The 144,179-nt window shown below is 38.4% G+C and overlaps 2 protein-coding genes across 4 annotated transcripts; one reads left to right on the forward strand and one right to left on the reverse strand.

The window, feature by feature from the left end:
• Positions 1-27,235: 27,235 nt before the first annotated feature.
• On the reverse strand, positions 27,236-101,430 carry LOC107799945 (calcium-transporting ATPase 3, endoplasmic reticulum-type). 3 transcript variants are annotated; one of them, XM_075236884.1, is made up of 34 exons: positions 101,207-101,430; positions 101,073-101,123; positions 100,756-100,789; positions 98,863-98,880; positions 94,683-94,819; positions 94,064-94,138; positions 91,560-91,605; positions 87,827-87,886; positions 87,633-87,713; positions 85,903-85,988; positions 84,825-84,926; positions 84,693-84,746; positions 76,237-76,338; positions 75,622-75,680; positions 71,391-71,535; positions 70,177-70,284; positions 66,740-66,892; positions 66,229-66,333; positions 64,905-65,101; positions 62,667-62,778; positions 52,951-53,049; positions 52,721-52,866; positions 52,519-52,576; positions 51,408-51,500; positions 40,174-40,224; positions 39,949-40,080; positions 38,404-38,505; positions 31,949-32,003; positions 31,517-31,602; positions 30,515-30,663; positions 29,008-29,113; positions 28,847-28,900; positions 28,114-28,159; positions 27,236-27,698 (listed from the first exon to the last, which is right to left on the reverse strand). In XM_075236884.1, exons 1-34 carry the CDS (start codon positions 101,237-101,239, stop codon positions 27,631-27,633), a joined length of 3,003 nt encoding a protein of 1,000 aa, XP_075092985.1. In that variant the 5' UTR covers positions 101,240-101,430; the 3' UTR covers positions 27,236-27,630. The 3 variants fall into 3 exon arrangements, with proteins under 3 accessions (XP_075092985.1, XP_075092987.1, XP_075092986.1); XM_075236886.1 differs by having other exon boundaries at positions 87,834-87,886; positions 101,207-101,355; XM_075236885.1 differs by lacking the exons at positions 98,863-98,880; positions 100,756-100,789 and having other exon boundaries at positions 101,034-101,123.
• A 30,096-nt stretch (positions 101,431-131,526) lies between these two features.
• LOC107804762 (pentatricopeptide repeat-containing protein At2g13420, mitochondrial-like) lies at positions 131,527-133,701 on the forward strand. The gene has a single exon (XM_016628690.2). It carries the CDS (start codon positions 131,611-131,613, stop codon positions 133,201-133,203), a length of 1,593 nt encoding a protein of 530 aa, XP_016484176.2. The 5' UTR covers positions 131,527-131,610; the 3' UTR covers positions 133,204-133,701.
• Positions 133,702-144,179: the final 10,478 nt, after the last annotated feature.

Here is a 144,179-nt window from a genome sequence, read left to right on the forward strand (position 1 = left end):
CAAGTGGGAGAATGTAAAAAAAATGGACTTACATTATTAAATATTTTATTGGAATCTTTATACAAATAGCCGGCTGGATTACTCTTTACTTTTTTAGTTTAAGTGGTTTGATATGTGACTATTTACGTTAATTCTTCTATTTTATTTATAATTATACATTCGAATTTGATGATAATCCATAGACGTGAGCCCATTTATGAGTGTGATAATTGGTTATTGGACCATGCTTTGTGCTTGGTGGGTCTAGTACGGTGGTGAGTATAGGCTCAACCCGATGAGGCCCATAATGGGAGGACCCATCACGGTTTCATTAATTACAGCTAGCTTCCATCTCTAGCCATTATAAACACATAGTCATAGTTATTTCAAAACATCTATTGCATGTGGTAGTTGTCCTATTAATGCTGCCATATTGAAGAAAAGGTAATAGAGAGGAAGACCTAGTCCTTCGTCAATCTAGGGTATGGCTATGAGGGGTATGCAAGTGTTCTTGCAAATTTAAATTTAATATAGTACTTGAAGACCAGTACTAATTAAAACCAATTTCATTCAGAAAATTAAGAGCTTATGCGAGGCTCTGTAACACAAACTACAAGAATTATAAGACGCATAAGAAAGTTTTTTCTAGGTAGTAAAATTAGCCTATGTATTAAGTTAAAAGAGATACATCAGAAAACATTCTTTGATCTCCTTGTAGTAGAGCTAACTTATTTATTACGTTTTCATTTTAAAGGAATTCTTTTTAGAAAGATGTTTACAGATTTATTAAACAAAAGAGTACATTAAATGGCTTATAAGCAAATCACACTTTATCACAATAAATAGATTAAGGAATTAGTGGAAAGAAATCATAATAGAAAATGTAAGTGTAAATCACAAGGAAGGTTAGGATTAAAGTTAAAAAGATTCTACATATTTGTTTAGTATGTGGAACCCCTGTTATTATTTTATATGATATGGATGGTAAGTGATTTTATAAAGAAAAACCATTTCAAGTCACTTTTAAAGTGGTTTTCCATCCATTGTTATAGTGACTTCACCAAAAGAAAAAAAAGAAGTAACTTTATGTTTACCTCAAAAAATGTGAGTAATAATTAAATATGATTTGTGGTTTTAAAGATACGTGATTTATTTCAATACTAGTGAATGTACAAATAATATTAAGTTTAAGTAAGAAAGATTGATGAACCAAACCATTGTTGTTAGAGCAATAAGGACCTCGAGCTCGATTATCACGGGGGCCTCAAGGTGAGCTAAGGGCAATAAAGTAAAGACAATAAAACTGAAGAACAATTGTTAAGCACGGTAAACAACAAAAACAGAGTAGAATGTTCTATTGCAGTGAATGACATGACCCATAAATGATTGGGGTCCCCTTTATATGGGAGGGAAAACCCTAATATGGTACATTTTCAATTATGGTAAATAATTCTATTGGTACAGCTGTATAACATCCTAGTACGGACTTGTATTATTTCATACAAATCTTATCCCATAATTTATGACCTGATTCACGTGTCCTTGAGAAATTTCCGCACTTTCTTGAGTGTCCTCGAAATTGTACTGCCCTCGAGGCAGATCATGACGGGTCCCTGATTTGCTTCTCGAGGTGTACTTCAAGTTCCCGAACTCGAGCTCGGAGTGTAATCAAGTCTCCAAATCGAGTTCTCTGATTTCTACCGTACACAGATAGTCCCCGCATTTCTTAGAATGAAATGATATGAAACGATTTGGATTCCCGAAGTCCTTAGTGATGACATCATCCCCATGATGCAAGCGTTCGAAGTGAGCTAAACGTCCCGTCAGTTCACTTCCCTAAAAACATTGAATGCATGCCAGAATTGGTCGGCCAATAATGCTGACGAACCGTCATTGCCCTCCTATTAATATGAGGCAATTCCTCTAAGTAAAGAACTTTACTCTTTCTTCACCCCTTTTCCATCTTCATCTCTTTCTCCAATCACCTATTTCCTCCGCCTCTTTAAGTGCCGGAAAATGCCAAGTTCTTGCCAGAAACACCACATCCCTGTGCAACCCTTATTATTTAGCTTACAACCATGGCCAAAACTTCCAAAACAGTCTCCAAAAAGGATAAATCATCGTCTTCTTCTACCTCCCGGCCGGTCAAACCGGTGGTGCCGCCTACACTTCAGGAAATTACCCCCGGTAATTGCATTATTAAAAAAGATTTCAATATCGAGAATCCTCCTGATGTCCCAGGCCGATGCGAGCACGCATCTCGATATATTAGCTTGATAACAAAGAAGCTTATCAAGGATGTAAAGAGGGACTGTTGCTGGGGAGATGAGGTTAAGGTTCAGATCCCGAACCCCGACGAAAGCATTACTACCCATAAGGAGGGTTTTTGAGTGTTTACACTTACCCCTTCATACTGGGTCCCCTCGATCCGGTGGTGATCGACTTCTGCAAAATGTACGAAGTCACCCTCGGTCAAATTCACTCTTCCTTTTGGCGTATCGTGATCATGTTGCAGTATTTTTCTGAAAAGGCCAAGGGTTTGGAATTCACCCTCAGCCACCTGATTCGATTATATCGGCCCTAGTTATTTCGAGGGCTCATCAAGCTGTAGCGTTGAACAACGAAATCCTTCTTTGCCAGTACTGAAGAACCCAAAGATCCGAGTTAGATGAGCTGGTTCGTTAGAGTAAAGACTTCGGACGTCATCCCCGAAGATAAAATGTCGTTCCCGGAGAGGTGGAACTTTAACCGTAAGTGGAGTTTGTATTCCCTGTACCTATTCATATTCTGCTTACATATTTCATAATGTTGTTATCCTTCTTTTGGCAGCCAATGCTTAGGCACCCCCAGCGGTGCCCGACCTCGAGGATTGGGTCCGAAAGTTAGCTGTCACTTTTTCCTACGATGAGCGCAAATGGCATGAATTATCGAGGGGCCAGTGGGAGGCCAAGAACCACAGTAAGTGCCTTTCAACGGTTTCAACCACTTTCATACATTGGTGGTGTTTAACTTACTCATGCTTACCTATACAGGCCTTGGCGGTGCATCCGAGATGAGGCCGGATCTGCCCGGAGAAAAGACCAAGCCATCAATCCGAAGTCCGAGAAGGACAACAAAAGGAAAAGGGTTTCAAAGCCCGAGGACCCTCAAGATAAGACCCCCCCCCCCCCTCGAAGGCTGCAGAAAAGATTTGCTCAAACGGGTGCAGACTCGGCCCATGATTCCCCGGATAATGAAGAAAATAATGATGAAGAGTCGGCGCTGGTGACTCAGACCAGGAAGCCAGTCGAGGTCGCCAAGTCTTCCGAACTGGAAACCTCATCTCGTGGTGAGGATGCCTCGCAAGAAGAAACGGGCAAGGCCCCTGTGTCCCCGGAGGTTGAGATTGTCCCTCCGTCTTCAACAACTATACCAGAGGGGGTAAATGCTGAGACCCCACAATGCTAATGAGAATGCCCCGAGTGAAGAGCTCGGGGCCGCGACAACAGGTCATTCCCTTTCTTTATCGACTTATTCTGAGGGGGCAATTGAAGAAGCCAAAGCTCTGCGTAAGCTCGATCCAAGCAAGGTCATCGAGGACGATCCTTTTCAGGGTTTCTACACTGGGCTTGAGGATGCCAATGACCTGAATGATGCGTCCACTATCTTCCAAAAGGCTTAATATCTCCTTTCCCGGGTAAGTACTTACCTTTAGTATCACAATTTTTTCTTTCTTTCCTTGCGACTGATATGTCTCCATTTCATGTATAGGCCATCACAAAGTTTAAAGATGAGCTGAACCAATGTGAGGCCAAGATAAAGAAAGTTTCGGGTGAAGAGAAGGCCCTGAGGCTCCTCTGTAGCCAGAAGGAGGAGGAGCTTAAGGATCTCCGAACCGCATTGGCCAAAGCTCAAAAAAGCGATTCCAAGCTAGATGAGTAGGTAATTGTGATTTTAACAGAGTACGACCTTCTTGGCCCTACTTCAGAGGCTAATACTTTGATATCTCAGCTGCAACAAAAGCTGAATATTATTGGGCAGCTCCGGGGTGAGGTAAATCAAGTTCAGGTTGATTGTCATAAGTGGAAGAAGAACATGGATCAACTTGCTGCCGATAAGGAAGCTGTTACGGCCCAACTGGCCTTGATAGAGGCTCAGCTCCAAGGCTTTAAAGCGAAAGGTCAGGCTCAAGATAGGAAAATCGAGGGGCTGGAGGCCGAGTTGGCTAAAGCCCGGGCTGAAGCTGCGCAGGCTAAGGTTGAAGCTGTATAAGCTAAGGCCAAAGCTGAGAAGACGAAGGCTGTGGATGATAAATCCATTGCTATATACTTGAGGGAATCCGCAGCCGTTCAAGCTGAGTTGAGGGAGGCCTCTGACCGGGGAAGACGGAGCAATGAACTGGCTAAGTGCCAAGCTCAGAGGGAGACTCTCGAAAAAATTCATGCCCGAGGGTTTAACCTCGCCAGGGAGATAGTTGAGGCAAAGGCGCGGGAAACCGATGCTAGGTTTCTTGTCTCCTCCAATGACAAGGATATGGTGAGTGGATCTAGAGACGAGGAAGGTGAAGAAGATGTTCCTGAAGGAAAGGAGGATCGCGAAGATAGAGCCGCTGAAGATGCAGTTTCTGAAGACGATGCTCTCAGTGGTGTGACCCCGAAAATACATTAGGCTTTCTTTTTGTGCAAGGGCCCCTTGTGGGCATTGTAAATATGTTTTGTAAATTTCCCTTATGAATATAAAGTATTTTTTTGCTCTATCCTCGACTCGTGTTGAATTTTATTTTGTCCCCGTTTGTGGAAAATTCCGATGATTCAAATACTTAGCTCGAGTATTTGTTCAGACTCGTAATAAACCCTTAGATTTTTATTGCTCAAGATCTGCCCCTTAAGGTTTTAGATGATCCTCGAACTAAGCTTTAAAATCAATTTGATGTGAGCTCGGAACAATAGGGCCTTTGGGTCCGAGTTGAATGAGAACGGAGCCCCAGACTCCCATAAGCTTTTGGCCCAATATCTCTTTTAAGCTGGCCCTAAGGCTCTTTTAAAATTGGCCCTTAGGCTCTTTGAGTTGGGCCATTTCGGCCTCTAAAATGGCTATATAAGTTTTCCCTCATTTCGGCTAAAAGACTTAGTGAAATTTTAGTTATGCCTTAGCATGTATTTTTGTACCCGTTGGGTTTTTCGAAGGCTCAATGTATCAGAACCATATTAGTCATTTCGTTTGTGTAGACATAATCAAATACCTCTTGAGGTTTTTCCAAAGGCTGGTGTTATCAAAGCCTTTGGATTATTTGACGGCTGAATTTATCGAAGCCCTTAGATTTTTCGGGGGACGAAATTATCGAAGCCCTTTATATTTTACTTTTGCTAGGGGTAGCCTGACTTAACCGATTTTTCAATGTTTGAAGGCCTTTAATTTATAGCGGAAGTCGTACATCTCCGAATCGCATTATTTTGGCCGTAGCCTTTATGTGACCGTAGTCTTTAGTATGGCCGTAGCCTTGGGGTTTGTCACTTGGACTTGTTTCCTAATAACTTTTCGAACTTGTTCGAAAATTTAGTCCTCGAGTATATTGGCCTTGGCTTTTGTTTTGAGGGGTGTTTCGAGGGGGTACCTCTTTGAGGTCTTATGAGTACAAACTTTCGATGACTCGGATGTACTGTCAGTGCCAGTCCCCGAGTATTTCGGGGTGCTTTGGCCCCGAAATACTTTGAGATACCAAACTTCTTTGAGATACAAAGTGTTTTTAATATAACCAGAATACTTCTTTAAATAGTTGATTCATGTGTACATGTTTTGCCGTCGGGGCTCGACTATCCTATATGGACACGGTTCATTTGACCATTTGGCCCATTACAAAGTTCTCCTATCGAGGCCCTCTTAGGCATGAAGTATCTTTCTCAAAAAGAAATATAACCTCCGAGGGTGATGCCCCCCAGTATTCGAGGTTGATTGAAAAGAATCCTTGAATACTTGTTAAATGTTACTTAGGTAGCATATAGGTGTTGCCTCATTAAAAACCTTGCCGGAAAAAACCCACTTGGGATAAAACCCGATCTAAGGGAAAAAGAGTGCAACGCATGATTTAAAACCCAAGGTCTTCGAGCTGAAAGGTGCTTCGATATCTTTAATCGAACATCTGCAAGGAGTTAGTTATAAATACAAATGGAAAAGGGGAGAAGGTCATACCTCAGCAATAATATCGCTTGAGCAACGATACATTCCAATTGTTTGGTAGTTGCTCACCTTCCATTGTGCTAAGTTTGTAGGATCTTTTCCCTACGACTTCGAGGACATGGTACGGTCCTTCCCAATTAGGGCCTAGTTTCCCTTCGTTTGGATTTCGAGTGTTGAGAGTGACTTTCCTTAGGACTAAGTCCCCGACTCTAAAATATCAAAGGTTCGTCCTTCTGTTGTAATACCTTTCGATCCTTTGTTTCTGTGCGGCCATTCGAATTAACGCGGCCTCACATTTTTCATCGAGTAGTTCGAGATAAATGTTCATAGCTTCGTGATTTTAGTCCTCAATGGCATAGTGAAACCTGACGCTAGGTTCCCCGACTTTAACTGGGATCAAAGCTTCAGACCCATGTACCAAAGAAAACGGGGTCTCCCACGTGCTCTACTTCGACGCCATTCGATATGCCCATAGCACCTCGGGCAAAACTTCTCTCCATTTGCCCTTTACATCATCTAACCTTTTCTTTAAGTTTCGAATGATGGTTTTGTTTGTGGACTCGGACTGACCATTTTCACTTGGGTGGTAAGGTGCTGATAGGATCCTTTTGATTTTATGGTCCTCAAGGAATTTTGTTACTTTGCTGCCGATGAACTGTTTCCCATTGTCACATGCTATTTCGGCGGGGGTCCCGAACCGACATATGATGTGGTCCCATATGAAGTCAATGACTTTTTTTTTCTCTTACCTTCTCGAAGGCCTGCGCTTCAACCTATTTTGAGAAGTAGTTAGTCATAAACAAAAAAAATCTAGCTTTACATGGCGCCGTTGGTAGAGGGGCGACGATGTCCATCCCCCATTTCATGAATGGCCACGGGGATAAGACCGAATGGAGTTGTTCACCGGATTGATGGATCATCGGTGCAAATCATTGTCATTTATCACACTTTCGAACGAACTCCTTGGTGTCTTTTTCCATGTTATCCCAATAATACCCTGCTCTAATCACCTTGCGAACTAGAGAGTCTGCACCATAATGGTTCCCACAGGTGCCCTCGTGGATTTCCTGTAATACATAATCGGTGTCCCCGGGTCCCAAGCACACTTCCAGTAGTCCATCGAAGGTTCTTCTGTACAACGTTCCATTTTCATCGAGTGAGAATCGAGTTGATTTGGCTCGAAGTGTTCTTGACTCTTTTGGGTCCGCGGGGAGCCTCCCATACTTCAAGTAGTCGATATACTTATTCCTCCAATCCCACGTTAAACTTGTTGAACTAATCTCTGCATGGACTTCTTCAACCACCAACTTTGATAGTTGGACGAGAGTCCCCGGGATAATATCATCTTCTTCTACCGAAGACCCCAAGTTTGCAAGTGCATCGGCTTCGTTATTCTGCTCCCGAGGTACATGGTCCAGTGTCTATTCCTTGAAGCGGTGCAATGTCACTTGAAGTTTGTCAAAGTATATCTTCATTCGATCGTCTTGAAGCTCCCATTTACTTGATTTACTACCAAAACGGAGTCACATTTTGCCTCGATGACTTCTGCCCCAAGGCCCTTGGCTAGTTCGAGACCTACAATCATGGCCTTATACTCGGCCTTGTTGTTAGTCAATTTAGAAGTCTTGATAGGTTGCCTAATGACATTTCCCGTAGGTGGTTTTAAAATAGTGCCAAGCCAGGATCCCTTCACATTCGAGGCACTTTTTGTGAAAAGAGTCCATGCGAAGTTGTTCTTCTTCTTGAGTAAGGAAACGACATGATGGCTCCGATCTGATGACCTCAAGATAAATTGGCCTAGGGCAACTATCCATCCGGTCAACCGTTGTACAGCTTTCACATTGTTGACTATGGTGATTTCCTTGATGGCTTTGATTTTATCGGGGTTGATCTCAATACCCCTATTCGACACCATGAAGCCCAAGAACTTGCCCGAGACGACTCCAAAAGCGCATTTCTCCAGGTTAAGCTTCATGTTGTACTTTCTTAAGATATCGAACGTCATCTGTAATTGGTTCAAATGTTCCTCTGCATACAAGGACTTAACTAGCATGTCATCAATATAAACTTTCATGGATTTGCCTATTTAATGTTCGAACATCTTATTAACTAGGCGTTGATATGTGGCTCCTGCATTTTTAGCCTGAAGGGCATTATATTATAACAATACGTACCATACTCGTGATGAATGAAGTCTTTTCCTGGTCCTCCAGGTTCATTTGAATTTGGTTGTACCCATAGTAGGCATCGAGAAAGGTAAGGATCTCGTGGCCGGCTGTAGCATTGATCAAACGATCGATGTTGGGCAATGGGAAAGAATCTTTAGGGCATGTTTTGTTCAAATCTTTGTAGTCTACACATATTCTAAGTTTATTCCCTTTTTAGGGACTACCACTACGTTAGCTAGCCATTTAGGATATTGTACTTTTTTGATGGATCCTATTTTGAGAAGTTTGGTTACCTCTTCTTTGATGAATGCATGCTTTACCTCGGACTGAGGTCTCCTCTTTTGCTTCACCGTTTTAAATCTAGGATCGACACTTAGTTGATGGGTAGTTATCTTCGGTGGGATCCCTATCATATCTAAGTAGGACCAGGCGAGGCAATCAATATTATCGATAAGAAATTGAATGAGTTTTTTCCTGAGTTTGGGGGTTAACCTCGTCCCCAGGTATACCTTTCGTTTTGGAAGATGCTCGATCAATATGGCCTGTTCGAGTTCTTCGACCGTGGACTTCGTCGCATCCGATTCCTCGGGGTAACGAAGGCTCGGGGAATGAGGAAATCTTCTTCTTCATCCTCAGCAACCTGTTCATTGGACACCTGTCCCTCGGGCTCAGCCGAGGGCACGGGCTATGATTGTTATTTGGCCACCTGTTCGTCCTTCGACTTTTCCGATGTGGATGGTGTCGATACCGGTGCCAAGTCGTGCACTGCAAACATCTCCTTAGCTGCATGTTGCTCTCCATATACTGTTTTCACGCCATCCTTTGTTGGGAACTTCATCATCTAATGAAGGGTTGATGGCATTGCATTACACGGCCTTCCAAGCAAAGCATTACACCTTATGTCACCTTCGATGACATGAAATTTAGTGTCTTGTATGGTTCCGGCCACGTTGACTGGGAGGATGATTTCTCCCTTCGTTGTTTCACTTGCCATGTTAAAGCCATTCAAGACTCGAGATGCCGGTATGATTTGATCGAGCAGCTCGAGCTGCTTCACGACCCTTGACCTGATTATATTTGTCGAACCACCTGGATCCACGATAACACGTTTAACTTGAACTTTATTTAAAAGGATAGAAATTACTAGTGCATTATGTGAGGCTGAGATAAGGCCTTGATGTCTTCCTCGCTGAATGTGAGGGTGTCCTCGGGCATGTAATCCCGAGTCCATTTCTCCCCTGTGATGGATACTTTGGTACGTTTGAATATAGGTTCCTGTGGGACGTCGACTCCACCGATGATCATGTGAATGACATGTTGAGGTTCTTCAGGTTCCTTTGATCGGCATATGGTTGATACCATTTTTTGTTGAATCTCGATCCCTGGTCTGTGTCCTTCGGGGGCTTGGCTACGAATCTGTTAGGATGAACTGAGCCCGAGGGGGCTCCCAACTAGTCATCCTCGACCCTAATTTTTGACTGATAACGATTGTGCACATCCGACCATGTCACAGTTGTATATTCAATCAAGTTTTGCTTTAGCTGTCGAGATGCAATCGAGCTTCTTTCATTCAAACCTTGCATAAAGGCCCGAACTGCCCAGTCATCGGAGACCGCTGGTAATTCCATTCTTTCCATCTAAAACCGGGACACGAACTTCCTTAGCATCTCATCATCCCTTTATTTTATTTTGAAGACGTTCGATTTTCTTGTGGCCACTTTTATGGCCCCGGTGTGTGCTTTCACAAAGGCGTCCGCCAACATAGCAAATGAATCAATAGAGTTAGGAGCTAAGTTGTGATACCAGATCATAGCTCCTTGTGATAGTGTTTCCAAAAACTTTTTCAATAATACTGACTCGATTTCATCGCCATTCAAGTTATTTCCTTTGATTCCACAAGTGTATGAAGTAATATGTTCGTTAGGGTCAGTTGTTTCATTATATTTCAGTATATCGGGCATGCGAAACTTCTTGGGAATGGGCATTGGAGCCGCACTTGGGGGGAAAGGTTTTTGTATAAATTTTTTGGCATCTAGACCTTTCAAAACTGGAGGTTCTCCCGGTATCTGGTCTACCCGGGAGTTATAAGTTTCCACCTTCTTATCGTTGTCTTTTATATTCTTTTCTCCTGACTCGATCCTTTTAGTCAGTTCCTCGATCATTTTCATGATTGTTGGGTCAATCCCCAAGCCGCTTTCATCGGCCTTTCAAGCGCTGGTTCAGTATGCCGAGCATTCACTAGTTCGGCGGTGTTTGGAGTTCTGTTCTGACTCTGAAGTTGAGCGATGGAGACTTGCTAAGCTTGCAACATCTCGAATATCACTTGAAGGCTGACTCCTCATTCTTCCATTCCTCGTATTTCCTGGCCTCCGGCTTGGGCTTCCCTGTGTGCATTCCTTACGGGGTTTGTGCCTGCGCCCGTGTGTAGAGCGTTATGTGAACTGATATCAACTGGCTCCATATTTGGCAGTCCCTCAGGGTTTATGGGTGGTACACCGACCCCTATACCGCTATTTTCTCCGAGTCCCTCACTGTCATGAGTAGGTGCATTTTGTGTGCTAGACATATCTTAGCTCGAAATCAAAGAATCTTTGACAAGAAAAAGTATGAAGAATAACGTGTATTATCAGAAAACTCGCACTAATATAATCATTATTATCTTTAGCCCCACAATGGGCGCCAAACTGTTTACCTCGAAAAATGTAAGTAACAATTAAATATGATCTGTGATTTTAAAGATATGTGATTTATTCCAATACTAGTGAATGTACAAATAATAATAAGTTTAAGTAAGAAGGATTGTTGAACCAAACTAGTATTGTTAGAGCAATAAGGACCTCGAGCTCGATTATCTCGGGGGCCTCGAGGTGAGCTAAGAGCAATAAAGCATAAACAATAAAGTAAAGACAATAAAGCTAAAGAACAATTGTTAAGCACGGTAAACAAGAAAAGCAGAGTGGAATGTTCTATTGCAGTGAATGAGATGATCCTTACAAATGATTGAGGTCCTCTTTATATAGGAGGGGAAAACCCTAATATGGTACATTTCCAATTATGATAAAGAATTCTATTGGTACAGCTGTATAACATTCTAGTACGGACTTATACTATTTCATACAAATCTTATCCCATAATTTATGACCTGATCCACGTGTCCTTGAGAAATTTCCGCTCTTTCTTGAGTGTCCTCGAAATTGTACTGCCCCCGAGGCAGATCATAACGGGTCCCCGATTTTCTTCTCGAGGTGTACTTCGAGCTTCCCGAACTCGGGCTCGGAGTGTAATCAAGTCTCCAAAATCGAGCTCTCCAATTTCTACCGTACACACTTTATTAGGCAATTTCATTAAGTTGTATGACTATTTAAGGAATTAAGTCGTAGTCAAAATACTTAGAAACAACGAATTATCCATAATTGCAGGAGTCAAGGCACAAGCTTTCTGATCATTGGGCAAATGACCCTGCAGTCCAAGAAGCTCTCCATGTTGAAGTGTTATTTTGCCTTGATTTTCTACTTATACATACTAGGGCACCATAAGAAGATGGGAAAGATGTAAACAAGATGGTATAAAGATATCCTACACATATACCTCTATGGATAGTTTTTCCTGTCATGTAAATCTTAGCACCAAAGGATATCGAGCGCTTATATTCAGGTTAGTTTGTTTCCTCTTCATTTGCTTATAATTCTATAAATTGAAGCCTTTCATTTAAAGATTTACCAACGGATGTATATTGAGGGCAGTAGATACGGACATATAAATTAACTACTTCCGCTTCGAGTTATAATGAGGTAGTAAGGGTAATAATATTAAATTTATTTTTCAATATACATAATTGGTCTAAACTTATCAATATACATAATTGGTCTAAACTTAATTTTCACAAATGAGATAGTAAGTGTAATGATATTATGCACTAGATAACTTAAAATTCCGAATCCGCGGCTTGTTGAAGGAGTGGTGATCATGACATGGGTGTTCCTTTCATGTCTACTGAAGCGTGGATTAGAGCTCTAAACTATTCCATTATTGATGATTGGTATCCAAATAGAAAGAAAATGCACCTGATAGGACGAGATCGAGTCCGTCTTACTAAAGAAGTTCGGGGAAACGCTCTTGAAGGGGGCCACGATGTGGTATCACAACCTAGCTCCCAACTCCATAGATTCATTTGCCATGCTAGTTGATTCCTTCATAAAGGCACACGCCAGTGCCATCACAGTAGCAACAAGGAAGTCCTACGTATTCAAGATTAAGCAGAGGGAGAATGAAACACTACGAGAGTTCGTATCTCGCTTCCAAATGAAACGGATGGAACTACCCCCGATCTCCGACGACTGGGTGGTGCAGACCTTCACTCAAGGCCTGAACGAACAAAGCTCAGTGGCCTCAAGGCAGCTGAAAGAGAATCTGATCGAGTATCCCGCCGTAACCTGGTCGGACGTCCACAACCGGTACTAGTCAAAGATCTGGGTCGAGGATGACCAGTTGGGAGCCCCCTCAAGCTCAGTATATCCGAGCAGACTCCTGGCAAAGGAGTCGAAATCGAACAAAGAGAGGTATCAGTCGTACCCCGAAGATAGGAGGAATGTCCCGAGATGCAATCCGCCTTGCAATGATTGATTGGTGAATCGAGGACAGAACCTTCAGGAACCCATCATCCGAGGCGGATTCGACGGGGATACGGGGCCAGTGAGGGCACCTCGCCTATCATAATACAACTTCAACGTCGATGAGCCGGACATCGTGTTCACCATCAGTAAAACCAGGGACACTGAATGGCCCAAACCTATTCAGTCGGATCCCTCCTAGAGTAATCGCAACTTAGTGTGTGCACTTCATAATACACACGGCCATAAGACCAAAGATTGCCACCAGCTCCAAAAGGAAATAGCCAGGCTACTCAACAAAAGTCACTGCCGAGAATGTTTTAGCGATCGGGCTAAAATCCAATTCCGAGAAAGAGAGGCAGCCAAGAAGAACGAAGCAAATGAATCATAACACGTTATCCGCGTGATATTAGAGGGGCGTCGGCACTCCCTAGGAACCCGTGAAGAGGAGGTCAAAAATATTTACCACCAGACAAAGACGAACCCGAGGATACGTACCCGAAGATGCCCTCACATTCAACAAGGAAGACTCTGAAACCTCGCCCCAACCTCATAACAACACACTGGTAACCTTTTTTTTCATTTATTCATTTCAAATAAAACATGTGCCCGCGAATCCAGGTAGCTCGACCAATATTATCAAGCCAAGAGTAATAGAGCAGCTCGGACTGCTAGACCAAATCGTGCCTGCCTCTCGAATCCTTAACGGATTCAACACGGCAGTCGAAACAATAAAAGGAGGGGTCACACTCCTAGTGGGCGTGGCCAGCGCAGCCCAAATTGCCAAAATTCCATGTCATTGAAGGAGACATGAAATACTACGCCTTATCCGAACGACTAAGGATACACTGCATGAGGACGACACCGTCTACCCTCCACCAAATGATGAAATTTCCGATGGAGGATGGGGTTAAAACCCTCTATGGGGAACAACGCGTGGCAAGGGATGCGTTCGCATTACGTAACATAGCGTTGGCACCAATATCTCCACTCTCGAAAGAGTCAAAGGATAATTAAACAACACATTCGGCTAAGCCCGATTAAACACAATGGAGGACCATACCGAGTCCTTGCTCCAAACAATAGGGACACATCGGACCTCGGAACATCGCCGGCGCATCCCACGATAAGGTAAGACCACCTCCCTCTTTCGTCATTTTACACTAACCCATATGCAGGTGCCCGGTCAGGGCAGTTGAAAATGCTAAACCCGAAGATCTCAAGGCCTTAACGGCATCCGTTGCACTCTTTTCCTTCGGCCGAGCTTTTGTCCCGAAGAGGGTTTCACCAGCAAGGTTTTTAATGGGGAAACGTACATGTGATACCTTAGGAGGATCCAACAAGCTTTCAAAGCTTCTTTTGCAATCAACCCCGAGCACTAGAGGACATCCCCTTGAGAGGTCATCCACTCGGAAGAACCAGGGAACAACAAACAAGGTTCCAATAGGAAATGATGTACCGGGCTGGAAAAGGGTTAAAACTCCAAGATGCCATGGCGGCTGTGCTAGCAAAAGTGGAATGCAATAATAGGACATTCCATGTTGGTTTAGCCTGGAGGATAGTTCATAATACCTCATCTCTCTGGACAAGAATTCTCATCTCCAAGCACTGTAATTGGAACCATATCCCAAAATAATCCAAAGGATGGAATATATGTAGGTCGGCCAGTAGGTGGATTGTTAACAAAGGGGACAGGGTAGGTTTTTTTTCAATGATGCATTGATACCAAATAATACATCCATCAGAAAAATGCTTGGGGTTCTCTTACACTAATGACCTTACTGCCAAGGTGGCCACAATCTACAATAATGGGGAATGGAATACCTTTTCCCTCTCCCTCAACCTTTCTAACAACATCATGAACCTGATCAAATTCACATTTATTCCTACTAATTTAGTCAAGGAAAACAAGATGATTTGGGGTCTGACACACAATGATATTTTTACCACCAAATCAGCCTACACCTTTCTTAGCAGCAAAGCTGATTTATTTGAGAATAGGGATGGAAATAAATCAGCTGGATATGGAAGTTAAAGGTACCCAATAAGATCAAAGCATTCATTTGGCTACTGTCCCATGATAGACTGCCAACGAGAGCCCTCCTTCACAGAATTGGGGTTAATTGTAACCTTGCTTGTTGTTTCTGCTCCTCTACTCTAGAAACAAGTACCTATATTTTCTTCAACTCCTAATGCTAAGTTGTTCTGGCATGATTTCACCACTAAAAGCACAACTGCGAACCAATAGTGGTACCCAAACTTCACATCCTAGTCCTGGTCTAATACATGGACCAACCTAAGGGTGCCCTTCAATGATATTCTATCCTGGAAGGTTATCCTTCCCTTCTGCTTCTGGTACATATGGATAATAGAAAATCATAACCTATTCAACGAAAAGAAAGATCACATCTCCACTTCTAATACCATTGCTATGATCGCTGAATTCTACATAGTAACAGTCAGGGAGAGTTTGAGGAATACAGTTACTATAGGTGTCAAATGGGAACCTCCATACGGGCGTCACTATAAGATTAACATAGATGGGGCAGCTCTAGATAACCCAAGGATAGGTGGCATTGGAGGTGTCTTTAGGACATCCAGTGGAGACTGGATCATTGGATTCATGGAAAACATGTTTCATACCACCAACACCCTGAAGGAGATGATCGCACTTTTAAGGGGTCTCCAAATTGCAGAACAAAGGGGCCTAACACCACTAGAAATAGTCACAGATAACAGAGGTAATAAAAATGCTAATCTCAAGAAATAACACTCATGACTCTATTATTTCTTGAATGCAGGTTATTTCTTACATTATCCTTTGAACGGCGAAGGCTATATCAGTAATTGTAGCTGAGTCCATTCTCCCCACACCATTCAATTCGTAAATGCTCTGTAGATTACTATGTGTCAAATTGTAAATGCCACGTGGGTTTATATTTTGTCCATCCTTTTGGCTTCTCCTCTATCATCTGCAGCTTCTCATATTTTTTGTTGACAAAAAATTATACTTTTTGTTTGGTTGTACAGTTCACAACACTTTCTAATTAGTTTTGTCTTTTCTCAGTAAAATTTATATCTTATTGGTTAAAGGAAAAAAGATAAACAGGGTACAACGTAATACCATGAAGAATAAAAAATATTCACTATCAATTCTTTCATCGTCTAATATTGTAAAACAGATAAAAGATTATATTGAAGTTAATATTGAGAAAAATTATATGGTGTCTGTTTGTTCAAATGTCCTTAATTCCAGCTAGCTGCAAGGATTATACTCAATCTAATTTTTAACAAGAACTCCATAAAGATATATTGTTAAAGACACATATATTACTGTCACCGAGAGAGTGACAGATCGTGACTGAATTGTATAATACATATCAAAATTATTTTAAAAGAAGGAGCTTTATCATTTGTAAAAACTTATTACATGTACATGTGAATTGAATGTAATCTGAGATTTTATTTAGTACCATGTATTGAAGTTTAGAACAAGAAATGCTTAGATGACGAACAGACGTGCATTGAATCGTTGCGGGTTGCTTCCTTTTCTTGACCTATTGTCCTTCTAATTTCATCTGCCGAAGGAAACTCCTTTCACTATATCAGTCTTGGTATATTTGCTGTAACATAGGATGGTTCAAGGATGGCAAGAACATATTCCTTCCTTTTTATTCCTTCTAGCATTTATCCTTTCATTTTGGAAAAAGAATATTACTACAATCTTTGGGGATATGAAATGATGAACTATTCTATATTGGCAGTATTCGATGTCACAAGTAAAGATAAGAATATTATTACAAAGGTATCAGCCTTGGATTATATCATGAAGGTGAGCTTATTCTCTGTGCAAATTTAGAAACTTTTTACTTTCACCTTCTAGTAAGACAATTTATTGTTTTTATTGGTGTTTTGCGATCGAATTATTCAACTAAGTATGCTAACTGTTTCCAATTAAATTTGTGGGTTTAGAGCTTGACTCTTAGTACTAAAGGTTTACTCTGATTTTTTCAGGAAACTTATTCAATAATAGGAACATTAATTACCAGTTGATCATTTTTGTATATCATAGCTTGTTTTGATGAATCAAAGATGAAAATAGTATTACAATGTGTAAACTTGTAATGGTTACAAATTATTATTGCATGATTTGAGTCTTTTTTCTCTTTCTTGTCCAAAACAAAGTTTCTTAAAATGCAATATTAAAGGTTGGGTGTAGCTCTTCAGTGAACGAGTTAATACTAACATAATCTTTGGTTATTGCAGCCTGCAGGTGTAATTGACTTCTTACAAGAATAACTACTTAAGGGAAAACGTAGTAGAGGAAATATTGCTAAATTTGTTACCATAAATGAGTACATTTTGAAAGACAGATCTGGAGAAGGTTTAATATTGGAGGGATTCAGTTGGTGAAGCAGGCAAAACAGTAAGATGCAATTTACCAAGTGGTTATGAATGGTACAAGGCTATCTTTCTTTTCCTCTATAATCAACTAAACAATAGTCTTCAACTAATGTTTGTACTTGGAGAACATTTCTGAAATCTTGTGTGATTTATAAAAATAAGAAGTATTTAGACATATCATTGTGCAATTTAGAAAAGAGAAAAAGACAGAGCTACAAATAGAAAATTTATAAATTTATGGTAACTTCCCAAAAGAATTATCTTTCATGGAAGAAAAGCAAGTTATGTGCAAAGAAGTAGGAACTAACTAGAAGTCCACCTAAAGCAGTTATGGTATCCTCAATTAAAAATTTCATTTTTGTGTTTCTTCTTTCAAGATATAGTGCTTTCCTTTCTTTTTAAAGTTTTTACTCAAAATTTCTCATTACTTCCAATATGGTGGCAATGAGAGAGAACACAGGAAGGATCCAACTTCAAGTTCCGAGCATGACATACCAGAAACACCAGATCCAAAGCGTTTATCTTATGGAATTTTAATTTAATTTTCTTCACATACACTAAGGAGACATGCTCAGAATAGAGAGGCAGCACGAAAAAGTAGACTCGGCAAAAAGGTACTTATCACTCTCTTATGTAGTGACTTTGCTTTTCTTGTGCCAAGTGTCTATCAAAAAACAGTTTTTCTACCTGCACAAAGTAGGGTAAATCGGGGTAAGGACTATGTACATACAATCCTCCCCAAACTCCACTTGGGAGATTATACTAAATATGTTATTGTTATAACGTTTTTTGTATATGTGATATCTACTGGTAAATCTGCCCGGTAATTTGAGATTAGTGGGGATAGAGATGCTTCCTGAAATTCATGCTTGAACTTTGGGATAACGATTCACAATACAATCTGGCTTTATTGTAGATTATTGCAGCTTGATATCCATCAGTTCTTAGAGTCATGTCTAGAGGAATCATGAAGCTAGCAAGGTATATGTAAATTTGATAAATAATCCATTTTCCCTAGGGTTTGAACTAGGAATGTTTAGTTTTCCACACATAGTTTATTTTTCATAGGTTTAAACTCAAGTCTATGTTGGACTTTAAGCCATTAGGCTTTAAAGTAGAAGAAGTGTGAATTGGAAATGGAGGGAAATAAAATGGAGGGAAAATGAAAAATTTGAAGAAGTGAACTTTTGTCTTGCACTTTGTCCCTCATTGGTGAGGGACAACCACATTTGTGTGCTTATATATAGAATCACTTCTTAAAGCTCTTAAAAGGAGTTGAAGAGAATGAACCCTCGCGTCGTCGTCGTCATTGCTCGCTCGGCTTCGGCTTCGGATTTGTCAAACGATCGATAAGATTATTTTTTGGACAAAATTTATTTAATTATTTAATAATTAATTAAATGTCAAATCACTGCTGAAAATACGCCAGAATCCTGCTGAAGATTCAGAGGGTCTCTCTGGCCGCAGTTCTACTGCGACCGCGGTGGAACCGCGGCAGGCAGATTCAGAGAGCCTCTCTGACCGCGGTTCTGCTGCGGTCGCGGTAGAACCGCGGCAGGCAGCGTATTCTTCTTAAAAGACACCTTTTCCAGACACCTCTTCTAATAATTGCCTATAAATTCTGAGGCAAGGCTCCATTTTCTATATACGAAAAACACTCCAGAACTTCTTTCTTTCTGAATACACTGCATCCTAATTCGCAGTCTCTCTCTCTCAAATTCGTAAGTGTGATTTTGCTCCGTTCTTTGAGTTCGTTGGTATCCTGCAGTTTGTATTACCACTGTTGCAGGAAGGTTTATTCCGTTTTATCCTGGGAGGAATTAATCCATTACCTTGGCAACGTGTGAGGGGGTTAAAATTCCTTAAGGACGCACAAGAAAATTGTGGACTCGGAATATTTTTTATTGTTTATTGTTCCAGTTTTTTCCTTCTAACAGTTTTTATTTTTATTTTCTTCCTAATTTTGTGTTTTCACATAGAAGCGAATTTTACAAGCTTAAGGAATTTTACAATTACTAACGTTTCTGTGTTGATTAAACTGTTTTCTATATATACTGGTTTGGAGACTAAAGCCTTCGTGCTTTCTACTCCAATAATTGTTCTGTCCGATTTAAAGTATAATAAAACTTTACCGGAATAAGAAACGTACGGGTTTGAAGTATATAAAAACTTCACCATTATTACGTGTTGTGTGTTTGGTTTGGTATTCAGTTTGAAGATATCAAAACTTCACTGATTTAACAAAATTTTGTTTTGTTTCCAACTCTACAGAAATATGACGAATGAAAACCAAACTAATGGAAGTGTTGCGGGAACGGGTGCTACTGTTACGAGTGTTGCTGCCTCGTCAAGCCGTTCTACTCCTGCCCATGCTATGGCACCGACAGAAAAACCCGAAAAGTTTTCTGGTATTGACTTCAAATGCTGGCAAATGAAGATGCTCTTCTATCTTACTACGTTGAGTTTGCAACGTTTCATCAAGGAGGATCCTCCGGTCATGGCTGAAAATACTCCGGATGATGAACGACTTGTTGTAACTGAAGCATGGAAACATTCTGATTTCTTGTGCAAAAACTACATATTGAGTTGTTTGGAAGATGGCTTGTACAATGTCTATAGTGTCATGGAAACTTCAAAAGCGTTATGGAATGCGCTTGAGAAGAAGTACAAGACTGAGGATGCCGGACTTAAGAAGTTCGTGGTTGCAAGGTTTTTGGATTTCAAGATGATTGATACTAGGTCAGTCATAACTCAAGTCCAAGCATTACAAGTCATTGTGCATGACCTCCTTGCTGAAGGTATGACCCGAATCAATAATTTTATTAATAAGATTTATCTTATTATTAATTATGAATTTGTTATTGAAGGTATGGTCATAAATGAGGCCTTTCAAGTCGTTGCTTTCATTAAGAAGTTACCTCCGTTGTGGAAGGATTTTAAGAACTATCTTAAACACAAGCGGAAGGAGATGACACTAGAAGACTTGATTATTCGTTTGAGGATAGAAGAAGACAACAAAAATGCTGAAAAGAAGTCACGTGGAAACTCGACAATAATGGGGGCAAACGATGTTGAGGAGGCGCCACAAAATAAGAAGAGGAAGAAGGCTTCTGGACCAAAGAATTACCCAAGCAAGAAAAAGTTCAAGGGTAATTGCCACAACTGTGGAAAATCTGGGCATAAGGCTGTGGATTGTCGTGCGCCAAAGAATGATAAGAAGAAAAAGAATCAAGCTAACATGGTTGAAGATGAAATGGAGGACTTATGTGCCATGTTGTCTGAATGCAACTTGGTAGGAAATCCAAAAGAATGGTGGATAGATTCTGGAGCCACCCGCCATGTTTGTGCTAACAAGGAGTTATTTTCTTCTTATGCCCCCGCAGGACCCAACGAGACAATCTTCATGGGAAATTCATCTATGGTCAAAATTGAAGGAGTTGGCAAGATTGCGTTGAAGATGACGTCGGGAAAAATAGTGACTCTAAACCAAGTCCTCCATGTTCCAGAAATTCGCAAGAATCTTGTGTCTACCTCACTTCTTGTCAAGAATGGATTCAAATGTATTTTTGTTTCTAATAGTGTTGTACTTAGTAAGAACGATGTATATGTAGGAAAAGGTTACCTAAATGAGGGCCTTTTTAAGCTAAATATAATAGCAGTTCCTATCAATAAAGTGAATGTTTCTTCTTACTTACTTGAGTCAAACACTTTATGGCATTCGCGTTTAGGTCACGTAAACTTCAAAACATTGAAGATGATAAATCTAGAAGTATTGCCAAAATTTGATTGGATTAATTCCAAATGTCAAATTTGTGTAGAATCAAAGTATGCTAAGCATCCTTATAAGTCTGTTGAAAGGAATTCAAGTCCTTTAGACTTAATTCACACAGATATTTGCGACATGAAGTCAACACCATCTCGCGGTGGGAAAAAGTATTTTATTACTTTTATTGACGATAGCACGAGATACTGCTATGTTTATTTACTTAATAGTAAAGATGAGGCAATTGATGCTTTCAAGCAATACAAGAGTGAAGTTGAAACGCAACTAAATAAAAAGATCAAAATGATAAGAAGTGATCGGGGTGGCGAATATGAATCTCCTTTTGAAGAAATTTGTTTGGAAAATGGCATTATTCACCAAACAACTGCCCCTTACTCTCCACAATCTAATGGAATTGCGGAGAGGAAGAATCGAACGTTGAAGGAGATGATGAATGCATTGCTAATAAGTTCTGGCTTACCACAAAACTTGTGGGGGGAATCTATACTTACAGCTAACCGGATAATCAACCGTGTACCTCATAGTAAAACACAGTCCATTCCTTATGAAAAGTGGAAAGGAAGGAAGCCTAGCTTGAAATACTTCAAAGTGTGGGGGTGTTTAGCTAAGGTACAAGTTCCTAAACCTAAAAGGGTTAAGATAGGTCCAAAAACGGTTGATTGTGTGTTTATTGGATATGTAACCAATAGCAAGGCATATCGTTTTCTGGTTCATAAATCAGAAAATCCTAAGATTCACATTAATACGATAATAGAATCAGATAATGCTGAACTCTTTGAAACTATTTATCCGTATAAAAAGGAAAGTGAAGTGACCTGCCAAAAGTCAAAACGACCTCGGGAGGAAATAACAGATGGTATGCCTAATGAAGAAAATCCAAGAAGAAGTAAACGTCAAAGGATATCTACTTCATTCGGTCCAGATTTTCTGACTTTTCTGTTAGAAAATGAGCCTCGTACCTTCAAGGAAGCAATGTCTTCCTTAGAAGCACAATATTGGAAAGAAGCTGTCAATAGTGAAATAGAATCCATATTGAGCAACCATACCTGGGAATTGGTTGATCTTCCTCCAGGTAACAAAACGTTGGGTTCTAAATGGATTTTCAAGAAGAAAATGAAGGACGATGGTACTATTGACAAATACAAGGCAAGACTTGTTGTCAAAGGATTTAGACAACGAGAAGGTCTTGACTATTTTGACACATACTCGCCGGTAACAAGAATTACATCCATTCGGATGCTAATAGCGTTAGCCGCCTTGTATGGTCTTCAAATCCATCAAATGGATGTAAAAACAGCATTCTTAAATGGTGATCTTGAGGAAGAAATTTACATGAACCAACCTGAAGGGTTTGTGGTTCCGGAAAAAGAAAAGAAGGTGTGTCGACTTGTCAAGTCCCTTTATGGACTAAAACAAGCACCCAAGCAATGGCATGCGAAATTTGACCAAACAATGTTGTCAAATGGTTTTAAGATTAATGAATGTGATAAATGTGTTTACATTAAGAACGTTCCAAATCATATAGTCATTGTTTGCTTATATGTTGATGATATGCTAATAATGAGCAAAGACATTGCCGACATTCAAGCTACTAAACGTATGCTTGCTAGTAAGTTTGATATGAAAGACTTAGGAGTTGCCGATGTAATTCTAGGAATTAAAATCCAGAGGACTCCTCAAGGTCTAGCTTTGTCTCAGTCACATTACGTGAAAATGGTACTGGAAAAATTCAAACACTTGGAATTTAAAAGTGCAAGAACTCCAATGGACTTAAACCATCATCTTATAAAGAATAAAGGTGAAAGTATGTCTCAATTGGAGTATGCTCATGTGTTGGGAAGCTTAATGTACATCATGAACTGTACACGACCTAATATAGCTTGTGCAATAAGTAAACTTAGTCGATTCACAAGTAATCCCAATAAACATCACTGGGTGGCAATGAAACGAGTTCTGGGATACTTGGAGTATACCCAAGACTACGCTTTGCACTACAATAAATATCTTGCGGTTATCGAAGGATATAGTGATGCAAATTGGATAACCGGCTCAACAGAAATAAAGTCCACAAGTGGATATGTTTTTACTGTTGGTAGAGGAGCAGTATCTTGGAAATCTTCCAAACAGACGTGTATCGCTCGTTCTACAATGGAATCAGAGTTTATAGCTTTGGATAAAGATGGTGAAGAAACTGAATGGCTTCGAAATTTCTTAGAAGACATTCCGTTCTGGCCAAAGCCTTTGGCTCCTATTTGCATACATTGTGATAGTGAGGCTGCTATAGGACGAGCAGGGAGCGTTATGTACAACGAAAAGTCTCGTCATATACGACGAAGACATAACACCGTTAGACAACTACTTTCTAGTGGAATTATCACTATTGATTATGTAAGATCAAAGGATAATGTGGCGGATCCGCTTACAAAAGGTTTAACTAGAGAGGGAGTTGAGAAATCATCTAAGGGAATGGGACTATGGCCGAGGACAAGTCAACATGGCGGTAACTCTACCTAGAATTTTGGATGTTCCGAGATCTAGGTTCAAGGAGCTCAAACAAAGTTGTGATTGACCGGTTCAACATTGTCAAAATAAAATCTTTGGTCCATTCTCGTGATGAAGACAATGTTCAGTAACAAGGATAGAACTTTACACGTTCTTTAATGATTACCAAAGTTTGATGAGGTATCTATCAAATAGTGTCAATCTAAAGGATTACACGTTTAGGAATCACCTACGTAAGTGTGAAGTGTAAGCCGCTTCAAGGAGAATTCTGTAAGGCCAATTCTCTACGCACTTATGAGACCAGGCGGTGTTCATGGCTAAAACGAACACAACAATGAGAACCAAAAGACGGTTAAGGGTTGGTTGTGTGACATATGGTTTTCTAGGTATACACTAAAGTTCGACGGTTCAAAGATATCAAATCTACCGATTGACCGAGTATATCCGACATATGTTCACTACGGAAAGTTCAAAGGGAAACCTACTTATCCAGATGCAATTAATCCTTACTTGCAAAATCACATAGCTTTCATCTATGATCTTTCTTGATACAGCCATTCCCATTCATGTGGGAGATTGTTGGACTTTAAGCCATTAGGCTTTAAAGTAGAAGAAGTGTGAATTGGAAATGGAGGGAAATAAAATGGAGGAAAAATGAAAAATTTGAAGAAGTGAACTTTTGTCTTGCACTTTGTCCCTCATTGGTGAGGGACAACCACATTTGTGTGCTTATATATAGAATCACTTCTTAAAGCTCTTAAAAGGAGTTGAAGAGAATGAACCCTCGCGCCGTCGTCATCGTTGCTCGCTCGGCTTCGGCTTCGGATTTGTCAAACGATCGATTAGATTATTTTTTGGACAAAATTTATTTAATTATTTAATAATTAATTAAATGCCAAATCACTGCTGAAAATACGCCAGAATCCTGCTGAAGATTCAGAGGGTCTCTCTGGCCGCGGTTCTACCGCGACCGCGGTGGAACCGCGGCAGGCAGATTCAGAGAGCCTCTCTGACCGCGGTTCTGCCTCAGTCGCGGTAGAACCGCGGCAGGCAGCGTATTCTTCTGAAAAGGCACCTTTTCCAGACACCTCTTCTGATAATTGCCTATAAATTCTGAGGCAAGGCTCCATTTTCTATATACGAAAAACACTCCAGAACTTCTTTCTTTCTGAATACACTGCATCCTAATTCGCAGTCTCTCTCTCTCAAATTCGTTAGTGTGATTTTGCTCCGTTCTTTGAGTTCGTTGGTATCCTGCAGTTTGTATTGCCACTGTTACAGGAAGGTTTATTCCGTTTTATCCTGGGAGGATTTAATCCATTACCTTGTCAACGTGTGAGGGGGTTAAAATTCCTTAAGGACGCACAAGAAAATTGTGGACTCGGAATATTTCTTTCCAGTTTTTTCCTTCTAACAGTTTTTATTTTTATTTTCTTCCTAACTTTGTGTTTTCACAGAGAAGCGAATTTTACAGTCTATGCATGACGCTATTGCAGCCTTATTTGGCGGTACCTGCTATTGCTAAGTGTATAGACGTGCTTTAAAGAGAATGAAGACCAATAAAGAGGAACCTCTCAAATTCTTTCCTCTGAGATGTTTCATATGTATGGACGTTCAAGCATTTGAGAAAATTGCTCCCATCTTTTGAAATTCTGTTAAAGGCTTGAATTTTTTATTTTTTCCTTTCTTTTCTTTCTGCAATTGGATAAAGATGTAATTTTATACTGAGTAGTGTTTACATTTTTGTGGCAATCTTGTAATTCTGTGAGTAATAAAACTAATTATGTCGGGTAAATGCCCGTGCTGTGCACGGGCTCGGGCCATCTAGTAATTATTAATATATGCTAATCCCTTTCACCAAAAAAATAAATTAAAAAAAAATTGTTGGGTACTTTCTAGATTCAGTCATTCTCATTTACTATATCTTTATATTGAATTACTACATCAGATTTTTTTCTCCATAAATACTGAGCTCACACTCTTTATGGCTTGTCGGTAGTTACATGAGACAATACTCCAATAATAAAATGACCTATGTCACAGTAAAGGTAAGAACCTTAATATCATTTCAATTAACTTATTCCTTTTTATTCCTCCCTTTCCTTAATACATGTTGGATTGTTTTAAACAGGGAGCAGGGCACGTAGCTGCAGATTACAAGCGAGAAGAATGCATTCTTACGTTTAAGAGATGGATATCTACTGATCCTTTATAAGCAGTTGTCTCTAAAGCATTAATCTTTTCCAATATTGACGTGCAAAGATTAGCTTTGAAGCTATTACCATCCCTACTAGCTGAGACTCTTGGTGATTGTTCTAGGCAGAAATATAGTTGAAGATTTGCAACTCTACTTCTTATTTGTCGCATTACCTTCATAAAACGGTAATATATTCTTCATGAATTGAGCAAGCATCACATGCATATCTGTGCACGTATGCATAATGCATGTGTGCACATATTTCCTAATGTTTGTAGATATACCGAGGACATGGCCCTTGACAGAGAATTATGGAGGTCGAGCATTAAGGTTGTAGGTTAGGGAAAAATTGTGAATATTTCTACAGCACAATAGAGTGAGACTAGCCAGTTAGGAGTTAGACTAAGAATGTCATTGCTCGTCTATTAATGCAGGGCTTTACCTGCTAATTTTTACTATACCAGATATCTATTTCGTATTTCGTATTCTGTATTTCATATCTCCTATATTGTTGTTATTCTATTATGCATTTTTATGGTACTAATATATCGTCTCCTGTTGCTTTTTTGAGCCGAGGGTCTCCTGGAAACAGGTTCTCTACCCTTCGGGGTAGGGGTAAGGTTTGCGTACATATTACCCTCCCCAGACCCCACTTGTGGGATTATACTGGGTTGTTGTTGTTGTTGTAGATATATTTTCTATTTCTTTTGTCAATGATATCTCATAATCAAGACAATTATGTGAAACTCTCTTAGTGAATTCTTATTCTTAAGAAGCTTATATAATATAATATAATATAATAAATAGTACTCAAAAGGGCATCCTAAACCCCAACCAAACGACTGAGTTTAGTGTATATGTATAGATTCCAGACTGACATCAAGGAAAAAAATGATTGGACTCTTCTGCTTACCTTATTATTAAGGGGAAAGGCTTTAAATGAATGTTGAGGTGAGCACAGGGGGACGTAGCTTGAGAAATCTCAAATCATAAAAACAAAGGAACAAATCCTCCAAAAATAGCAATTTATGCTGATCCTGAACCGGTCTTACCTTGGACTGTGTATCCCAAGTTTGTTTTTCCGAATGTCAATGAAAATTATGGTAAGTTCAAAGGTTTAGTTACTGAATGTTCTCAGCTGAGGTGAAGGGGTTTGTGGCCGCCAACTTGAAATATAACAGCATTGACGAAACAATCAAAGTAGCAAAAGATCCAGCCTCGGAAAACTTTATTTAAGTGTACCAAATTCATAAACTTAGTAAAATTACCTATTTATTGTTTTTTTTTTCAAGTTGTTTCTCCATTGTGTTAGTAGGCCAGTAAAGAGTGCTCCAACCTTCCAAGAGATCGTTAAACGCTTAATCCTTGGCAAGTAAAGACAACAATGAATTGGCCAGACATATAAGAAAATACCTTAAAATGGATACAAAAGAAATTCAGAAGAAAGATGTATACGACTGCAAAAGAATTGAGGTATAGCAGTGAAAAGTTCGATTGAAAATCAACAAACTTATTGGTTCAACTAACTCTAACAGCAGTTGACCATGAAAGATTATTAATTAGCAAAAGTTGCAATCACTTTTCTGCTATGACAACACTAACTCCCTCTATAGATCGTGAAACAAAAATTTTTCCAACAGGAAGTCTAAGGATATGAGGGCGTATCTGATCTTTCAGCTGCAACCTAATGACATGTGATGCTTGAGCTACATTTAGTCACTTACTTCCAATATGCTCACATGAATATAGAATGAGGTGTATTGGGGTCTCAGTTGTATAATATCCATACTCCCATTGTACAGTCTATGCAATGTCTAAGCAGCATTCAGCTTACTTGTCGCGTACTTCTCTTTTTGGAAGTAAGTCAGCACGTCTGAATCTGAAAGTGAACCTTATACCTATAAACAAGGAAGTAACAAAAATTATACATAAATTTCACTTGTACGGTAAAACTCAGTCCTCATTTAGTTTTTAGATGCTTCATTCTCAATGTCTACAAGTTGATAATGCCTTCTCCAGCAGTAATACTAGAAATACAAGCTCAAACTTGTTACCAGTGTATCTTAATTTCTGTTGTTCACTTCATTGTAGAATGTACGACCTCTAAAGTTGTTTAGAGGAGCAAAAACGAAAGGTAAACCAGATGTTCATGATTAAAGGCGTAGGTTGAGTTCGAGTCTTACAATAGGTAGTGTTATCCTTCTCAATTTCACTTAATAAATTATGAGTGGAGAGCCTAAGAGCGTATTGGGGATTGCCAAATGGAAGTTTTTATTTTCTAATCATTTAAAAGAACAGGTTGAACAGTATTACCTGAATTCCGAGAGAAGAACTTCAGTATTTCATCAATTATTATCACCTAACAAGAAGAGTAGCAGCAGTCATATAGAAATCATGATAAATGGAAAGAACATTTATGAAGGAGAACAGAAGAATCAAGCTACTGGCAAAAGAAATCACCCAAAGCACGATGGGGAAAGGTCAGACAAAATGTCAACATGATCACATGAACACAGAAACATAGCAAATGATAACGATAATTCAGCAACTCTTTTTGGTCCCCGTTGATCATTTTAAGCTCGAGAAACTTGGCCACAATGCATGGTTTTGAGGCTTGAAATACAGAGAATCAGCAAAAGAGAGAAACAGCATAAAATATATCTCCACCATATTTTCTTTCAGATGCTTGACTTCTAATGTATCTATATATATCTGCAGTTAACAGAGACTCTATCTAGGCAGCAGCTGGGCACGTAACGCAGATTGCATTTAAGATTGGATACGAGCTATAGAGATCAACTAAAGATCACCTTTTGGTCTCCTAAAAATGACATATTTGATACATGTGGCACCAACCTTAGCAATACTTTCCCTCATTTAAAACTAGAACATCTCTCCACCAAATCAGACACTTGGCTGTCTTCAAACATTTACGATAAAAGAATATCTACATTGCGATACAGCACAAAAAGAATTTTTGCAGCTCACAAACATAAATAAGAATAAGGAGTTCACAGTGCAGGATTTCGATGGTCAATTCTCTTACAGGAAATGAAAGATATAGCACAGCTGTCCACTCTGCCCAGCTTAACGGTGTCACCTGCAATTCACATATCAGAATCTTTTTAAGTAACATGTCCAGCACAAAGAAGCATCATCAAACTGAAAGAACTTATGCTGAAGTCAGAAGAACAAGAGGTCACTTACAGAGAATAGAGCGGATAATGGTTGCACATAAAGAATGAGGATGTGAAGGATCATGGTGAAGATAATTGAACCAACAAGCCATAAATTACTCCATGGAGGGATGACACTTAAGAACCAAAAAAACATAGTCAGTCCTGAAAGGACATAAAGTTATTCTGATGTAATGTCTAAATATTGTCGGCATTCTATACAGAAATGGCAAGACAACAAGATCTAGAAACAAAACAGAGCCTCAGCAAACAATGTCTCTAGAAGCTTTAAAAAGACAAGTTAATTCGACATAGAATATGACAAAAGGTGGACCGCCATCCACATCTTGAGAAGGACAAGTAACTGCCCCTTGTACATACATTTACTTCTTGAGAACCAAAAAGAGTAGATGAGTAGATCACAAGGTGATAATTAATGTAAAGAACAAAAACAACTTTCATCAGTCAGAGAAAATATTCAAAAATTCATACCCACCTTCAATAAAATCCTAAAATACTATTTTTATCATTTCTAAGAGGGATTCTGGAATTTAGGAAGGGGTTTTCGATCTCTAAAGAAATCTCTCTCTTAAAATTATAGAATGGCCAAAAGGACCACCAAGTGGATGAGGTACACAGGACTTTGAGTGGCTTTAAATTAACTTTCAGAATATAAGTTGTAAGGATTCGTCAGAAAAGAACTCAGAGAAACATGTCAATCAAATATTTACTTTTAGCAAAGTATTTTTGATATAGAACAGAATTGAAAAGTTGGTAAGAACAAAGCTAAGGAATCATAAGCAATAGGAAAATGACAGTACAACTGCCTATGAGGAGCACCATGAATTTCCAGGTTCACAAGAAGTTAAATCTTAAATCCGAGTCACCGTAATTCAGTATTACTGCAATTGGTGGAGGCATTCGTTAGATGCAATTCTTTATTTTAATAACTGTAGCATCCGAGCCAACTTGCGCGCACCTCGACTAATTCCACGGGATACCTGCCACCTCCCACCAGCAACATGTACCGGGTAACTCTATCCACTAAGGCTTGGATAGATGGGAAGAAATCACATACTCCCTCCGTTCCAGTTTATGTGAACCTATTTCCTTTTTGGTCCGTTCCAAAGAATGACCTCTTTCTAAATTTGGAAACAATTTAGTTAAACTTCCAAATCTATTCATAATGAGAAGCTTTTATAACCACACAAATACTTTGGGCTCCTTTTTTACTTGTTTATGACCACAAATTCCAAAAGTCTTCATTTTTTCTTAAACTCCGTGCCTAGTCAAACAGGTTCACATAAATTGGAACGGAGGGAGTAGTATTTTTTGCTTCCGTTGGGATTTGGACCCGCAACCTTAGGGTTCTCACCCACTTCATTGACCAATAGGTCACATCGTTGGGTGCAGATGCAATTGTTTAAAAGAATAGACTACCATTTCCTCAAATTAAAAGAGAAAAAGGTGTAGGGTTATACTTTTTAAAAATGCAAGATAATAAATTAGATCAGCAACAGTTTCAGTAGCATGCTTACAGTAAGGATTGATTTTCACTGAGATTATTCAATGCATTGAACATCTCAACAACAACAAGCACCGTCATTGAAACAGTAGATGGGTGGCGATTACTGAATATACTACATGGATAATTTGCTTCCCTGGTTGAACAACTGTCAAAATTCATCTGAAAAAATAAACATGAAAGAGTTAGTTTTATTTTAAAGGAAATTCAAGGACACATTCCAAGTCATCAAGTCCCTGAATCTGAATGTTCCCGCCAAACCACATATTAACACCTAAGTTGCTCGGACACGGGTGAGGATCTAGAGGTCGGATCCTTCGAGATGTATGGATACGGGTGCGGGGATCCGGCTAAAAATAATTCAAAAACTAAAAAAACAAAAATATCTCTAAATTATGAGAAATTTTGTGGAATACTTACGTATAGCTTGTAAAGTGTAGATTTTATTTTTATTCTCAAATTGTAGATAAGTAAAAGATTGATTTCCTAGAAAAGGTATGCTATTTTCTTCAAATTTACCCTAGTTTTGGTTCTGATTTCGGGAATCAAATTATATCTCGTCTCGGATATTTTCATCCGTCGTGGTCAAAGTACCCAAAATTATTTGACCAAATTCGTACGGATCCTATACCCACACCCATACTAGTGTCGTGTCGACACGGGTGCGGCACCTAAATTGCCGTGTCGGAGCAACTTAGATTAACACTATGAAACCAGTGCTTCAGTGCGGCCCTCTTACATGCACAAATGAGAAGAGAAAGAACTTTCATTCACCCATAACTCATTTGTTTTCTGTTCGGCCCTCAAGGGAGGTGTTAGAGCTAGATTCTTACTGACAAAGGTTTGAAGCTGGAGGAGAGCACAGTGATTGCCGGTTTTAAATGTAAAACTTTTTGTGACCAGAGGTACTTGAGAACACTCCAACTCCATCAATATAAGAAAGAAAAGTAGAAAACAACATAAACTGGAGAGAACTGAATAGGATGCACCCAATGGCTTCTTGGAGTGAACTTACCAATTCATTGTATGGGAGTTTGGGTCCATTATCATAATAAACAAACCACCATATGAATCCCGCAACAGTGGCAAGTCCAACATATGCTGCATGAATGGGAATTATGATCAACAATGAAGTCGAGGAAAGCAAATATAGGACCAAGTATCATATAAAGCATTAAATTACTGAAGCGAATTTTTATCTCCAAATACTAGTGCCGGTGTGCACTAATAACATACGCATTGTATTCACCCTCATTTAATCGTGATACAAATATTTTAGATACTAGCTTCACCAAGGAAAACCTACGACAATTTTAAAATAAGGGGAAAAACAAAAAATCAGACACAAAAAGCGCGAAGAAGAAGCTACAAGACTCAACTAAAAACAGAGGCCATAAACCTGCAAATACTAGGGTTGTAATAAAAGTGAACAAGGAATGTGTGCTACCTCCAATAACTAGATAACGAAAAAACAGCCACCCGGAAACTACTGCTTCATTGACCTGTCATAAACAAGTGAAGTAAGTTTCAAATTTAACAATTTTTCAGCATCTTAGTTTTTTAATTCATATAAAAGGTCAAAAATTTAATGCATTTCCAGTCCAACAAACAAAGATGAGGAACAAAGGCTTCATATCGAGGATACAAAGCAGAAAGAATACAATCAACTTTGACACATTAAGGACATTTGACACCTTACTACATCAGTCAAATTGAATAATACAAGAAAAAGTGAAAATAAGTGCATTTCCAAGTTGCATTGACAAGCATATGTCCCAAGTATGTAGGATCAGAAACTTCATCGGAGATATATGTGAAGGAGATGCTACAAAAGCTTGTTTCAAAGTGATGGAAGATATTAAAGAGAGAGAGAGGGGGAGGGGGGGGGGAACTGGGAAAGCAGAAATTCATATATTCTATTTCAAACTTGCCAAACTTGGATATTGTCAAGAACTCCTGAAAAGGTCAATCAACGACCATGATTCTGCTCTTGCAACATACATAAGTTTGTTAAAAAGGATAAGCTATATGTGAGTACATCTCAATAGAAGTACTAGAATGGATTAAGATAGACCCGTCTTACTTTTGTATCCGTTAGATCTTATTACATAGAATTGTTAAGTAATCATCTAACAACATTATATCTCTCAGACAGGATTTTCCAGTTATTTATGTTTGATTGCATTTATATTCTGAGAATTAGAACGGGAAAAGAATATTATTAATCTATTAATTATCGTACGATGAGCCCTATTTATAACTATACACAATTCATATTCTGCTCCTATTCCATGTGGGACTAGGATTAATAACATATTAATTATATAATTATCTAACACTCCCACTCAAGCCGGTATACAAATCATATTTAACCGAGCTTGTTACATATGTAACTAATATGAAGACCACTGAGGGACTTGGTGAACATATGTGCAATTGATCATTCGACTTCACAAACTTTGTAGCAATATCTCTTAAGAGTATCTTTTCTCTGACAAAGTGACAGTCAATCTCAATGTGTTTAGTTCTCTCATGAAACACCGGATTTGATGCAATGTGAATGGCAGCTTGATTATCATACAAAAGTTCCATCGTGTTGATCTCACCAAATGTCAACATTTTGAGCAATTGTTTGATCCAAACTAGCTCCCATATTGCTATAACCATTGCTCGATATTCTGCTTCTGCACTAGACCGAACAACCACATTCTGTTTCTTGCTCTTCCAAGACACAAAATTACCTCCTACTAAAACACAATATCCAGACGTAGTACGTCTATCAGAAGGTGATCCTACCCAATTAGGATCTAAGTATCCAACAAACTGCTCATGGCCTCGATCCTCAAACAAATAATCCTTTGCTTGGTGCTGATTTTATATACCGCAGAATACGGATAACTACATCCCAATGATTATCACATGGAGAATCCACAAACTAACTCACAACACTCACACGAAAGGAAATAGCAGGTGTAGTCATTGTGAGGTAATTTAATTTACCAACCACCTATATCTTGCAAGATCGCTAACCCCCCCCCCCTCCCAGAAGTTTAGAATTCGGATACATAGGAGTATCAACAGGTATACAGCCTGTCATTCCTGTCTTCTCAAGAATGTCTAGGCATACTTCCATTGTGAGATCCCAAAACCTGAGCTAGACTGAGCGACCTCAATACCTAAGAAATACTTTAATCTACCCAAGTTCTTAGTCTGAAAGTGATGAAAGAGATGTTGCTTCAACTTAGTAATATCATCCTGATCATTGCCGTTAATAATAATATTGTCAACATAAATCACTAGATAAATACCGAGACTTGAAGCAGAATGCCGATAAAATACAGAGTGATCTGCTTCACGACGAGTCGTGCTAAACTCTCGAATAACTGTGTTGAACCTACGAAACCAAGCTCGAGGAGACTACTTAGACTATAGAGTGACCGGCGCAACTGACATTCAAGGCCATTAGACACCGCCTGACCAGCAAAACCAAGTGGTTGCTCCAAATAAACTTCATCCTCAAAGTCACCGTGAAGAAAAACATTCTTAGTGACAAACTGATAGAGAGGCCAGTGGCGAACAACAACCATGGATAGAAAAAGGCGGAATGATGTTATTTTAGCCACAGGAGGAAGTATCACTATAATCGAGCCCAAGTATCTAAGTATACCCTTTGGCTACAAAACGGGCCTTAAGTCGATTAACCTGGCCATGTGGACCAAATTTGACTGCATAAACTCAACGACAACTAACAGTAGATTTACCTGAAGGAAGAGGAACAAGCTCCCAAGTACTATTCATATGTAAAACAGACATCTCGCCAATCATAGCTTGTCGCCATCCTGGATGAGACAGTGTTTCACCTATAGACTTAGGGATGGAAACAAAGGACAAAGATGATACAAACGCATAATGGGGTGATGACAAACGATGATAACTTAAACTGACATAATGGATATTACGAAGTGTGGATCGTATACCTTTCCGAAGGGCAATCGGTGGACAAGGAGAAGATAAGTCCGCAATAGGAGCAGGGTCAGGTGCAGGACATGAATCAGCAGAGTCTGATACTGAACGCGGATGGCGACGATAAATCAAGAGTGGTGTTCCTGCAGTAGGGGATGTCGGAGAAGCGACAATAGACTCCTTAAAAGTTGGTATGGTAAGACTTCTGTGGCTGGGGATATAGGAGAAGCAATAGTAGACTCCTTAAAAGTTGGTATAGGTAAGACCTCAGATATATCAATATAATCAGAAAAAGTAAAGTAAGGATGAGACTAAAAAATGTGATATCGGCTGACATAAGGAACCTACAAAATCAGGTGTATAGCAACGATATCCCTTCTGAACACGAAAATAACCAAGGAAGACACACTTGAGAGCACAAGGAGCTAACTTATCTTTCCCGGGGGCTAAATTATGAACGAAATATGTTCTCCCAAAAACACGAGGGAAAAAGAGTATAAGGATGACAGGGGAAGCAATACTAAATGCAGGACTTGATTCTAGATGGATGGGAGATGCAGGCATCCGATTAATCAAGTAACAAGCTGTGAGAACTACATCGCCCCAAAAACGCAACGGAACATGGGATTGAATGAGAAGTGCTCGAGCAATCTCAATGAGATGCCTATCCTCTCTCTGCAATTCCATTCTACTGAAGGGTATAAGGACAAGATGTCTGATGAATAATATCTTGAGAAGTCATGAACTGCTGAAACTGAGAGGATAAATATTCTAAGGCATTATCACTGCGAAAAGTGCGAATAGAAATACCAAATTGATTATTTATTTCAGGACAAAAAACTCTGGAATAAAGAAAACTCACAATGATCTTTCATTAAGAAAAGCCAAGTACACCTTCAATAATCATCAATGAAACTACCAAAATAACGAAATCCTAAGGTTGAACCGATTCTACTAGAACCCCATATATCAGAATGAACTAAAGAGAAAACAAGCTCAGTATGACAAGTCAACACTACGCGGAAAGGTGGCTCTGGTATGTTTCCCAAGCTGACACGACTCACAATCTAATATAGACAAGCTAGACAAACTAGGCATTATCTGCTGAAGTTTGGTTAAACTTGGATATCCTAAACGTCTGTGAATTAGGTCTGGAGAATCTGTTACTGGACATGTTGTAAAGGGATTGAGTGAGTTAAGGTAGTAAAGGCCTTGTGACTCACGCCCTGTGCCAATCGTCTGTCCCGTACTGCGATCATGCATAACAAAAGAATCATCAATAAAATATATACCACAATGGAGGTCACTAGTCAAACGCCTAATAGATGCAAGACTAAAAGGACAGCTAGGGACATAAAAAAACAGAATCTAGGGTGACAGAAGATAGGGGATTAGCTTGTCCAACTCTTGTTGCTTTAGTTTGGAACCCATTGGCTAAAGTAAAAGTGGGAAGAGACTGTGAATACACAATATTCGACAAAAATGATTTATTACCAGAGATATGATCAGAATCCCCTAGGTCCAGTTCATGACTCACGGTCCAAGAGTACTAAATTGGATTACACAAGCAAAAGAATTATCATCAACAGAAGTATCAATCTGAGCAACAGAGGCTACTTGTGGAGATGTCTGCTTATTTGCTCGATACTGAAGGAACTCATTATGTTCCTTTTCAGATAAAGAAAATCCTTGGTTACCTGTAGTCTCGGTCTGCGCAACATGAACATTTTCTAGGTGGTCGACCATGTAATGGATAGCATGCTTTACGAGTGTGTACAAGTTTATTACAATGACTATGCCTAGGTCGAGATCTCCCAAAGCGACCTCCTCTTCGTCGATTCTCCATATGCTGAGATGTCCGATTTTTCACTATCTGAGATGCGAGAACAGAGGAATCAACTGTCTGTGATGGGATCACTGTGTGACTGGATGCTGCAGCAAGGCGAAGTAATCGAGAGAATAATTCATCAACTGTAGGATCAGTCGGACTAGCCAAAATCTAGTCGCATACTGAATCAAGGTCATTAGGAAGTCCAGCGAGTGTAAGAAGTAAGAACTAGAAACATCTTTGTCGTTGCTCTTATTGCTTTGAAACACTTGCAGAAACTAGCAGCAACTTCTCAAATTCCTCAATGACTCTTGTACTTATCCCGAGTAAATAGACATATCCAGTTCTTGTTTCTTTAAGTTTGTCATCCGAGATATCACCTCATAAAGCGAGATATGTCATTAGTGTATAAAGTGCGAACCTTTTTTCTAAATGGAATAGCATGTCTGAAATGGATTAAACAAATGCATTAACTTGGAATCAATTGATCACCACAAGAGACTACATAATTGAGAATCAATCTTATCCAAATATGCTTTGGCTTTTTCGTCTCCATCGCTGGTCTTTTTGGTTAAGTAGCCTTGAACACCTTGACTCTTGCACCACAACTCAACCGAGGAAAGCCAAACTAAATAGTTTGAACTTCCCATTAAGGGTTCCGAAGTAATTATAACACTTGAATTTCAATCACCCATGCTTTTGGAACCAAAAACATCAACTCCCAAAGACATTGTTGGACCAAATAATTAAGAAGTCATATAAACAGTTAAGATGCAGTAGAAAAAGGACTAGTCGTCGGAAACTAGAAACAACTGCCAGAATCTGCAACAAGTCGCCGAAAAATAAAACAAGTTATCATTTGGTGTAACCTGAATGGTAGGCTCGAAATTGCCTTGTGAGCCAACTGTCATGAAGAGTCGTCACTGGAAAATGGCCGGAAGGGACCGCACGCGTCGACGCGTGAGAAAGAATCTCACAAAAAAAAAATTATAGCGGCGTGTGGGCGTGTGAGGAGGTTTCTACTTATGGGTTGGTCACCAGAGGCGGATCTATTTTGTTGTGGTATTTGTTTTTGCACAGCACTGACGGAGAATGACTTTTCTAAATTGGACAGCCTTAAGTCACAGGAAAAATTGCACGACGGCAAGTCTTTCTTCCGGATGTCGTTGAAATAACACACAACGATAATTTTCTCAGTTCCGCTCTGATACCATGTGAGAATTAGAACGGGAAAAAATATTATACATCTATTAACTATAATAATACAATGGACCCTATTTATAATTAAACACAATACATATTCTACTCCTATTCCATGTGAGACTAGGATTGATTACATAACTATCTAACATATATGTCACACAGAAATCAACTCTCACTTGCTCTAAAGATAAAGTTGGAGAATCAATTTGTTAAATTTGATCACCCTAGAAAAGAACATGCATTTTATGTTTGATTGCATTTACATATCACAAAGAAATCAATTCTAGCTTGCTCTAAAGATAAAAATAGATAAGCAATTTGTTAAATGTGATCACCCCAGAAAAAAAACATGCAATGCTTTATTTTTTAACCAGAAATTTGAGTGCATGTCTTCATGTAGTATCTTTTCCACGTGTTATAAACCACTTTGACAATCCAGTATGTGTTGACCTAGAATATTGTAAATGCAATAGCATCCCAACTTAACTTCCAGAATTAAATAATTCATTCAAACAGCCTCTCTGTTTAGTTTTCAACCAGGAAGAACAGAAAAAGTTCAACACTACATAGGCTGTCTCTGATATAATTCATCACCTTAAAATATATGTTTCATGTTTGGGGCTAATAACATAATAATATCTCATAACTTAACAAGCACTATCAAGCAGCCCTTAATCACCATAAAGTTATAAAAATACCAGCCTGATTCACCAGCCTGGTAGCAGAAAGAACTGGACAAAAGCACGAGGAAACAGAGCTTCTAAAGTCAAAGCAAGTACGCCATCTAAGCCTTGCAGTAAACAACTTGAAACAAACAACAAAACAGCAGTAGCAAATGCACACAAAAGACCATATTACCTAGAAACACAACGACATGAGTCAACTAAGACGGAAAGAGAAGATAATACCTTCCGAGGTTTGGACTTCATAACATCTGAGTCTTGTTTATTAAACCCAATAGCAGTGGCAGGCAATCCATCAGTGACTAGATTTACCCATAGCAGTTGGACCTGTTATCAACAAAATAACCTGATAAATCTGAAAAAACTAAGCTTGAGAGTAATAAGGAAATTAGAAGTTACTGAGTCCCACATCGACAATGAAGAGGGGATGGGTGGTCTCCTTATATGGCCTTGGGCAATCCTCACCTCTTGAGCTAGCTTTTGGGGTTGAGTTAGGCCCAAGGTCCATTTAACATGGTACCAGCGCAGAACCCATCCCGATTTTCCGATGTTGGGCCCCCATAATTGTCCACGCTCCAGATGTCCAGTCCGGGGCGTGAGAAGGGGTGTTGAGTCCCACATCGACAATGAAGGGGATGGGTGGTCTCCTTATATGGCCTTGGGCAATCCTCACCTCTTGAGCTAGCTTTTGGGGTTGGGTTAGGCCCAAGGTCCATTTAATAGAAACGAGCCAACTTAACATACTTAGAAGAGAAACATATAAAGCATCAAACTAGCTTCCCAGCCTTCAAAAGAAGGCTGGAGCCGTGTTATTAAAAAATGGATATGGATGATTATTTATAGTGACAGAAATGGATACTACAGGAGGACTCAGAGCAAAGATGACTTAAAAAAAGAGGACTCAGAGTAGGTATTAGATGCTACCTATATGAAGCTGAAGCAAAAGTAGAATCCCCTATACAATTATTTTTGCATTACCATTTTGTGTTGGGACATTTGGGCTATGTTCCTGAATGTATTTGGAGTGCATTGGGTAGTTCTTCCAACCTTTAAATCTGCAGTAAGAAGCTGGAGAGGACAGATGCTCGCGGAAAAACTTTATGCTTTCGCCTTTTGTATAGTCTAGGGCTATTAATCTGCCATACTCTTGGTGTGATTTAAGCAGAACTGATGTATTTTCTTTTTGCAGACTTTCTGGATTCCTTTAATATTTAAGGGAAGCTAAGTCCTTGTTTGTGTACATATTTAGCACTTTCTTGGTGCAAATTACTGAAACTTTTACCCCAAAAAAATGTTCAAGGTGGACCGCTATTGCATCACTTTCCTCGAACCTCTTGCTTGCGAAATAGGGACTTTTTTTTTGGATAAAGTAATAAAAATTTCCTTAAAAGAAGGGTATAAATGCCCGTATACAAGAAGTATACCAAAAAAAGAGAACCTTGCAACAAAATATGGTTCTCTACAAAAGACACTCAATCTTCTATGCTTAAGGGAGTCTCGTGGGTGCACAAACATAATAAGAGAAAAAAAGGCTACTCCTCAACTGTACAAAACCCTTCTCTACCCCATCAAAAGCTCTCAACACTTTGAGACAGTAACATATCATGACTGCTTCTTTAGAAATATAACAAACACTACTCTGAGGGTGGGGAGAAGGGGGGTAGGGGGGAGTGAGGAGGGCTAAAATGCAGATTAGCAGGGAAAATATGCATTTGAGATGTTTAAGAACGGGTATGAACATGTTACAGAAGTTATAGGCTACAAACTCACAGGGACAAGAGTATCAGGAATCCCAAGCATAGCTGCCACAAAAATACAGACCACTTCACCAATATTTGAAGATATCATGTATCTAATAAATTGTTTCGTATTGTTGTATATAGCCCTTCCTTCAGCAACCGCCTGTTCAGAAAACATAATTCAATAAACCAAAGGAATATAATTTTAAAGGTAAGAGATTTAGGAGAATTTGATGAAAATAGAATATCAGCTTACAGCAACAACAGTGGCAAAGTTATCATCTGCTAAAACCATATCTGAAGCACTCTGCAAGTTGAGACCAGGATGAAAGAGATTAAGTTCACATGCCAATTTCGGGAATCCAATATAAACAATTTATGACAGACCAGAAAATCTTAAAACAAAGCCCACTATGTCATTAAACAATGAATTTCTTGGTAAAGTCATTCGAAACTGCAGAGGGGTAACAAAAAGGTGGTTGCACCAATGTACTGTAGGATATGATTAGTGTTTTGCATATTCACTAATTTATTTAAGCAGTGGCAAGTTTTGTCCAGTTTGGTTATTTTTATTGTGAAAAGAATTTCTCCAAAGAAAATATTTTCCACGGGAAAACCTTATGGGCAGAAGCCATATTCATTTTCACATATTTAAGCATTTAACGCTATATTACTTGCTTCAAACAGCTCATAGGAATTTTGTCTACCTTTACTGTAAATTGTAACAAATTCATCTGCTAATTACAAAATATAAAATCTTGAAACTCTTGAGGTACAAACAGAAGGAAAAGGAGGAGAGGATCCAGCCCACCTCTAAAGCAGTAAAATCATATTAAGGTGAATTCTTTAGTACAACTTTCATATTTAAAAAAATAACAGACAAATACGTAGGCCTAAGAGAATCAGGTAGCATCAATAATATACGGTCTTACTCAGTGAAACCCTTTCTGGCACTATATTACCTGAGCTAACCAGAAAAGTAATGAAGGCGAGAAAGAGGGACAATAAAACTCGTCTAGACAATATACAAGAGCGCCCATTATATAGGAGTTTACGCTACTAGAAATACGATCATTTTAGACTACATAAAATAAGAAAACTTTATCATGAGAAAAAATTTCCAACTACCAGAATTCCTACTTATGACACAATAATAAAGAGCATAATTATATACCACAAGACTAATCTAGGAGGGTGTTTGGATTGCCTTAAAAGCTGGTAATTTAGGTTTGACCAAGTATTCACATTCTTATCCCTTACACTTCATAAATTCCCTAAATACCCTTCACAATGAAAGGCCCTAACTCTATTTGTTTCTTTTCTTTCTTCTTCCTCAGCTGCCTTCTATCTCTGCATTCCTTATTAGTTCAAGTTGAGTGGATTTTCTCACTTAAAATATCGTAAAACAATTTATCACGTAAAGAAAGTTCACCCAATATTTCGCAGATTCTAAATGTACCGAACTGTTATGTTTTTCTATAAGCTGGATCATGTACAACTGATACTTTCTTTAAGAAAGTGGACTTGTATGAGATTTTTGCTGCAACTGAAAAACGGGGAATAAACTTTGATCAATTGCTGCACATTCCGGAACATGATGAATGGCTCTATAGTGATGGGAAAACCACTACACGCGTGACTTTAATGGCTCTTTTCTAATGAAATTTGAAATTCTAATGCTTGTAATCATATGAATACTTTTCACTATTTAATTAGTAAGTTGTAGCATAGGCTTTTGGTGATGGACATTTGTATTAGGATAAGGAGGAAGAAGAGGTCAGTACAAGGACGCCCCAGGATTAGGTGGGGCGCCTTAACTAAGGATAAAGCTAAGGAGTTGGAAGGAAGGTTATCGGCAATGGGAGCTTGGAGAAGTAGTGGGGACGCAAACACAATGTGGTCGACGACGGCGGACTGTATAAGAAAGGCGGCGAGAGAGGTGTTAGGGATATCTACGGGCCACAATGGTGGCCACAAAGGAGATTGGTGGTGGAATGCAGTTGTCCAAGGTAAAGTGGAAGCAAAGAAGGCGGCTTACCTGCGGTTAGTAGGGAGCACTAACGAGGAGGAGAAGAGAGAGAACGGTCAAAGGTATAAGGTAGCTAGGAAGGAGGCGAAGATGGCAGTGACGGAGGCTAAGACGACAGCTTTTGCTCGTCTGTATGAGGAACTAAGGAACAAAGGTGAGGAGAAGAAGTTATTCCGACTCACTAAGGCGAGAGAGAGGACAACTCGGGATCTGGACCAAGTGAGGTGCATAAAAGATGATGATGGCAAAGTTTTGATGGGAGATGACCAGATTAAGAGGAGGTGGCAGACCTACTTTCATAAACTTCTAAGTGAAGAAGGGGATCAGGATATTATACTTGGGGAATCGAGGAATGACGACAGTCACCATGAATTAAGTAATTGTAGGGACATTGAGATCGATGAAGTCATGGAGGCAATGCGTAAGATGAGAAGGGGCAGAGCTACCGGGCCAGACGAAATTCCGGTTGAACTGTGTGGAGGTGTATGGGTAGAGCAGGCTTGGAATGGCTTACTGCATTGTTTAGTGTTATATTCAAGACTAATAGGATGCCTGAAGAGTGGAGGTGGAGTACAATGGTCCTGTTGTATAAGAACAAAGGTGATGTCCAGAGCTGTAACAACTATAGGGGCATCAAATTACTAAGTCATACCATGAAAGTTTGGGAGAGAGTGGTAGAAATGAGAGTGCGAAGGACGGTGTCTATTTCAGACAACCAGTTCGGGTTCATGCCGGGACGATCTACCACAGAAGCTATCCACCTTATTAGGAGGATGGTGGAACAGTACAGGGATAGGAAGAAGGATCTCCACATGGTGTTTATTGATCTGGAAAAAGCGTACGATAGGGTTCCTAGGGAGGTCTTATGGAGCTGCTTAGAGGATAAAGGGGTCCCGATTGACTATATTAGGGTGATTAAAGACATGTACGAGGGATCTAAGACTCGGGTTAGGACAGTAGGAGGCGACTCTGAACACTTTCCAGTTATTACGGGTTGCACCAAGGGTCTGCGCTCAGCTCATTCCTATTTGCCCTGGTGATGGATGCACTGACTCATCATATTCAAGGGGAGGTGCCATGGTGCATGCTATTTGTTGATGACATTATTTTAATTGACGAGACACGAGGCGGCGTCAACGAGAGGCTAGAGATTTGGAGACATGCTCTTGAGTCTAAAGGTTTCAAGTTGAGCAGGACGAAGACGGAATACCTCGAGTGCAAATTTGGAGTTGAGCCGACGGAAGCGGGAGTTGAAGTGAGGCTTGACTCTCAAGTCATTCCCAAGAGGTGTAGTTTCAAGTACCTTGGATCGGTTATTCAGGGGATCGGGGAGATTGACGAGGATGTCACACACCGTATAGGGGTGGGGTGGATGAAGTGGCGGTTAGCGTCGGGAGTCTTGTGTGACAAGAAAGTGTCACCATTACTAAAAGGTAAGTTTTATAGAGTAGTGGTTAGGCCTGTCATGTTATATGGAACTGAATGTTGGCCGGTAAAGAACTCACACATCCAGAAGATGAAAGTAGCAGAGATAGGGATGTTGAGGTGGATGTGCGGGCATACAAGGATGGATAAGATTAGGAATGAAGATATTCGAGAGAAGGTGGGTGTGGCCCCCATGGAGGACAAAATGCGGGAAGTAAGACTCAGATGGTTCGGGCACATTCAGAGGAGGAGCACTGATGCACCGGTGAGGAGGTGTGAGCGACTGGCTGTAGTGGGCATGCGGAGAGGTAGAGGACGACCTAAGAAGTATTGGGGAGAAGTGATCAGACATGACATGGCGCGACTTAGGATTACTGAGGACATGGCCCTTGACAGGGAATTATGGAGGTCGAGCATTAAGGTTGTAGGTTAGGGAAAAATTGTGAATATTTCTACAGCACAATAGAGTGAGACTAGCCAGTTAGGAGTTAGACTGAGAATGTCATTGGTCGTCTATTGATGCAGGGCTTTACCTACTAGTTTTACTATACCAGTCATCTATTTCGTATTTCGTATTCTGTATTTCATATCTCTTATTATGTTGTTATTTTATTATGCATTTTTATGGTACTAATATATCGGCTCCTGTTGTTTTGTTGAGCCGAGGGTCTCCTGGAAACAGCCTATCTACCCTTCGGGGTAGGGGTAAGGTATGCGTACATATTACCCTCCCCAAACCCCACTTGTGGGATTATACTGGGTCGTTGTTGTTGTTGTTGTTGTTGTTGTTGTATTCCAATAAATAATTTATATTTGTTAAAAATAATCTTATCTAATTAATTTAGAACTGAAAATGGATTATAATCTGGCAATAATTAGTTTATTTTAGTGTTGATAAGAATGTACCTTGGGCTTAACTCAACCCCAAAAGCTAGCTTGTGAGGTGATGATTGCCCAAGATCATATAAGGAGACCAAGATACCCATTACTCACCGATGTGGGACACAACTAAACACCCCCTCCCCCCCCCACGCCCAGGCCTGCAACTGGAGCGTGGACAATATAAATGGGGGCCCAACATCGGTAACAATAAATTGGGATGGGCCTGGCTCTGATACCGTGATAAGAATGAACCTTGGGCCTAACTCAACCCCAAAAACTAGCTTGTGAGGTGATGATTGTCCAAGATCATATAAGGAGACAAAGATACTCATAACCCACCGATGTGAGACACAACTCAACAAGTGTTAAAAGCTTTACAGGGATTTTAGTCATTTTAACATAAAAAGGTTCTTATCAGCACTTTTCCACCAAACACATCAACTACTTATTTTAAGCTTCATCACTTCTAGCCAAACACGTAACTACTTCTTTTTTTAACTCAGCTCCAGCACTTCAAAAGTGCTTTTAAGCCCAAGTAAAGCTACTATTATTCAGCTAATCCCAATGGGCTCTAGATACACCCGGGCATATATCAGCATTAAATCTCTTGATTCTCACCGTGCTCCCTCAAACTCAAGGTAGAGAAGGAATTTGTAAATCCAAACTGGCACGCTGCCACAAAAAGTTATTCTCAAAGGAACAATGATTTGTAAAACATCATTAAAATAGCGTCGCCGATATAGTGTCACCAGAAAGACAAGAAGTGTTGAAATTATCATCCACTGAAAGTCACAGATAAGTGCTTCTCATATCACACTAAAAGGAATCTCCTCCCAATTACCAATAAGAGATATGATAATAAAATTTCCACGACATCATCGGCATAGTTTTGTTGAATGATAGAGGATTTCCAAGAAGATATTCTCCGTATCAAGATTTGATCCTCTAAGATTTGTCCATATCAAGTTTTGATTCTCTAAGATCTTTCCATATCAAATTTTGATTCTTTGTTTTATTTTATTTTGTATAATCCCAAATTTTATGGGATTTTGTTAGATTTTATGGGATTTTGTTTCTAACCTCTTCTTGTATGTAAAGCCATGTATATGACATTCAAAAATATGAATGAAATTATTCAAGTTTCTTACTCTTTCCACATGGTATCAGAGCCTTGGGCTTATTACTGACAGATTGTTTTCATTCATCCAGCTTTTCATCACATTTGTCCTCTTTATTCCGCCCAAGGGTTGATACCATTTGAAAACCATGTCCGAAGAGAGTACTATTGCGAATACTCCGGTCTCTGAAAATGTTTCTGCCACTGTAGAGCATAGCTCTACAGTTTCAACCGAAGATTTACAAAATATTCAAGCCTCTTATCGGTTGAATGGGAAAAATTATCTAAAATGGTCTCAGCTTGTTCGTACCTTTCTAAAAGGTAAAAGGAAATTAGGACATCTCCTCGGTACAGGACCATCCAAATAAGACCCCAAATTTGATGCATGGGATGAACATGATTCAATGGTGATGTCATGGTTATGGAACTCCATGCTTCCAGAAATTAGTGATACTGTTATGTTTCTGAATACTGCTAAGGAAATTTGGGATGCAGTGAAGGAGACATACTCTAAAGTTCATGATGCTGCCAGGATCCATGAAATATAAACAAAATTATCTGCAACAAAACAGGGAGCTCGATCTGTCACTGAATTTTCTAACCTTTTACAAGGGTTATGGCAAGAGATGGATCACTATCAATGCATTCAAATGCGTTGAACAGACGATGCTGTAATTTTGAAAAAATTTATTGAAAAAGAAAGAATTTATGATTTTCTTGCAGGCTAAATGCAGAGTTTGATGTTGTACGAGTGCAAATTTTAGGGAAAGAAGATCTGCCATCATTGAATGAGACAATGGCCATTATACGGACAGAGGAAGGACGGATGAGTGTTATGCTTGAAACTCAAATAAATGAAGGATCAACTCTTATGACAAAAGGGACAAATAAAAAGGAATCTGGAGTTTCACAATTGGAGAGCACCATCAAGCCCGCAAGTTCATTCAAACCGATTGTCAACAGGGACAATCTTTACTGCACTTACTGCAAAAAGTACCGGCACACGAGAGAGATGTTGGAAACTCAATGGTAAACCTCCAACCAAAAATAATTTTGATGGAACGCAGGCACACATTGCTAGCAGCACTCAAGTTGATAAAAAAAGTCCATTAGTCCCAGAATTCAACAAAGAAGATATTGAGAAATTGAAGACATTGCTGGAATCTCTGGAGATATCATCTTCGGCAGGTAGTTGTTCAATGGCCTTTGCAGGTATTTCTTCCACTTTTGTTGCTAATGTTAGAGACAAATTTTCTCCAATGTGGGTGGTTGATTCCGGGGCAACTGATCATATGACTTGTTCCTCCCATCTCTTTATATCATATTCACCTTGCCCTAGCTATAAAAAAATAACTATAGCCGATGGTTCAGTTATTACTGTAGCTGGCCAAGGAGACATACAACTGGGAAAATCTTTGATACTTAAGAATGTTCTTCATGTCCCAAAGTTATTTGCAAATCTCATTTCTGTCCACAAAGTCACCAAAGATTCCAAATGCAGAGTAACCTTTTTCTCTTCATATTGTGCATTTCAGAAACAGGACACGAAGAAGATGATTGGGCGTGCTAGTGAGATACAATTAAGAATTCTTTATCTAGTTCATTCTTGTCTGAATCTGTTATATCCAATAAAGAGAGAGTTTGGCTCTATCATCGTCGCTTAGGTCATCCTTCTTTTTATGTAATCAAGCTAATGTTTCCATCGTTATTCAAAAATTTGGTTGTTGAGTTTTTTCATTGTGAAGATTGTGAAATCGCAAAACATAAACGTGTTTCCTTTCCAATAAGCAACAAAAGATGTCAGACTCCATTTTCTCTTATTCATAGTGATGTATGGGGACCCTCTTCCATTCCTAATATTTCCGGTGCTAGATGGTTTGTGTCATTCATTGATGATTGTACAAAAGTAACATGGATCTATTTGTTAAAGCAAAAATCAGATGTCAGCCACGTTCTTCCTACCTTTTTTAATCCGGTTAAAACCCAATTTGATATGACAATTAAAAGATTTCGTTCTGATAATGCCAAGGACTACTTCAATCAAAACCTCTCTATTTTCTTCAAAAATGAGGGAATTATTCACGAATCTTCATGTGTCAATACTCATCAAACAAAATGGGATAGCGGAGAGAAGAAACGGTTTGTTACTTGACATTACTAGATCACTATTGTTTCACAAAAGGGTTCCAAATCAGTATTGGGGGGAAGCTGTCCTAACTGCTGCATATCTTAGTAACAGAATACCATCAAAAATTCTGAATTTTAAGAGCCCACTTAATATTCTTAGGAGTTTCTTCCTGAATTTCGAAAATTACAGTAAATTGATTCCTAGAATCTTTGGGAGTATTGCCTACGTTCACATTCATTCTCAGAATAGAGGCAAATTAGATCCACGTGCTCTTAAGTGTGTTTTCATTGGATATTCTCCTACTCAAAAAGGATATAAGTGTTACCAACCATCAACCAAGAAGTTTTTTGTTTCAGCTGATGTCACATTTGATGAAAGTGAGTCATTTTTTAAAAATTCTTACATTCAGGGGGAGTTATTGGATGGAAAAGGATCTCTAGACTTATCACTACTTGATTTGTCTATTCCTAGCCATGACAAATCCTTATCTATGTCCTTGCGTGACTCATATGAGTCTCTAAATCCTAATGAACCTATTGAGTCTTCTAATCTTGATATAGATAAAGGAATTCAAGAAAGTAATCCACCATTGCTGGTCTATTCCAGAAGAAAGAGGCTAACTGATCAAACTACTCAACCACAATTATCTCCTCATGTTCCTGCTCCTAATACCTATCCTGAACCTGTTGAACAATCAGAAACACCAAACCAAACTGATCATAAAGATCATAACCAACCAAATGATCTTGATCTTCCCATTGCACTTAGAAAGGGAACCAGACCCTGCACACAACACCCTTTGTGCCTTTCCTTGACATATCAAAACCTATCCCCAAGCCATAAAACTTTTCTCAGTAACCTCCACACAATTCCTGTTCCAAAAAATTTGTTTGAAGCATTAGGCAACAAAGAGTGGGAAGAAGCTATGAGGGTGGAAATGGAAACATTGCAGAAGAATAAAACTTGGGAAATGGTGGAATTACCAAAAGGGAAAAAGCCGGTAGGGTGTAGATGGGTGTTTACCGTGAAATACAAGTCTGATGGGTCTATAGAAAGATTTAAAGCACGTTTGGTAGCAAAGGGTTACACACAGACCTATGGAATTGATTATTTGGAGACTTTTGCCCCAGTGGCAAAAATGAATACAGTGAGGATCTTATTGTCATTGGCTGAGATTTTTAATTGGAACCTACAGCAATTTGATGTTAAAAATGCTTTTCTACATGGAGATTTAGATGAGGAGATCTATATGGAGGTACCACCTGGTTTTGAAAGCAAGAAGGGAATGGTATGTAGACTGAAGAAGGCACTCTATGGACTAAAGCAATCACCCTGTGCATGGTTTGGAAGATTTACAAAGGTTATGATCAAGCTAGGCTATCGGCAGAGTCAAGGAGACCACACCTTGTTCATAAGGCACTCAAAAACAAGAAAGGTAAGGTCTATGTAGATGATATCATAGTAACGGGTGATGATTCAGAGGAGATACACAATTTGAAGAATTGTTTACTCAAGGAATTTGATATCAAAGATCATGGAAAATTAAAGTATTTTTTGGGAATTGATGTAGCACATTCTAAACAAGGAATCTTTATTTCCCAACAAAAATATGTGCTTGATTTGTTGAAAGAAACAGGAAAATTAGGGTGTAAACCAGTGGCCACACCAATTGAATATAATCATGGGTTGTGTAATTCTCCAGAAGATTTTGTGGTAGATAAAGGCTCATATCAAAGGCTTGTAGGGAAATTGATCTACTTGTCTCATACAAGGCCAGACATTGCTTTTGCTGTAAGTGTCGTTAGCCAATTTATGCATGACCCTAGAGAAATGCATCTTCAAGCGGCGAACAGGATTCTACAATATCTTAAAGGAAGCCCCGGAAAAGGAATATTATTCAGAAGAGGAGGAGACATGGTTTTAGAGGCTTATATTGATGCGGATTATGCTGGTTCATTAGTGGATCGAAGGTTAACTTCTGGATACTGTACCTTTTTAGGAGGAAATCTTGTGACTTGGAGAAGTAAAAAACAGAATGTGGTGGCCAGATCAAGTGCAGAATCCGAGTTCAGATCTATGGCGATGGGAGTTTGTGAGTTGTTATGGTTAAAGATAATCCTTGATGATTTGAAGATAAGATGGGAAGGACTTATGAGACTATATTGTGACAATAAATCAGCAATAAATATAGCTCATAATCCTGTACAGCTTGATCGCACTAAGCATATTGAGGTAGATAGACACTTCATTAAGGAGAAATTAGATAGTGGACTCATCTGTACACCATTTGTATCTACAAAAGATTAGTTGGCCGATGTTTTAACAAAAGGACTGTCAAACAATGTGTTTCAAGACCTGATAAGCAAGCTAGGAATGGAAGATATCCATTCACCAGCTTGAGGGGAGTATTGAATGATAGAGGATTTCCAAGAAGATATTCTCCATATCAAGATTTGATCCTCTAAGATTTGTCCAAATCAAGTTTTGATTCTCTAAGATCTTTCTATATCAAATTTTGATTCTTTGTTTTATTTTATCCCAGATTTTATGGGATTTTGTAAGATTTTATGGGATTTTGTTTCTAACCTCTTCTTGTATATAAAGCCATGTATATGACATTCAAAAATATGAATGAAATTATTCAAGTTTCTTACTCTTTCCACAGAAATGATAGCTGGAGAATAGCCAAATAAATTTCCACAATAATGATACAATGCAATACCCAAACTTTAATACCATGGTATCAAGAAATGATACAAGTCTTGAATAAGAATCTATGACATGCAAGAACATCCTAGTTGACAATCCCTTACTCCAGCAGCATCTAGGGTTCCTTGATTCAAATGGCATGAATAGATATTCAATGTTTTGCAATTAAAACAACAAAAACAACTGGAGGCATTTTCTTGATAACTGGAACCTCCTTATAAGGAGAAAAATGAACTAAGCATTCTTCTTACAACTAGATCCAATCTCCTAGTCCCTCAGAAAGAAAAAAGAGCTTTCCCTTTTGGGAATGGAAAACTGAAACTTATGGTTTGATATATAATAAATTATCCTATTTTTGCAGACACCTGATTAAGTTCGATAATCAATGCTCCATTCTTCATTTATTTCTCGAAACAGTGATCTGAAATTTAATGTGCACAATAGAGACTCAATTCATGTTCTGAGACCATATGAGGAAAAAGAAGGCAACACGACTTTCCTGGAACAAATATCCAAATTTAATGTTCAAATGAGGGACTGAATATCCAAATTCTGAATCATGAAGAAAAAGAAGAAAAGATATTTTTTTCAGAACTATGACCGTAAAATTATGTTCAGAGGAGGACTCAATACCCAAATACTCATCCCCTGAAGACAGAAAAGAAGTTCGAAAATGTTTTACTAGAAAATTCACCTGAAAAACAGCCAGAATAATGGTCAAAGGAGATAGTGCCACCAAACATCACCAAAAGACAACAATATTATGGAGAAACAAAAAACTTTGCAATTATGCCTTCTTCCAGTATGTGGAAGCTAATTATGTTTACTTAAGATTGTAGAGGCTGATACCATATAGTCAAAGAGAAAAACTCGTGTTGAATTGATTTTAGACAATACATTAAACAGTATTCATGATATAGGAGTTTAGATTACATAAAATCAGAAAATTTTAAGCTAAGAAAACTTTCCTAATCACTGGAATTCCTAATCATGGGCAACCAGAAAGAATAAAGCATATTACCTAGATATACTCTTAACATACAACTACATTAAATCCTCGACTATCTACAAGGGGAGGGTTAGAGTGCATCTTGGTTCTGAAATTCAAATTGGCAAGTGGGAGTTTTAACATTTCACTAGACTTCTAGCAAGCTTTTTAATTCATCACCAGAAATAAGCTATGCAAAAAAAAGCAAGTACCTTCGCAACTGCAGTTCCAGATCCCATGGCAATTCCAATGTTTGCTTTCTTCAATGCAGGTGCATCATTGACTCCATCTCCAGTCATAGCAACCTTAGAATTAAAATATCAGAAAAACATATCAATATGAAAAGAAAAGAGAAAGAACTAAATTTGTCAACACAAGAATAATTTGGCCGGAAAGATATTTCACAAGCATGGAACTAAAAGAACGAAAAATCTAAGTCTCTTTCTGCAAATTTATGGTGCATTCCAATATGAAGAATATTAGCAAGCTTTGATAATCAAAACACTCACGACAAGGCTAAGGGACCCTGTTCATTTAAACAAGGATAAAACAAGTTTCACATGCAAAGTATTAGAAAGAAGTAATGATCGAGGAAACCAATCAACGTAGTTATGGTCCATTTCAATGATAACAATTGTTAAGCAAACTCAGGCGGTGAAAATACTTGACAAGAGGCTAGAAGACAGCAAATTTACACAAGGACAAGAGAATATTCATATAAAAAGTTTGGAAAGAGGTAATAACAGAAGGAATCCTGTACCTCGTACTCTGTATTTAAAACAGCTCAAAACAGAGGTATACGCTTGTCATTGCTACTAACCATTTCAATGGGAGGAGTTGTCAAGTAATCTTACATTAAAAAGTACTCGAGAAGGTAAACTAAACCTATAGGACATGCGAAGACACAACATATCAGAGACTAACCAAAAGAAGCACTCAAGATGCCAAAGTACCCACTCCATGCAGGTTAATAAGCAAGTTAAAGCACTCAAGATGCCAAAGTACCCAAACCCATGCAGATTAATAAGCAAGTTAACAGGCAGAACTAGAAGTTGCCCCAGCATATAGACAAAGAGATAATGATTTGCAAACAAATGATTGGCCGTACAAATGCAACTTCACCAGCCTTACTACACGTGCCATCATACTACCAGTTCAAAACAGTTTATCATGATGCATACTTTAAAAAAAAAAAATGTACTCATGACGAAGTTACGAACCATATTTTATGTCGTTCCTTTCTAGTCTAAAACAGAGGACCTGTGCAAGCACATTTTCATTTGAGGAAAGATCAAAGCGACAACCAAAAGAGGGGAGAGTTACCACTTCATTTTGATTCTGTAATGCTTCAACAAGCATCCTCTTGTGGGATGGTTCTACCCTGACATCATAAAAGATATCTGTCAATGGAAGGAAATCAACCACTATAAATGGCAGAAAAAGATAAGCTAGAACCAAGAGTCAATAAATTTATATATATAAATTAAAAATTAAAAAGGGTTCTAACAAGAAGCAAAGGTATTACCTGGATAAAATTGTCATTCGCTGTAATGCCACTGACTTCTGCAATGCCGGAAGTTCTTCAAACTCAGAAGCAGTGTAAGAAAACCCAGTAAAATCTCCCAAGTGATCAAAGGCACCAATTTTTTGGCACAAAGATTCTGCAGTTGTCTAAAATTATGCAGAAATTAAATTGGGTCAAAGCAGATTATTGCAGCTTAAACTATTCAGTATTCACCAGACTCTTCATTTTACCTTGTTATCCCCAGTAACAACGATTACACGTATGCCCGCATTCATACATGAAAGGATGGCATTTCTTACTTCATCCCTTGGTGGATCAAGCATCCCAACCTTTAATTAAGCAAATATTAGAGTAGTATACAACAACAACAACAACAACAACAACCCAGTGAGACCCCACATGTGGGGTCTGCGGAGGGTAGTGTGTACGCAGACCTTACCCCTACTCCGGAGGAGTAGAGAGGTTATTTCCGGTAGACCCTCGGCACAAGAAGGAAAGAGACAATGTATCAGTAGCAGCAAAGGATAACCAGAAAATAGAGAGCAAAGTATTAACACTAAGCATCAACAAAGGCACAATACTACATACGCAAGGGAATAATATGTACATACAGGGCCGCTAAACATACTATAGCCTAACTTTTGACCTTAAAGAAGTATTAAGAACATAACTGAAGCCCCTAGCAGCCTAAAACAAAACATTATCACACTAGCCTCCTATCTCCTAACCTACAACCCTAGTGCTCGACCTCCACAACTTCCTATCAAGAGCCATGTCCTCGGAAATCTGCATCCGCACCATGTCCTGCCTGATCACCTCTCCCCAATATTTCTTAGGCCGCCCTCTATCTCTCCTCATACCCGTCAAGGCCAACCGTTCACACCTCCTCACCGGTGCATCCAGGCTTCTCCTCTTCATGTGCTCGAACCATCTAAGCCTAGCTTCCCGCATCTTGTCTTCTATGGGAGCCACGCCCACCTTCACCCGAATATCGTCATTCCTAATCTTATCTAGCGTACTGTGTCCGCACATCCATCTCAGCATCCTCATCTCTGCAACTTTCATCTTCTGGATATGAGAATTCTTCACTGGCCAGCACTCTGCACCATACAACATGGTCGGCCTAACAACCGTTCGATAGAACTTTCCTTTAAGTTCCGGAGGCACCTTCCTGTCACACAGGACACCAGACGCTAGCCTCCTTTGATCCACCCCACTCCTACACGGTGCGTGACATCCTCGTCAATATCCCCATCCCCCTGTATAATCGACCCCAGGTACTTAAAGCTCCCTTTCTTGGGGATGACTTGTGAGTCCAGCCTCACGTCCACGTCCGCTTCACCCGGCACGCTGCTGAACTTGAAATCCACGTATTCAGTCTTAGTCCTGCTCAACTTGAAACCTTTAGACTCAAGGGTCCGTCTCCAAACCTCCAACCTCTCGTTAACACTGCCTCGCGTCTCATTAATCAGTACTATATCATCAGCGAATAACATACACCATGGCATTTCCCCTTGGATATGGTGTGTCAGTGCATCTATCGTCAGGGCAAATACGAACGGGCTGATCGCAGATCCTTGGTGTAGCCCCATAACAACCGGGAAATGCTCCGAGTCGCCCCCCACTATCCTTAGCCGAGTCTTAGCTCAATCATACATATCCTTAATCACCCTAATATAAGCCGCCGGAACACCTTTCACCTCCAGGCATCTCCAAAGAACTTCCCTAGGTACCTTATCATAAGCTTTCTCTAGGTCAATAAACACCGTGCGCAAATCCCTCCTCCTATCCCTGTACAGTTCCACCAACCTCCGAATAAGATGGATCGCTTCCGTAGTGGAACGACCAGGCATGAACCCAAACTGATTCTCAGAAGCCTCCTCCCTTTCATGGTATGACTCAATAGCTTGATGCCCCTATAGTTGTTACAGTTCTGGATATCGCCTTTGTTCTTGTATAGCGGAATCATCGTACTCCACCTCCATTCCTCTAGCATCTTCTTCATCTTGAAAATAGCATTAAACAGCCCAGCTAGCCACTTCAATCCTGCTCTACCCACATACTTCCAAAATTCTATTGGAATTTCATCTGGCCCTGTCGCTCTGCCCCTGCTCATCTTACGCATAGCCCCGACAACCTCCTCGACTCTAATGCGCCTACAGTAGCTAAAATCTCGGTGACACTCGGAGTGCTCCAATTCCCCTAGCACAATGTCTCCGTCCCCTTCATCATTTAGCAGCTTATGGAAGTACGTCTGTCACCTCCGCTTAATCTGTGCGTCCTCTATTAACATTTGGCCTTCCTCGTCCTTGATGCACCTCACTTGGTCTAGATCCCGAGCCGTCTTCTCTCTCGCCTTGGCCAGCCGGAACAACTTCTTATCTCCGGTTTTTCCCCCAATTCTTCGTATAAGTGAACCAAATGCTACACTCTTCGCTTCCGTGACCGCTAACTTCGCCACCTTCTTAGCTTCCTTATAACTTACTCTGTTCCTCTGCCTCTCTTCCTCATCCGTACTCTCCACTAACCGTCGATACGCCGCTTTCTTTAACTCCACCTTACCCTAGACCTCGGCATTCCACCACCAGTCATCCTTGTGCCCGCCCGAGTAACCCTTCGAGACCCCTAGTACCTCTCGTGCCGCCTTCCTAATACTGTTCGCCATCATCGTCCACATACCGCTAGCTTCCCCACTGCTTCTCCAGGCCCCCATAGCCAATAGCCACCTCCCCAGCTCGTGAGCTTTCTCCTTCGTCAAGGCACCCCACCTAATCCTCGGACTACCCCGAACCACCCTCCTCTTCCTCCTTATCGGGATGCTGACGTCCACCACCAAGAGCCGATGTTGGGTCGCGAGTGACTCACTCGGGATAACCTTGCAATCCTTGCACAACCCTTTATCATAGTTCCTTAGGCGAAGATAATCGATCTGAGTCTTAGCCACCGTACTCTGAAAAGTAACCAAATGCTCCTCTCTCTTCGGGAACATAGAGTTCGCAATCACCAACTCAAAAGCCTTAGCGAAATCCAATAGAGAAGTTCTACCTCCGTTCCTAACCCCAAAGCCACAGCCGCCATGCACCTCGCCATAACTACTGGCAGACGCGCCGATATGCCCGTTGAAATCCCCTCCTATAAATAACTTCTCTGTGGGCGGAATACCACGCACCACTTCATCTAAACCCTCCCAAAACACCTCTTAACCTCTTCATCCAAACCCGCTTGGGGCGCGTAGGCGCTAATGACATTTAGAGTGAGCCCTCCAACCACTAACTTAATAAACATTAGTCTATCACTCACTCGCCTAACCTCAACCACTGACTCTCTAAGATCCTTATCCACCAGAATACCCACTCCGTTCTTACCCTTCGAGCGTCCAGAGTACCACAGTTTAAACCCATCTATATTCCTCACCTTCGATCCTGCCCACTTAGTCTCGTGAACACATGCTATATGATCAATATTAAAATGAGAGCAGCATAAATGTAAATTGGTAAAGTTTTGCCTGGACAAGTAAACTACAACAACAACATGTCCATCAAACATCTGACTTAATCGGATAGTGAGAGGGTAGGAGGCACCACAAAGAAAATTTCTTAAATCATACTACTCCCTCCGTTCCAGTTTATGTGAACCTATTTCCTTTCTGGTTCGTTCCAAAAAGAATGACCCATTTCTAAATTTGGAAACAATTTAGCTTAAACTTTCAATTCTACACTTAATGAGAAACTTTTATAACCACACAAATACTCTGGACCCTTTTTGACTTGTTTAGGACTATAAATTCAAAAAGTCTCCATTTTTTTTAAATTATGTTCCCAATCAAACAGGTTCACATAAATTGGAACGGAAGGAGTATGATTTATAGTAGGAACATGGATGCACAGTTGGAAAAAGGCTCTTTGGATGCAAATCTACTACATCAATGTTTCAGCAGCTAAATGTCACCAAAATAAATAAATAAACACTATGCCTCTATCCCAGATGAGTCGGGTTCAACTTTTGAATCAATTACATCCAGTCCCTTGGCTAGCCAACACATCACGCGATGCACTCTTACCATTAGACCATAGCTGGTCTAGCCCTGGAGGTCTGAATACTGTCTATTTTATTAATGCCAACTTGTGATATATAAGAATTTAGCCGATACTAATTTTGAATGACAGAATATTCATAGTAGGACAAAAGGGAACATAACAGTAGTGACATTGTATACACAAATAAGAGTAAGCTCCCTAATCTCTTTCTGTATCTAGAGGAGCTATTCCTTCAAAGGAACTTGTTGCGTTGAACAAATTAAAGTAAGACAACCTAATTGAAAAAAGACTCCTTCATTGTCAATCTATACTATTAATTTCAAGGCATTTGTATCAGGCAATACCTAAGAAGCACACGTCCAAATGAACCTCTTCCGTCCCATATCCACACATGTATTTCAACCTTAACCGAAACATAAGATCTTTACTAGAAAAACCATTTATAAACAACTCCAGGGCTATGATCTTAAAGGTACCTTTGAGGCGCACTTAAACCTTGAACTTATATGTAGCACAGAGTAAGCAATTTAACTCACATAGGTGGTGCTTTAATGTAAACAACGAGGTACTAAGACATGCACTTCAACACCCACGTGTTCTTGACTTTTAATTCAAGGGAAAAAGGCGAAAAGTTGGTTAAATCTTGCGTGAAAGCACGGGAGAAAAATATATTATTGATATCTTCTATTAAGTGTTTTACAATAGCCCTATTTATAACTATAAACTACACATATTCTACTCGTATTCCATGCAGCACAGAGTAAGCAATTTAACTCACATAGGTGGTGCTTTAATGTAAGCATCGAGGTACTAAGCCATGCACTTCAATACCCACGTGTTCTTGACTTTTAATTCAAGGGAAAATACAGAGTCTGGTGTAGAGCCTATGCAGTGTAATAAAAGGCGAAAAGTTGGTTAAATCTTGAGTGAAAGCACGGGAGAAAAATATATTATTGATATCCTCTATTAAGTATTTTACAATAGCCCTATTTATAACTATACATATTCTACTCTTATTCCATGTGGGATTAGGGATATCTACATAACTATCTAACCCTATCTAACACTCCTCCTTAAGCCGGTGCATACAAATCATATGTACCTAACTTGTTACATATGTTACTAATACGAGGACTAGTAAGGGACTTGGTGAAAATATCTGCAAGCTGATCATTTGACATCACAAATTTTGTAGCAATATCTCCTGAGAATATCTTTTCTCTGACGAAGTGACGGCCAACCTCAATGTGTTTAGTTCTCTCATGGAATACCGAATTTGATGCAATATGAAGGGCAGCTTGATTATCACACAAGTTTCATCTTGCTGATTTCACCAAATTTCAGATCCTTGAGCAAATGTTTGATCCAAACTAGCTCACACGTTGCCACAGCCGTTGCTCGATATTCTGCTTCTGCACTAGACCGAGCAACCACATTCTGTTTCTTGCTCTTTCAAGACACCAATTACCTCGTACTAAAACACAATATCCAAACGTAGAACGTCTATCAAAAGGTGATCCTGCCCAGTCAGCATCTGAATATCCAATAATTTGCTCATGGCCTCAATCTTCAAACATTAATCTTTTGTTTGCCTAGAGCTGATTTTATATATCGAAGAATGCAAACAATTGCATCCCAATAACTATCACAAGGAGAATCCATAATTGACTCACTACACTCACATGAAAAGCAATGTCAAGTTTAGTCACTGTGCGGTAATTTAATTTACCAACTAGCCGGATATATCTTGCAGGATCGCTAAGCGGCTCCCCTGGTCCTGGCAAAATTTTAGAATTCGGATCCATGGGAGTGTCAACAGGTCTCCAGCCTGTCATTCTTGTCTCCTCAAGAATGTCCAAGGTATACTTCTGTTATAAGATCACAATACCTGAGCTAGACTAAGCAACCTCAATACCCAGAAAATACTTTAATCCGCCCAGATCCTTAGTCTGAAAGTGTTGAAAGAGATGTTGCTTCAACTTAGTAATACCATCCTAATCATTGTCGGAATAACATCAACATAAACCACCAGATAAATACAGATATTTGAAGCAGAATACCGATAAAACACAAAGTGATTAGTTTCATTACGAGTCATGCCAAACTCCTGAATAATTGTGCTAAACTTACCAAACCAGGCTCGAGGAGACTGCTTTAGACCATAGAGTGGCAAAACCGACATACAAAGCCACTAGACTCCCCCACAAAAACAAAACCAGGTGGTTGCTCCATATAAACCTCATCCTCAAGGTCACTATGAAGAAAAGCATTCTTAATGTCCAATTGATAGAGAAGCCAATGGCGAACAGCACCCATGTATAGAAAAATACAGATTGATGCTATTTTAGCCATGGGAGAGAAATTATCACTATAATCGAGCCCAAATATCTGAGTATTCCCTTTGGCAACAAGACGAGCCTTAAGTCGATCAACCTGGCCATCTGGACCAACTTTGACTGCATACACCCAATGATAACCAACAGTCGATTTACCCGAAGGAAGAGGAACAAGCTCCCAAGTACCATTCATATATAAAGCAGACATCTCGTCAATCATCGCATGTAGAGGTAGGGGTGGAAACGAAGGACAAAGATGATGCAAATGCATAATGGGGTAATGACAGACGATGGTAATTTAAACCGACATTATGGGGATTAGGATTAAGTGTGGGTCGTATACCTTTCCGTAGTGCAATCGGTTGACTAAGAGTAGACAAGTCCGCAGTATTAGCAAGGTCAGGTGCATGACGTGAATCAGTTGGGCCTGTTGATGGGCGCGGACGACGATGATAAGTCAGGAGTGGTGGAGCGGTAGAAGGTTGAGTTGAACTAGGTGGTGAGCTTGGAGTTATAGGTGGTGGAGCTAGAATTGGAAATGTAGGTGGTGAAGCTGCAGTTGTAGAGGAAGATGAATGGGAGATAGTGATTGAATCTCCAAAAGATGGAACTAGTAGCACCTCAGAAATATCTAAGTGATTATCTGAACCTGTTAAGTATGATTGGGTTTCAAAGAAGGTGACATCAGCAAACATAAGGTACCGCTGGAGGTCAGGTGAATAGCATCTATATCCCTTTTTGCGTTCTCGAGTAACTCAAAAATATGCATTTAAGAGCACAGGGAGCTAACTTATCTTTTCCTGGAGAAAGGTTATAAACAAAACACGTGCTCCCAAAGACACGGGGTGTAAGAAAGAACAAAGGTAAGTGGGGAAACAAGATAGAGAATGGAACTTGATTCTGGATAGCTGAGGATGACATACGATTAATTAGATAGCAAGATGTAACAACTGCATCCCCAAAAAACGCAACGGAACATGAGATTGTAAGAGTAGGGTACGAGCAGTTTCAATAAAATATTTATTCTTTCTTACAGCTACCCCATTTTATTGAGATGTATACGGACAAGATGTTTGATGAATAATCCCACGAGAGTTCATAAACTGCTGAAATGGGGAAGACAAATACTCTAGGGCACTATCACTATGAAATGTGCAGATAGAAACCGCAAATTGATTTTGAATTTCAGCGTGAAAGGTCTGGAAAATAGAAAATAACTCAAATCGATTTTTCATCAAAAATATCCAAGTGCACCTAGGAATAATCATCAATGACATTGACAAGTAGCGGAATCCCAAGGTAGAACCGACCCGACTAGGACCCCAAACATCTGAATAGACTAAAGTGAAAGGTGACACTGCTCGATTATCAGGACGCAGAGAGAAATGGGAGAGAGTATGCTTACCGAACTGACATGACTCACACTCTAGAGTGGACAAGTGAGATACACCAGGCACCATTTTCTGAAGTTTTGACAAACTCAAATGTCCCAACTGTTTATGTAATAAATCGGGTGAATCAGTAACATGAGAAGTTGTTGAAGGAAGACAAGATGTGAGTCCATGTGATTTTTCAAGGATAAGGTAATAAAGTCCATTTGATTCATGCCCGGTACCAAGGATCCGCCCAATACTGCGTTCCTATGTAAAAACAAGGTCATCAAGAAACAAATCATAGCATTTAGGTGATTTGGCTAAGTGACTAACGACTATAAGATTAAAAAGACTACTGGAAACATAAAGAACTGAATCTAAAGGCAAGGAGAAGTGGACTTGCTTGACCTATTACAGTTGTCATGGTTTGAGACCCGTTGGCAATTGTAACTGTTGGAAGAGATTGAGAACATGAAATAGTAGTGAAACGAGATTTGATACCAGAAATGTGAACAGATGCACCTGAATCAATCACCCTAGACTCAGAGGACGAAGAATGGGAGACACAAGTCACGTTATTACCTATTTGAACAGCAGAAGCTATCTCAGAAGAAGTTTGCTTACATGTTTTGTACTGAAGGAACTCAATATAATCCGGTAAAGAAACCATTTAAAGTATCGGTTCCCATTTTGTTTCGACCAAAATTCTAACAACCTCCGTGAGCCCTAGCTGACTCCCAAAGTATAAGAGAAACTACTGTCCACTTTTCACTGTTCATTGGACTGTTCACCGGAAAACACTGTGGCTCACCGAAAAATAAAAAATTCGTCGGAATCTGGTGTAACCTTGATGGGTAGGCTCGGAAAAGCCTTGCGAACAATCTGTCCTGAAAGTCGGCCAAACAATGGCCGGAAATAGGCTCACGCGCCGGCGCGTGGGACAGACGTGCCACCCGAAACTTGTCTCTGACAAGCGCATGGAGGAGGCTTTGCTGGAGATTTTTTCTGGGGTTTGTCGCCTGTCTTAGGAACCTTGTGGTAGTGTTGGATTTTGCACAACACCAAGGAAAAAAGATTTTGTTGCGGACAGCCTCTTAGGTCGCCGGAAAATTGCACGGCGACGAGGTCTTTCTTCCCAGAAATCGCTGGAATGTACAGCGATAAGTTTCTCACTAATTCTCTAATACCATGTGAGAAAGCACGGGAGAAAAATATATTATTGATTTTTCTATTAAGTGTTTTACAATAGCCCTATTTATAACTATACACAACACCTATTCTACTCTTATTCCATGTGGGACTAGGGTTATTTACATAACTATCTAACAAATCTATTGGCGTTTTAAATGTGCAAAATAGAGCGTGACTTTAATGAAGAAAGGCGCAAATGAAGAAAGTGATAAAAAAATCTGCGTATACAACTTTTGGGATAAAGTGGTATGTCCCTTTCACAATCTATTAAGTGATAGGTGAGCAGATAGAGATAGAAGAAGTTAAAATTTTCACTCGCTTAGGCTAGATCATAGTTAAAATCTAAAATTCTTTTAAACAAACTGGTAGTGCAATAAAAGAGAACCTATCCAGACCATATGAAATAATTTCGCAGTGAAATAAATCATTTGTAGCCAAATAGGGTAAATGAGATATAATTTTAAGAGCAAGGTCTTTATCCCACATAAATATAAGAAATGGAAAACTTCTCTTTCAGTATGTTTGTATGAAAATACAGACTGTGTTAGAATGTCAGAGAAATTTCAGAACATCTCTGCCAGAGAAATTCCATAGAGATTCTCATTATTTAGAAGAATTCAGAGCAGTGTCCTTAAGTTCAGATTGGATAGTTTAAAATCTTAGCATTTCATGAACTTAAACCTCTGATAGAAGAAACTTTCGCCATGTATTAGAAAGAATGGGTGCAAAAAGATCATTATCAGTGGCAGTTACAGGCATTAATAACTGCTAAAAAGGTATTCCATGTACATATATATGTGTGTATATACATATATCAATCAACAACGCCTCTACACCAAATTATTTGGAGTCAACTATTTCAATCCTATGCATCCGTTCCACTCTACTCAGATCCATCTCATTCCGATACTAAATACTTTGTCTTTAAAGGAAGTACTCCATAATTCACACAAAAATTAGTAAACAAATCAAGAAGTTGTAAGACTGACATAAAGAAGAGAGAGCATACCAACCCAATAAATGTAAGGTCATTTTCGTCATCAAAGGAGAGTGATTGTTGACCCATAGGCATTCTTTTCAAGGCTAGTGCTAAGCATCTAAGAGTTTCTTTTCCTGCAAAACTGGAGGGAAAAACAATATGCATCACCTGTATAACCTTATATATGAACAAATGCACCAGATTTTCAAATAGTTACGAGAACCCGTTAATTCATAGAAGATAATAAGTTAGAAAGATGAACAGCCATGCATCTAGAGGAACTGCCAGATAACTCTGAGATAACTACCATATTCATGTTTAGTACACTAGCAAGAGTGGGAAAAATCCCCAATAATCATAGCAACGGCAATACTCGGGCGTAACGGAGCCTCCTGAACCTGCTTAAGAAGTAATTCTCCCACTCAAGAATGAGAAGATTTCAATGCAACAGCAGCTAAATTCTGCTAGAGCTCATACTGAGCGACTGAACTCTCGAAACAAAAACATTCCTTAATCAAAGAAATATATAGGAAAGGTTATTCAATGTCTCATACAAGTAGTAATCACTACTTACGGAATCTTGGAACTCTTGTAAAATGTTCTCAAAAAACTTAACCAATGCCTTAACCATTAGCAGAGGCCATTAAGACTCGAAATGGTCTGTCTATCAGTAGGTTCCCTAGTACAATCTTTTGGATAATGGTGGTATTCGGGCCAACTTACGTGCACCTCACTAGCCCACTAGGCATAGAGTACTTCCTAGCAGCACACATACCCGATAACTTTATCTGCCAAGACTTAAGTAGATGGAGAGATTTCACCGGTATTGCCTCTGGTGGGACAATAACCTTGGTGCCTTGGTACAATTTCACATAGGAAAAAAAAATTGGAGTAGAGAATATCAACATTCCACTCCCAAAAAGACCTATGAAAGATTCTAAGCGAAGCAAACAAAGAATAACAATTAGAATACATATGCCCTTTCATCTTAGATCTATGTCTGATATAATAATTTTCTCACACGGCGCACCACATTATGCGAACATTTAGCCCCTGAATAACATCATATATCCCATCCTCATTAGATTCAAGCTTTAACACTTGCAGAGAAGTAACGGAGGGTCAAATACTACAAATAATCATATCCCCTTGAGGATGACAAATATGTTTCTGTCATTTCTCACAAAGGAGAGAATTCCATGATGAAGATGCAGTTTATTCGCTTTTTTCCCTAAAATCTAGAGATACCTTTATCAGTATCCATATCCTTTTGTTAGGTTATGGAGTTCACTCAGGGAAGATTGAGATAGAGATACTCATCTTACTACTAACGGTCTGTAAAGAAAGTATTGAAATAGCAAAAAAAAAAAAAAAAAAAAAAAAATTATGATCTGCAAAGAAAGTCTTATTTGCAGATCTACAAAGAAAGTCTTATTTGCATTGTCCTGACAAATGAGACTCAAAGTTATGAAGAACACCAGGGGATAATCATAATTATACCATCTCTCAATTTCGAATGAAATGATTGCTATCAAAATGATTTTTTTTTCCAAAACAGTTATCCCTTTTTGTTCATTTTATTATTCTGCATAGTGCACGATAGAGTATGTGCACATGTTGGAAAGGGTTGATTCTAAAGTGTTACTCTTCCATTAACTCAGCTTCTTTTTGAAATATCTCAACTAGAGGCTGTTAAATCCTTGAACTTCCCCTCAAGAAGCATCACAGATATTTCATAGGTACATAGCCATTTTTAGATCTGCAAATCCGTGAATGTTTGCACTATGCCTTTAGAATAGAAATTGTCTAACAATAAGAGAGACCAAGCATAAAGGATAATAGAAAGAGCGGACAATAAAATAATGAGTAATAAATGCTAGCATATTACCACCGAAGGACATTATTAAATGATGAATTGGTGAAATGTGCAATTTTTATATTGGCTCATTGGCTGCAGACTGAATTAAGTCAACAAAGCCAAAACATAAATCAATTGTCCTTTGATAATTGAAGTAGGTGCTAAGTATCAGACTTGAACATATATATATGCATAGACACCAAATTAAGGCCACAATCCCAGCACATTAAGGCCACAATCCCAGCACAGCATAAAATCCACACTTATATCCTCCACAAATGTCATTCCTACTTCAGATAAGTTGAATTCAGAGCTTTCTATCTGAACTATCCGGATCAAAATATCCCACTCACACAAGTACCAAGCTTGCAGAAAAAATACAACCATCAAAGAAAGCGAATAGGCCTAACCTATTAAATTTTACTTCCAACTGAGCTCTAATATGTGCAGAAAGAGGGACTGTAGAACCATCATCATTGCACAGTATATTGTTACATCTTGAAAGTATGCTTTCTGGAGCTCCTTTTGAGAACATTATCTCCATCTGCTTTCGGCTACAAAGCACACTCATCATTTTGCGATCACGTGAAAATTCCAGTACAGAAACCTGCAAGATATGGAATAAGTAAAGACGAATGTCACAACAAGCATAGCACCAAATTTGGTGTTCTGATTATTTTTCATAAATGATAATCATACAAGTAAACAAATTAATAAAGCAGCTTGATTTCCAGGAGAAGGAAAATTAAAGGTGTTGATTCTAAATACAACAACAACAACAACAACAACAAACCCAGTATAATCTCACGAGTGGAGTCTAGGGAGGGTAGTGTGTACGCACACCTTACCCCTACCTTGAGGGCAGAGAGGTTGTTTCCGATAGACCCCCGGTTCAAGGAAAGAAAAAGAGAGCAGTAACAACAAGCAATACCAACAGCAAGATAATAAGAAAACAAGCAGTAACCATAACAAGATAATAAGAGAACAAGTTCTGACTTATTCATATAACAGTGCCTTGTATTTCTTGCTTGGCAGAATTATGCTCTAGACCGAATTAACTAATCGAAAAAACAAATTCGCGCAGTTCAAGACCTTTCACGTTTTGCAACCAAAAATTGAGGACTACTAGGGATTTGTAGAACTTGCAATAACCACTTTTTCTCAATAGATAGTCCGGACTACTAGGGATTTGTAGAACTTGCAACAACCACTTTTTCTCAATAGATGGTCCAGCTCTACGCTGGAACCCCCACGTCGCAAAAGCTTGGTGCACCCAGCTGCTGTTTTAAGATTGTATTACCTGTAACAAACTTTTACACTGAATTCATCTTAGCTTTTTGCCTTCATTCAAAATTTTAAAGGCAGTTGCAAACAAGAGGGAACAGTTGATGCATGATGTCTTTAACGAATGTGACGATCGAAATGGTGAAAACCATTATATTTACCGTATTTTCCATGATAAAACTATTGCATAAATTTCACGGTCTTGTACGCATTTGATAATAGGGAGTTACTATCATCTCAGCTTTTAGTAAGATCCAATAGGGGAACACATTTGGAACACTTATGAAAGAAACATGATTTTAAATGTGTTCGGCAACTTGAATCACGCTCCCATTTGGATATCTCAGATATGATTTATTTCCAAGTTTAAGCACAAGCAATTCAGTTTGAAAATCCATGAGAATGTGAATATTATCAAAGTAAAAAGATAAATAAATTAGCACACCTCACCTTTTTAAATTGGCTTTCCCAATAGCGATTACAATAAGATGCCCGTTCATGCTTGCTTAGCATATTTAAAGCAGACGGCATTGTATCAAAACCAGGAAGACCAATCTGACAAAAATTGAAGAGAAGAAGCACAGAATTACATCTGATTATCAGTCAAAATTCAATTTATGCGCATGCAAAATGTACATATCTTAAACAAATACTTCCTACATCCCTTTTTATTTGACCTGTGGGAACTAAAATGTTAATTTAACTTATTATATAAGTAATAGTGAAAGGAAACAATAAAATAATGGTTGTACAGATAGATTGATAGAAAATCATCAAATCATTTAAAATTTGAATTATTAAATAAATTATAGATCTTGAAAAATGTAAAGTTGTATAAACTAATGTTATCAGTTAAATGATGTCAAACATTTGGGACTTCTACAAAATAGAAAGAAATGTTATATAAATTAGAGGGTTAGGAAGTAATAAAGAAACTACAGAAGCTAAAGTCAAGGCTAACTTTTTCTGCCAGCAAACGAAGGGCAACTTCAGTTGATTCACCAATCTTCTCGTAAATCCTCTTATCTGGGTTGTATTGTATAATAGACTCATTGCAAAGAGCTGAGCACATTGCTATATGAAGAAGACAAGGAAGTTGTGCCGGAATCTCTAGCTGCACATAGGAACACCAAAACAAACGAACTATTAAATGAAGATACTAAGGAGAATAGAAGCAAGTAGCAAGCAAATAATCTATATATAATTAAAAGGAATGAAGTCTAGCCTATAGGAGAAAGACACATAGTAGTTTTAGGAAAAAATTAGTTAATTTAGTTAATAATTAGTTACTCATTTTGAATTTGAAATAAAAATAATTAAATATCTATATATTTTTAAGGAAACTATTATAAAAAATGAGGAAAAATATATAATAAATAACTTCAGCGTAAAGATATATAAAAGGATAAGACTAACTTATTTTTTGAGATGAGAAAGTTTTTGAATAGTAATAATACATATGGTCTTGCTATATTTATACCTATATCTATATCTATAACTATATATTATTAAAAAGAAGGAAGTCTAGCCTAGGATTATGACAAGTGGCAGTATAGGAGAAAGACATATAGTAGTTTTAGAACAAAATTAGTTAGTTTAATTAATAATTAGTTACTCACAGTGAATTAGAACAAAAATTAAATATCTATATATTTTTTAGGAAACTATTATAAAAATGAGGAAAAATATATAAATAAATAACTTAAGTGCTAAGATATATAAAAGGATAAGACAGATTTATTTTTTGAAATGAGAAAGTTTTTGAATAATAAATCATATGGTCTTGTTATATGTATAAGATCACGTACCTAAAAATATTATAATAGATAAAACTCCAAAAAATAAATAAAAAATATAAAGATATAATTTAAATTCTTATGTAGTAATTTTAATTAAAAAATTAAACTTCCATATTAAATACAAACAGGGAGGGGAATTTAATTTAATTTCTTATTGAAAATAACATAAAAATAATAATTATTACAATTATTAATAATTATTGAAATATAACATATAATAAAAGAATTTCTCTGATTAACCTTTGAAACAATTCAACATCATCCATTTAAAAGAATAACACAATAATATCCGTATAATAAATAAACACAAAAATAATAAAAGGGTTATCTTTTTATAATTGTGATGAATTCAAAATTATAATTTAGTAAAAAATATTATATATTTAAATTTTGAGTAAAAAACAAAATGAGAACGATAATGAAATATTATAGTAGAAAATAATGTACGAAAATTGGGGGATAAAAGATAATCTTATGATATTCATACTTTGAATTAATTAAAAATAAAAAATAAGTAAATAACAATCAAGAAGATTATCTTTATTCCCCTCTTTGTGGGAAAATATATACAAATAATAATATATATGGGAAATATAAAATATCAGACTTATTATTAAAATTATGATGAGAAAAGTCGTACATATAATAATAACTAAAATCATAATAAACAAATAGTCATAAAGGAAGAATACTTTAAAAAAAAAGAACGAAAGAATATCAAGATATATTAATTAAATTTCTCATGTAGGAAATTTTACTTAATAAATAGAACTCATAATTTCATAATGAAAAATACAAAAATATAAAGATACTATTAGGACATTTACACCTAAGATAAGTATATTATATATAAAACACAAAATAATACTCCCTTCGTTTCAATTTATGTGAACCTATTTAACTGGGTACGGAGTTTAAGAAAAAAGAGAAGACTTCTAAACTTATGGTGCAAAATGAGGCACATATATTCTGTGTGGCTATAAATCATTGCACAAAGGTAAATTGTTTCCAAATATGAAAAGGGGTCATTCTTTTTGGCACGAATTAATAAGGAAATATGTTCACATAAATTGCAACGGAGGCAGTAATTATTAAAATATTGATAGACTTTTACAAAAATAACAAAAGGCTTATCTCTTTATACCTTTGATGAATTAAAAATCATAATTTAGTAAAAAATATTATATTATTTAAATTTTAAGTAAAATACAAAATGAGAAAACAAATCAAATATTACAGTAGAAAATAATGTATGAAAAGAGGGCGATAAAGATAATATTATGATATTTATACTTTCAATTAGTTGAAAAATAAATGATAAATAAATAATCCCCAAGAAAATTATTGATAAATTCAGAGAATTGAAGAATTTTGAACAGTACTAACCACTTTCTAATTTAACAAAGAATAAATAAGGAACAAAATTATTTGGTTACTATATGATGTGTTCCTTTTATTTTATATAGATTTTGTTATATTTCTGCACACTATATTAAAAAATAAAATAACAACTAATATTTTTTTTTAAAATATGATATTATCATAATTTTATAAGCTTAATACTGTGTCAAATTATCCACGCATTGCACGGGTTCTAACACTAGTTGTTTTCTGTAAAGTATAAGGGTGTTTACTTTCTACTAATAGCATATATACAGGCTGAACAAGAAGCCGCCCACTTCACAGGTTTTGTACATGCAAAAGAATTTGCCAATAAGTGCTGGAGAATCATCTAGTCATCAGACATGAGAAAAATGGCATTTCAATTCACAGAATCCCAGAAAGTGGAGCAAACTCATCATAGAGGGTCCTTGGACCAATAAAATTAGGTTATCGCATACCACTATGAATTAGCTGTCCTGTACCTTTCTTATTTCAACAAAGAAAACACAGGACTAGTCAGATGCCAACATCGGTGAACTAGATTCTTGGGATTAACTTAGGTCCAAGGTCCATTTACTTGACATGGTATCAAAACCGAACACATTCCTAATGTTGAACTACCCTATACTCACCCAAGTAATGCTACTCCATGCTCCAGATGTCCAGCTCTAAGCATCCAACAGATGTTAGAATCTCACATAGATTAAGTGTATAGGTTGTAGTTTCCTTATATCATCTTGCACAATCATCACATCTTAATCTTGATTTTGGGATTGAGCTAACTCCATTTTCTTTACCAGACTCATTCTTAGAGGAGCTGAAAGGATAGGAAAAGTATTTAGCAGGGACAAATGACAAGCTTGAGGGGGCTTTTGAAAATTCTTAATGTAAAAGGTCAATTTAACAACTTCGGAAGGTAGCACAGGGCCAACACTGCCTTTCAGAGACTATCCTATTTCTCTTGCTCATTGCATAAATTCAAATGACATCAGGAAATCATATTTGGTAAGTTTTCTGATTTTTCTTTTTTTCCTTTTTTTTTTTTTGGCTTTGCAAAGCCTTCACTTAAGATGATAAGCATTCAAGAGATAATTGTCTAAGATTTACATCACAATCACGGAGAATTCAGTTTCACCGGGTCCATGTCCTACACTGCTAACACATGAGTGGCATTGCTTGCAGTCAACAAAAGAAGCATATGTAGTGCAAGGAAAACCTGGGCTCCCAAGCTGTCAAATATAAAACCTTCTGGTGCATAAGTTGTGCCACTGATGACGTATTCAGAGGCCACTGGACCATTATTTACTGAATGAAGCACACAGATCTGAACAGAAAAAATATATCAAAAATTCTTTAGCAAGTGAATACTATTTGTCAAAGAACTTACAGACTAATGAACAAACTTCAATACTGTAGGTACCAGAAAATGATAGACTTAAAAAAGAATATTGTGCTCTTCAAATCTAGAGTTCACAATTTACATGTGCTAATGATTGTTTAAAACATTGGCAGAATATCTGCATTACTATCCATTTCGGTCCTCCAAGCCTATTTCTTTCGAATATTTAACAATTTAGATTATCTCTTCCTTTTCAACTGCCTTTGAAAAGATTAGGAAGACTCCTAGCGAAAGTTGGACCTAACATAAGCTTACCAGCATGACTAAGTCTTATTCCTAACTAGTTAGTATCACCGATATGGATCTTTTATTTCTGCTGCATTCTATTTTTCGCAAAGTTTGCATGTATTCCAGGAGATTGTAGCCCTTTCAAGGAAACCTCCGATAAGATTTTAGGTCTACCTCATTCCTCTTTAATATCTTCAATTATCATGCTTTCATACGTATGGATCATTGCATGCCGGGCTCTATGGAATTTGGAAAACATGTCTCAACCATCTCAAGTGACATTCTCTCAACTTATCATCTACTGTGCTACTTGTACCTAATGTCAATAGTGTAATCATTTCTAATATCGCCAGATCTAGTATAATCTCACATCCATCTTAACACTCACATTTCTACGACACTCATCTTACGTATATTTGACTTTCGAGGCCCATCGCTCAATCTTATATAACATTCCTGCTCTTATTACGGTTCTACAAAACTTGCCTTTTAACTTTGACTGATGGACTACTATCGCACAACTCTTCGATAAACTCTCTATTTCAACCATCTAACTTAGTTCTATGTGTTACATCTTCATTTATCGTACCATTCTCAAGGAACATCAAGCCTAGATATCTGAATTGTCTGTATTTAAGCACCACAACCCCATCTAATCTATTCTGTCTTACTGTTACTTATCCTAGCACCCTCACCCCCCCCCCCCCTTTTCAAAACCTTTGCTGTAAGAAAAGCCATTTGGGAAGAACGGGAAAGAGGGAAGATTAAAAAGGGACAAATACAGTATATAATTTAGAACATACCTTTGACACAGACATCATATTTGTTGTGAGAGTACCAGTCTTGTCGCTGCAGATTACTGTGGTGCAGCCCAATGTTTCCACGGATGGCAAGGATCTCACAATAGCATTTAAACGAGCCATTCGCTTTGTCCCAAGGGCCAAACACCTGCCAAAAATAGATAAACATGCATAGTAACTTTTATTTCTTTTCTATTGGGAGGGAGGTGGATTGGAGGAGACTGAAAAAAAAGAGCATAAAGTAGGGGTAAAAAGCAAAAAGTATCTTCGAGCAACAGACTAAAACAATAAAAGATTATAGTGCTGAGCATGTCGGGAGTCTTTTACATCATGGTGGAAGATAACTCTTGCTTAAAATATATTTTTTCTCCAATTTTGATGACCATTGCCACAGGGGAAAGTGAAATTAGAGAAAGAATTCAGGGGAGACTATTAGGCGTTTGGATAGGCCTGATTTGAAAACTTACTCAAGGAAAAATAGAGCAGAAGAAGCCATCATGCAATCTACCGAAGCTGAACCTTCTTCTACTGGTGAGTTATCCACATTTCCTAATGAGTTAGATGAACCTATTGTTCATAGCAAAGGGGTCAAATCTTGCACCACCAAACACCCTTTATCTAATTTGTCTCATATAGTTCTCTGTCTCACTCCTATAGAGCATTTGCCTTGTCTATTACTTCTGTATCTATTCCTCATAATTGGAGGGAAGCTTTTGCAAATCCTAAATGAAAGCAAACTATGATTGAAGAAATGAAGGCCTTGTTAAAAAATGAGACTTGGGAACTTGTCACTTCACCACCAGACAAGAAGTTGATTGGCTGCAAATGGTCTTCACTGTGAAGCACAAAGCTGATGACTCGATTCAAAGATTCAAAGCAAGATTGGTGGTTAAGGGATACACTCAGACTTATGGAGTGGATTATCAAGAGGCATTTGCCCTTAGTGTTGTCTTATGCAGCTAATCTTGATTGGGACTTGCAACAGTTTGATGCGAAGAATGCATTTCTTCATGGAGACTTAAAAGAAGAGGTGTATATGAAGATTCCTCCTGGATTTGATACTGCACAAAGTCAAGAAAAGGTATGCAAGTTGAAGAAAGCCTAGTACGGACTGAAGCAATCCCCAGAGCTTGGTTTGACAGATTCTGTAAAGCAATGATCTCCTTTGGTTACCAACAAAGCAATGTTGATCACACCCTCTTCATAAGACATCATACAGGTAAACTAACTCTTCTCATAGTTTATGTTGATGACATAGTAATGACAGGAGATGACAAAGAGGATATGGCCCGATTGAAGAAGTTGTTGGCACATGAATTTGAGATCAAGGATCTAGGAAAATTACATTACTTCTTGGGAATTGAGATTGCTAGATCAAAAAGAGGAATCTTTATTTCTCGGAGGAAGTATATTCTGAATATCTCGAAAAAAACTAGTATGACAGGTTGCAGACCCGCAGAATCGCCCGTTGAAAGCAATCACAAGTTACAAAGCGGAGTTGGAGAATCAGTTGATAAAGAAAGATATCAGAGGTTTGTTGGAAGACTCATTTATCTCTCCCACACTAGACCAGACATAGCCTATTCAGTTAGCCTGGAGAATCAGTTCATGCATGATCCCCGAGATCCTCATATGCAAGTTACCTTTCACATTTTGCGGTATCTAAAATCTGCTCCAGGAAAAGATCTACTTTTCTCCAAACATGATCACCTCCAAATACAAGCCTTTACAGACGCATATTGGGCTGATCTCTGGATGACAGAAGATCTACATCCAATTAGTGTACGCTCGTAGGAGGAAACGTAGTAATTTGGAGAAGCAAAAAGTAAATGTAGTTGCTAGATCAAGTGCGAAGGCAGAATATAGAAAGATGGGATGGGAGAGGTGGGTTAGGGGAGAGAAGGGGGAGGGGGTTGGAGTTAGATGTGAGGGTAGGTGGAGCTTTTGGAAAATGTTTTCCTAACTTTTTATAGGGAAGTCATTTTCCTCCAATTTCAGGAAAATGTGATATCTAGAAAAATACTTTCCAAACTATTTTGTGCAACCAAACAGTGAAAATGGGATTTTCCCGAAAATATTTTCCGTCATACCAAACACACCCTTAGTGTATAAATACATTTTCTTAGGGATATAAGATATACACAAAAATACAAGAAGTCTTTTCTTCTTCTCAAAAATCTATAGGCTAACTACTAATATTACCGGTATGACACACACTTGATTACCTACTAACCTTCTATCCTAATTCTAGACCTCCACACCTTCCTATCAAGGGTCATATCCTCAGTGAGTTGCACCAACGCCAAGTCCTGCCTTATTACCTCTCCCCAGTACTTCTTTGGCCTACCTCTACCCCTCTCCAGACCAACCGAGGCCAACCTCTCACACCTTTTTAATGGGGCATTTGTGCTTCTCCTCTTCACATGACCAAACCACCTAAAGCGTCGTTTCCCGCATCTTGTCCTCCACCGAGGCTACTCCTACCCTCTCCAGAGTATCTTCATTTCTAATCTTATCGATCCTGGAATGTCCGCACATCCATCTCAACATCCTCATTTCCACTACTTTTATCTTCTAGACATAGAGTTCTTGACAAGCCAACACTTTGCTCCGTACAACATGATAGGTCTGACAACCACTCTGTAAAACTTACCCTTAAGTTTAGGTAGACATTCCTATCACATAAAACGTCGGATGCAAGTCTCCATTTCATCCACCCTGCTCCAATACGATGAGTAACATCCTCATCAATCACCCAATTTCCTTGGATAATAGACCCAAGGTACTTAAAACTAACTCTCTTAGGGATGATTTGTGTATCAAGCCTCACGTCCACGCCTGCACCATCAGTTTCGTCACTGAACTTGCACTCCAAGTACTCAGTCTTGGTCCTACTCAACTTGAAACATTTAGACTCCAACGTTTGTGTCCAAACCTCCAGTCCTACTCAACTACTTAATATATTATCTTGAAATTAAAAAAGAAAATATTCTAATAGATAAATACTCTCTTCAGTGCATGCATTACGAGGTTCGAGATAGCCACAACAAAAAAATACACTAGCACATAAAAAGTCTTCAACCAGAGAAACTCAGATAGGAAGTGAAGCATGATTAGGTGAATTAAACAAAAAGGCCTCGATATAATAGAAAAATTAAGAAAACAAAAAGTTCTCCTAAAGAAAACCGCAACAAGAGCAAAAACTATTTTCTTCCGTAAACTCTTATTTAAACCACTTCCAATTTATCACATAAAGGGACATTATCATCTTCCAGTAATCATCACAGAAAGAAATATGTCGGGGTACTCTGATTTTTCTTATCATGCTTAAGAAACTAGCTCGTAGTATTACTTTTAGTTTTCAAAATAAAAACATCAATACCCAGTGTTGAAGTGTTGAAGGAACAAACAGAAGATTTGGTAACAAACTCAATAATAAAAGAACAAAAAGTATTCCTTTTCATTTAATTTTTCAGTACTCGGTTATTTTTAACATTTATATGTTAGTTAACCTTCTAACTAAATTGATAAATTACTGTTTTTCATCTTCTACTACTATCATGGGCAATGCATAAGTGTCCAAAGTTATTAGAAAAAGAGGACGGAGATGAGAAAATATTGCAGCCTTTCTCCATCAGCAATGTACCTAACCAAAAGTCAGTGTTACCGTTTACTGTCCTTTTTATCTAAAATGGTGCTGCCCTACGTGTTGGAAAGATGAAACACCTTATTAGCACATAACATGTTTTAAAGAAACAACTTTCTGGATACATATCAGAATGAACAGAGAACTTAAACCAAGAGAAAAATGGCTATATGTAATACGCAAAGCACTTACGCAACAGATAAACAGAGAAACAGTGAACAACCAAGAATTATCTTTGAAGCCGATAACAAGAAATACACAGTTCAATAGACAAAATTCATTTTGTTGGCATGCTGATCACATGATAAATCTTAAGCCATGACGCTCGTAAAAAGTTCTTCAAGGTTTCTTCTCTGCCCATGGTCTATGTGATCTCACACTTTTTGTTGAAACCCATAAGGGGGAATGACATTTACATTTGGCTCCAATGGAAACATTTTGGGGGAATATTTTTTTTGGCTGGGGGGGAAGAATTAAGGATAATGACATTCAAGCAAGTATCCCAACTGAAAAATACACAGATATTTTACATAAAACTTTTCCAGACACCAACTTAGGAATTCAAAGAACATGGTTTCACATACTCACGTTGTAACAACAGCAGGAAGCCCTTCAGGGATTGCTGCAACAGCCAGGGCAACTGCAATCTAAACAGGGAAGACAGAAATACTCGTTGTCAGTTATACGGTAAAAAACCAAATCAGTCCATGTAAGAAGCCAAGGACAAAAAAGGACTTAATGGAAAATGGGTAACAAATATAAGATGCCCATTATATCAAACAAACAAATAAGTCCATGAAAGTATCACTCATAATGAAAATAATTGTTCAAACTCACGAATCATGTAATCTAAGCATCATCTGCTACTTTAAAGTTTCCTATGAATTGGTTGACCAGATCCTGTATGGGTCCCACACTCACACCCATGTCCTGTCGACACGGGTGCGGCACCGATAGTGAAGAGTGCGAGCAACTTAGTGTACAATAACTAATAGAGACAAAATCAGTCAGGTACAAAAACTAATACTGAAACAAACCAGTCATGTCGAAAAACCTCTGTACTAATAAATAAGGAGGGTAAGATCTACTATCCAACTCATAAAGCTTTATTGTAGCAGTACTTTAACATTAAAATAGCCACTTGTGAACTTACAATATTTAGGCACAAACTGATTAGAAATGCTATTGATGAGAATCCTATACCTTAAAGTAATGTATTGCACCTCGCAAGAAGCCACCATGGGCAGCATCACTAAAATGCCCAATGTTTACCACCCAAACTAGTACACATATACCTGCAATGATCTAAAATAACAAAAGCATAGCTTCAGTAACATATCAAAGATTAATGAAAAATGTGGATAAACAAATAAGTTTCTAGGAGCTATTGTAGGTTCTACTTCATTGCTCAATCACTCTTCTTCCTGTTATAATATTTTCCCTTCCTTCATCCCTTTTCCTCCTTTAGCTAAGAGGGTAGGGCATATGTTCAAAATGTAGGTTTGATCCTGATTAATTTGTAACATAGCAGTATGACTGTTGAGAATGTTTGGTTAAAATTTGTGTATATTAATTAGAATCAATCAGGGAATATTTGTTTAAACATCCACTAGCTTAGGAGAATTATCACGCAACATTCTGTCTCCCGTGTATGTTTCACTTTTCACATGGTATTAGAGCAAGGTTAGGAAATAGTCGCTGCACAACCTCCGGAAGAAAGAAAAATGGGCGTCGTGCAATTGTCCGGTGATCATTATTGTTGCTTTAGTTATTCTCTAATTTCGAGGGTGTTGTGCATAAGGCAATAAACCAGCGCCACCACCAGGTCATGCATCGTCCAGCAAGCAACAGCCAGTAATCCCGTCGGAAAAGGAACTCTCACTTGGTCTCGCACACCAATCAGAGAAGGAATTTTCCAGCGAAATCTATTTACGCGCCAGTTATTTTCCAGGGAATTTTCCATCTTCCAGGCAATGATTCTGCAGTTTTTGCTACACTATGGAGTTTCTGCATAATCTGGATTTTGTTTGTTTAAATCCAACTCAAATCTGAACAATTTTCTCATGATAATCCAACTAGCAGAACTACATTTTCTGGTGGCACAGTGACTTTGTATCCAATTTCATCACTTCTCCGACATACTGGAGGAAGACTTTTCATTCCTAATCCAGTCTAGGGAACATCAAATTGTCTTGGCAATAAGATATTCCTGAACCTTCTTCTGAAGTAATTTTTTTATGAACATTTGTTCAATTATGTTAATAACAACAAACCCAGTATAATCCCACCATTGGGTCTGGGGAGGACAGTGTGTACGCAGACCTTACCCCTATTTGGTGAAGGTAGAGAGGTTGTTTCCGATAAATCCTCGGCTCAGCAAAGGTGAAAAAAGGAAGAGAAAAAAAGAAGAATTTTTTTCTGAGGTAATCTTTTTATCAACATTTGTTCAATTATGTTAATAACAAACCCAGTATAATCCCACAAGTGGAGGTCTGGGGAGGGCAGTTTGTATGCAAACCTTACCCCTACATAAGATAATTGGAGGAGGAACAACAACAATAAAATAAGATAACTGAAGCGAAAGAAACAACAGAAAGTAATAGAGATTTAAGAATATGAAAATGCAAGAGTGCTACTAATACTATTAGTAAGGGAAGGGGAAACTCTCGGCTACCTACTAACCTTCAACCCTAATTCTCAACCTCTACGTCCTCTATAGAAGGTCTCGTCCTCAATAAGCTGAAATAGCGTCATGTCCTGCCTAATCACCTCTTCCCGGTACTTCTTAGGCTTACCTCTAGCTCTTCCTAAGAGTATCTGTGCTTCTCCTCCTCACGTGTCTGAACCATTTCAGCCTCGACTCCTGCATTTTATCCTCAACGGGGGCCACTCGCACTTTGTCCGGAATAACTTCATTCCTAATCTTATCTCTCCTGGTATGCATACACATCCATCTCAGCATTCTCATTTCTGCTAATTTCATCTTCTGAACACGGGAGTTCTTGACTGGCCAACACTCAGCCCCATACAGCATAATTGGTCTAACCACCACTCTGTAGAACTGACCCTTTAGTCATGGTGGCACATTCTTATCACATAAAACACCGGATGCGAGCCTCCATTTCATCCACTCCGCTCCAATAAGATGTGTGATATCCTTGTCAATCTCCCTGATAACTTGGATTATAGACCTGAGATGCTTGAAACCTCTTTTGGGGAAGACTTGAGTATCAAGCTTCATATCCACATCCGCTTCATGAGTCCTGTCACTGATTCTTGCATCCCAAGTATTCTATTTTGGTCCTGCTCAGTTCAATAATGTTAACAAGAATTGAAAACCACGGCTACAGGGATTCTGGTGATTTGAACTCTAACAAGGTTCCTTTATGGGAATACACTGAGTTTCTTAAGTACAAGGAAGCACGTAAACAAACATCTTCAGAAATCACATCTGTTGTCCAAACCGGTAAACTTGTACCTTAACTTTCTCAATCTTCCATTATTGGGACCTTTTTTATGAAGTAAAAGAATTTTATAGATGGCATCGAGAAGATGCAAGAAGTACATAAGAGGGAGAGCACATGATAAAAGAGTCAGCTATGAAACAAAAAAGCTCTAAGCAAGAGCTAAAGAGCTGACAAAATCCGAAAGGTTAGGACAAAATTTACATAGAGCTAAATTATACCAACTATACACCCATATGAGACATTATTGGACCTTGGATCTAAGTTGCTCGGACACGGGTGCTGGTATCCGACACGGGTGCAGATCTAGAGGTCGGATCCTGTGAGATGTAAATTCTAAGATTCGGGGATACAGATCCTAGTACGAATACAGGTGCGAGGAGTCGGCTAAAAATAATTCAAAAATATAAAGATATCTCTAAATTATGAGAAATTTTGTGAATACTTATGTATAGCTTGTAAAGTGTGGATTTCTTTTCTATTCTCAAGTTGTAGATACGTAAAGGATTGATTTCCTAGATAAGGTATGCTATTTTCTTCCAATTTACCGTACTTTTGGTTCTAATTACGGGAATCAATTGTATCTCGTCTTGAATTTTCCATCCGTCGTGGTCAAAGTACTCAAAATTGTTTGACCAGATCCGGTGCGGATCCCATACCCACACCTATACTAGTGTCGTGTCGACACGGGTGCGACACCTAAATTGCCATGTCAGAGCAACTTAGCCTTGGATCACTAACTTAGGATCCTCATATCATACTTTTGGTAATAAATTTCTTTTTACTCTAATTCTTATTCTCAATCTCTTTGGCTATTACATTAGCCAATGGATCTCAAACCATGGCAACTAGTGCAGGTCAAGCTTTCTTACTACCCTCTTTGACTTTAAACTCACTTCTTTATCTTCCTAGTTGCCCCTTTAAATTAATATACATAAGTCATTTGTCTCGGTCTCTTAATAGTTCCGTTACTTTTCTCAATAACTCTGTTGTTATACAGGATTGTAGTAAGGGACAGAAATTGGTACTGGACACGAATCACAAGGACTTTACAACCTTAATCTTTCGAGATCACCACAGCTTGTCTTATTTCCGACTCTCCTGAGTTACTTCATGGACAATTAGGACATCCTCATTGGTCTCTTTCTAATTTGTGTAACTTGTCTACCTTAGAATAGGAGTCATGTCAACTTGTAAGCATACTCACGCTTCCTTCCCTCGTTGCCTTGATAATCATGCAGTCTTCTTTCTCTTTAGTTCATTCATATGTTTAGGTCCTAGTCGAGCCAGCTCTTCTTTGGGGTTCCATTACTTCGTTAGTTCATCGATGATTATTCAAGGTATACTTTGAATTCATTAATGAAAGATTATTCGAAGTATCAATTATCCAGACCTTTTGTGTTGAAATACAAACTCACTTTGTTGTTCTCATTCGCACCTTTGCATTGTCTGCAATTTTCATTCGCACCTTTTCAACGAAAATGGAGATAGGCTATGATTGAGATACCTGCTTTACACTCTAGTGGTACTTAGAAACTTGTTCTTTTACCTCTACGTAAATTTACTATTTGTTGTCGATGGGTTTATGCAGTTAAAGTTGGCCCAGTTGGCAGAATTGATGGAATTAAGGTACATCTAGTAGCCAAAGGTAATGCTTAAATTTTTGGACTTGAATACAATAATACATTCTCTCATGGCTACAATTGCATTTGTTCATCTATTTCTATCCATATTGTTCGTCATTGGCCTCTTTATCGATTGAACATCAAGAATGCTTTTCTCTATGGCAATCTTGAGAATGAAGTATATATGGAGCAACCTCTCAGTTTTATTACTTAAGAGGAATCTAGTGGTCTTGTACACCAGTTGCATCAGTCCCTATATGGTTTGAAACAATCTCCTCAAGTATGGTTTGGTAAGTTCAACATGGTTATATCAGGAGGTAGATATGACTTGCAATGAGGCTATTCATTCTATATTCTACGGGTATGTTGGTCCACATCTGTGTATTTATTTGGTAGTTTACATTAATGATATAGTTATCATGAGCAATGATTAGGATGGTTGTAACGACCCGACCGGTTGTTTTGCTTTCTACATCCATGTTCCCCTAAATAAGACTCCTCGTATGTGCTTTTACTATTTTATGACTTGTGGGGATGGTTAATTCGGGTTTGGAAGGGTTCGGGTTGAAATCGGAATACTTAGTTCCTTAATAGTGGCTTAAAATAGTTAAGTTTGACTTGAGTCAACGTTTTGAGTAAACGACCTCGGAACCGGGATTTGACGGTCCCAATAGGTTCGTATGATGATTTTGGACTTGGGCGTATGTTCAGATCAGGTTTTGGATGACCTGGAAGCGTTTCGGTGCTTAATATTGAAAGTTGGCGCACTGAAGGTTTTCAAGTTCTTTAAGTTTGGTTTGAGTAGGTTTTGGTGTTATCGAGGTTCGTATGGGATTTTGAGCCTGGGAATAGCTCCGTATGGTGATTTAAGACTTGCACGCAAAATTTGGTGTTGTTCGGGGTAGTCTAAGTATGATTTAGCGCGTTCGGAGTAAGTTGGAAGATCTTGAAGTTCATAAGTTGATTTGATTTGGTTTGGAGTGTAATCCTTAGTTTTGATGTTGTTTCACGTGTTCCGAGGATTCGAGCGAGTCCGTTTTATGATTTCGAACTCGTTGGTATGTTTGGACGAGGTCTCAGGGGCTCGGGTGCTACTCGGACGATGCGCGGAACTTGTTTGGACTAGGAAGAATTTCTGAAGCAGCAGGGCTTCTGGTGCGTTCGCACCTGCGAAGACCGCAGGTACGGCACCGGAGAAGCGGCCGGCTAGCCGCAGGTGCGAAGCTAGGCTGTGTGGGCTGAGTCCGCATGTGTGGACATGGAGGCGCAGGTGCGCGGCCGCAGAAGCGGTTAATGGCCCGCAGAAGCGGCCTAGAGCTGAAGGGAGCAGTGACGCAGGTGCGAGGGCTCGATCGCATCTGCGGGCGAAGAAGGCGTTGCAGATGCAAAGAAGGCATTGTAGAAGCGGAAAGAGGCCAGCCGGGGAGGGCCGCATCTACGATGCAACCTCCGCAGAAGCGGCCAAATGTTCCGCAGAAGCGGAAATCGCTTGAGGCACTGAGTTCATTTAAAGTCGGGACTTAGGCTATTTTGGTTCAATTCTTTCACTTCTTGGACGATTTTAGAGCTCTTTGAAGAGGGGTTTCCTCCTGGCCATTGAAGGTAAGTAATTCTTACCCAATGCAAGTTTAATACATAGATTGTGGGTAGATTTTAACATGTAAAATTGTGGAAATTTCAAGTTTAGTTGAAAAACCTAGGTTATGATAAAAATGAGATTTAACCACGAAAATGATTATTGAATTGGGTAGAAGTTATATATTTGAGTTCGTGAAATTATAAGTAACATTTATCTTCGAAAATTTCCGGAATCCGGGCACGTGGGCTCGAGGGTGAATTTTAGGGATCTTCAATTTAGGTTGGGTAATTACTCTAATAGCTAAATTATGAACTTGTGAGTGTATATTGATTAATTTATATAACATTTGGCTAGTTTCGGATTTATTGGCACCAAGTTGAGGCTTTAGAGCGGATTTGTAGACCGGAAGTGAGCTTGAGAACAAGGTAAGTCTCTTGCCTAACCTTGTAAGAGGGAACTTATCCCCTTAGGTGTACCTTTATTGTGTATTGCTTGTGTGGAGAGCTACGTATGCATGAGGTGACGAGAGTCCGTGCGTAGCTATATTCCATGATATGTCCGGATAGTCTTAGATCCACATCATGCATTTAATTGTATTATTGTGTTTATTATGCATATTAATTGTCTTGAATAGAGCTCAGACTAGGGTTTTTAAAGTTGCAAATTTTCGATTTAGATTTCTTATTTTTGGAAGAATTGAGGAATACGTAATAACTCTGAGAAATCCATGCCCTCTCGCGTCGCAAGTACTTCCGCGAGCGAGGTAAACGTCTCTACTCTCATGGGAGCGGGACGTTCGCCTCAGCAGTAGAAAAGATGCATCTATGGTTCGTGTCGTTCGACCCTCGGCAGTGCACACAGTATTTTGGATCGGGCTCGGCATAAATCGTCGGCGATAATACTCGGAGCCCGACTACACTTGATATTATTTTATGGCTTGAGAGGTTACAATTTATTAAATGACCGAAATTGTGGAAGTTAGTAGGTGGCAATTGGAGACTTTTAAATTGATTATCAGTTAAAGAATCATTAACTCACTACTTGTTATTGTGTTATTATTGCTCACTTACTCCCTGCCTATTTAGAATTTCTGTATTTAAATTGTTGGCCCATAGTAAGTGTCGATGTCGACCCCTCGTCACTACTTCTTCGAGGTTAGACTAGATACTTACTGGGTACATATTGTTTATATACTCACGCTACACTTTTGCACTAATCGTGCAGGATTAGAGACAGGTGCATATGGCAGTCATTCAGGCGCGCACTCCTGTTACCTCGAGGCATATTAGTGAGCTACTCTCTACGGTCGTTCTGCAACGCCCGCAGTCTCTCTTTGTATTTACTTTCTGTCTATTTTATTTCAGACAGTAGCATAGGTATTTTGTATATTCTACTAGTTGCTCATACACTTGTGACACCGGGTTTTGGAAACATGCTAGTAGACACTTTATGGTTTTGAGTAGTTATTTCACTATATTTGCTCCTTCATTAGTTTCCACTTCATTATATTTTTCCACTTCTCATCTCCTTAATAAATAAAAATCAACTACTTTGAAATTATTAAAAAGAGTAAATACATGACTAGTTCCGTGTTGGCTTGCCTAGCGGCAACGTTGGGCGCCATCACGGCCTATATGGGATATTGGGTCGTGACAATGGTATTAGCAAATTGAAGATCTGCCAACACTTCCAGAGAATGGATCTAGGCAAATTAAGTATTCCCAAGGCATTGAAGACCACTCAGTCCAAATCAGGAATTGTCATCTCACAATATAAGTATGCTCCGAATATTCTTGAGGAACGAAAAAAGACAAATTGTAGACCCATGGATACTCCTATGGATCCAAATGCTAAGCTTTTGCCAAGAGTGGGGAAGCCCTGTAATGATCCATCCTGGAAGGTCTAGGCGGTTGGTTGATAAGCTAAATTACCTCATATCGACTCAACATGACATTGCCTTTCAAGTGAGTGTAGTAATTCAGTTTATGGACTCCCCAAGCAACATTCATTTGGATGTAGTTGTATGTGTTCTTCAATAAAATCAGCCTTATGATTGCTTTTCGAGGATCTATAACACGAGTAGATTGATGGATATATAGATGCAGATGGGCAGAATAACCATTTGATAGACGGTCTACTTCTAGATATTGAACTCTCATTCGAGGTAATGTCGTGTCTTGGAAAAGCAAGAAGCATAGTGTGGTTGCTCGATATAGTGAAAAAGTAGACTATCGCACAATGGTTGTGGCAACCTGAAAGCTAGTCTAGATCAAGCAGTTGCTTAAAGAATTGAAGTTTGAACAAATCAGTTAGATGGAACTTGTGTGAGATAATCAAGTTGCTATTCATATTGCGTAGAATCCGATGTTTCAAGAGAGAACTAAACACATAGAGATCGGCTGTTACTTGTCAGACGATATTCTCAGGAGACATTGTCATAAGTTTGTGACGTGAAACAATCAGTTTACAGATATTTTTACCAAGTCCTTTACTGGTCATCGAATTAGTTACCTTTGTGACAAGCTTGGGTGCATATGACTTGTATGCACCAGCTTGCGAGGAAGTGTTGAGAGTATTCAGTACATTAGTTAGAATCGATTATGGATATATTAGTTTAATTGTAATTATGTAGCCTTGATTTCTTTCCTAGTTTAGAATAAGTGTATGTATTATTTAAACATACACTACCTTAGAAAATTATCAAGCAATACATTTCTCAATCCTTCTCCATTGTATGTTTCAACTCTCACAATTAGCAACAGAAATAATCATACCAGGTCATATAAATATCCTGAAACTAAGACAATAAATCCTACTCATTTATGCATAGTGCACAACTGGGAGCAGGGCTTTTATTTAAAACTGTACATAAGAAGTAAAAAAGCAAGAGGTTGAGGGGGTTCAATCTACAGGTTTTTACATCAAGGTAAAATCTAGGAATAACAAAATCATCTCAGAAGTTGTATCTGGAAAGGAAATAAATATACACACCTTTGCCAAAAAAGTACCAAATTCATCCAACTTTTTCTTCAATGGTGTCGCCTCCTGCAACAACAAGACAGCAAATCACTGTTATACCAAAACAAAGGATATTGTTATTACGGGTCAACGTATAAAGCTCACATCTTCCGTCATCAACATAGAATCACGTATACTGCCCATTGCAGTATTAGATCCAACCCCAATAACAACAGCTCTTGCCCTTCCAGCGACCACTGTAGTGCCCTGGCCATCAAAACAGAAATTTATCACATTGCCATGTTCGAAAACTATTTTAAGCAGCCAGCTATGGCTAAAACAACATACTAAAAACAAGTTTCTGAAGAAATAGTTATTACATATAACAAAAGAAATGTCTTTGACATTATAACCAGAAGTTAATTGTTTTCCATCATCTTTATTCAGTTGCAGGTTCTAAATGATGTCTACCAATTCTTTCATCCCAAAACTTTATGAGGGTTAACTGATCAATTTTCAGTCTATCATCCAGATTTTTTGGGGTGGAGCAGTCTATCATCCAGAATCAAAATTTCATTTTTTATTTTTATTTTTGATAAGGAGAAATCTCCAAGTGTGAGAACTTTCATTTTTCTAAATAAATACTATAGATTTTGAACGAACTTATTTGAAGTTAACAATGATTTTTAGTAATAACAATAATTATTAAGAATAATTTCAGAAAAAGAGAAAGTCACAAATGGGAAGAAGATTCAAGATAGTAGTTAATACCACAAAACCTACAAATGGTGAAAAGTGGAAGAGCTTGTGACCAGTGAAGAAGATGCAAACTTACCAAGCCCAAAGCAAGTCATCAATATTCCCATTTTACACAAAAAAAAGACATTAGACTTCTAAAGTCATCTTATATAAGCAAACTGTTCAGGGTCTCTATATCTACAAGAGTTTTCGACCTTTTGACATGTCTCTTAAGTAAAAAAGGTAAATCTCAGCACTCTTTAGCATCCCACAAATTCAAGGATCTGCTGCTTCAACCAATAGCAAGTTCACTCGCAAATACTTCTAATTTTTAAATCAAACATGAAAAGCTAACCATTCTTCAGGCTGAATAAATCAAGTGACAGTATTATCATCTCCCACATTACATGGTCAATGACATCAGCATGATGTACCATTTTAAGAAATTCATGCTCTAAGCTCCCTTTACATAGTATACTCCACAGGACTGGTTTTAGTAACTTACAGAAAAGAGGATGTTTGTCTTGTCCTGGTATACTGCATTTGTAGCAGTTGTTGCATCAAGCTCTTTTTCAACAGAGCAGCTCTCACCTGTCATCAGAACAAACAGAAGATGGCATAAGAAAAATAAAAGACAAGGAAAGGACCTAAAGAGCCTACAATGAAGATCTCTAATCAGCTTCTATATACACTCTCAATAGCAGAAAAAAAAAAAGTATAGTGATTGATAGAACTGATACACTTTTACTTTCCAGTCAAAATCTCATGTTATCAGTGAAACAGTTTAGTTTGAGAACATAAAACTTGAAGCATCATTTAATTAGTAGATATAACACCTACAAACTCTGAGTATTCAAAGGAAGGGTTTACATATTGCACTCTAATAGTTCCTTTTTACGAGGATGTTGGCACTCCAATAGTAAATTTTTTTTTTTGGAAATGAAAAGAACAACATACACTACTAGGTTTCCCATACAATAGTAAGTAATATTCCGAAGTAAGCAACCCTCCATCATTAATAAAGTTTTGCTTTATGACGGCAGTCGACTTTTCCACCGGGTACTTGTTACCTACAAAGGTGTCGAGTTAACTCTGGCTACCAAAGCTTAGGTAGATCAAAAGAAATCACCTAGTTTTTTTTTATGGGATCTCATGGTTCTCCTCCAGCTTCATAGACCACTAGGTCATACCCTTAGGTTCCCATTCCCTTCTCTCTCCCTTCAACAATTAATTAAGATGGTTCGGACATGTGAAGAGGAAAAGCAAAGATGTCCCAATTAGGAGATGTGAGAGGTTGACCTTGGTGGGTATGAAGAGAGGTAGAGGTAAGCCAAAGAAATATTGGGGAAAGGTGATTAGCCAGAACATGGCACAGCTTAAGCTTACGGAGAACATGATCCTTGATAGGAGGGTGTGGAGGTCAAGAATTAGGGTAGAAAGTTAGTAGGTAGTCAAGCATTTTACTTTTCGTTTCCCGCACCGGTAGTTTTAGTGTTAGTATAGTATCTTTTATTCATAGATTGCTATTACTACCTACTCTTTGATTGCTATCTTTCGTTTGGGTTTTCATAATATCTTGTTGTTTTTGCTTCTTGTTGCCACTACTTTTTTTCATCTTTTTTAGCCCAAGGAGTCTATTGGAAATAGCCTCTCTGCTCTCCCATAAGGTCTGCGTACACACCACCTCCCCAGATCCCACTTGTGGGAATTCAGTGGGTTTGTTATTGTTGTTGTATAATTAGTATTTCTAGCACCTAATAGTTGATAACTCATAACTCATAACTGATAATTTTTAAGAAAATTTGCTTACATCTTTAAAATTTTAGTTATGACTGTAATCAATTCAGTATTAACAGCTATGTAATTAATTAAGATTAATGTCAATAACACAAAATAATTTGTTATTTTGATGACTTTAATGTCAATTTTGTAGCATAAGGTCTTAGAAATATACAATTCCTATAAAATATAAGTTGTTTGTGACGAAATTATCATTGATCATCTTTTTTTTATTTATGCAGGTACATCTGGGAATATTATAATAAACAAATAAGAAAAATTCTAGCCTCCCAAGATTATTAATTGTTAAAGAGTTCACTATATTCACATTATTTGTGAATTCTTTATATGATGTGTTTTCATGCATTCCTGACAAACAAATGGTAATGGAAGGTCAACTTTCATTAATCTGCAAGGAAAATTGAAGAAAATTATCATCTATAGGGACAAGTGTACCTGTTAAAATTGCCTGATCAACACGTAAGTGATCACTCAAAATCTCAATCATTCTCATATCAGCTGGAATTTTACACCCAACTTCACATTTCATGGAAAGGTCGAAAAGAAAAGTTTAGTACAAAATAAAAAGAGAATGAGTATAACAATGTTATACAATTTTCCAGTTGATAACCCTAAAAGACTTAACATACCACTCACTTCTACAATATCTCCAGGGACAAGGTCCGTTGCAGGTAATATGGAGAAACAACCTGACAGATCAATTTCACACGATATTTGAGCAGGATATGTCGAAAATGCTAATAGTCATACCAAGGACATAAAAAGGAAATGACTGAAAGTGATAAATAAAATCTTCCAAGGCTTTATTTAGCAGTAAGAAAGGGATTTCACAATTCCATGTCTCTATGTACTAGATTGGATTCCAGGATGACATATAGATTTCATATGGAGTCACAAAGCAAGGCAACATCACAACAACAATAACCCAGTAGAATCCCACTAGTGGGGTATGGGGAGGGTAGAGTGTACGCAGACCTTACCCCTACTCCGGAGGGGTAGAGAGGCTATTTCCGGGAGACTATAGGCTCAACAGAAGAGACAATAATATCAGAAAAGAACAAAAAAATAGATCCGTAACAATACACGAAACCAGAAAAATAAGATCAGTATCATAAAAGACAGCAAATAAATGGAAGGGCAATAACACAAAAATGGTGTTAAAACATAAACTGTTAGCAGTCCTATACACAACTCTATCAGACTAGCCGGTACAAAGAGGAAAAACGTTCGACTACCCCCTAGCCTACAACCCTAATGCTCGGCCTCCACACCTTCCTATAAAGAGTCAAGTCCTCGGAAATCTGAAATCGCGTCATGTCCTGTCTGATTACCTCGCCCCAATACTTCTTAGGCCGCCCTCTACCTCTTCTCGTACCTGCCAAATCCAACCGCTCATACCTCCTAATTGGAGCATCTATGCTTCTGCTGAACATATGCCCAAACCATCTAAGCCTCGCTTCCCACATCTTGTTGTCCATGGGAGCAACGCTCACCCTCTCCTGAATATCTTCATTCCCAATCTTATCTAGCCTAGTATGTCCGCACATCCATCTCAATATCCTCACTTCGGCTACTTTCATCTTCTAGATATGTGAATTCTTGATTGGCAAACACTCAGCCCCATACAACATGGCCGGTCTAACCACCGCTCTATACAACTTACATTTAAGTTTCGGTGACACATTCTTGTGACACATGACTCCAGACACTAACCGCCATTTCATCCACCCTCCCCCCCCCCCAAATACAGTGCGTGACATCCTCATCGATCTCCCCGTCTCCTTGGATAATTGACCCTAGGTACTTGAAACTTTCTCTCTTGGGGATAACTTGTGAGTCGAGCCTCACTTCCACGTCGGCTTCCCCCGTCACGCCGTTGAACTTACACTTCAGATATTCCGTTTTAGTCCTACTCAACTTGAAACCTTTTAACTCCAGGTCCTGTTTCCATACCTCCAATCTCTCATTAACGCCATCTCGTGTCTCATCAATCAGAACAATATCATCAGCGAACAACATACACCATGACACCTCACCTTGAATATGGTTTGTTAGGGCATCCATCGCCAGGGCAAATAAGAACAGGTTGAGCGAAGATCCTTGGTGTAACCCCATAATCACCGGAAAAAGCTTAGAGTCACCTCCCACAAATCCTAACCCTAGTCTTAGCTCCATCATACATATCATTTATCGCTCTAATGTACGCTACCAGCACACCTTTCACCTCTAGGCCTCTCCAAAGCATGTCCCTAGGGACCTTATCATACGCCTTCTCTATGTCAATAAACACCATGTGCAAATCCCTCTTCCTATCCCTATACTGTTCCACCAACCTCCTAATAAGGTGGATAGCTACCGTAGTAGAACGGCTTGGCATAAACCCGAACTAGCTTTCTGATATATACATCGCCCTCCCTTCCACCACCCTCTCCCAAACTTTCATGGTATGACTTAGTAGTTTGATGCCCCTATAGTTGTTAGTTGTTACAATTTTGGATATCACCTTTGTTCTTGTACAGCAGAACCATCGTATTCCATCTTCACTCATCTGGCATCCTCTTTGTCATGAAAATAACATTAAACACCCCGGTCAGCCACTCCAAGCCCGCTCTACCCACATACCTCCAAAATTCTACTGGAATCTCAACTGGTCCAATCGCTTCGCCCCAACTCATCTACGCATAGCTCCCACGACCTCCTCAACCTTAATACAGCTACACTACCTAAAGTCTCGGTGACTCTTGGAGTGCCCCAATTCCCCTAGCATGATGTTATCGTCCCCCCTCTTCATTCAGAAGTTTATAAAAGTACGTCTGCCATATTTGCTTAATCTCGGTCTCTTCCATCAATACTCAACTTGTCTCACCTTTGATGCACCTCACTTGATCCAGGTCATAAGCCTTCCTCTCTCTTGCTTTAGCCAGCCTAAATAACTTCCTATCCCCACATTTGCCCCCATCTCCTCATACAACCGACCAAACGCAGCAGTCATAGCTTCTGTGACCGCTAAATTCGCCTCCTTCCTACTTACCTTATATCTTACTCTATTCGCTCTCCTTTGCTCATCGTCGGTGCTCTCCACTAGCTTAAGGTACGCTGCTTTCTTTTCCACTTTACCTTGGACCACGTTATTCCACCACCAGTTTCCTCGGTGCCGGTTAGAGTAACCCTTCGAGACCCCTAACACCTCCCTCGCCGCCTCCCTTATACAGTCCTCCGTCGCCGTCCACATAGCGCGAGCATCCCCACCACTCTACCAAGCTGCCATAGCCGCCAACCTCCCCTCCAACTCCTGCGCATTATCCTTAGTCAAGACTCCCCACCTGATCCTCGGTTGACCCCGTACAAACCTCTTTTTCCTCTTTATCACGATACAGACGTCCATCACCAGGAGCCTATGTTGAGTCGCGAGGTTCTCACTCGGGATCACCTTACAATCCTCGCACAACCCCCTATCACACCTCCTGAGGAGGATATAATCAATCCAGACGACCCAATATGATCATTGAAATCCTCTCCTATAAATAACTTTTACATAGGCGGAGTACGCCACACCACCTCATCCAACCCCTTCGAGAAGCGTCTTTTAACTTCCTCGTCCAAGCCCGCTTGCTGCGCGTAAGCGCTAATGACATTCAGAGTGCTCCCTCCAACTACTTACTTTATCTCTATCAATCTAATTCACCCCCCTAACCTCAACATTGTCGTCATAATAAAATACAGCTTTTGTTGATTTTTATTTTTCCTTTTCTATTTTTTTTTCTTTTTGGGCAATGGCAGTTCACTTTTCTTCAGGACCTTCTAATCAACTTTGAGTCAGAACTCCTACCAATGACAGGCCGATTTTCTAAATTCCTTTTTCAATTTCTCTAAAGATGAAAAATTATTTGAGCTTGCAGTCTAATCCTTGACATAAAATAATACAAAAGAGACTGTGAAAAGCTTTGGACAGCCTAAATAAGTTGTGCATTAGCACATCTATAAATTGTTACTCACAATAAAGTCAAAATGTGGATTTCACCTAATAAAAAGATACAGAATCACGAATGTTATAGGTAACAAAAATAAAGACACTGTGGCACATGTTTCAATATCAAAGATCATAAAACCAATATATGAAGTACAATAAGGATACAGGTAATCGAGCACCACTTTAAGTTATTTTATGCGATTGAATTTTGTCTTACATAAATGCAGCTTACACCCATTAAGCATAAAATATGTAAGCCAAAAGAAAGAGACACAATGAACAGGATCAGAATCAGATTAGAGGCTTAAAGGAACACCCATAAGCACTACTAACAAAAAAATAACTTTCACCAATTGATAAGAGGATTCAATACTCGGGGAAGGTCAAATTACCATTGCGCAGGACAGTGGCAATGTCAGCTTGGTATGCACGTAATTCCTGCAATTAGGAAACAACTTGTGAGTTAAATATTTCAAGAGCAAACAATGGACAAGACAGATCATAACAACTACAAAAACTGATACATTTTATGAAAATCATAATTTTCCTCCATGTAAACATAGATAGTCAAAATGCCAAACACTAATGATCAAGGGACAGTGATACCATGACATTTTAAAAAATGACTAGATTAGTTTGCACCTTATCTTTTTCTTTTTGTTAATTAGGAATATCTAGTTCGTACATCGATATCATAGCATATTTATGTAGCTCAATCAAAATAACAATGAGCACAACCAAAAACCATTTAGCATGTAATTTATCCATTTTGGGATAGTTCGTAAAACAAAAGTTGCTAGTATGACCATGAACGGTGGATTTTTTGCTAAATGGAAAGAGGTTGTTACTGCCAGGGGTTAACGGGGAGAGAACAGAAATCAACAATTTAAAAGGTATACGCCAAGAATAGGTAGAAAGATGGATTAGAAACTTAGAGATTATAGCTCAATATTAACAGGTAAACGCTACCCAAATGGATAGTGTTAAATCAAAACTATAACTATTTGAAATTTTTCACAAAAAGAAGGTGAAGATCAGCAGCAGCAGAAACTTTGATAAGATCTACACAAGAGAATAATGGTCAAGCGCTTTACCATAATGTGCCAAATCTATAACATCACATAAACAAAAAGTTTAACAACAACAACAACAATAAATCACATAAAAAAATCTATAACTTTTCGTTTAAACGAAAAGTTTAACTGTGTGAAGAAAACTGTAACAATAAAAAGCATCCCAAACAACTTAGGAGTCGTTTGGTTGATTGTATAGGCATAATTAATCCCCGCGTAAAATAATAGTGTTTGGTTGGTCGCATAAGAAAACATAATCGAAGCACAACTCAATTAGCATTTGGCTGGCTGCATGAGAAAAAATAATGGCCTCATACTTAATGCAACATTTGGTTGGTTGTATTAAACAATACCCGCATTAAGTTAGGCGGGAATCTATGTATTATTTTATGGGGGATAGGATGTAGAGTAAGATATGTGTATAAGTGACATGGGCGTTAAACTATCTAAAGGCAAAAATGCCCTTTAAAGCAATTAATTCTTGTGTAATAATCCCTTCATTATTTATCACCGCATAACAATCCCTTAACTATTAATCACCACATAAACACACTGCTTTATAATCCTGGATAACTAGTATGTGAACCAAACAACCTTTTACTGTCTACAGAAGCTAAAACAAAAACAAGGTACGAGTTATTCTATAGATCTTAAGAGAATACAAACCATAAAGATTTAATGCACAATTTGCTATATTATTGTTGTGAAAGAATCTGAGCATCTAATCAAAAACTTTATGGCAACGGGTGGAGTAGCCCAGACTATTTAAACTCCTTTGGAAACACTTGCATAACCAATGAGGGACAAGCGTAGTATTCTCGGACACCCTCCCGCATGTTGGCATGTCACCCAATTCTAGGGTTTACACGTGGATTTGAATTCTTTTTACTTTCTCTTTTGAGGCAGAGAGAGAAGAAGCTCAACAAGAGTGGTCCTAGAGTAGGAGACATATTAGACTCAACAACGGGGGCTTGGAGCGATGTCAGTGGTTTGACGAGCTGATTTGGGAGAGAGGGAAGTCCAGAGCAACTTCATGGGTTAGGTTGAGAGAGAAGCGAAAAGCAATAGAACATGAGCGAAGGAAGTAGCTGTACAAACAGGCTCACCAAAGTTTAGCTCCGATACCATGTGAAAGAATCTGATCATTCAACCCAAAACCTTAATGTAATGGGTAGAATATCCCAAGACTATTTAAACCCCTTCGAAAACCTTACACAACCGATCAGGGACAAGTGAAGCATTCTCTATCAATTCCCATAAATAATTTATCACTGGAACAAAGTCATGACAAGGAAAATACTACAGTACACACACCAAATTGTTGTACCGAAGGACCAGTTGGATCGCGTTTGGATGAGACATGATAATTTGTAGTAACATGAGGATGTGATGCTTATCTTGTCTTATATAATAAGAACTGAAATTACTGACGCGGAAAATGAAATAAGATGTTCCCTTTTTTGATAAGGTAAATAATTTTATTAACAATAGGGGGAAACCCTGTATACAAGTCGTAAAACAAAAAGAAGAGAACCTACACCAAAATATGGTTCTCAACAAAAGAGGCCCAGTCCTCTATACAAATGAAATAAGATGTTAAGCTACTAGTTTCTAAATTAACTTTATGCATCCTCTCTTGTGGAAAATGATCTGGAAAAGAAAAGAAGACAAAAAGACAGAATATACAAGAAAGAGCACACATGTGATCAAGAAGATACAGAATTCAACCTAGTAAAACGAGACCGAAATCAAAAGAATAACTTAAAGGAGTAGGATGCTAACACAGCAATGTAACTACTTTTACACTAAACTGGATATCTCACCTCAAGAGCCTTTTCTGCATTTGTTTCTGTAATCACACCGACTGCTGCATTTGCAGCCAATATCATCAAGATAACCTATAAACATAACTTGTGATTATGGTAAAAGGAAGGTTACTGCAAAAATGAAACGAATTTTGTTCTTCAAAATTACCCCCAAAAGACTTTTCTACGCACTTTGTAACACACTTTCTTTAGATTAATCGATATCACACGGAGAACGTGTTCGCTGTAACATATTGAATTATTATTTCTGAGCTATTTTTGCCACGTAGTCTCTTCCTATTCATACTTTTTCCTTGCTACTATTAGATAATCAAAAATGATGCTATTCATACTATAAGCAAAAAGTGCATCATGTGCTAAAATCATGAAGCAAACAAGGATGAAAAAGTATACATTAAAATGTTCATAAGTAGCTTAAGTTTGATGAAAAAGTATACATTAAAATGTTCATAAGTAGCTTAAATTTGGTAACATCGTTTCATTCTACTAGCAGTATGACACACTATTGTTAGTTTATTCATTAGACAGTTATGTTTGGTAGAAGAAAAATTTCACCAAATTGTACTCCTGCTCCGTGCCCTAATGGTAGTAAGAAAGAGAAGTCAAGTTAGCTTACAGAAGGTTCAATGAAGGCTGATAAGACCGTCTCTCCATTAGCCAGTGCCAAAGAAAAGGAAATAAAAGCAGCTGCAATTAGAATCTTAACCAGCAAATCATCAAATTGCTTCAGCACCAACTTCCAGAAAGGAATGACTGCAAGAAATGATAATACATAGACAGAACTAAGCCACAATGTAGCAATTATTACTTATCAGAAGAAAAAAAATTCTTTATTAATAAGCACAATGTCTGAACTTTATTCAACTCAATTGAATTGTTGAAACCAGCAATAGCTTCGGTTCATTAAATATGTCATGGTGTGGGTCATGAAACACCTGAATCTGGCTGATACTCTATTACATACTCAATGAATAATATTCACACAACACTGCAAACTCCCCCATAGCTGAAAGGAATGGAGATTGTTGAAGATACAATTAAGTAATTAAAAATGTGCTCTCTTAACAGCTTAACCTTCTAGATGCAATAGTCACACACTTCAGCCTGGTAGCAGAACAGGTAGAGGTCCTGGGTTCGAATCTCACCCCCATCCATTATTACAAAGAATTTTTACGTGCTTGGCTCATATAAAAGAATCAAACCCGTACGCGAGGGGGCGTGCTGAAGATATAATAAAGTAATAAAAAGCGTAAGCTTTTAGTTAGTCACACAATTCAACAAAGATAATGTTGTAGGATACGGGATTAGGAATCAGTAATATCATAAAGAAGGACAGGATATGGAGTTTCACTTTTGTGAAGTGGAGAGAGCAGTGCGATCTAGAAGCCCCTAGCCCTGATAGATTCAGATTGGTGTTCGTATTTTACATAAATGCTGGAACATTGAGAGATGTTTCAGAAACAATATAAGGAGAAGAAATTTTGAAAGAAGTTTAAGTGCTTCTTTTATTTCTCTTATCCCAAAGAAAAGTGGGGCTTTGGAACTAAAGGTCTTTAAACCAATAAGCTTGATAGTATTAATAACCGACTGCAAGGTATTATGCCAAGCTTCATTATTCACGGAATGCTTTTGTCGCAGGAGAGACAAATCCCAAATTAAGTTCTCATTGCAAATGAATACCTAGACTGGAAAAAAAAAAGAGAAGGAGATCAAGGGATCTATTTAGGAAACAGAAAATTGAAGAGCCCTTTATGCCGAGCTTCATTATTCACAGAATTTTTTTGTCGTAGGAAAGGGAAATCTCGAATTAAGTCCTCATTGCAAATGAGTACCTAGATTGACAACAAATATAAGGAAATAGAGGGATCATAAAAAACAGGACATAGAAAATTCCTATGACCACATTTAGTTGGAATTTCTTCATCTCAGTTCTAGATTTAAATGAAAAGTGAAAGTAGATTGAGACATTGAGTGGATTAATGCACTGTTTAAGTCCTCGTCTTGTTAAATGGCAAGGGTGAAGGCTTCGATAATCTTCTAGAGGCCTTAGACAAGATCCATCGTCACCCTTATTAATAACTGTGATGGATACTCTTAGTAGAATAACTGATAAGGATGAAAGGATGGGGTAGACAACTGGCTTCAAAGAGAGCAAGTACAGATTTCCAGCATCCACTTTGCAGATGACACACTGTTTTCACGTGAAGACAAGGATGATCAGTTAAACAATATTAGAGTATCTTATTGGCCTTTGAAGTAGCCTACAAATTGCATGTCGATTTCGAAAAGAGTAGCTTTTCCTCTATGAGGAACATCACAATTATTCAACAGCTCACATGGATACCAGGATTTAAGATTGGTACATCACGCATGCCATTAGGTGCAAAACATAAAAGCAAAGTGTATGGTGTAGAGTGGTAAAAAATCTGAAAGAATCTTAACTACCCGAAGGATGCATTACCTAGACAGGCTGACTTAGATAAACAGGCAGTTGAGTACCATTCTGGACCACTGCCTGCTTCACTCACAATTTCAGCAAAACGGGAGAAATGATTAGACAAAATCAGAAGCATCTTCTTGAAAAGAAAGAAAAGAAAAAGGGAAAATTCTTGTAAGGTGGAAAAAGCACTGTGACTGCCATAGGAAGGGAGATGGGCATCAGACACTTAAAACACCACGATACGAAGTTGTCTTGGGAAGTGGCCATGGGGATTTTGCTATGGCAAACGAAAAGCTGAATTCAGACCAAATTATCGGAATGGAAGGATATGGACCCCTAACCAATAAGGCAATAACCACATTTTGAGGAGTGAGCCTATGGAGATGGATCAACAAAGAATGGGAGAAAAGAATTGTTGATGCAAAGGATGGGAGAAATCTTCCAGAATACAGCTTGATAGTAGGGGTTGCAATAGAGTCATATTTTGATCTGATGTTAGAATTTCGGACACTTTCACTCAGGAGAGATTTCAAGATCTATACAGATTTCCAAAGAATCCTGAGGCAGTGTTGTAAATAGCGAGCGCTACAGCGCTAAAAGCATGTAGCGATGCGAGGCGAGACAGTGTCGCCATTTCTGGGCTGTTGCGATGCGAAAAAGAAAAGCGAGCGCCTCTGCCTGTGTAGCGAGAGGCGATGCGAAGCGTCGCTATTTGAAAATAATGGAAGAAAAGGCAGCGATTTATACTAAAACACAAAAATTAGGGCTTGGGTTACACTTCTTCCGAGCAGCGACCACTTCTTCTCCTTCAGCGACAAAATTAGGGCTTGGGTTTCACATCTTCTTCTTCTTCCATCATCAGCCATCAGCGACCACTTCAGGTATGTTACTTTCTTTTCTTTTCTTCTTCTTCTACTTTCTTCTTCTTCTATTTCAGCTCTGGTCGACCACCATTGCTGTCTTCTTCTTCTTTCTTCTTTCTTCTTTCTTCTTTCTTCTTTCTTCTTTCTTCTTTCTTCTTTCTCTTCTTCTCTTTCAGCTCTGTTTTTCTTCTTCTTTCTTTCCTCTGTTTTTCTTCTTATTTCTTTCTTTCTTTGCTCTGTTTCTCGACCAGAGCTTTATTTTATTTTTGGGTTCTGTTTTTGGACATCGAGCAGAGGCAGTAGCTCTGTTGTTTCTTTCTTTTTCTTTCTTTCTTTGATTCTTTCTTTCTTTGCTCTGTTTTTCTTTGCTCTTATCTATTGTTTGCTCTGATTTGTTGCTCTATTCTTTCAATTATAGAAGAATAGATGTTGCTTGTTTTAGAGTTTAGACTATTAGACTTTAGGTTATGAATCTACTATGAGTCTATGACTATCTATTGAGTCTTTAATTTTTGACTGATATATTTATTAATATATTATTGTTATTGAGTTTTTAGTTATATGTATATAATATTTTATGTTTTGTATAAATTGTCGCTTCACATAAAAAAGGCGAGCGCTTCGTTGCGCGCCTCTCGCCTCAGTGAAGCGGGCCCTCGTCGCTATTTGTCGCTGCACGCTATCCAAAACACTGTCCTGAGGGCCTGATAGCTCAGAATCATAAAAATGGTAGCGACATTAAGTTCAGAGGAAAATGTAATGATTAGAACTGGAGCAGATCAATAAAATGCTTACTTTACTGCAAATCTTTCTGCATTCTATCAGCACCAAAATGAAAGAAGTTTAAGGAAATTAAACCTTTATGCATAGCATGGATAGCAAGGAAAGAGGGGAATAGAAGGTGTTTTGAACAGCAGGTTCGCTCTATTCTCTTGAGATATTCTTTTGAAATGGGTTCTCTTGAGATTTAATCATGAAAGCATCAACTCGGTGGCCTACAAAATGTGAATATCTACTTTGTCCACAAAGAAAATGGAGTTTTGCTATTGATTTTGGAACCAAACACTTGTTTGTCATTTATCAGGAAATACACTTACAGCATAACAGTGACATTGATTAACCTGGTAATTTATTTATGACCAATTTGGCTTAAGCCTTTGGGTCAGCTCTATAATTGTGTTGAGTAATTAAGAATACCGTTAATTAGAAACATTTTTTATCACGTGTACTGTATGCTCCTCTAGAAAAAGCTCTCTTGTATCAATTCAACAAGAGCTTTCTCTGTTCGTCCTCTCTATTCACGAATGCTACTTGTTCATCAAAAATCTAGATGTTTATTAAAAGTAATTAAATGAAACACAGGAATAAAATCTCCATAAGTAAACAGAAGTTAGCTTATTGACTATGCATGTTTATCTTTTACCCTATTTTAGATGCCACCTAATTGTATGTATCTGACAAAGAAGGGGAGAGAGGAAGGCGAAAGAACTTACTTTTTTCTTGAGGCAGCACTAAGAACATTCATGGAACATGCAACCAAAGAGAAAATTGATATCAGAGAAGACAAAAATCAAGGAACTGATAAGCATGTATATAGTAATATGAAACAATCCCATGCACAATTATCAAAATTATAACTTATTAACAAATTCAACTTATCATTTGTGTTGAAGGGAAAACTTATCACCATAGATACTAATTAGAAAGAGAAAAAAACATTTCTTATTGTGTCAGAAACAAAGAATAGAAAATTGAATGACAGTTTAGGGTTATCACAATGGCCTCTCCTGAAATAAACATTGTCTCACCCTGCCCATTAGAACATTACTGTATTCATGACATCCCATCCAGAATCATAAGGCAGTGCAAAACATGCCCTCGCTGTCTCAAAGAATGATAATAATATGCACCCAAGGATATGACCCGATGGTCAATGAAGTGGAAGAAAAATCATAGAAACCCAAGGCTCAAATGTTATTATGCTATGCGATTTCTTCCATATGCCTAATCCTTGGTCTTGGTGGGTAGTGTTGAGTTGCTCCACATCGGTGGGACCTGAAATTTAGTCCCTTATATGATCTTGGACAATCCTCACCTCATGAGCTAGCTTTTTAGGTTGAGTTAAACTCAAGGTCCTTACATGGTATCAAAGCTACACCCATCTTAATTCTTGGTTTACTCAATGTTGGGTCTCCATATTATGTTGTCTAAGCTCCAATTGGCAGGCCCGGGCATGCGTGGGGAGGGGTATAGAGTTGTCCCACATCAGTGTGATGTGGAATATTTGGTCCCTTATATGATCTTGGACAATCCTAACCTCATGAGCTAGCTTTGGGGTTGAGTTAGGCCTAACGACCTCTTTCTTTACAAACAAAATTACCACATGCATGTTCTAGTAGAGGATAGCAGGTATCCGGTGGGAATCGAGGCGAGCTGGCCAGACACCGCTGTTAGTTAAGAAAAAAAGAACATTAACACTATAACATTTTGTGGCCTCATAACTCTTGGATCCAAACACTTCATTTTATTCTCCACATCCTATACCCGCTATAACACCCAAATCGAGCTAGCTGCATAATCAGCTCATCAATTGTTTTCTGTCATTAGCCAAAAATTACAATGCAGTTTAGAAATGATAGCTACCTAAGCATCATAATTACATTAGGAACCTAAATCTCTTGGATGTAGTATGAACTTATAAAAAACTAGCACTAACAACAACAACAACAACCCAGTATAATTCCACTTAATGGGTCTTGGGAGGGTAGTGTGTACGCAGACCTTACCCCTACCCTGGGGTAGAGAGGCTGTTTCCAAATAGACCCCCGGCATCCTTCCCTCCAAAAACTTCCCACCTTGCTCTTGAGGAGACTCGAACTCACAACATCTTGGTTGGAAGTGGAGGTTGCTTACCATCAGAGCAACTAGCACTAATCTTGTTAAATTTACTAAACTAGAAGATTCTAATTCTAGGAACCTTTTTTCCTTCTCAAAAGACCTGGCTAAGGAATCTCTACAGATTCTATGAATTTACATCAACAGAATGCCCACAAACCTAAGACCAACTCCCGCTAGCACAATGTATGCTATAATTAAAGTGTGCACATGCCTATAATGTTCCGCTTACTGAATTTAAGGGCACAATGGAGTCAAATTACACATATTCTGGTCCTGAGTTCGTTCCTGTGAACTCATACTTCACAAAAACAATAGTTTTACAAGATGGCAATAATGCGTGCAGCACAGCCAATTAAGTATGCGATAAAATAGGACACAACAGAGTACTGTAACTTATATTTGTTTACACTATACAAGATACTGATCCCAGAAATATTCCCCAATATGCAGGCATAGCACATGAGAAGTAAATGGAAGAGAATGATTACCATTTTTGCCATATAATCTGGCGTGTTGTGTAACCTGGGAAACAAAAGAAAAAGAATTACATCACAACCCAAAAAAACTCATTTCCTAACCACGGCTGAAGAAAGACAAAGATACATGTATGATGGGAAAAGGAATCATTTTATACAGCATTACTGCGGTATTGAAATGAAAGGGGTTCCAATTGGAGTAAAATGATTATAGAGGATTCATACAGCACATCCCGACTAGTTTGAGATTAAGAGTAATAGTTGTTGTTTGTAATTGTACTGAAATAAACAAAAATTGATGAAGCAGTAAGCTTATTAAATATATGAACCTGTATATCCGTAAGACCTTTAGTTGGATCCACGCCAAAGAATTCAAGAACCTGTAAATGGAATCGCAGCATTGTTATAAAAATTGGGTCTTGAGAGAATCCAGTTTAAGCAGAAATGGTACAATTGAGAATACCTCAGCGACAGATCGGGCGTAAGCATCCTCCATTGAAGGAGGTGAGCTTCTTAGACAGAGAGAGGGCTGGTATTTCTATAATTTGAAGTGAACAGTGTCCTTATGTCTCTCTCAGTACAATATAGGACTTAAAGAGGTGATCTTGTGACAAATGAAACAGGCGAAGTGCACCTGTAGTCTTGTCTGATGAGATCTGACAAAGTGACTGGTTTCTTTTGCCAGGCAAAAATGTTATAATTAAGGAAGTATTATAAAATAAAAGCAAGGGACTAAAATGTAAATAAGAAGAGATACAGTCTTTTATTCTTTCACTTTAGTGTATCTTTCCATTGCAAATGACCTTTTATAGGCATAAAAAGTAAAGATGATGGACATAAAGTAGGAGATATAATCTTTAAATTATTCACAACATGGGCATCCAATGTACAAACTATTCATAACACTCCCCTTGGATGTCTATGTAAGATAATGTGTCTCATTAAGAACTTACAAAAAAAATATTGGGATATACATAGTTATTTATAATATGCATTGTTTGCTGCCTCATTAAAAACCTTACCAGGAAAACCCAGTGGGACAAAACCTTGGTTAAGGAAAAGAGTGCAGCGTGTAGTTACTCCCCTGATGAAAAATCACTTAATGTCTCGAAGACGACGCATTCCAATCTTATATATCAGCTTTTCAAATATTGAGGTTGGTAATGCCTTAGTGAACAGATCAGCCAAATTATCACTTGAACGAACTTGTTGTACATCTATTTCACCATTCTTCTGAAGATCATGAGTGAAAAAGAATTTCGGTGAAATGTGTTTTGTTCTATCTCCTTTGATATATCCTCCTTTCAATTGAGCTATGCATGCAGCATTGTCTTCATACAATATTGTTGGAATATTCTCTTTCGAAGAAAGACCACATGTTTGCTGAATGTGTTGAGTTATAGATCTTAACCAAACGCATTCTCGACTTGCTTCGTGAATGGCTATTATCTCTGCATGATTTGAAGAAAGCAATCATAGTTTGTTTTGTCGAACGCCATGATATGGTTGTACCTCTACTTGTAAATAAATAGCCTGTCTGAGATCGACCTTTGTGTGGATCAGACAAATATCCTACATTTGCATAACCAATCAATGATGGCTTGGATTTATTTGAATAAAATAAACTCATATCAATGGTCCCTTGGAGGTATCTGAATATATGTTTAATACCATTCCAGTGTCTTTGTGTTGGCGAAGAACTAAATCTTGCCAATAAGCTTACTGAGAAAGCTATATCTGGTCAGGAATTATTGGCAAGATACATTAATCCCCCAATTGCACTAAGTTATGGTACTTCGGCACCAAGAAGCTCTTCATCATTTTCATGAGGTCGGAATGGATCTTTCTTTATATCAAGTGATCTCACAACCATCAGGGTACTCAATGGATGTGCTTTATCCATATAGAATCGCTTTAAAATCTTTTCGGTGTATGTTGATTGATGGACAAATATTCCATCTTTCATATACTCAATTTGTAGACCAAGACAAAATTTTGTCTTTCCAAGATCTTTCATTTCAAATTCTTTCTTCAAACAGTCTATTGTTTTTGGAAGCTCCCCAGGAGTTCCAATGATATTTAAATCATCAACATACACGGCGATTATAACAAATTCATATCCAGACCTTTTTATAAAGACACAAGGACAAATTGGATCATTCTTGTACCCTTCTTTCAACAGGTATTCACTCAGGCTATTGTACCACATACGACCTGATTGTTTCAATCCGTATAAAGATTTCTAAAGCTTTATTGAACAAGTTTCTCGAAAACTTTTATATACTTCTGGCACTTTAAATCCCTCGGGTACTTTTATAAAAATTTTGTTGTCTAATGATCCATACAAATAGGTTGTAACAACATCCATTAGATGCATATCAAGTTTTTCTTGCACTGCCATATTTATGAGATACCTAAAGGTGATAGCATCCACTACAGGAGAATATGTCTCCATATAATCAATTCCAAGCCTTTGGGAAAACCCTTGTGCCACAAGTCGCGCTTTATATCTAATGACTTCATTTTTATCATTTTGTTTTTGCACAAAAACTCATTTATACCCAACTGGCTTTATGCCTTCAGGTGTTCAAACTATGGGTCCGAAGACTTCACGTTTTCCAAGTAAAGTTAACTCTGTCTGGATAGCGTCTTTCCATTTTGGCCAATCATTTCTCTGTCTACATTCATTGACAGATTTTGGTTCAAGATCTTCATCTTGTTGCATTATTTCAACAGCAACATTATAAGCAAAAATGTTATCGATAACAATATTATTTCGGTTTCATCTTTTCCCGGTTGAGACGTAACTTATTGATATCTCTTCATTCTTATTATTTTCAGGTACCTGGACCTCCCCTGAGGTCTTATCATTTGTTACGTCTTGGGGCTCTTCTTGAGCCACTACCTGTGTGTTATGTTCACTTTGATCACTTGCTCATTTTCTTCTTCGATGATTTTTATCTTTAGAACCGATTGGTCTACCACGTTTCAAGCATGGCTTAGACTTATTTGCTTTAATTAATTGTCCTGCCGGGATATAACTCGAATTGGAGCATTAGTAGTTGGAATATATGACTTAGTCACCCTTGGTAGGTCAGTGAATGCATCTGGCAATTGATTTACAATATTTTGTAAATGAATAATCTTTTGAACCTCTTGTTCACATTGATTTGTTCGAGGATCTAAATGAGACAATGATAATGTATTCCAATCTATCTTCTTTTTCAGCTGCTTATTCCCCCCTAATGTTGGATATACTGATTTATCAAAATGGCAATCATAAAATCTTGTCGTAAATAAATCTTCAGAGATATTTTATAATAGAAGGAGATTCATATCCAACATATATCCCCAACCTTCTTTGAAGACTCATCTTTGTGTGTTGTGGTAAAGCAATTGGAACATATATTGCACAACCAAAGATCCTAAGATGGGAAATATTTGGCTCCTGACCAAAAGCAAATTGCAATGGAGAGACTTTATGATAACTTGTGGGCCTTATCCACACAAGTGCTGCTGCGTGCAAAATAGCATGACCCCATACTGAAATGGGAAGTTTTGTTCTCATAAGCATTGGTCTAGCAATTAATTGGAGACGTTTGATCAATGATTATGCTAGACCATTTTGTGTATGAACATGAGCAACTGGATGCTCAATTGTTATCCCGGTTGAAATATAATAATCATTAAAGGCTTGGGATGTAAACTCACCAGCATTATCAAGACGAATTGTCTTAATTGTATAATCTAGAAATTATGCTCTTAGCTTTATTATTTGAGCCAACAATCTCGCAAATGCCATATTGTGGGTTGATAGTAAGCACACATGTGACCATCTATAGATGCATCTACCAAAACCATATAATATTTGAATGGTCCACATGGAGGGTGAATGACCCACATATATCACCATGTATACGTTCCAAAAATGCAGGGGATTCCATCCTAACTTTAATAGTTGATGGTCTAATAATTAATTTTCCTTGAGAACATGTGTCACACCTCCTTTTTTCGCGCCATATAGGTGCAGGGGGAGTTTTTTCCAATTAAAGGACAATCGAAACGGGATTTGTTTATTTATTTCAGAGTCGCCACTTGGGAGATTTAGGGTGTCCCAAGTCACCAATTTTAATCCCGAATCGAGGAAAAGAATGACTCTATATTATGGTCTGCGTACCAGAAATCCGGATAAGGAATTCTGTTAACCCGGGAGAAGGTGTTAGGCATTCCCGAGTTCCGTGGTTCTAGCACGATCGCTCAACTGTTATATTCGGCTTATTTATCTGATTTTTAATACAATTATGAACCATGTGCAAATTTTATCTTTTAACCGCTTTATTAATTATTATTATTAAGAATGTGAACGTCGCTTAAAACATGTCTTTGGACTGCGTCACATGAAATGCACCCACAATCCGGAACATATCTTATTTGACGTTTTGGGATTTGGATTTGGGTCGCATGAAATGCACACCCAAGTTTAAGAAAGTAAATTATTAAACACGCGCCTAAAAAGACTATCGCGTTATTATTTTGCGGAGGCCGTGAAATTCGCTAAACGACCCTCCTGGATTCTAGATAATTTTAACACAAGTATTTACTGAGGGCCCCGCAATTTGTATTTTTATTCGGCGAGGCTCATCTCATTCTTATTTTTTGAAGGAATTTGCAACGTCGTGGAAATGCGTCTCAGACCACGTCACAATCAATGTACCCGTGATTAGAGACACATTTTGATTTCGTTGAGATTTGGATTTGGGTCACATAAATGTGCACCCGAGTTTAGGGAGATAACATTATTAAAGGCGCGCCTAAAGCAACTAGCGCATTATTATTTTGGGGTAGGGCCGTGAAATTTACTAAACGGCCCGTCCCGGAATCTAAGTATTTAATACATATATTTTTGCGAGGGCTCCGCAATTTGTACATTTTTTATGTGGCGAAACTCGTCTCGTTTTTATTATTTGAGGGCAAACTTAAGGCAACTACGATTTTCTACCAATGAAATCATCCGGGGTTAAACAAAAAAAATAACGATTCTAACAGGTAATAATATCCATGGTAAAAATGAAAAATAGAATAACCTTGTTCATATGCTCACATTTACTTTAAGCATGCAGTAACTAAACATAGAATAAACATTTTTAACACAACAACAAAAATTACATTGTTGACATTCATAAATATCGAATATTCTCATTTATTGCCTTGAACCATAATATGCAAAAATGAATGAAATGAAACAAAGGACGAAGAACACCAACCTTCGAACCTCGACAATCCTAGAACGACAAACAGTGCTTCCTACGGAACTCGAACCGGACCTCACTCGACGAGGAATAATGATGAAACCTCGGACAAACACCTCGACGTACCGGACCTCGACGACCCAAAGTCGACCTCGACGGAAAACAGAAAACTCGGCAAGGCGGGATCGCGGCAACCCACAACTTCTCGCGAAAGACGGAACGACGTCAACAGCAGTAAGGTCGACGCGGGGGGGGCTACTGGCGGACCTGTTTGGTGGTGTAACCCGGTGGTTTTGGACAATGCTGGGTAGAAGGTGGTCGTGGGTAGCTGTTTGACGTGGTGTTAGACGAACAACAGCAACAATGGTTGCTGCTCGACCTACGCGACAATGGGGTCGACGATGAACCTAGGAGGATGAGGACTGGTCGCGACAGGGAAGCTGGAAATGGAGTGGTATGCTTGGTAATGGTGTTTGGGTTATGGTTGCTAGGGTTTTTCCTAGGTTTTCTTCAGTAGGAGGAGGAAGACGATGCGCAGTTGACGGAGGGGGTGTTTGGACGATGCAGTAGCGATGGCTGCTGCTTGATGGGTGGTTGTCTGGGTGTTGCTGGGGTGCGTGGGATGGCTGGAACTGGTGGTTGACGGAGAGGGGTCGGTCGCTGCGAGGAGGAGGGTGGTTGTTTGACGATGGTTATGGCGCTTGGACAGTGGGTTGGGGACAGTAACGACGGAGAGGAGCTGGTGGGTTTTTTTGCGTGGTTGGTTGACGATGGCGGAGGGTCAGTGATGGTGTTGATGGAGGAATCGCGTTCGGACAGTAGGGTGGTCGCTGTTTGGGGTGGTGGTTATGGACGGAGGGAAGGTTTTTCTAGGGTTTCTGCTTCTTCTCCTAAAGAAGAAGAAGCGTGAACAGTATTTCCTTTTTAAAAAAAAATCAAAGTCCTCTTGCTTTGGCCCCTTTGTCCGTGTTTTGTAATGCTTTGCTAAGAAAAATGAGCCCCACGCGTGGTGGGGTTCAAGGTTTATGTCCCCCACGCGTGGTGGGGTTCCCCATGTGTCCTGGACACGGTTTATTATGGGTCAGGTCCGAAATTAGGCCTAAAACCGGGTAGTTTGAACCCGAATATTATTCTTTTGCTCGGACCCAAGAAATAAAAACACGTTGCTTAACTAGTCCTATGTAAGCAAAATAACTACCAAAAATATAAATAGTATTTGAACAAAACTATATCTTTTTAAATATTTTTTTAAGATTTAAAATAGCTACAAAACTATATCTTTTTAAATATTTTTTCAAGATTTAAAATAGCTACCAAATATTAATGAAACTATTTTTGTAATTTTCGTTTTAAATATTAAGATAGAATATGAGGTAATATTTTTGTATTTTTCAAAGTTAAAATGACTAAAAAAAACCTTAATAGAACTATATTTTATTTATTTTTTGCAATTTTCGAAATTATATAAAGTACAAAAATAAAGTGCAATTTTTGTATTTTTCAAGTTTATGAGAGATACATAAACTAAAATTTATATATATATTTTTTGAAATTTTTCTCTTTTTGCAACGAAATAAAGTAAAAATAGTTAAAATAGCTATATAGTCCTAAATTAGATATTTAAGCTAAGAATGTAAAAATTCCCGGGGAGGGTCAAAAATCACGTGCTTACAGCTGCCCCTCTTTGACTGGAAACACGAAGAGTTTTCCGACAAAGAACGACTAGACGTGTTTTTTGACCCGACCATTACTTGGAGGGACTACACTAAGGAAAGGGAGGGAATGTGACCGAGCCCTGGTATTTGAGCTGCCTACATATCCTTGGTTTTACAGGAATCAGGCCACGTGTAGTTCGGATATGAGAGAGATAGTGAAGTGTACCGAGGTGAAGAGCCGATCGAGGTGCCGTTCCGTTGAGGTTCCGGTCCGCGGTCCTGTCATTACAACAAAAATGAAAACTGAAAAGACTAACTAAGCCTATCAGCTACTAGTTACAAGGATTCCTATCTCTTAAGTCTTCTGAAACTTGGTCTTGAGTCTTGAATGGTGCTTCATACAGACTTTGGATCTGAACCTTGATACTTGCTAGTTGTAGGTGCTAGTTCTTGAGCAGACCACATTTGTTCTCCACTTCCGTAATTTGGGCTCTTCTCTTTCTTCTTTTTTTTTCTTCTTTTTTTTTCTTTTTTTTTTTGTTTTGTTTTTGTGACCAGCTTCTGTTGATCATCCCAGACTATTGATTCGCGTTCTTGAGGCGAGCTTCTAACTTGGATTGAATGCTGGGGATTTCTGTTGTAATCCTTCTGCTTTCCAGTGGGTCACTGCTTGATTTTGAAAAATGTTTCTCCGTTCTACAGGCGGACTCCTGACTTCTTCTATCTTCGACACGCAACAAACTCCGTTCTACAGGCTGGTCCCTGAAAATCAAAACAAACAAAACAAACAAAATTTCCTAACCAGTTTGTACTGGGAAGATTTGTGAGTCGTTAGCAAAATTGTAACTCACTTACACTATTGATGCAATGATGAGAGTAAACTAAAGACTAGGATGTACATCTCCTATGAGTAAAACCAAAACTCTTGCTAGCAAATGTGCCTGCTAAAACCTCAATGACTCAAACTAGAAAGTGCTTCTTCTATGGTTGAATCGGAATGAGCTAAAACTAGGAAGTGCATCTCCTAAGGGTGAAAACTTCAGTGACTAGAACTAGGAAGTGCGTCTCCTATGAATAAAATCTCGATTAGGAAGTGCGTCTCCTACGGGTAAACTTCAAAAACTGGACTAGGAATTGTGTCTCCTATGGTCGAACTTAAAATGAATCAAACTAAGAAGTGCATTTCCTAAGGGCGAAATATCGATTCTGGAAGTGCGTCTCCTAAAGCAAAAGTATAACTTGAGCGAACCAGACTAGGAAGTGTGTCTCCTAATAATGAAAACTTAATTCAGGAAGTATGTTTCCTGTGCATGGAATTAAACTTAGGAAGTGCGTCTCCTAGGGGTAAAACTAAACTTTAGGAAGTGCGTCTCCTAATGGTAAAACTGAACTTAGGAAGTGCGTCTCCTACTGGTGAAACTTTTTAGGAAGTGCGTCTCCTACTTGTGAAACTTTTTAGGAAGTGCGTCTCCTACTTGTGAAACTTAGGTTAGGAAGTGCGTCTCCTATTGGTGCAATGGACTTAGGAAGTGCGTCTCCTATTGGTGAAACTGAACTTAGGAAGTGTGTCTCCTATTGGTGAACCTATTCTTAGGAAGTGCGTCTCCTAATGGTAAAACTGAACTTAGGAAGTGCGTCTCCTATTGGTAGAACTAAACTTAGGAAGTGTGTCTCCTATGGGTGAAATGAACTTAGGAAGTGCGTCTCCTATGGTGAAACTGAACTTTAGGAAGTGCGTCTCCTATGGTGAAACTGACTTAGGAAGTGCGTCTCCTATTGATGAAACTTGCTTAGGAAGTGCGTCTCCTATCGGTGAACTTAACTTAGGAAGTGCGTCTCCTATTGGTGAAATCAACTTAGGAAGTGCGTTTCCTGTGCATGGAATTAAACTTAGGAAGTGCGTCTCCTAGGGGTAAAACTAAACTTTAGGAAGTGCGTCTCCTAATGGTAAAACTGAACTTAGGAAGTGCGTCTCCTACTGGTGAAACTTTTTAGGAAGTGCGTCTCCTACTTGTGAAACTTTTTAGGAAGTGCGTCTCCTACTTGTGAAACTTAGGTTAGGAAGTGCGTCTCCTATTAGTGCAATGGACTTAGGAAGTGCGTCTCCTATTGGTGAAACTGAACTTAGGAAGTGTGTCTCCTATTGGTGAACCTATTCTTAGGAAGTGCGTCTCCTAATGGTAAAACTGAACTTAGGAAGTGCGTCTCCTATTGGTAGAACTAAACTTAGGAAGTGCGTCTCCTATGGGTGAAATGAACTTAGGAAGTGCGTCTCCTATGGTGAAACTGAACTTTAGGAAGTGCGTCTCCTATGGTGAAACTGACTTAGGAAGTGCGTCTCCTATTGATGAAACTTGCTTAGGAAGTGCGTCTCCTATCGGTGAACTTAACTTAGGAAGTGCGTCTCCTATTGGTGAAATCAACTTAGGAAGTGCGTTTCCTGTGCATGGAATTAAACTTAGGAAGTGCGTCTCCTAGGGGTAAAACTAAACTTTAGGAAGTGCGTCTCCTAATGGTAAAACTGAACTTAGGAAGTGCGTCTCCTACTGGTGAAACTTTTTAGGAAGTGCGTCTCCTACTTGTGAAACTTTTTAGGAAGTGCGTCTCCTACTTGTGAAACTTAGGTTAGGAAGTGCGTCTCCTATTGGTGCAATGGACTTAGGAAGTGCGTCTCCTATTGGTGAAACTGAACTTAGGAAGTGCGTCTCCTATTGGTGAACCTATTCTTAGGAAGTGCGTCTCCTAATGGTAAAACTGAACTTAGGAAGTGCGTCTCCTATTGGTAGAACTAAACTTAGGAAGTGCGTCTCCTATGGGTGAAATGAACTTAGGAAGTGCGTCTCCTATGGTGAAACTGAACTTTAGGAAGTGCGTCTCCTATGGTGAAACTGACTTAGGAAGTGCGTCTCCTATTGATGAAACTTGCTTAGGAAGTGCGTCTCCTATCGGTGAACTTAACTTAGGAAGTGCGTCTCCTATTGGTGAAATCAACTTAGGAAGTGCGTTTCCTGTGCATGGAATTAAACTTAGGAAGTGCGTCTCCTAGGGGTAAAACTAAACTTTAGGAAGTGCGTCTCCTAATGGTAAAACTGAACTTAGGAAGTGCGTCTCCTACTGGTGAAACTTTTTAGGAAGTGCGTCTCCTACTTGTGAAACTTTTTAGGAAGTGCGTCTCCTACTTGTGAAACTTAGGTTAGGAAGTGCGTCTCCTATTGGTGAAACTGAACTTAGGAAGTGCGTCTCCTATTGGTAAAACTTAGCTTTGGAAGTGCGTCTCCTATTGGTAAAACTGAACTTAGGAAGTGCGTCTCCTATTGGTAGAACTAAACTTAGGAAGTGCGTCTCCTATGGGTGAAATGAACTTAGGAAGTGCGTCTCCTATGGTGAAACTGACTTAGGAAGTGCGTCTCCTATTGATGAAACTTGCTTAGGAAGTGCGTCTCCTATTGGTGAAACTTGCTTTAGGAAGTGCGTCTCCTATGGTGAAACTGACTTAGGAAGTGCGTCTCCTATTGATGAAACTTGCTTAGGAAGTGCGTCTCCTATTGGTGAAAACTGAACTTAGGAAGTGCGTCTCCTATGGTAAAACTGAACTTAGGAAGTGCGTCTCCTATGATAAACTTGCTTAGGAAGTGCATCTCCTATTGGTGAAACTTGCTTTAGGAAGTGCGTCTCCTATGGTGAAACTGAACTTTAGGAAGTGCGTCTCCTATGGTGAAACATATCTTAGGAAGTGCGTCTCCTATTGGTGAAACTGAAACTTAGGAAGTGCGTCTCCTGTGGGTACAATAAACTTAGGAAGTGCGTCTCCTATTGGTAAAAACTGTTCTTAGGAAGTGCGTCTCCTGTTGGTGAAACTGACTTAGGAAGTGCGTCTCCTATTGGTGAAACTGACTTAGGAAGTGCGTCTCCTACTGGTGAAACTGAACTTAGGAAGTGCGTCTCCTATGATAAATTGAACTTAGGAAGTGCGTCTCCTATGGTAAAACTGAATTTTAGGAAGTGCGTCTCCTATTGGTACAACTATTCTTAGGAAATGCGTCTCCTATTGGTAGAACTGAACTTAGGAAGTGCGTCTCCTATTGGTGAAACTTCTTAGGAAGTGCGTCTCCTATTGGTACAATGGATCTAGGAAGTGCGTCTCCTATTGGTAAAACTGAACTTAGGAAGTGCGTCTCCTATTGGTACAACTATTCTTAGGAAATGCGTCTCCTATTGGTAGAACTGAACTTAGGAAGTGCGTCTCCTATTGGTGAAACTTCTTAGGAAGTGCGTCTCCTATTGGTACAATGGATCTAGGAAGTGCGTCTCCTATTGGTAAAACTGAACTTAGGAAGTGCGTCTCCTATTGGTGAACTATTCTTAGGAGGAAATGCATCTCCTATGGGTAAAGACGTGGAATGTATGCCTCTGTTATCTGGGCGGGCTCCCAACTTCAATACTTGAAATGTAAAGACTGAATGTATGCCTCTGTTATCTGGGCGGGCTCCCAACTTCAACACTTAAAAGTAAAGACTGAATGTATTCCTCTGTTATTATGGGCGGGCTCCCAATTTCAACACTTGAAATAAAAAGACTGAATGTATGCCTCTGTTATCTGGGCGGGCTCCCAACTTCAACTCTGGAAATATAAAGACTAAAATGTATTCCTCTCGTTATTCAGGTGGGCGCCTGTCCAAACTAAGACATAAAAGTATTCCTCTCGTTATTCAGGTGGGCGCCTGAACGTAAAGACTGAATGTATGCCTCTGTTATCTGGGCGGGCTCCCAACTTCAACACTTAAAAGTAAAGACTGAATGTATTCATCTCGTTATTCAGGTGGGCGCCTGTCCAAACTAAGACATAAAAGTATTCCTCTCGTTATTCAGGTGGGCGCCTGGTGGTAAAGATATGAAAAATGATATGCCCGCATTATACTGGTGGGTGACCTAGAACAGAAATGAAAAGACAAAAATGTATTCCTCTCGTTATTCAGGTGGGCGCCTGTCAAGAAATTTAAAGACTGAAATGTATTCCTCTCGTTATTCAGGTGGGCGCCTGGCTTCATCAATAATTTTGAAAATAAAATCCTATTCGAGGGCGGATGAACCCAAAATATCCTATTCGAAGGCGGATGAACCCAAAATATCCTATTCGAGGGCGGATGAACCCAAAATATCCTATTCGAGGGCGGATGAACCCAAAATATCCTATTCGAGGGCGGATGAACCCAAAATATCCTATTCGAGGGCGGATGAACCCAAAATATCCTATTCGAGGGCGGATGAACCCAAAGTATCCTATTCGAGGGCGGATGAACCCAAAGTATCCTATTCGAGGGCGGACGAACCCAAAATATCCTATTCTAGGGCGGACGAACCCAAAATATCCTGTTCGAGGGCGGACGAACCCAAAATATCCTGTTCGAGGGCGGACGAACCCAAAATATCCTATTCGAGGGCGGACGAACCCAAAATATCCTTAAGGCTTGAAAATGTCTTACCTCAACACTTGCTGGGGATTATTTACTTACCTGCTGGGGGATAAAATGTTATCAGCTGGGGGTACCTGACTTCCAGAAAATTTTTCTAAATGGAAGGAAAATTTTCTGCCCCAGTTTGATAATATCCCTTGTGGCATGCAGTTCTGGCATCAATGCCATTTCCGTTACCTGCTTCAAATCAAACAAAATTTTGTTAGTTTAAAACGCGGTGGTTGGTTGTGATACTCCTACTGGGATGGATTTCCCTTTCTCTCTTCCTTGCTCTGTGCTCCACAACTTGTTGGGGATGATATTATGTGCTGGGGATAATCCCTTCCTGCTGGGGATATCCCTCTTCTTTCGTGGCATAGCTCGGAAACTGGCATTTCCCCGACCTTTTAGTCTAGCATGAATTTCCCCAAATCATGCACGCTGCTTTCCTTGCTTTGTTCATGGGCCTTGGCCTTGAGGTTTATAACTTTTGGTAAAGGCGATGGTATCCCTCTTGACACTTATCAATCTTTTTGTCAACTCCCTTTGGGGATATCTTTTTGACACTGGCCTCGCGCTTGTTCCTTGACGACTATACCATTTGGGTGCACTAGTCAGATCTCATCTGGCATAATTGGAAAGCTGATGGCATATTTTGAAGTCAATTCACACTTGTTCTGACCAGACAGACTCTATTGAGGATTTTTCTATGAAAGGAGAAAGATAAAAGGGAACAGAATATAAAGATAAAGGGGAAAAAACATGACTCTTTAAAAAAAGAAACTATAAATAAAAACCCTATCAAATGCAGATACCGACTCTAATGGCCATGACATGCGTATGTGGCTTATCCTCTACCGTCAATCATCTTTCAAAATCTTCAATTGGCGATTCCCCATCTGATTCTCAATCTTATTCGACTTGTAGTGCCCGGAGGGTTTTCACTATCAAGTCTCTCTCATTTTTGGGTTCTTCTCTCAGCTTTCATCGCCTTATGGTGCCTGTGAAGGTTTTCACCGATAAGACTCTCTCATTTGTATCACTTTCCAGCTGGGGATTTGGAGTGTCGCCGGTATGACTCTTTCTGTTGGAGATTAGAGTCCTTTCTGCTGCGGAACAGAATGTTATGTTCGCCGGTAAGACTCTTCATTTGTCTGACTTGGCAACTTTTGAAGACTGATCGGAAGGTCTTTCTTTGGACCGTAATGTGGGTTTTGGATAGGGCTAGAAAGAAAGGGTATAAAAGGCTCAAAAATACATTAATTTTTTGGGTTATTATTTACAACCTTCGGAATTAGATTTATTTACAACGACCGCAACCTCTGCCCCAGTTTCTTGCTTGGGGATATCTTAATTGTTTTTTTTCATTTTTTTCAAAACTATGACCGAGCCGTGAAGCGCCTACGTATCCTCTTTGAGGAATCAGGTCAAACGTAGTTCCCAATTCCTCTTTTTCATTTGATTTTCTTTTCTTTTTCTCTTTTTTCGTTTTGTTGTTTTCTTTCTTTCTCTTTTTTTTCTTCTTTTTTTTCGTTTTGTTGTTTTCTTTCTTTCTCTTTTTTTTTCTTCTTTTTCGTTGCTACTGATTCCGAACGAGGGGTATGAAAGGAAATAAATAAGGCTCAAAAGGGGTTAACGAAGGATAAAGTGTTTGGGTAGCAGAACAAAATGCCTTCGTCATTCCGGTCTTCAAAACATGCCAAGTGCAAACAACACAATTTAAATTTGTAGTCTCTTCTGATGGTGCTGGACTTGACAATTATATTCAACATCTGTTTGTTCATTTGTCACTTCTAAAGCACCGTTGGGTGACACTCTCATTCTCATTATTATGAACGACCCTCATGCCAATTTAGGCGAATCTTTCTTTAACGGTTTTCTTTGTGTTTAACCTGCCCCAGTTCCACATGACTCGGGCTTCAAATAATCCCAAGCCGTTCTTATTTCCTTTGAATGCTTTGATCACCTTCCCAGGGTTTTATGATTAACTTTTAAGATTAGGCCCAAACTGGGTGCATGTCATGTCCCTAGAATCGGCATTGAACGAAATGATAAAAGGACTAAACAAAAAGACGACTGGAACTTAACAAAAGACCGGTTTTGCATTAGGCTACCGGCGAAATGGTTTGAATAATAAAACAAACAAAACAACCAAAATAAAATCCTAACACAAACTGGACAAAATTTAAACAAACTGCTATGACAAAATGGAAAGATAAGCGGAAAGATATTGACACAAAACAAAATCCGAATTACAATCCTAATAATCCGAACAAACAAGAATGACAACAAAATAAGCCACCAACTGCTTCTTTCTTGTTAACCAAGGAACGGAGCGTCCTCCCATTTTATCAAACTTGGCATCGTAGCCACTGAGCTTTGCATTAGTATTGCAATGACCATTGCCAACTTCCATATCATTACCCTTAGTCAACAAGTTCCCAATAGGACTCGAATGCTTCCGTCATCAGGCCTGATCCCCGCAGAGTGTGCATCAGGAGGTGCAAGTAAAGGATTCTGGGTGTCATTGTCCGGCTTACCACAAACCAACCACCTTAACTTATTTGCAAAACAAACAGGTTAGAATGGACTCAGTCGGTCCTTATTATTGACAACATCTTTTCTTTTCTTTTTTTTTTCTTTTTTTCATTCTTTTTTCTTTTCATTTTTTCATTTTTTTCATTTCGTTTTTTTTCATTCTTTTTTTTTTGTTCTCTTTTTTTTATTCTTTTTTTCTTTGTTGTGGTCGAATCTTATGGAGATTGCCTACGTATCATGACCCCGCATGAATCAGACCTTGCGTAGTTCGTGACCAATGAAAGATAAACAATAATAAACACACATTTTTTTTGGAATTTCCAACTTTCAAATTAAAACAAACTTGATTGTAAAAGTTTAAAAACTAACTAACAGACTTTTGACAAGAGACAACAAACGGACTTGAAAATCAAAATCATTCGCATACTCTAATAAAAAATTACAAACTCAAAAACGAACGGCCAGTTCCTTTCCCCGTTTGCCAAATGCAACCAGACGGTTATTTTTTGCAAATGTGGCCCCTTCCAAATTTCATATAAATTTTGAGGCCGGGGAGGATTATTTTATGACACTTTACGAATTTGTCCATTCTTTTACGAAAATAACCTTTCGACAACTGAAAGATACTCTAAGGCTATTTCGGCAAGAATGGTTTAAGACGCGGCCGAAGCTGGCTCGGCTTATTATGACAAAAGACGGTATTCACATGACCGCTGACCCTTTGATTTTTTTCTTTTCAAACTACAATAAAAGACTTGGCGTTGTAAATACGGCCCTTCAGCATCTCGGGGACGAAGCCTTTTTTAAGGCTGTGTGGGTCCATATCTCAAAATGACCCAAAGGTGACTGTTTATGCCAAGTCAGCCTTCCGGCGTCCCTTTCGGGAACATTCGGCTATTTATGACAAAACAGCATCACCTGACTTATTTATAACTCTTTTTATCATTTTTCAAATTAGAAAAGTCAATATTGCAAACACGACCTTTCAACGCCTCGGGGACGAAGATTTTTGAGGCTGTGGGGGTCAAATGGACCAAGTCTTAAAAATGAACCAAAAGTGGCTGTTTATGCAAATTCAGCCTTCCGGCGTCCCTTTCGGGAACCTTCGGCTATGTCTTGATAAAACAGCGTCACCTGACTTCTTTATGAAATTTGACATATATATTTTTGCTATTTTTTGTAAAAGGGGAAGTTGGACATCACCCGACTTATTTATGAAAAAATCTTGACATGTTTTTTTTTTAAATTATTATTATTTGTTTTTGGCTTTTTTAGCAAAAAGGGGGGTTGGACCCGATGAGGGTTGCCTACGTATCTCACATCCGGTGAGAATCAAACCCGCGTAGTTCGGGCAAAAGAACTACTTTAAAAGAAGAAAGGAAGCATTTTTTTTGATTGATTTTCTTTTTAAAAGAAACACTTCTAAGATATATTTTTTGAATTTTCATTTGCTCTTTTTTTTCTTTATTCTAAAGAAGAAGAAGAAAATATTTTTCGGAATTTTGCTTTTAATAAAAGAAATGCTTCTCAAAATGTTTTTTTTTTGAATTTTGAATCTTCTTTTCAACTTTGAAAAAGAATCAAAATATTTTCGGATTTTTTTTTATTATATATATATGTTTTTTTTTAAAAACAATTAGAAAGAATTTCTAAAGAAATCAATAATGGAAAGTATTTTTGGATTATTATAATTTCAGCATTTTCATAAACAAATAAATAAACATATTTTTAAAAACAAGACCCTTTTTTACTTTTATTTTTTTTTATGGCAAGACAAACTATTTTTTGAAAAACAAAACAATGATGATTTTTTCGATACTACTTGGACATTTGTTTTTTTTTCACATTTATAAACTGTTATTTTTTCCTCTTTTCCACTATTTCTAACTTGTGGATGATGATGAAAACATACAAAATCTTTTTTTTGAATTTTTCAACGTTTTTATATATATATATATATATATACATATATATTTTATTTTTTATATTTATTATATTTTCAAAAATGTGGCATGGGGGACATAGGGAATTTCAAGATTTCTTGGGTTCCGCAAATGTTCCCCATGTGCTTTTCCCAAAAATGAAGCGTGGGAGACATAGTGGATTTCCAAGGCTTCTTGGATTCCACAAATGTTCCCCATGTGCTTTCCCAAAAAGCAAGCGTGGGGGACATAGGGAATTCCAAGAATTCTTGGATTCCACAAATGTTCCCCATGCTTTGATTAAAATAACATCATGCTGGAAAAACGTGCGGCCTTCTTATTTAAATGTGATCAACCTAACAAGGTGTGTTATTTGTCCGCAACTATTATTGGTCCGCCAAACGACCCATTCACCCTTGAATAAATACAACATGTAGCACATAGGATGCCAAAAGATGGTCTATTATTTTCAGGTTGCTCGTCCTAGACGGACCCAACCCCTGTGTTGAGTCCCCTAAGTCAAATGCACATGATGCAAAATAAACGCTCCTACTAGGGATCCGACATGTGGCTTTGTTATACTAAGTTCATAACCTGGGTATTTGTTCTAGACCTGGCTTACCCAAACGGACAGTTTGAGCCGAAGCGGGGCAACGTACCGGGAGCACGAAAGTCTGCCCGGCCTAGTTACTTGTCCCAACTCCGTCTTATTTGGTATGACTTTAACAGAAAGGTGGGTCACGCGCACGTGTAAACCATAAATTCAGAAGACTTAGAAAGAAGGGTTTCGTAGCAGTTTTATATACACAATTCAGATAATATTAAAGCGGTAAAAGCATCATTTAGCACATTAAGCATATATCATGTAAAAATCAGATAATAAATAAAGCCAAATAACAACAATTATTCTAAGCTCGAATTCTTAACCCTGAACCAGTGGTTCTGGGTTATGTTATTCCCCAGCAGAGTCGCCAGAGCTGTCACACCTCCTTTTTCCGCACCCGAGGGGGTGCAGGGGAGTTTTTTCCAATTAAAGGACAATCGAAACGGGATTTGTTTATTTATTTCAGAGTCGCCACTTGGGAGATTTAGGGTGTCCCAAGTCACCAATTTTAATCCCGAATCGAGGAAAAGAATGACTCTATATTATGGTCTGCGTACCAGAAATCCGGATAAGGAATTCTGTTAACCCGGGAGAAGGTGTTAGGCATTCCCGAGTTCCGTGGTTCTAGCACGATCGCTCAACTGTTATATTCGGCTTATTTATCTGATTTTTAATACAATTATGAACCATGTGCAAATTTTATCTTTTAACCGCTTTATTAATTATTATTATTAAGAATGTGAACGTCGCTTAAAACATGTCTTTGGACTGCGTCACATGAAATGCACCCACAATCCGGAACATATCTTATTTGACGTTTTGGGATTTGGATTTGGGTCGCATGAAATGCACACCCAAGTTTAAGAAAGTAAATTATTAAACACGCGCCTAAAAAGACTATCGCGTTATTATTTTGCGGAGGCCGTGAAATTCGCTAAACGACCCTCCTGGATTCTAGATAATTTTAACACAAGTATTTACTGAGGGCCCCGCAATTTGTATTTTTATTCGGCGAGGCTCATCTCATTCTTATTTTTTGAAGGAATTTGCAACGTCGTGGAAATGCGTCTCAGACCACGTCACAATCAATGTACCCGTGATTAGAGACACATTTTGATTTCGTTGAGATTTGGATTTGGGTCACATAAATGTGCACCCGAGTTTAGGGAGATAACATTATTAAAGGCGCGCCTAAAGCAACTAGCGCATTATTATTTTGGGGTAGGGCCGTGAAATTTACTAAACGGCCCGTCCCGGAATCTAAGTATTTAATACATATATTTTTGCGAGGGCTCCGCAATTTGTACATTTTTTATGTGGCGAAACTCGTCTCGTTTTTATTATTTGAGGGCAAACTTAAGGCAACTACGATTTTCTACCAATGAAATCATCCGGGGTTAAACAAAAAAAATAACGATTCTAACAGGTAATAATATCCATGGTAAAAATGAAAAATAGAATAACCTTGTTCATATGCTCACATTTACTTTAAGCATGCAGTAACTAAACATAGAATAAACATTTTTAACACAACAACAAAAATTACATTATTGACATTCATAAATATCGAATATTCTCATTTATTGCCTTGAACCATAATATGCAAAAATGAATGAAATGAAACAAAGGACGAAGAACACCAACCTTCGAACCTCGACAATCCTAGAACGACAAACAGTGCTTCCTACGGAACTCGAACCGGACCTCACTCGACGAGGAATAATGATGAAACCTCGGACAAACACCTCGACGTACCGGACCTCGACGACCCAAAGTCGACCTCGACGGAAAATAGAAAACTGGGCAAGGCGGGATCGCGGCAACCCACAACTGCTCGCGAAAGACGGAACGACGTCGACAGCAGTAAGGTCGACGCGGGGGGGGGGGGGGGGGGCTACTGACGGACCTGTTTGGTGGTGTAACCCGGTGGTTTTGGACAATGCTGGGTAGAAGGTGGTCGTGGGTAGCTGTTTGACGTGGTGTTAGACGAACAACAGCAACAATGGTTGCTGCTCGACCTACGCGACAATGGGGTCGACGATGAACCTAGGAGGATGAGGACTGGTCGCGACAGGGAAGCTGGAAATGGAGTGGTATGCTTGGTAATGGTGTTTGGGTTATGGTTGCTAGGGTTTTTCCTGGGGGAGCAGCTGTGGAGGGTTGTTTGAGCAGTTGACGGAGGGGTGTTTGGACGATGCAGTAGCGATGGCTGCTGCTTGACGGGTGGTTGTCTGGGTGTTGCTGGGGTGCGTGGGATGGCTGGAACTGGTGGTTGACGGAGAGGGGTCGGTCGCTGCGAGGAGGAGGGTGGTTGTTTGACGATGGTTATGGCGCTTGGACAGTGGGTTGGGGACAGTAACGACGGAGAGGAGCTGGTGGGGTTTTTTGCGTGGTTGGTTGACGATGGCGGAGGGTCAGTGATGGTGTTGATGGAGGAATCGCGTTCGGACAGTAGGGTGGTCGCTGTTTGGGGTGGTGGTTATGGACGGAGGGAAGGTTTTTCTAGGGTTTCTGCTTCTTCTCCTAAAGAAGAAGAAGCGTGAACAGTATTTCCTTTTTAAAAAAAAATCAAAGTCCTCTTGCTTTGGCCCCTTTGTCCGTGTTTTGTAATGCTTTGCTAAGAAAAATGAGCCCCACGCGTGGTGGGGTTCAAGGTTTATGTCCCCCACGCGTGGTGGGGTTCCCCATGTGTCCTGGACACGGTTTATTATGGGTCAGGTCCGAAATTAGGCCTAAAACCGGGTAGTTTGAACCCGAATATTATTCTTTTGCCCGGACCCAAGAAATAAAAACACGTTGCTTAACTAGTCCTATGTAAGCAAAATAACTACCAAAAATATAAATAGTACTTGAACAAAACTATATCTTTTTAAATATTTTTTCAAGATTTAAAATAGCTACAAAACTATATCTTTTTAAATATTTTTTCAAGATTTAAAATAGCTACCAAATATTAATGAAACTATTTTTGTAATTTTCGTTTTAAATATTAAGATAGAATATGAGGTAATATTTTTGTATTTTTCAAAGTTAAAATGACTAAAAAAACCTTAATAGAACTATATTTTATTTATATTTTTGTAATTTTCGAAATTATATAAAGTACAAAAATAAAGTGCAATTTTTGTATTTTTCAAGTTTATGAGAGATACATAAACTAAAATTTATATATATATTTTTTGAAATTTTTTCTTTTTGCAACGAAATAAAGTAAAAATAGTTAAAATAGCTATACTAGACCCAATTTCACATATTCACACTAAAATGTGAAAATTCTCGGGGAGGGTCAAAAATCACGTGCTTACAGCTGCCCCTCTTTGACTGGAAACACGAAGAGTTTTCCGACAAAGAACGACTAGACGTGTTTTTGACCCGACCATTATTTGGACGGACTACACGTAAGGAAAGGGAGGGAATGTGACCGAGCCCTGGTAAACTTCCCGTTTACTACGGCATGTGTTTCAATCCTGCTAATACTTGTGTAGTATAAGCCGGAGGAAAGAGCAGGTAATATTTTAAGTACATATTTCTTACCGGACATTATTGTAGTAATATAGAGATATTCAATCTTTTCATCATTTGTAGTCTCAATATGACAGTCATTTTGGCGAATATCTTTGAAACTTAATAAGTTTCTTTGAGATTTACTACAATAAGTGCTTCATCAATAGCCAAATTTGTTCCTCCTGGTAGTAATAAATTGGCTCTTCCAGAACCTTCAATTAATCTTGTACTACCGGATATTGTATTAACATTCGCTTCTTTCATTACCAAATAAGAGAAATATCTCTTATCTTTTAAAATAGTGTGTGTTGTAGCACTATCCAGAAGACATATATCATTTTTATTAATCTTGAGTCCATTGAAGACTGGGGAATTTTCATATTCTTCATAAAAAAAAGACAAATAATACATCATAAGAAATATGAAAGACAAGCAAAAAAAAAACATTAAGAAATACATTAGGAATGTAGAAACTAGCAACACGTGATGCATTAGGAAAATACACTCAAGAAAAATAAACTAGTTGCAAACATAAAAATAACAACTTTTATAGCTTTATTCTCCAGTAAGATGATTAGTTTTTCAGTCAATATCCTCAAAGAAGTCTCCATCTTCTAAATGAGTAATATTTGTTAGGCCTTCAAAATCATCATCTGTATATGCAAGATGTGCCTTAGAATTATATTTGTTTGAGGGACATGCTTCATCATCATTATTTTGAAAGGTCAAGTGTGCCTCCACATTATTTTCTTTTTTCTTGAGGGAGGCTTGATAAAGTTTGACAAAATGTTCTGGCGTACGACAAATGCGTACCCAATGACCTCTCATACCACATCGGTGACACATACTAGCTTTACCTTTTGAATGATTAATTTGAGAACCCTTATTGTTCTCCAATTTATTTCCACCATAATGACGATAATTGTTTCGCCCTCTGCCACGTCCACGTTTACGACCATGTCCACGACCACGGTAATTATTTTATTTTCTTTCAAACTTATCATATGCCGCTACAGCATTCACTTCCAGAAATGGAGCTAACCCAGTGGGACGAGCTTCATAATTTTTCATTAATAGAGTATTATTCTGCTCTGCCACAAGTAGGCATGTGATTAACTCAGAATATTTCTTAAAACCTTTTTCACGGTATTGTTGTTGTAGCACCACATTTGAAGCGTGAAAAGTAGAAAATATTTTTTCCAATAAGTCCTCATCTATGATAGTGTCTCCACATAATTTTTATAGAGAACTTACTTTAAAGATAGCAGAATTATACTCACTTACAGTTTTAAAGTCATGCAACCTTAAATGTATCCACTCATACCGAGCTTTCGGTAATACCATAAGTTTTAGGCGGTCATACCGATCCTTCAAATTAATCCATAATTCAAGTGGATCTTTTACGGTTAAAAATCAATTTTTAACCTTTCATGTAGATGTTGACGAAGGAAAATCATGGCCTTCGCTTTATCCTCATTTGATGCTTCATTTCCTTGTATAATAGTATTTCCAAGACCTTTAGCGTCAAGGTGAATTTCAGCATCAATGACCCATGATAAATAGTTCCTCCCGGTGATGTCAAGTGCCACAAATTCAAGTTTTGATAAATTTGACATAGTGAAAATTATCATAAAAGATGAATAAGTTAGAGAAATAATTATAATAATAAACAATTAATGAAAACAAAACGATTAAGGTAAAAGAAATGAAAATAGAGCTATATCATGTTAACAATCTACTATTTCATTTTATTCTTGCCATAAAGTAGAAATTACATACTTGTTTCATTTCACTTTATATTATTGATATATATGTGTTAATAGAATTGAACGTGACTAACATTATTTATATGTTCCAATAAATATAAAGTAATTAAACTATAAAATTATTGCTTGTCAATTCATTTCTCACAGTTCTTCAAAATGCCTTAAAGATATGTTTTGATCCAGGGAGTCCATGAATATTATAAGTATGACATTAGTGCATAGCTAGTTTGATGACTTTGAGGTCCTCTAAGAGTTGAGCACGGAAGGAAATAGTTATTTTATCACTGCAATGTACTTAAACTATTTAAGATGCCCAAGCGCACAAGTAATCTGCAAACAGTGAGCATATGATATGTACTGCCATAAATAAAATGATTATAATGATGCATACCTTAATAAAATATGACTCAACTTAGCGGGAGTTAAGAATAAAATTAGAGTTTCGTGCTGATAACGTGTTATAAAATAGAAGCCATGCAGTAAAATGTAAATAAGAAGAAATAGAAAGAAGGAAGAAGTCTTTTCTTCTTTCACTTTGGTGTATCTTTCCATTGCAATTATATGGTCTTTTATAGGCATAAAAAGTAAAGATGATGGATATAAAGTAGGAGATTTAATCTTTAAGTTATTCACAACATGAGCATCCAATGTAGCATCCAATGTACAAACTATTCATAACAGGAAGTTTTTAGTCACCAATTATGGCGTTGGCCTGTAGTAGGGTTTAGATAGGAAAAATGGTGTGTTTGGATTGGACCTCGGTATCAATCAATTGAGAATGGCATGAGCATTTCATGCTTGGTGAGTATGAGCCTGTTTGGATGAGCTGATATGAAGCAGCTGACAAGCATTAAGCACTTGTAAGTGCTGAAAGTGATTTAATAAATAAGCAGTTACGCGTTTGGGTATAAGTGCTGAAATTTATAATACGTTGCTGCAGTATTTGATAAAAAAGTGCCGATAAGCTCCTTTTATGTTAAAATGACTTAAATAACCTTAGAACTGTTTACACTTATAAGGGTATAATTTCTTTAAAATTTTATATTCTGGATCGATTCAAATACAAAATATTTTATTTGTCATTTTTTTAAAATACAATTGTGCTTAGATAAGATAATTTTTATGATAAATATAATTTATTTCATAATAAGCATATATTATAAGTTATAATAATTAATAAATTGACAAAAGTTTCTCAGTAAAAAATAAACCTAAATAGGACAAATTATTTAAAAAGAAACAAACATTGTCTTCATTACTACAACACTTAGAAAGCAATACACCAAAAATTTGATATGTCCTCATTTATTACATACAGTTCAAAGATTAATACACAATCACATAGATATAAGTATGCAAAGGAATAGAGAATTTTCTTATCTTAAATAGTCAATGAAAATTGCAGACTTGAAAGAGAGGGTTAGGGAGGGGAGAGGGGGTTTAGGTTGAATACTTGAGGCAGTGAGTATTAATGTAGGAGTTTTGTTCTAAAAAGAAATATTTTAAGGATAAAATAGTAAAAATTTTGGTCAAACTTAAAGTGCTTATAAGCTAAAAATTGATAAGTTGGAGGTGACCAACTTACAACTTTTGGCTTATTTTTGACTTATAAGCACTTGGTTTATAAGCACTTTTAACTTTACCAAACGCGTAGATAAGCCGAAAAGTGCTTATAAGCTAGTTTGATCAGCTTATAAGCTTAGCCAAACACCCTCTATATTGTTCTAACACTCTGTTTGGATCATTGTTACCGATCGTTTTATAATGTATTGTATTATATTATACTGTATTATATCATTTTGATGGATACAATGTTTGGATAAATTGTATGGTTTGCAAAGTTCTAGAGCCTACCACTTTATCTACTTTCTCCAAAACCTAGAGGGCTAGCTCCTAGAAGAACACTCAACCATTCTGAGAAGTAGAGAAGAATTCTGGAAGACAAAATCCAGGATCAATTGGCTTATGGAGGGTGATGCTAACACTAGATTCTTTCATACCTCTTATCTTAATAGGAGAAGAAGAAATAAGATCCTAGCCCTCCAGGATGAGACATGAAATTGGAATGATGATCAAAAGGGTATTAATGATTCCATATACCACTTATATTCATCTCTCCATATCACTGACCATCACTCATCGCCCACAGGTTGCCAGAGCACACTATATGATGCACAAACTCTTTCCTCTAGGGAGAAGACTAATCTAAAAGCCCCTTTAAGGAATAGAGAAACTAAGCACCCTTAATGATATCACAATACAATAGAGACTATTTTCTTCACTTAGGCTAACTTTTAAGGTTAGGTTTAGATCTTTTATTCACCCCACTCCTTGGGTTGAGTCATTTTTAGGCCATAAAAAGCATAGATATTGAAGGGAAACATGTTAAACTTGAAGTTGGAAGTAAGTTTGAGGTGTTGTGCATATGGAGCTGTTTTGGAAGGTTTTTGAGCTAGGTTTCGGCTGGTTCTTGATGTAGTAGCTGGATGTGTTGTTGTTGATGTTGTTTTTGGTGTTGATTAGAATTGAAAGGAAGTGTTATAGGTGTCACACCCCGTTTTCTCGTGTCACCAAAGATTGGGTAAAAGCTCAAATTACCTCAAAGAGAAGGTGTTAAGCACTCTTCAAGGTCCACAACTATGGGCTCCGACCGAACTTTAAACTATGTGGAATATGTAATTAGGGTAGATGATCAAATAAATACAGGAAAATTTAGAAGTTGAAGAGTCTTATTGTAACACATGAGAATTGGTACAAATCTTAATAGCTACAAGGATACAACTACATTGATCTATGTTAAATGACTAAGTGTAAATAACAAGTACATAAAGAAAGGGGGTCCTAAGTTTTTTAGCCTAAAGGATCACCCCGTACAACATAAATAATACTTCGTAACTCCCTTGAGGTAGGGATTGCTCATATTATTCAGCGGGCATAGACTATCATCTCCTGCTACCCGATTACTATGTTAAAGTTGTTTACCTAAAGGCGCTCTAACTCAATTCTAGGTCGTACCCTATGCGTGCACTACCCGTCACATGCCTATGGTCCAGGAGGCTTTGGACCTCTATTTGGGTGGTTCTAGACTTTACTTAAGATGCTCAAAAAGGATAAAACTAGCGTGTATTCAAAACATATAGGACAACACATAAATGCAATAAAGGGTTCAAGTTAACCTCCACATGTAAACAATAAATTGCACGCGGGCAGATTCAGCAATAGACAATTTTCAGGATCAAGACATAAAGTCTTATAGGCATGATTTCTAGGTGATTCTGGATTCCAGTATCATACAAGTAGCGTTGTAATTTTAGGTTAACGGATACGCAGATTAAAGTCATTACAAACCTATAGGCATGATCTCTAGTTATCTGCGGAATGAGGCAGTGAATGATCCCAGAACTCTGAATTACCAATGTTGATTTTACATACATGTTTCTTAGGTAGGTGATAATGTCTTATATGCAGAATTCCTACTAGTTAACAACTGAAATTGATTTTATATACTTTATCCCTATAGGCATGTCGTCTAAGTGTAGCAACGTGACGAAGTAACAAAGTAGGTGATTAGTTGATTAAGATCATATAGTCATGATATCCAAAGGAGCAACGTACCAAGAATAATAGAAACAGTTGATTGATTGATTGATTAATTAATTGAAACCCTATAGACATGGTATCTATATGGACATCAGCAAAATATGTGTTAAATAGGCATGCTATCTAAAAGCGTTTAGTAGTACACATGCAAACAGGTATAGTAATTACTTGAGCCAACATGTTTTGACAAGGTAAGTAAAGTGTGTGTGTGTGATTCCTATAGGCAGAGTTTTCTATGTGTGCATACAAATAAAACATATCGAATCAAAGTAACAAGCAAAGCAAGTAGGTCCTATAGGCATGTTTTCCACCCGTTTATGTAAAAATTAGGATACCCTAACCCCCTTTTTCACTAACCTCCCCATCGTTTGTTTACAAATCCTTACAGGCACAGAATGAAATAATACATACTTAAAGATGACAAACTGTAGACTAAAACAAGTACAAGCCCGCTAAGGCAATCACAGACCCAATACAAAGTAACCCGGGGATATCCCAGGCCTTCAATAGCCTTACTCTCGGACAAAGCAGCAGGCCCAACCACAGACACACAAGAAAACAACTAGAGTGCCCCTGAATCCTGTGACCAAGTCCAACAATATATATGGCCCCCTCCCGGGCCTAACCAATAATTTATTAACCCAAATGGATGCCAAATTTGACCAAACGAGTAACAAACGACTCATAGAATTAATTGAACAACTTAAACACTCAGTTCTTAAAAATGTAATTGGCAGCAGCTCTAGTCAAGGTATATAAACAAGTTCATGCTAAATTGGAGGCATACAAAAGACACATACAAGGCAAGTTTATGCTTGTCATTCCAAAACAGAGATTAAGAGCAACAAGATTAACCATCGTCGGATAGTAGACTATTTCAAACAAAGTTTGAAGAAAAGCATGGTCCAGAATTATCCTAAAAAGCCTTAGTCATAGGTTTGAACATGAGAACCTAGCAGTGTTACAGACAAGAACATATGAAGTATAGTCTTACCATGGAGGCTTAACATGAGAACCTAATGAGAATGTGACAACATAACAACATGCTAGTGAGCATAGTTTGGCAGACATATCAAATAATTGAATCATGAGGCTTAACATACTAAGCACAGATCATAGCACAAAGACCCTAAAAGCTTATGTTAGGTAAAAGACTAAAAACATACATCAATTTCTAGGCTAACAGTGCAAGCAGACACCAAGATTCATGCTAGTTGACTATACATATGAGAAGAAGCTAAACATTGAAATCTACCCTAGAGGTCTTAAACAATGCTAAAGGATACATGTTTAACAAGTTGAGGAGTACAATCATAGAATTGCAAATAGCAATAAACATGTTCAGCCGGACATTAAGACAATATTGTAACATGGGATTCATATGGCCATGGTCAGTTTGTAAAGAAACATAAAAGACCTAGCATAAAGGAATTCATTCAAGCAAGGAGAAGATCCCCTAAGAGTTTCAATATAAGAACCCAAGGCAAGGCATGAGGAGGGTCTCATAACAAACAATAGGTAATCAGAATAGTCAGAATCATTAAAGTTGCACACATACAATAGGCATGCATCGAAGCTTAAAGTTCAAACAGGTTCAGATGCTAGAAAAACACAAAGGCACAGAATTAATTCCAACGGAAAACAAGAATACCAACAGAGGAGAACAATGACATATTGATTCACAAAGACCTAAATGGCACGAGCATACAAAGCATGAACATAAGTAAAAATGAAATTGCGAGTGTCTCAGTACTTACCAATTTGTAGAACTAAAAAGCAAAAAAAGGTAGAAAACTAAATGCCAGCAGCAGCTTGCTTATCAGTAGCAAAGAGAGAACGGTAGAAACCCTAAAATTCTCAGTGTGTCATAGTTCCCAAGGGTCTCAGATGAACCCCGGGTAGTGCTCACACTAAGAGAGGTTAAGCAATCGAGTTCTGGTGGCCTTGGCTTTTAGCCAGCCAAGAACAATAGATTCAGAATAGTATCGAGTGAGTGTGAGTACGAGAGAATAGTTCTTAAGGTGATTAAAGTCTATCCAAAGGGAAAATTGGGGAGAGGTTTATATAGTAGCAAAAATAAGTACCCAAACAAGGAAAACAGTCGATTAAACACAAATAAGGAAAGAATAACATGCAAAATCGATTAGAATCAATTTAGGAGGAATCCAGCAAACCCTAGTTTAAAATGAAGAACAAAAAATAGTAAAATCTCACTGAATTGGACTCGTAGGGCCTGGTAGTGAGTGTATCAAGTCAAGAACATGGCAATAATACAGAATCAAAGTTGAACGAATGCATGTTGATGAGCTTCCATAAATAACTCAGTACCAAACGAGTAATATTAAGAAAACGGGAAAGAAGCGTTGTGAGTATAGCAAAAGGAAAGGAAATAAAGAAGATCTACATATTCTCTTGGGTATAGGCTAGGATTTGGGGTAAGGTAGCTAGGTTTTAGTGCGAGAGGAGAGGAGAGCATTTAGGGGCGGCTAGGCAGTGTGAAATGTGAGGATTAGGGTTGGGGCGGGTAATTAAAAATGGGAGAATGGTTGTGGGTCGTTGATCATTTGAGATTAACGGCTAGGATTAGAAGAGAAGTGGGGCAGGTTGTTTAAACGGGTACTGACCGGGTTAAGATTAAAGGGCTTGAGCTAGGGACTTGAGGAGTTTGGGCCACTAATGTGGTCCGAAAAATTGGTATAATTTGAGCTATATTTTAAATATGCGAAATTATTTAAATAAAATAATTAATAAATAATAAAATATTAATTATCTAATAAATTAATTGAAAATAATAATTTAACATTATAAAAATATAAAAATGCTAATCTAGCATGAATAATGTAGTAATTGTAATTATACATAGCATATAGGCTATTATTGCAAAATTATGTAAATAGCTTAAAAATACCAATATAACTATATGAAATGAAGTAAAAATATTATGAAACATATATGTGGATGCAAATAATAGATTTGGATGATTAAATCATCACAAAATAATTTAAGGGGTAATTAATGCATATTCAAGTAATTTAAATGCAAGAAAATCAATTTTAAAACTTTAAAAAAATTATGAAAAACTATAGAAAATACTTGTATAATTCTTATAAATTAAGTAATGATGCAAAATAATACTTTGAAAGTATATATACTATTTAAAAAAATATGAGGGCAAAATTGGGTATCAACAATAGGTGATGTCAAATTTTATGAAATCGTATGTATGTTGTTGTTGTTGATTGTTGTACTGTTTGGGAGGCATAATATGATTATTATTGATGTTGTTTGGGCTGCTTAGTGATTTTTATAACTTGTGGGAAGTCATAAATAGCGGAAATGCTGCCCGTTTTATCGTGAAATAGGTTGTGGTCGATATGTAGTATTTACGACGCTTACACGATAACGATTGTATTATTTCTCTTATTGTAGACTAAGGAGCAGTGACATTTGCATAACTTGAGATTGGGCGACATATACAAGATATGTGATGCTATCCTTTTCTTTCTTTTGCATGACTCCAGTTATACGTAATGTAATCGCACGAGCTTCCAAAGATACTCCACTCTAAGAAGCTAGCAGTACCTAGTTTCCATTCTTATGGAATGATTGATGTTAATGTTGCTTCCCTTATTCTTATGTTATCAAATGTTGTTGGTATTTCCTGATTCTTATAAGATTCATGATTTCGAGTTAGCTCTAATAACATATATGGAGGATACCGACCTTATGTCACTCTGAAAGGTTCAGAATGTAATTTCATGAGTCTAGCATGCAATATATATATATGTACCTATTTTATTCTACCAAGTCGCGCTATAGTCGGCCATGTACGACACTTATTGTGCAATTCTAATCAGTTGGGTTTTATCGAGCTCCACATGGACATGTACGATTCTACCAAGCCTTATGACGAGTCCTATTTATAGCTCTATTTAGGAAGACAAATCCCCAAATCAAGCTCCTCTTGAATGATAATGAAACATAACGGTTGGCTTTAAATGCAAATATTATATGTAACGGCTGCTCAGTGAATGCTATCCAATATCAACTCTTCAAATCTTTGTTATTGTTTACCATGTCTCCAGAATTCACTCAACACCAGTCTCATGCTCGCATCCGGTACCAACTACTTGCTGATTCACATCTTACCTATCTTCAGTTCCAAGTGTCACTTCCTCATTTGTCCAACTGTCACTAACCAATTTTACCGCATAAAGTTATCGGGGTTGGATCTGAATTAATGGACTACCTAATACTAATACCAGGGAAGGAAAAAAGGGATCTTTACGCAAGTAGCCGGTCATATTCATTAGTACTATTTATCTTTTCTAGCCATATACATAGATTATATATGGGTTATACATTGATAATACACAATTATACACATATAATATATATCTTATGTATATATTATACCTCCACCGGCTATTTTTAATTTAAGTAATTGGGTGAGCGGCTATTTGAGTTAATTCTGCCAAAAAAAAAAGGAGAGGTGTATATGGGGAGCATAAATTAGAACCATGGACTCTCTGTGTGAGTGGTCCATTTCAGGGTTTATGCTATCTTCCTGTTCGAAATGCTTGTCCGATTGGGTTCCCGTTGTCTCTTCTTCCCCAAAACCAAAACCCTCTTCACTTCTCTCCATTTCCTCCGCTTCTTGTGTTCTTCAGAACTCCAGCACCTCGAGCCAGTCGATCCAAGGCCCTCACTGCCGCAACTGGAACCCTCAAACGACGCCGACTTGATTTCCCAAGTGCTCCTCCAACACCACAACCCATTTCACGCCATGGAATCCTCTATTCAGCTCCACGGCATTTCTCTCACCCCTTTCCTTGTCCATCAAACCCTCCTCCGCCTAAAACACTCTTCCAAAATTGCCCTCTCCTTCTTCCAGTATTCCCAGTCCCATCCCAGTTGCTCCCTCGACTCCACCACTTTTAATCTCCTCATCGACATTCTATGCAAAGTCCACCAGTTCGATGTTGCGTGGCAGCTTATTATCCAAATGGACCAGAAGTGCATTAAACCCAACTTCACTACTTTCTATTTGTTGATCCGTAGGCTTGTTTCTGCTGGTTTGACCCGTCAAGCCATTCGGGCATTCAGTGAAATGCATATATTTATGGATGAAGAAAGTGAAGAGCAAGTGTGGAAGTCGTATTTTTGTTATCTTCTTGATACCCTTTGTAAATATGGATATGTTAAAGTGGCTACTGAAGTGTTCAATAAGGAGAAGTGGAGATTGGAGCTCAATCGTAAGATTTATACCATTTTGATATATGGTTGGTGTAAGGTGAAGAATATAGACATGGCTAGGAGGTTTCTAGGGGAGATGTTGGAGAAGGGAATTGATCCGAACGTGGTGAGTTACAATGTGTTGTTGAATGGGATTTGCAGGAGAGCGAGTTTGCATCCCGAGGAAAGGTTTGAGAAGGTAATTAGGGAAGCAGAGAAGCTGTTTGATGAAATGACTGAACGAGGTGTGGAACCGGATGTGACCAGCTATTCTGTACTCCTTCATGTCTATAGCCGGGCTCATAAGCCGGAGTTATTACTTGATAAATTAAGGATTATGAGGCGCAAAGGGATATGCCCGAATATTGTGACATATAGCTCAGTCATCAAGTGCCTCTGCTCTTGTGGTAGGATTGAAGACGCTGAGCTTTTACTCGAGCTAATGGTTTCTAATGGGGTGACTCCCACATCCGCAACTTACAATTGCTTCTTTAAAGAGTACAAAGGGAGAAAGGATGTCAATGGTGCATTGAGGTTATACGAGAAGATGAGGCAGGGTTCCCTCTATCCACCTAACGTGAGTACGTATAATATATTGTTGGGGATGTTATTGAAATTGGGTCGAATAGGGCTGGCCAGAGATATTTGGGAAGATATGAAGGCTTCTGGAGCAGGGCCTGATTTGGACTCATATACATTGTTGGTTCATGGATTTTGCGAGAAACAAAAATGGAAAACGGCCTGCGAATTCTTTATGGAAATGATAGAAAAAGGATATCTGCCACATAAGGTAACCTTTGAGACACTTTATAGAGGCTTAATACAATCCAATATGTTGAGAACGTGGAGAAGGTTAAAGAAAAGGCTTGATGAGGAATCAATTACTTTTGGTTCAGAGTTTGAAAATTATCACCTAAAGCCTTATAGAAGGTGATCTGGTGAAGTCTTGAAAGGAGTACAAGGTTGACTAAATCATCTAGGTTTCGTCTTTGCTGGAATTTGAACTTTGGTTTCCGTGGTTTTCAACCGCTAGGCCACACCGTCCAGACACATTTTAAACTTATGCTGTATTTGGCATGAGTTTGTTAATTTAATGTCCCCGGAAGTGGTTACTCCATCTGGATTGACTGTTTGGTGGTTGTTAAGCTGAAGGTGTAAAAGCTGCAACAATGGATCACATGCAACCACGGATGATCCTTGTAATTGATGATGTAGGAGACCTCAAGAGCACATACGTAGCAAACATTCTGTCATTCTTAGGATTATGTCACAAACCTGAACAGGTCAATAAAATCTATCATGGAGAATGAATATAAAAAAACTGCTGGACCATCCAGAGAAGTTGGTAGTTTGCTGCTTTGGTAAGGAGATAGATTGTAATTGCTGACTTGAAAACTCAGTAGGCCATGACTTAATCTTACTATATTATCCCTAATATTTTCAATGATTGTTGAAATATTTTCTTGCATAGACATAAATGTTTATTTATAAAATCAATACCTAATAGATACACTAGTTTTATTAGCAGCAGCCTACGGGAAATCAAGTTAAATGCTTTTTCTTTTATTTATCATTGACTGCTCTATATTAACTTGAAAGATCTTTATATAATTGTAAAATACATAGTGTAGTTTGACATGGTTGGATTGCTGCAAACGTTACCAAATCCGACACCTTGTAAAATTATACGAATAGACAGACGGTATGCTAATCGTATTCAATTAAAATTAAGGCTTATTACTCTATCAAAATCCTAACATTCTCCTCTGCATTTTTATCTTAGACCGTCTATCCAATTCTCTTAATTTTAGATGTCACATAGGCCAATCATTGGTAGACACAGTTTACTGTTACTAGATAATTATATCAAATAACTTGAGGGAAAAAATTGAAAATTACTGTTGTAATTGATTGATAGGATCTAGTGTTGCACCAAGGTGTTGGAGAAAAAGCTAAGGATTAGCAAAAGCAAGCTTCACCTGAAGATAAATATATAATAACAATACAAAGCAAAGGAAAATATCATGTGCACACTAAGCAATATATTGGCACTAAACAAAATGTCCACAATTATCTAACAAAGTACAGGGCTGAATGTATGGTGGTAACATCCACATGTTCAGCAATCACTTGGAACCAAGAGAATATTCAAACATATAACCACAGCTTACGTAGATAATCCTCAATATTCACTTACAATCGCACATGGATTCAAGATTTTGAATTACGATTCTTAAATCAATAGTTAGCTTACAACATAACCTATCTCGCCTAAGGGTTTGGCATGACGTGTTATATTTTCTTCAAAAACATTATCCCACCTTCAACAATGTGATATAGCTTCTACAGATAACTGTCCAAATGTCCTGTATGCTTGAGCAATTGATAAATTAATATCAACAACCGGCAGAGGGAAGATTGCGTAGTGGGGCATAAACAGCCTTCTTTATGGTGCACTTTACACTCGTGTGTTTGAATTTGAAGGTGAAGATGTTAGTGATATTTTCAAAAAGTTGACAAATGTCCATTCACTTGGGAATTTGTATGGGAAGTTCAAAACACTTGGCATGTTCTAAACTTCTCAATTAACCTATAAATAGGCCTTCAAAATAGTCATCCAGTATCAACACATTTTACTTTGCCTCTTTCAAACCTTTCAGCTTCCTTTTCTTTCCTCCTTAAAATATTTATAGTCTACTTTGTTTGTTTCCTCTTTTAAATAGCTGGGTTTGTAATTTAATAGTTTTGCTGATTCTTGTATCCTTTAAATAAATAGAGATGAGCTTGTTTAATTCTGGAAAAATATTTCATATTGCTGAAATAGTTTTTTAGGACAGTGCTCAGCACGACTCAAGCCAATTCGTGTATCTACTCACAAATAATATTGAAGCAATATTATTATTGAAATTCTTGCTCTCAATTTCCTACAGAAGAGCTCCCTCAATTTTTCATCAAGTGGTTAAACCATGAGAATGAAGGTAAGGCTCCCAAGATCCGGCAATTTGGTTTGAAATATAATTATCTTTTACTATATCATTATAAATGCACAAAATAAATGAACTATATTTGGACATACAAAAGTACATAACCGGAGAACTGCATTTTGGCAGTTAAATTTATTTATATAAACATTTAAAGAAACTTCAAAAACTTATTCAGAAGATCACAATTTAGTAATACTTTTTAATTTGAGAAATGTTTAACATAATCAAGTCATTTATTAGGTAAGCTTTTGATGGTAAGAACTTACATTCATCGGATTTTACACCCAATGTAATAAGGTCTAGGAGTGTTTGTTAAATAAACAAATAAAAATTTAAAAAGGAAGTAAGTAACAACATAAAAAAGAACAAGGGCACGAAGGTCCTTAGCGAAATGTTGTTCGTTTCTTTGCATCAATCTGACCAGTTGTTTTGAGCATCAACATTTCGTTCCGTGTTTTGAGATCTTGAATAACTTCATTTGATGTATTATGACTTGTGTGTATGGTCGGTTTTGGTTTTCGAGTGGTCGGTGATTGATTTGGAAAAAACGATTCTCATTTTAGAAACATTAAGTTGAAAGAGTTGACCAAGTTGGACTTTTGTGTAATTTACCTTGGATTAAAGTTTTGATAGTTCCGTTAGTTTCGGATGGTAATTTTGGACTTGACCGTATGTACGGATTTGTATTTGGATGTTCCTAGAAGGGTTTGGCTCTAATTGGCGAAAGTTAGTAATTTGAAGGTTTGGAAAGTTCATAGGTTAGACCGGAGTTGACTTCGATGTTGTCAGGTTTAGGTTGTTATTTTCAAACTTAGGATAGATTCATTATGTCATTTGGAACTTGTGTGCAAAATTTGAGGCGATTCTGAGTTGTTTATACGTGTTCGACTTATGTTTGGAATTTGAAATTTTGAAATAGCTCATTAAGCTTTATTTAAGGTGCAATTCGTGGTTTGATATTGTTATATGTGATTTGAGGCCTCGAGTAGGTCTGCATTATATTTTAGGGCTTGTTAGTATGTTCGAACGGGGTCCCGAGGGGCTCGGGTGAGTTTCCGGGTGGTCTCGGACTATTTTCTCTCATAGTTTCATTGCTAGTTTTTCTCTAATCTTCTACTTATGCTTTCCTTCTACGTGGTCGCAAGAGGAAGAACCGATCACAATGAGTAAGTTGGAGTTGGGTGTTGTTCCTTTTCGTGTTCGCGACTGGAGGATCGCATTCGCGGAGATTGAGTGGTTTGACCATCACGTTCGCAGAGATAGTTCGCAGTCGCAGTTTATCATGGGGGCTAGGGGATGTTTTCTTTGCGTTCTCATTAGAAGGGATGCGTTCGTAGAGGTTTGGTATTTGGGATCACCACATTCGCGAGATTAGGGATGCGAACGCGTAGGGTGTTTCTAGCAGTGTTCATTTTGTGCATCGTGATCGCGAAGTGGGTCTCGCTATCGCGAAGTTTATATTTTTGAAATTTGAGTTCATTTTGTCATATTTTGAGATTGGGAGCTCGAATCTGGGCATGTTTTGAGGAAATTTTTACTACATGGATTGGGGTATGTGTTCTTGACTCGGTTTTGATTATTATTCATGATTCCACCTTTGATTTTGGCATTTGATTGATAAATCTAAAAGAGAAATTGAGGGTTTTTCTCAAAACTTTTCTAAGGTGAATAATTAGGTTTTGAGTATCATTTTGGAGTCAGATTTGGATGAAACTAGTATGGTTGGACTCATATTTGAATGAGGGTTTTGGAATTTGTGAGTTTTATCGGGTTTCGAGGTGGGGGTCCGGGCTGACCTTTTTTGTTGACTTTGAGTATTTGGTTAAAGAATCGACCTTTATTGTTTGGGTTTGGTTCCTATGGTATTATTTGATATTTTTGAATGCTTTTGGCTAGATTCGAGGTGTTCAGAGGTCGATTCGTGCAGGATGGTGTTATTTGTGATAGCTACGTGCTATAGGTGGTGCACATGTGAAGGGTTGAGTCCATGTGAGTGCACCAGGGTGTTATTAATGCTTGGGGTAATGCTTAGGTTATGATATGCGTGTAATTGATTGCTAAGCTTCATACTGTGATAGTTCTTATATTTGTGAGCTATTTGAACCATGTTTGAGTTTTATAGAGGTTAATCTCCTAATTGAACTCAATAATTACTATTTTTGTGATGTAATTGCCTGATTGAGCTATGATAGCACACTTTGTACATACATACACTTTAGCATGTAACTTATACCAGTCCGAGAATATGAAATTTGATAGTCGTTGATCATGCACATGTAAACTTGTATATCTGCTTTCTGTGTAATATGGATTGGACTGGTAGCACGTAACTACGCTGTGCAGATTGTGATTGTCATCATGTGACCACATGGTGCAGAGTGTAATTGTTAGCACGTGACCACACCGTGCAGATTGTGACTGTTAGCACGTGACCACGCCATGCAGATTGTGACTGTTAGCACGTGACCACGACATATTGAGATTGTTTGCATGTGACCATACCGTGCGGATTGTGATTGTTAGCACGTGATCACGTTGTGCAGATTGTGATTGTTAGCACGTGACCACGTCATGCGGATTGTGATTGTTAGCACGTGACCACGCTGTGCATTTTCGAGATATTGATATTATTGGCATGTGAGTTGTCCGTGCAGCGTGTCTCTATAGCTAATTTTCCATTTTTGATAGAAGGTGTTGTCTTTGGTACTATTATTATTTTACACGATCCAGGAACTTTCATCGGATATGGATCTATCCCCCTAGGGTCACCCTTTCATGTTTCTCTCTTGATGGTGTACACGCGGATTGTAAGAAACCGACGGTTTTCTGATTGATGTGGGCTTTGGAAAGAGCTTATCAGTTGTTTGGGTCGATTATTGTATTTCCGAGGGAAAGTGGCTAGTCTTTGTTTTATTATCACATTTCTTCTCAACTTGCAATTAACTTGGGTGTATACATGATTTTTGCTGCATCTCTTCTCTATTTGCTACTCCAGAATGTATGCATGCTTTTATGCATATCTTCTTTATATGCCACCTTACTTGATGAGATGAGACACGATACATATCTTCGCTATGTGTATCCATGTGACTTGACTTGTTTAATCATGCATATCTTCTCTAAATGCTGGATTGTTACCTTAAAAATATATGTTACGTTATCTTTGGGCACCGATGAGGCTTTATCTATGATTTATGGCCCGATAACATTTTTGTTGTGTACTTCTGAGATATATGAATTGAATAGTTTATTAGTGAATATCATTTATAATTCATTCCACTATTACCACGTCGAGGTTAGTTATGATACTTGTTGAGTACATGTGATCGATTGTACTCATACTACACTTCTACACCTTGCGTGCAGATCTTGGAGCTGAGATGCTGTGGATGACGAGAGATGGCATTGAAGATGTACCTAATTTCTGAATATAGCTACCACTTATCCTTGGTAGTTTTAGATTCGTACTCAGTTATGTATATTGCGAACATATGTTGAATTTATTTCATACCAGCTTTGTAAATCTAAATGTCACGACCCTAAATCCGGACCCGGTTGTGATAGCGCCTCTCGTGAAGATAAGGCTAGCCGACACAAAATCCCCAATCCAATTAACAATTATAATAATTCATAATTAAGTCATTAACAAGTGATAAACCCCAAAATACAATGAAATAGAAGATGTGCGGAAATAAACACAGCCCAACATCGGGGTGTCACCAGTCATAAGCATCTAATAATCCGACTAAGAGTTTGGAAAAAAAGTGCTACACAGTCTATTACAGATTTAATAGACGGAAAGTAAGATAAGAGGGAGAACCACTGGGCTGCGAACGCCGAACAACTACCTAGTGAACTCCGAACCGCCTACTGGAAGCAATCAGCACTCGCTAGCGGGACTCGAGGCTCCTAAATCTGCACACAGGGTGCAGGGAGTAATGTGAGTACTCCAACTCAGTGAGTAATAAAAGTAAAAATAGCTCAGAGATAAGAAAACACGTAAAACACAGCAAAATTCTACAAAACGGCAGTGTAAAACCAATATAATGCAATAAAACAGTGAAAAACTTGTAAAACACCTTAGTTCAGTATAAGCTTCTTCAAAACATCTTTTAACAGTTAAATGAGTGAACAAAAAGCAGTGAGAAAAGATAAACATATAAAACTAGCCCCTCGGGCAAAGTACCAACGGACTCATCCCCTCGGGCTATCTCACAATCACTCATGTCAGCCCCTCGGGCAATAACATGGAACAACATCAGCCCCTCGGGCTATATCACATATCACACTGGGTACCCGCGCTCACTGGGGGTGTACAGACTCCAGGAGGGGCCTCTTATGGCCCAAGCGCAATATTAATCCATCACGTGGCATAATCGATATGCTCTCGGCCTCATATCAAGCCACCTCGTGGCATAACAACTCAGGCCCTCAGCCTTATAATCATAAATCAGTACAACACTACTGCGACGTGCAGCCCGATCTTATAATAACCTCACAACACAGGCCCTCGGCCCTACTTAGTCAGGAATCTCTAAAAGCAACTCGGGCACTATAAAATATGATGCTCATCCCAAATTATCATTTAACTTGTCAAAATAGAGTAAACATGGCTGAGTTATGAAAACAGTAAAATATAGCATGACTGATTACAAGTATAAAGTCAAAACAGTGAGGAATAGTAGTAAAAATCCCCTAAGGGTCCAAAACAGTTGGCACGAGGCCCAAATATGGCATTCAGCCCAAAACATGATGATAACAAACAATTTTCAATCAAATACGCAGTAAAACAGTCATATGGGATGGACTAAGTCACAATCCCCAATGGTGCACGACCCTACGCTCTTCATCTAGCGTGTGCGTCACCTCAATATAGCACAACGATGTGAAATCCGGGGTTTCATACCCTCAGGACAACATTTACAATCATTACTCACCTCTATCCGATCCAAACTCTAGCCCGCGATGCCCTTGCCTCTCAAATCGGCCTCCGGATGCTCCAAATCTAACCAAAATCACTGTAAAACAATCAAAATATGCTAAGGGAACAAAGCCCACTCGAAAGAAATCAAATTACAACACAAATCTCGAAATTGGCCAAACCCGACCCTGGACCCACGTCTCGGAATCCGATAAAATTACATTAATAGACTCCTTATCACTCCCCGAGTTCATTCATATCAAAAGCACCCAAATCCAACCATAAACAGCCCCTCAAATCCCAAATTCTAAGTCTCCAATTACAAGCCCTAGTTCTTCAATATTTAGGCTTAAATTCCATAAATTTCATGATTAATTAGGTAGAAAACATATTAGGATTGAGTATTAAATCCATAAATCTTACCTCCAAGTGTTCCCCTTTGATTCCTTCTTCAATCCCCTTCAAAAAGCTTCAAAATCGCCCAAAAATGGAGGAACTTAGGCTAAAAATCGCGAAATAGGTATTTTAAAACATTCTGCCCAGCACTTAAAAATCCTTCATCGCGAACGTGGTCAACGCCTCGCGTTCGCGAAGCACAAATTTGAGTTGACCACTTTTTCCTTCTTCGCGAACGTGAAGACTCAGCTTCACGACCCATCGCGAATGCGGCTTCCCTCTCGCGAAAGCGTATATCAATGACCCCAACCCTTCGTGAACGCGGGACCTCCCTCGCGAACACGAAGGCCAAAAGTCTGCAACACTCACAGCAGATTTTCTGCAATTTTTCCCAACTTGAAATGATCTGTTTAACCACCCGAAACTCACCCGAGGATCTCGGAACCTCAACCAAATATGCCAACCTATCCCATAATATCATTCAAACTTGTTCCAACCTTTGGAATGATCAAAACAACATCAAAATACCAAATTTGCATCGGATTCAAGCCTAAGAATTCCAAAATCTTCCAAATTCCGCTTTCGATCAAAAAGTCTATCAAACCACGTCTGAATGACCTGAAATTTTTCACACACATCCCAAATGACACAACGGTCCTACCGCAACTCCCGGAATTCCATCATGACCCCTATATCAAAATCTCACCTACCAACCGGAAAACGCCAAAATTCCAATTTCGCCAATTCAAGCTTAAATCTACTCCATACCTTCAAAACACATTCCGATCATGCTCCTAAGTCCCAAATCACCTCCCAAAGATATCCGAACCATCGGAACTTACATCCGAGCCCTTTAACACATAAGTTAATATCCGATTGACTTTTCCAACTTAAGCTTACTCAAAAGAGACTAAGTGTCTCAAACCTTACCAAAACCTCTCCGAACCCAAATCAATCAATCCAATAACACAAAATACAGCTGAACAAGGCAATAAGAAGCAGAAATGGGGGAAACAGAGCGGTAACTTATGAAATAACCGGTCAGGTCGTTACACTAAATCTTAGTGGGTTGTGACTTGTACGACTAATCATTGGGTTATTGTATGGAAATTCAGTTATTTTAGTTATTTATTTCTTATTATTTTATTAGAGTTGTGTTGACTTTTGTTTGGCTTATCTAGCGGGTTGGATTAAATTCCATCACGACTAGGTGGATTTTGGGTTGTGACAAGTTGGTATGAGAGCTCTAGATTCATAGGTTCTACCAGTCATGAGCAAGTGTCTAGTAGACTCTTGCGGATCGGTATGATTATGTCCATACCTATCTTCGAGAAGCTACAAGTTATCTAGGAAACTTCCCATCCTTCTTTCTTATCGTGTGACTTTGTTCGGCGTGAAGCGTATACTTTGATTTCCTTACATCCACTTGTATATTGTGTTGATCACTTGGTATCAGCCGTGCATCGATAACTTGTGATGTCATGGATGAGGTGCAAGATGTGTTCTCTATGTTGTGGAGATAGGCCAGTTTGGTGGTCTTGAGTCCAGTTTTAGATCGTAGCTTAAGCTTGGTGATTTCAGTTGTGTGAGTATGTGCTTTTGGACTTATATGCTTGGTAGTGTCCCTAGGAGTGGGATTGATGGCCCAGTAAGTGGATCGGTAGCTATATGATGAGTGTTATGTGATTGAGGACTATGCATAGGTGGTTTGGATGTGACGAGAAGAATTTTGCTTGGGATGCGAAAGGAATATGGATGCTTAATTTCTTGATTGATGTGTTGTACAGTTTCGAGTTTTGAGCGTGTTGACTGGAATGAAATAGATTTTTATTTCTAGGGTCTCATTTTTTATTTTCTATTCCTAAAATAATTAAATAGTAAAAATGGGCCAATAAATGATAGTAAATGCTTAAATTTGTACTACTATGCTTAAAATTTAAGAAAATTATAACGGAGAAATGAATATAAAAGGAACATTGAGAAAAAGAACCTTTGACAATTGCAGAGAAAAGAAATGAGAAGACTGGCTGGCTAAAGGCAAAGCTCTGTGAGTAATTTCTGTTTGTATGTTTTCTTGCTAGTTTTTTTAGTTTGATAAGTAGGGATTTATTTCCTTCAATGAAAATGGTAACCTGGTTACCTTTCGGAGTTCGGTGAACAAGAACCAGATTGATTACCTTCTCCGTAGGAAATGCGATAAAGGTCTATGCACTGATTGCAAGGTCATCCGGAGTGAGAACCTCACGACCCCACATAGGTTTCTGGTTATGGACCTTGAGATCAAGTGGAGTAAGAGGAAAAAGGCGGTGTGTAGGCAACCTAGGATCAATTGGTGTAACTTGACTAAGGATAAAGCCCAGGAGTTGTGGGAGAAGCTGTTGGCTAGGAGGGCATGGAGGAGTAGGGGTATGCGACTAGGATGTGGACCACGACAGCGGATTATATTAAGGAAGCTACTTGAGATATTTTAGGGGTCATCAAGGGTTATTCTAGGGGTCATAGAGGGGACTAGTGGTGGAATGGAGAGGTCCAAGGTAAGGTGGATACCAAGAAAGCAACTTACTTGAAGCTTATGGAGAGCACAAACGAGGAGGATAAAAGGTTATATCGAGAGTGATATAAGAAGGCAAAGAAAAAGGCGAAGTTAGCAGTTACAGCGGCCAAAATCGCGACGTTTGGACGTCTGTACGAGGAACTCGGGGGAAAGGGCAGGGACAAGAAACTATTTTGGTTGGCCAAAGTGAGGGAGAGGAAGGCTCGAGACTTGGACCAAGTGAAGTGCATCAAAGACGAGGATGGATAAGTATTGATGGACAAGGCACATATTAGACAAAAATGGTAGACTTACTTCTATAAATTGTTGAACGAGGAGGGGAATAAAAGCCTCGTGATGGGTGAGTTGGAGCACTCCGAGAGCCAGCGTGATTGTGGGTATTGTAGGAGTATTGAGGCAGAAGAGGTGGAGAGGGCGATGCATAAGATGAGCAGGGGCAGAGTGACGGGACCAGACGATCTCAATGGAATTTTGGAAAAATGCAGGCTGAGCTAGCTTGGTGTGGTTTTCTGAGTTGTTTAATATTATTTTTAAGACAAAGAGGATGCCCGAAGAATGAAGGTGAAAAATGATAGTTCCATTATAAAAGAACAAGGGCGATATCCAAAATTACAACGTTGGTTCCATTGTACAAGAACAAGGGCGATATCTAAAATTATAACAACTAAAGGGTATAAAGTTGTTGAGCCAAACTATGAAGGTTTGGGAGAGGGTGGTGTAAGCTAGGGTGAGGAGGAGCGTGTCTATTTTCAAAAGTCAGTTCGGATTCATATCGGGGCATTCAACGATGGAAGATATCCATTTGGTGAGGAAACTATTGGAGCAATATAGGGAAAGTAAGAAAGACTTGCATATAGTATTCATCGACCTTAAAAAAACATACGACAAAGTCCCGAGGGAGGTTCTATGGAGGTGCATGGAGGTTAGCAGCATCCCGGTAGCGTACACTAGGGTGATTAAGTATATGTACGATGGTGCTAAGACTCGAGTGAGGACTGTGGGAGGAGACTCAGAACACTTTCTAGTTATGATGGGGCTGCATCAGGGATCAGATC

Source organism: Nicotiana tabacum, chromosome 18, assembly GCF_000715075.1.
Source record: "Nicotiana tabacum cultivar K326 chromosome 18, ASM71507v2, whole genome shotgun sequence".
Taxonomy (NCBI): Eukaryota; Viridiplantae; Streptophyta; class Magnoliopsida; order Solanales; family Solanaceae; genus Nicotiana; species Nicotiana tabacum.

Excerpts from the sequence above, each read along its gene's own strand:
- LOC107799945 (XM_075236884.1), bottom strand. The coding sequence starts at position 101,239 with ATGGAGGATGCTTACGCCCGATCTGTCGCTGAG. Across the intron at positions 66,893-70,176 it reads TTGACAGCTTGGGAGCCCAG|CTAGAGATTCCGGCACAACT; the intron begins GTTTTCCTTGCA and ends TCCTATGTGCAG. Across the intron at positions 53,050-62,666 it reads ACCTTACATTTATTGGGTTG|GTTGGGATGCTTGATCCACC; the intron begins GTATGCTCTCTC and ends GCTTAATTAAAG.
- LOC107804762 (XM_016628690.2), top strand. The coding sequence starts at position 131,611 with ATGCTTGTCCGATTGGGTTCCCGTTGTCTCTTCTTCCCCAAAACCAAA.